This window comes from Oncorhynchus mykiss, chromosome 12 (assembly GCF_013265735.2).
Source record: "Oncorhynchus mykiss isolate Arlee chromosome 12, USDA_OmykA_1.1, whole genome shotgun sequence".
NCBI lineage: Eukaryota > Metazoa > Chordata > Actinopteri > Salmoniformes > Salmonidae > Oncorhynchus > Oncorhynchus mykiss.
In genome coordinates, this window is record NC_048576.1 from 13624090 (window position 1) to 13768268 (window position 144179).

The 144179-nt window shown below is 43.3% G+C and overlaps 7 protein-coding genes across 8 annotated transcripts in view; 4 read left to right on the top strand and 3 right to left on the bottom strand.

Annotated features, from left to right (window-relative positions):
- Positions 1-7337: 7337 nt before the first annotated feature.
- Positions 7338-13615, top strand: LOC118937681 (chondroitin sulfate proteoglycan 4-like). Its single transcript, XM_036937772.1, has 4 exons — positions 7338-7774; positions 9418-9581; positions 12812-13061; positions 13152-13615. Exons 1-4 carry the CDS (start codon positions 7690-7692, stop codon positions 13613-13615), a joined length of 963 nt encoding a protein of 320 aa, XP_036793667.1. The 5' UTR covers positions 7338-7689.
- Positions 13616-13861: 246 nt separating this feature from the next.
- Positions 13862-31729, top strand: LOC110536790 (chondroitin sulfate proteoglycan 4). The gene is made up of 13 exons (XM_021622473.2): positions 13862-15154; positions 15289-16384; positions 16502-16759; positions 16927-17166; positions 17450-17703; positions 17936-18158; positions 18313-18489; positions 23041-23239; positions 23486-23617; positions 27076-27251; positions 27414-27597; positions 27844-28337; positions 28512-31729. The coding sequence occupies exons 1-13, from the start codon at positions 13914-13916 to the stop codon at positions 30159-30161; spliced, it is 6324 nt and encodes a 2107-aa protein (XP_021478148.2). The 5' UTR covers positions 13862-13913; the 3' UTR covers positions 30162-31729.
- Positions 31730-37378: 5649 nt separating this feature from the next.
- On the bottom strand, positions 37379-42666 carry LOC110537001 (sorting nexin-18). The gene is made up of 2 exons (XM_021622696.2): positions 40510-42666; positions 37379-37731 (listed from the first exon to the last, which is right to left on the bottom strand). Exons 1-2 carry the CDS (start codon positions 41984-41986, stop codon positions 37493-37495), a joined length of 1716 nt encoding a protein of 571 aa, XP_021478371.2. The 5' UTR covers positions 41987-42666; the 3' UTR covers positions 37379-37492.
- Positions 42667-43184: 518 nt separating this feature from the next.
- LOC110537002 (ADP-ribosylation factor-like protein 15) lies at positions 43185-108955 on the top strand. 2 transcript variants are annotated; one of them, XM_036936979.1, is made up of 5 exons: positions 43185-43642; positions 66321-66465; positions 66753-66812; positions 80109-80317; positions 93280-94023. In XM_036936979.1, exons 1-5 carry the CDS (start codon positions 43631-43633, stop codon positions 93322-93324), a joined length of 471 nt encoding a protein of 156 aa, XP_036792874.1. In that variant the 5' UTR covers positions 43185-43630; the 3' UTR covers positions 93325-94023. The 2 variants fall into 2 exon arrangements, with proteins under 2 accessions (XP_036792874.1, XP_021478372.1); XM_021622697.2 differs by lacking the exon at positions 93280-94023 and adding an exon at positions 107652-108955 and having other exon boundaries at positions 43187-43642.
- Positions 108956-121791: 12836 nt separating this feature from the next.
- Positions 121792-132601, bottom strand: LOC110537003 (follistatin-A). The gene is made up of 6 exons (XM_021622699.2): positions 132397-132601; positions 131495-131686; positions 130964-131182; positions 126797-127021; positions 126260-126490; positions 121792-124015 (listed from the first exon to the last, which is right to left on the bottom strand). The coding sequence occupies exons 1-6, from the start codon at positions 132488-132490 to the stop codon at positions 123999-124001; spliced, it is 978 nt and encodes a 325-aa protein (XP_021478374.1). The 5' UTR covers positions 132491-132601; the 3' UTR covers positions 121792-123998.
- A 2269-nt stretch (positions 132602-134870) lies between these two features.
- On the top strand, positions 134871-142068 carry LOC110536792 (molybdopterin synthase catalytic subunit-like). The gene is made up of 4 exons (XM_036936980.1): positions 134871-134991; positions 138244-138395; positions 138631-138751; positions 141280-142068. The coding sequence occupies exons 1-4, from the start codon at positions 134871-134873 to the stop codon at positions 141348-141350; spliced, it is 465 nt and encodes a 154-aa protein (XP_036792875.1). The 3' UTR covers positions 141351-142068.
- Positions 142069-142291: 223 nt separating this feature from the next.
- Positions 142292-144179, bottom strand: part of LOC110537004 (integrin alpha-2) — a 40524-nt gene continuing 38636 nt past the window's right edge. Inside the window, exons 26-29 of the mRNA XM_021622700.2 lie at positions 144065-144178; positions 143857-143946; positions 143535-143651; positions 142292-143005 (exon numbers count right to left, since the gene is read on the bottom strand). Of these exons, the coding sequence (XP_021478375.2) occupies positions 142910-143005; positions 143535-143651; positions 143857-143946; positions 144065-144178 (417 nt within the window). The 3' untranslated portion in view covers positions 142292-142909. The remainder of the gene's footprint in view (positions 143006-143534; positions 143652-143856; positions 143947-144064; position 144179) is intronic.

The window sequence follows — 144179 nt, forward strand, 5'->3', positions numbered from 1 at the left end:
ATGAGGAGAGAGAAGTGATAAGAGAGGAAAGAGGAGAGAAGAGGAGATGAGGAGATGAGGAGAGAGGAGAAGTGAGAAGAGACGAAAGAGGAGAGAAGAGGAGATGAGGAGAGAAGAGGAGATGAGGAGAGAGTTTAAGTGAGAAGAGAGGAAAGAGGAGAGAAGAGGAGATGAGGAGAGAGGAGAAGTGAGAAGAGAGGAAAGAGGAGAGAAGAAGAGATGAGGAGAGAGGAGAAGTGAGAAGAGAGGAAAGAGGAGAGAAAAAGAGAAGTCAGAAGAAGAGAAGTGGGAGAGGAGAAAAGAAGAGAGGAGAGGAGAAAAGAAGAGAAGAGAGGAGAGGAGAAGAGAGGAGAAGAGAGGAGAAGAGAAGAGCGTCATGCACTCTTGCATAATACCTTCTGTTCATACTGTTTAACCGTCTGCCCAAAGGGAATATGAAATCCAGATTTTACTGGACTGGATGGACACTCATCATTACCTCAGCCCCTGAGTCACCAGGAGTGTGAAGTGTCTAGGCCACAATAAGCCCCAGTGCTGACTAGCTGAGGTATACTGAGAGCCACAAGAAAATAAGTAAATAAGTAACCTGTTGCACTTTACACTACAGGGGCGGCAAGGTAGCCTAGTGGTTAGAGCGTTAAACTAGTAACCGAAAGGTTGCAAGTTCAAATCCCCGAGCTGACAAGGTACAACTCTGAACAGGCAGTTAAACCCAATATTCCTAGGCCGTCATTGAAAATAAGAATTTGTTCTTAACTGACTTGCCTAGTTAAATAAAGGTTAAAAAAATATATTTAAAAAACAGCTCAGAATAATTGGGTTATATATAACATGGCACTTACAAGTACTTTTCTACTAAAATATCTAATGATGGATAATCAAATGCGATTCCACAGTTTTAAAGAATCTTTGTAACGAGTTCTAAAAACTTTAAATAGTGAATTGAGCTGTTGATGACAGTGCATCTGTTTTCACAATGTAGCCAACCTAAGAAAGTGGAAGTGGGGCCATTAGCAGTGGCGATTTTAGCATGTAAATCTTGTTGGGGCAAAAGAAAAAAGTGGGATGCATGCCAGCAAAGCCACTACACAACACAACACTAAACAATACATTAATTGCACTATAGCGGTGACACACGGTGCCTACAAATGGTTAGGGTCTACATAAAGCTGTCCCTACCGCAGTCCCAACATCTTACCACTATTACACCTGGCAATCAGTGGAGCCTTGTCTGGCAGTGAAACAGTTCATTTGGCGTAATTTAATTCCTTTAAAAAAAACAAGGCTGATATGGCTGACTTGCTTAAACAAATGTGGTTTCTAATGACAATTGAAATGTACAAACTATGGCATAAGGGGACGACAAGCGGATAAGAGGCATTCGTAATTTCGATTAAGACATTAATGAGTGAGCTAGGACGGACGTAGTAAATTTAACTATATGTATAGCACTTTGAAATTTACAGCGACAGAATTCAGAACATGGGCCGTTCTTACAGTGTTCTCCCTGTACACCAAGTCAGAACCATAGGATAAATAAATGGGGCATATAAGCAGACAATGAAAGCACTTACAATATTCGATGATAACATTTCTCTAAAACAGGTTATAGGCCACATGTGCACCACCAAGTCAGAACAGTAGGCGAAATTAGAAGGGTAAATAGACCAAATTATTAGGGTGAGGCACATGGGCTACTAACATCTTACTACACAACAATCACATAGTATTACTTTCTTAGCTACAGTACACATATCTGGCATATTACCTAATTTATGCAGTAGCATACAATACATTTTTGGACTATGCTGTGCTATGCTCACTTGAACAGGAAGGTGGCGCAACGGTCCTTTGTGGGAAAATTTGGTCATCAAAGTCTGGCATTCTCTGGATTTATGGTGTTTTCAAAACAACTGCAAATATTTTTTTAAATTTAACCTAGGCAAGTCAGTTAAGAACAAATTCTTATTTACAATGACGGCCTACACTGGCCAAACCCGGATGACGCTCGGCCAATTGTGCGCCGCTCTATGGGACTACCAATCACGGCCGGTTGTGATATTGCCTGGATTCAAACCAGGGTGTCTGTAATGACGCCTCTGTTAACTAAGATTTTGAAAGTATGATGTTGGCATCAGTGCAATCAAAGAAGCTTTATATATAACGTGATTTGAGGTCATTTTGTCTGAGGCCAATGACCTTGAGCCATATTGGATGGGCAATTCTAGTATAACTCTATGGCAGCACCCATGGGGCTAGACTTTTGTAGCTATACCCTTAGAATTGGGGGTGACTTAGTGTCCCCATGAATTACAGAACACTGAGCCAATCACAGTGCAACGCTCCATATTTTGGCCCCACCACCACAGAAAGTACTGAGCTAGGCTGAAACACCTGCATTTCGGGAGCTGCCTTAATCAAGAAAACACAAAAGAGACCATGTTTGTATGCATCTTTATTAATTCAATGATATATATATATATATATTGTACATAGTTTGCTAACTGATATATGATGTATTAATGCCAAAATAATATGCAAAACAGGGAAGCCCCCATCCAAAAAACCAACGTGAGGCTCAAAACAGGTGGGGGAGATTGACGGGTCGCCACTGGCCATTACTAACCACACCTGCTGTTGTCAACCATTGTGTTAGTGGCCTCAGAGATGCATCAAAGTGACACTTGAAAATGTGAGTAAAACAATCTTCAAGTGAAGTGACTACATAAACAGACCACTTCAGCATCAGTTCAATTTGAAAACAGAGTGGAATTCTCTCTTCCACATTGCTCAACTTTTTAGCCTGGGTTTCACTTTTGAGTTGTGGGTGTTTGTTTTCCGTGTGTGTGTTTGTTGCCACACGGTAATGTTTCGGTTTAGTTTGTTTCACGGTTATTGTTTTGTAGCGTTCAGTTTATGTCTTTAAATAAACGTTATGGACACTTACCACACTGCACATTGGTCCTCCAATCCTTCTCGCTTCTCCTCCTCAGAAGAGGAGGAGGAATGCCGTTACAATCCATCTCCAATCCAAAATTAAATCTAGAATCGGCTTCCTATTTCGCAACAAAGCCTCCTTCACTCATGCTGCCAAACATACCCTCATAAAACTGACTGTCCTACCGATCCTTGACTTCGGCGATGTAATTAAAAAAATAGCCTCCAACACTCTACTCAGCAAACTGGATGTAGTCTATCACAGTGCCATCCGTTTTGTCACCAAAGCCCCATATACTACCCACCACTACGACCTGTATGCTCTCGTTGGCTGGCCCTCGTTACATATTCGTCGCCAAACTCACTGGCTCCAGGTCATCTATAAGTCTTTGCTAGGTAAAGCCCCGCCTTATCTCAGCTCACTGCTCACCATAGCAACACCCACCCATAGCACACGCTCCAGCAGGTATATTTAACTGGTCATCCCCAAAGCCAACACTTCCTTTGGCTGCCTTTCCTTCCAGTTCTCTGCTGCCAATGACTGGAACGAACTGCAAAATTCACTGAAGCTGGAGACTTATCTCCCTCTCTAACTTTAAGCATCAGCTGTTAGAGCAGCTTACTAATCACTGTACCTGTACACAGCCCATCTGTAAATAGCAGAGCAATACCTCATCCCCTTATTGTTATTTATCTTCTTGCTATTTTGCACCCCAGTATCTCTACTTGCACATCATCATCTGCACATCTATCACTCCAGTGTTAATGCTTAATTGTAAATATTTTTCCTCTATGGCCTATTTATTTCCTTACCTCCCCAATCTTCTACATTTTCACACACTGTGCATAGATCTTTCTATTTTTCTTTTATTTTGTGTTGACTGTACGTTTGTTTATGTGTAACTCTGTGTTGTTGTTTTTGTCACACTGCTATGCTTTATCTTGGCCAGGTCGCAGTTGTAAATTAGAACTTGTTCTCAACTGGCCTACCTGGTTAAATAAAGGTGATATTTTTTACAAAATAAAATAGGCTGTATTATATAGGGAATAGGGTGCACTATATAGGGTATAGGGTGCACTATGTAGGGAATAGGTTGTATGGAATAGGCTGTACTATATAGGGAATAGGGTGCACTATATAGGGAATAGAGTGCACTATATAGGGAATATGGTGCCATTTAGGACACAAATAGTTTGGGACACATTTTTTTTCTCAATAAACCACAAAGGGCTGGCCCTCCCTCCCTCTCTGTCTGCATCACATAAGGTCCACACTATGGACACCACTGGGATTAGACTAATCTGCCACAGACTGTCCCATCTAAGGGGGTTGAGAAGCACCTCTCTGCCAGAGACATGCAGGGAAAGAGACAGAAATGGGCCTTGGGGGCTTTGATTACTAATCCCTACTGATCAGAGGTCCACACTAACTCAACACACTAACTCAACCTGCTCCAGAGATGCAGTCAGGAATGCAGAGCAGTCAGAGCAGGTAGACAGAAAGGCAGACAGGCAGCCAGGCAGTAAAACAGACAGGAAGTCAAACAGGCAGCCAGGCAGTAAAACAGACAAGCAGGCAGGGCAAAGTAGTCAGGCAGACATGCAGTGCTTTAAACAGTGCCAATAATTGGAATGATCTGGACTATAGATGGACAGCACACAACCAGGAGAGAATTGCTTGGCTCATCCATTCACAGTAGCACCCCCCTCTCCACCCCCTTCCACCTCCAACTCTTCATTCTAGTGTGCTCAAGACAAAGTGGTTGTGACTCAGACCCATAACAAACACAGTTTAAGTTAGTTAGACTAGAGAGAGCTAACCACTCACTAGAGACCTCTAGTCACCCTCTATAAAAAGTGTCAGCTGGTCTCACACAGCATGCAGGGAGGAGGGGATCTGAGAGAGGGGGAGATCAAATGTCAAAAGAATTCCACTGAGCACCCGGAATCTGGAATCTTCAAGTGGGGCTTCTCGGCTCTCTGTTACCATTGAGAGTTTCCAAATCTCCACGGGAAGCTCTTACAGGATAAGAACTCAAGCATTCCATAAAGTATAGACAAATAGATTGGTCATCCTAAACAATTTAAACAGAAGACCTCAAGCATTACAAAAACTCAAACATTGCATTGCAACAAAGTACAGTCCCGACGGTCTATAGAGACAGAAAGATGTGCAATCTTAAACAACTTGGATCTGTTTTCAATAACTTTGTTTTCCCTTGCTCCTCCAGAGTTGTGTAATCCTACATGTTTAAAGGCCTCTCATGCCATCACACATTATTTGCGGTATCTCTAGAATGCAGCCTGTCTGTATGTGGAAAAACCCCAGACTGATTGATTCTGTGGTACAGTAGGTATTATTTCTGGCCTTAGCTCAGCTGAGCAGCCAGGGCTGTTTTATGCAACAATCCGCTAGCCTACGCGATCAGCCACAAATAGTCTCTGCTAGGCCCTTATACTGTACACAACCCATATTTACATGGACATTTGTATTGCATCGATCTGGAGAGGCTTTAGTCCAGGTTGTTAGATTATTAACGATCATTCATCCCTTCACACACCCACGAATAGAGCTATTGCAGTGTATCAGAGTTTTAGTTCAGGTCGTTGTGTAGGTTAACTTTCCCTTTTCATAGAGCCACTTGACTACATCCCTCTCAATACAGTATATCTTTATCTATTTCAATGGAAATCCTTTCATTCTTGCTGTCACATTACAGCTCTCAACCAGCCAAATTACATAACTGCATAAATCTCCATGTTTATTTTCAACTTCACCAACGGTTCCCCCTCTCGTGACACAGAAAAATAACTAGCCGTGTAATGGCCACATGGTCTGTAACTGTCAGACACTGGGCTCTCTCTCTATCAAAGGATACAGCTAAGGCCAGTGTTGCTGTGCTCAGTTTGAACAATCACAGACATTCATGTTAACTGAATCAGTCAACGGTGGCGTTGGTCTAAACTCCTGTGCAGTGACCTGTTTTTGCTGTTCTCTCTCTCTCTCTCTCTCTGCTGCTTGTTTTGGATGTTTTATTTTTATTTGGGTCACTGTTTCATAAGCATATTATGATATAAACATGTGTATCTAAATCTCTATAAGAGATCATATGGGATTAATTGATTATTTATATTTTCTTCAAAGATCTATTGTTGCTTCGCAGATCTCAAAAAGTTATTATGTAATCATTACTAATAGTGAACATCTAAATATAATGTCCGTATTTCTCTGAACGATTTTCTAAATATAAAATACTTGCCTTCATTTTTAAATCCAAAAGTGTTCCTCACTGCTGAAGAGGACTAGATATTGGATATTACAGAACCAACTTCCTATCCAAAACTTTGCATGACTGAATTAGGGTGTACAGAACGTCTCCCTTAAGACCATGCACGGCCATGGAGTTAGGGATTGAATAGCACTCTCTCATGGCCATGAGTGGAAATGTCAGAGTTTTGAGAATGTTCCTTGAACTACATGGAGTGTACAAAATATTAAGAACACCTTCTCAGTTGGTCAGGGCATGGATTACAAGGTGTCGAAAGTGTTCCACAGGGATGCTGGCCCATGTTGACTCCAATGCTTCCCACAATTGTGTTGGCTGGATGTCCTTTGAGTGGTGGACCATTATTGATACACATTGGAAACTGTTGAGTGTGAAAAACCCATCACCGTTGCAGTTCTTGACACACTCAAACCGGTGCGCCTGGCACCTACAATACCCCATTTCAAAGGCACTTAAATCTTTCGTCTTTCCCCATTCACTCTCTGAATGGCACACATACACAATCCGCCTCAATTGTCTCAAGGCTTCACAATCCTTCTTTAACATGTCTCCTCCCCTTCATCTACACTGGTTGAAGTGGATTTAACAGGTGACAACAATAATGGATGATAGCTTTCACCTGGATTCACCTGGTCAGTCTGTCATGGAAAGAGGACTGAATGTTTTGTACATTCAGTATAGAGTACATTACTGCTTTTTGCTATAATAATACTCATGTTGAAGAGAGGCCAAAGAAACTTAATGTACAATATACAGTATATGATATACTATTAACAAACTATTTTATTTATTTCATCTTTAGTAGGGGAGAGTCCCGTTGAGACCAAGTCTCTTTTTACAAGGGAGCCTTTCATTACAAAGCATAAATGAATAAGTCAACACATGTAACATGTAGGTAAACGCACAATGTGTTTGAAGTTTCAAATTCGTTTTCTAAGAAAAATTGTATTTGGAGAAAAGGTTAGGTTTATAGGTTTATTTGGTAAAAATATGTCGATGTATCATAGCTGCAGGCCTACATTTGCCATTAGGCGAACTGACAGGGCGGGGCTATAGTTCACGTCCCTCCTCTGACGTTATTTTGCGTGATATCGTGATGGATGCACAGGTACACTGGAAACTGGTTTTCACTCGTTACCACAGCCACAAAGTCAAAACTGTCTTTATCGTAAAGATTAATGATTTTTCTGTTGCTTTTTTCTAGTTTTAGTTTTAGGTTAGGGTTAGGCATAAGGTTAGCAGTGTGGTAAAGGTTAGGTATAACATTTTATTTTAAAACCATACATTGAAGAAATAGGCGGTGTTTGTGACTTTGTGACTGTGGTAATTAAGGACGACCCTGCACACTGGACTTTACACTCAGTTGGGAATGAGGGGGGTGAATGGCGGTACCGCCAGTAAAAACAATGGCATTTAAAAAGGTCCCAGATTTCTCTCTAAACGGAAAGTAATGAAAGAGTAAACTATGGAGACCTTCCTAATGTTATTAAACGAGTTGTTTCTCATCAAGCTTCTTCTTATGTTTCTCTCCAGCGGACAAGTGTTGGGAGGTAAAGTACAGAAAACCTGTGTAATTCTTTGTCCATATGAAAACTTCCTCTTGAATTTTTCATGAGAATGATACATTATGGTATGATAATATAATTAGCATCTATCTATTTAACTGTTGACTCATTTGTATTGTGCAATCTAGGCCAACTAGTCTACTGTATATGGGATCTTCTTTTATTGGCAGATTGACTTGCATTCAGGGATTTTGACGTTTAGATAAAATCACATTTATTTGTTCGATTATAATAATACATTGCATGAAGCATTATTGTTTTGTTGTCGTTATAAGAACAGAAGAAGGTGACAGATTTATAATTCAAAGTGATGCAGTGTTATAGCAGGCAGATTAATATTAATCCAATTAGTTAAGGATCTATAAACGCGATAAGACCTCGTAGGAGGACACTGCCAGTGACACGATAACATAGGCTGCTACTATGTATTTGGAGCAGAAGTCTCCTGACAGTATGTCTTTTTCTATAGCTATTTGCGAATATATATATAAACTAGCATTACAGTTTTATTACATTGTTATAACCACATAATTAAATATAATATTACATTGTATCGCCATGGTTCTACCATCTGATGCTTTTTCCATGGCTGACCAGAATTAGGTTTATAGTGTAAGTGAGTTGGAACTATCCAATATAGTGTTTCCCCAAATAGGCCTAGTCTATTCAATGATAATGGGTTGCTTTGTGAGATGTCAACTGTGATTCTGCCAATGATGCAACTAACTACTGAAGGAACAGCAGTCCTGATGTAGTAGACGACATGTTTTAGGTCAGCATTTGGAAAGTTGCACTGCCTGACCTCATGCACTACTATTATGGCACCTTGCCACTTGTGTTTTTCTCCTCACACTATTCAGTCTGGAATAATCAGATAAATACTAACTGACACCATTAGTTTGGCCTCACCTGACCCTTTTACTCTGGGAATCATAGGTCATTCACAAATATTCTCTACACACTAATTTTCCTTCCATGGGTATTTTGGTTCTGGGCCACTGCTCCAGATATTCTGAATCTGAATGATGTCCCGCCAGCAGCACAATCTGCCTAATTTTCCAGTTAGAACAATGCTCAGGGCATGAGAGTTTACATGAATTGAATTCAGATACAGCCAGTAAAGGTCACAAACACTTTGCAATAATAGCGAGCACTTAGTCCCTGTAGCAGGGAAATCAATAAGTTAAATGGGATGCTGCCAAAGGGAAGACCTAATTTTGCTGCCTCAATAGGCTAAATGATTGTTGTTAGCATTCCCATGTGCTTTAAGAAAGGGAAAAACCAACAGGAACAAAGTTACTATAGTGTTTTATGCAAGTTAACAAATGCTGAATATCTACATTATTCGTTGTTGGGTTCTCTAAAAAGAAAATGAGCGAGGAAGATTAGGCCTAATGCGTTGTTTTGCAGCATGAAAAATAGGCTGCCCTTTGGCACCACTGGAATAGAATGGAACTGCTCATACAGTTCCATTCTTATACAGAATTTATCTTCAGTGTATGGAAGTAACCCTGCAGAATACAGCAACAGGCTGTGACATGATTAGCACCTAGCTGAACCAAATCTTATTATTCCTAAATCTGATGACATCATATAGAATGATTTTTCAATCTGCTGTTTGTACACAGCCTCATTCTACGGGGATGGATATGTCCAGCTGAGGACTGTGGAGTTGTCCAGCCGAACGTCGCTCCATGTGCGCTTCCGCACCTCAAGTCACAGTGGACTACTTTTCATGGCTGCCGGGGAGACAGACTTCCTCCTGCTAGAGCTGCACTCTGGTCGCCTGCAGGTGAGAACACACCTTACAGATAAACCAACATGCTGTAGCTCAGAGATTGCAGGTGAGAACACGCCTTACAGACACAGATATGCCGTAGCTTAGATTTGCATATTACTTCATAGGCTCAAAGCAATGCTCCCGGGTGGCGCAGCGGTCTAAGGCACAGCATCTCAGTGCTAAAGGCATCACTGCAAACACCCTGGTTTGAATCCAGGCTGTATCACAACCGGCTGTGATTGGGAATCCCATAGAGCGGCGCACAATTGGCCCAACGTTGTCCTGGTTTGGCCGGTGTCGGCCGTCATTGTAAATAATAATTTGTTCTTAATTTACAGACTTGCCTAGTTAAATGAAAGTTAAATAAAAACATGCTCACCTTACACACTACACTCTTAGGAAAAAAGTGCTATCTAGAACCTGAAACGTTCCTGGTAGAACCCTTTTGGGTTCTGTGTAGAACCCTTTCCATAGAGGGCTCTACAGGTGGCCTAGCAGGAACGTCTGCCGTTCTGCCCTTGAGCAAGGCAGTTAACCCCCAGCAACAACTGCTCCCCATGCGCCGATGACTTCGATTAAGGCAACACCCGTACATCTCTGATTCAGAGGGGTTGGGTTAAACGTGGAAGACACATTTCGGTTGAATGCATTCAGTTGTGCAAATGACTAGGTATCCCTTTCCCCAAAAGGGTTTTATCTGGAATCTAAAAGGGGACAGCTGAAGAACCCTTTTGTGGAACTCTACTTTCTAAGAGTGTATCTACTGTCCAGACTACATTCTAAAGAGATCAGAAAATACTGTCACACCTCCCGAGTGGTGAAGTGGTCTAAGGCACTGCAACGATACTACAGACCAAGGTTTATTTCCCGGGCTGTGCCACAACCGACCCAGCGTCGTCCGGGTTAGGGGAAGGTTTGGCTGGTGGGATTTTACTTGGCTCATCGTGCTCTAGTGACACCTTGTGGCGGGCCGGGTGCCTGCGGGGTGACCCCAATTGCCAGTTGAACAGAGTTTCCTCCGACACATTGGTGTGGTTGGCTTCCGGGTTAAGCTGGCAAGTGTTAAGGAGTGCGGTTAGGCAGGTCGTGTTTCTGAGGACGCATGACTTCACCTCCGCCTCTCCTGAGCCCGTTGGGGTAAAATACCCCCCCAAAATATTTTTCAAATACTGTCACTGTAGAGATGACTACAACAACATCTTAGCACTTCTACTTTGGAGCACAGACAGGCCACAACAATCATTTTCTCTAGATTACAGATTGTGGACACCTCTTCAAATGACTATTTCAGCCACACCCGTTGTTGACAGGTGTATAAAACCGAGCACCAAGCCATGCAATCTTCATAGACAAACAATGGGAATAGAATTGCCTTACTGAAGTGGCACCGTCATAGCATTTCTGCCCTGCTAGAGCTGCCCCAGTCAACTGGAAGTGCTGTTATTGTGAAGTGAAAGCGTCTAGGAGCAACAACGGCTCAGCCGCGAAGTGGTAGGCCACACAAGCTCACAGCACAGGACCACCGAGTGCTGAAGAGCACCACGCTTAAAATCGTCTGTCCTCGGATGCAACACTCACTACCGAGTTCCAAACTACCTCTGGAAGCAACGTCAGCATAAGAACTGTTCGTTGGGAGCTTCATGAAATAGGTTTCCATAGCCAAACAGCTTCTAAAATCTCCCCTTAGTTCCAGTGAAGGGATCAGTGTGGAATAACTTGACTGGCCTGCACAGAGCCCTGACCTCAACCCCATCGGAGACCTTTGGGATGAATTGGAGTGCCGACTACAAGCCAGGCCCAACATCAGTGCCTGATCTCACTAATGCTCTTGTGGCTGAATGGAAGCAAGTCCCCGCAGCAATGTTCCAACATCTAGTGGAAAGTCTTCCCAGAAGAGTGGAAGTTTTTATAGCAGCAAAGGGGGGACCAACTCCATATTAATGCCCATGATTTTGGAATTAAATGTTTGACCAGCAGGTGTCCACATACTTCTGGCCATGTAGTGTATATAGGCAGTTATTATCCTCAGAATGGCCAAAGGTTAAACCCAGAGGAAGGCTATGTTCCTATTGCTTTCATAGAAAAAAAGACCCTGTGAATTGAAGGATTTACCACAGTCCCTGACAAGTTCATTCATGAATCTTTCTGGAAGAGACCACAGTCGGTTAAATGTTAGTATTTGCTGCAGCATGTAAGGTTATAGTTGATGTGTGGCTGTAAATGTGGTGGAATGGATTCAACCTGGCATCCTGCTTGTGAATGACCTCTACTTATGCTATGTCAGACAGAAATATGGGGAGGAGAACAACTACTTTTGTGCTACTTTCCTGAACCCTTCTGTTGTTTGATGATTTTTGTAACAAATCTGTAATGTTATCTTACAAAATAACCACCAATTAGTCTTTTGTTAATTTAAAAAAACATTTCTTGATACCTTCGTCTCTCATTTACCCCTCCTTCATCTCTCCTTTATCTTTCCTTCATCTCTCTTTCATCTCTCCTTTATCACACCTTCATCTCTCCTTTATCACACCTTCATCTCTCCTTTATCACACCTTCATCTCTCCTTTATCACACCTTCATCTCTCCTTTATCCCTCCATCTCTCCTTGATCCCTCCTTCAACTCTTCTTTATCACACCTTCATCTCTCCTTTATCCCTCCATCTCTCCTTGATCCCTCCTTCAACTCTCCTTCATCCCTCCTTCATCTCTACTTCATCTCTCCTTTATCACACCTTCATCTCTCCTTTATCCCTCCATCTCTCCTTGATCCCTCCTTCAACTCTCCTTCATCCCTCCTTCATCTCTACTTCATCTCTCCTTTATCACACCTTCATCTCTCCTTGATCCCTCCTTCATCTCTCCTTTATCCCTCCTCCATCTCTCCTTGATCCCTCCTTCAACTCTCCTTCATCCCTCCTTCATCTCTACTTCATCTCTCCTTTATCACACCTTCATCTCTCCTTGATCCCTCCTTCATCTCTCCTTTATCCCTCCTTCATCTCTCCTTTATCCCTCCTTCATCTCTCCTTCATCCCTCCTTCATCTCTACTTCATCTCTCCTTTATCACACCTTCATCTCTCCTTGATCCCTCCTTCATCTCTCCTTTATCCCTCCTTCATCTCTCCTTTATCCCTCCTTCATCTCTCCTTGATCCCTCCTTCATCTCTCCTTGATCCCTCCTTCATCTCTCCTTTATCCCTCCTTCATCTCTCCTTTATCATTCTTTCTTTCTCTCAGGTTCAGTTGGATTTGGGATCAGGTGAGCGTACCCTCCGCTCTGAGAAGGGGGTTCATCTGAACGACTTGGCCTGGCACTCTGTGGAGCTCCAACACGACCAGCACAACGTCACTCTGTCGGTGGACCGCCACTCTCACACCAGCGTCAGGATCCCCGGGCCAGACCTGGACCTCAGTGTCCATGATGGGTTGTTCGTTGGTGGGACGGTTGGCCTGGACAAACCCTATCTCCATAGTGACGATGCCACAGGTTGGGTTAGAAGAAAAATATTAGATTTAAGTTATAATCAATGACTATAAAGTATTCTTCTTCTCCTCCTCTTCCTCCTCCTCCTCCTAGGCTTCCGCGGCTGTGTTGACGAGGTGCTCTTCAACCAGCACAACTTGCTGTCCAGCCTGAGGCCCTACTCAGGATATAAGAGTGTCCATGAGGTGTCTCTGGGCTGCAGTTCTCAGTTTTCTGCAGGCGAAGACGACCCCATCAGCTTCTTCAGTTCCAGGGCGTACATATCCCTGCCCCCGTGGGACGTCCCTCAGGAGGGGGTGTTGGAGTGTGAGGTACATACCTCCTCCGAAGAGGGGATTGTCCTGTACAGCTCTGCCCACCAGAGTGACTTTATTGCCATGGAGATCCAAGCGGGGACTTTGGTGGTTGTCGTTGGTAACGGCGGGACTAGGACGGAGCTGCACTCCCTCACGTACGTCAACAACCAGAAATGGCACCGGGTGAAACTACACTTGCTTCCCCACAGCCTGCAGCTGACTGTAGGTAAGGACAACCTGTACGGACCACGATGGAAATAAGTAGTAAACCTTTATTTTGTGTTGTCATTGTTGATTTTAAATTCAGTGTATCCACTTGTGTGACTGGAATTGTATTTTTTGAGTTGTCAAATTAGGGCTAGGGTTAGGGTTACAGAATAGTTACAGTACTGTAGTTGGAATGTTTTTGACAGTTTGTTGAACATCTACTGAACATCTAAAAAGCATCTATTTGAGACTATTCAAATAAAGTGATCCCAATGAATTGTATCTTTCTAGGTGAGGAGATCACAGCCTAGGGGCTCATTCCAAGTCCTTGCAGCTCCGAGGCCCTCTCTACATGGGTGGTGTGGATGACAGATCACGTTTAGAAGCCAGGAAGGCCGGCCTACTGTCTTTCAATGGGAAGCGGCTGGCCGGTGGAGGATCCTTCAAAGGCTGTCTGAGAGACATCCGTGTCAATGCGCAGAGGATGGGGCTTCCCCACGCTGTAGTCACCAAAGACATATCTGTCGGCTGTGAATTAGAGAAGCTTCCAGAAGCAATCACCACCGTGAGTCCCACGGCTGTCCTCTCTGTCACCTTGCCACTCGTCCACCATAATGGATCAGACAGGGACAGGAAGAGGCCGGGTCAGAACTTTCTGGTTCTGAAAGACTTAGTGGTTCCAGAAGGTGGGAGGGCTCTGTTAGAATCTAAGCACATCAAGGTGAACCTAGAGTTCCGGAAGCTTGGAATCCGTCAGTCTCAGATTATGTTCCGTATTGAAGAGCAGCCTGTGCATGGCCAGCTGAGGCTTGATGTGGATCATTCAGACCAAAACGAGGATTGGACCTTCAGCATGCTGGACCTGTGGCACGGTAGAGTGATCTACGTCCATGGAGGCTCAGAAGACCCTCAGGACTTCTTCATGTTCTCTGTCTTTACCAACAGCAAGAAGGAGATCCCTTTTTACCTCAAGGGAAACAAACTACACCGCTTCAACATCAGCGTCACTCCCGTCAATGATGCTCCCGAGCTCAGCCTCCCTGAGGGAAGTCTCTTCATCCTCCTGGAGAACTCCAAACGCCACCTTAACATGGATGTTCTCAGAGCCACCGACCTGGACAGCAACTCCACAGACCTAGTGTTCACCGTACTGGGGAACCATAATGCTGAAGCAGGCTTATTGGAGAAGCAGGACCACCCAGGGACGGCCATCACCACCTTCTCCCAACCCGACCTGGAGGAGGGGAAGGTCAGCTATGTGCACACGGGAGGGCTGGTGAGGAACTCCCGGATGGCTGTGAGGGTCAGTGATGGGGACAAGGTGAGCAACACAGTAGTACTAAGGATCATGGCTGTCCAGCTTGAGCACAAGGTGGCCAACAACACAGGGGTGGAGGTGGACCAGGGTGGGGCTGCTGTCATCAGCAGCCAACACCTGGCTATGCAGGTAAACGTTGTGAAGCAGGGCTTTGACATTCGCTATGACGTGGTGGAGGCACCTCGATATGGCGAGCTGCAGCGTCTGCACTCCAGCGGAGAGTGGAAGCCTACCTTTGTCTTCTCACAGAAGCTTCTGGAGAAAGAGCGCATCAGGTACCTAGCTGTGTTGTTTGATCTGTGTTTGTGTGCAATTGTCCATTGTTTTAACACCACGAGTTGAAGGAAATATTTACATTTTATTACATCATTTAATGGACAATAAATATTTTATTTTCAATTCTATTCAGGTATCTCAACACCTTCCAGGAGATCAGGACAAGCAATGTCACAGATCAGTTCAAATGCAGGGTCAGTGTGGGCTCAGCAGTGACTGATGAGCTGGTTTTCCACATCACGGTGCGGTGGATCCACTTCAAGGTTACCAGGAGTAAGATGGAGGTCAGCGGTGTGAGGAAAGTCCTTAGCAACGAGGAGCTCTGTGTTGTCTCCAAGGGCATGAAGCTCCATGACAGTGAACTTCACTTCAGAATGCTATCCCTGCCAAAGAAAGGACAGCTCGTGTTCAAAGACGAAGTCTTAATGAAAAACTCAACATTTAGCCAGAAGAATATATCTGACCACATGGTGAAATATGAGGTTACAGGTAGGCCTCATGAGGACACAAGGGACTCGTTTCGTTTCCAGGTGGTCTCCAAACACGCACATTCAGGGGGTTACGACTTCAGAATCAACATCAAGGCAGATGTTCATAGCCTGATCCTAACAAACAAAGGACTGTCCATCCTGGAAGGAGAAAGCAAGGTAATCACCAAGGATTTGCTGTTTGCTGAAACAGTCGGGGTCAAAGAAGCACTTTATACACTCACCAGCAGTCCTAAACATGGCAAGTTAAAGAGGATTAATCTCTCTAATTCTACGTCTATTAACGATAACATCACGGCTTTCACCAATCAGGACATCGTAGAGGACCGCATCATGTATGTGCACGATGGCAGTGAAACCATGGAAGACGCGTTCACTTTCCACACCACCGTCGCCAAACACACCAAAGCACACAATCACAAACGCACACACTCCAAAAAAGAAAACTCTCACACCATTGATGACATCTTCAACATCTCGATTGCCCTTGTCAATGACGAGAAACCGGTCCGCGTTGTCGACAAAGTTTTCCACGTGGCCAGGGGCAGGCAGAGGCTGCTGACGTTAGACGACCTGCGCTACCACGACGCTGACTCAGACTTTGATGACAGTCAGCTGGTCTACACTAGACGGGGAATCCCCATGGGCGACCTGGTCCTAGTAAACGACACAGGCCACAAGTTGTACCAGTTCAGCCAGGAGGACCTGCAGCAGAGGAGGGTGCTGTTCATCCACAGGGGGGTCAGTATGGAGAGAAATCAGTAACTTGTATTACACACAAAATACACACACATACACACACACAGTTTTAAATATTGCTTTGTTACAGTTACGAATATTAAAGATTTCACTCCATAGGTCAGCTTTGGACGCTTCGTCCTATTCGTGTCAGATGGGAAACACTACACATCCACACTGTTGGAGGTCATTGCCCAGGACCCCTACATCCAGGTGGAGAACAACACAGGCCTGCTGGTCCAGAAAGGCCATGTGGCCATCTTGGGTTCGGCCAACTTCAGTGTGTTTACAAACCTGGATGTCCGAGACGATGAGGAGGTGGTCTGCCAGGTCTTCCTCCCGCCAAGACACGGGCATCTGTTCCTTAACAACGTTAAGGTAAAATCATTGAAATAGCACCAGCATTGTATTGTTTGTAATGTGCATGTTGTGTGTTGTGATGTTGTTCATTTAATTTGACCTAGGGCATCAATAAAAGTTCAATTCAATTCAAAGGCAGACCGGTTTAGTATTATTCAATTCAATTGATTCAATTCAATTTGAAGGTGGATCGTTTCACTCAGCATGATCTGAAGGTGGGCAGCGTTCAGTATCGCCATGATGACAGCATGAACCTGGCTGACTCCTTCAACTTCACGGTGAGCGTTAAAGAGGTGCGTCTGGACGCCAGCGTTGGGGTGAGAGTGTACCTGGAGAGCCACCAGCAGCCCCCCACTGTACTCTACAACCACATTGTAGTGGTGGAGGAGGGCAAGTCTGTCAAGATAAACAGAGGAGACCTGGAGGTGAGATACTACATTGAAGTTCCTTATTACAGGGCAGTTTTTCTGTTAAGAAGTTAAGAACCATGGGCTATCGTCACAAGTTTTAGTTATAAGGGACACAAGAACAGATCCCATTAACTTAACTGGGGTGTTTTATGCTTAGGAATAATACTATAATGAATTTACAAACATAGACACATTTACACATGACTTTTTTGTCTTGTAAAACACCACACTTCTCAAATACCACCAAATAGTCTAATCTCATGTCATGTCACATCTTTCATCTCACCTCTGTTTTCAGGTGATCCATAAGGACAGCCTCCCCTCTGAGATAGTGTACAAGGTGAAGACGGCTCCATCCCACGGGTTCCTCCGTAGGTCAACCCAGGGAGAGGACAATCCCTACCAGGGTACCAGAGAGGAGACCATCCACTCCTTCTCCCAGGAGGATGTCAACATGGGACACATCCAGTACCTCCAGGTGGATTCAGACCAGACCCACGACTCCTTCCTTCTGGACGCCTCTAACGGCATCACAGTGGTCCATGACATCAGGTAAGATGATGACAGGCTGACCAGAGGTTCATGACATCAGGTAGGTAGATGTCAGGCAGAACAGAAGCGGGGAGGTTGCCTGTTCAAACCAAAAATGTGAATTACTCTCCATCCAGGCACCATGCACCGCGGCTGACACTGTGCCTCGATGTGTGTGTGTTGGGGTAAAAGGCAGAAGATTAGTTTCCATTCTAACCAAATGGACAATAAGCATCTCATTCTATTCTGTCAGGGTCTCCGTGGACATCATCCCAATCCACATCCCTCTCAATGTCTTCAACGTGACCTTAGAAGAAGGGTCATCCACGGCCCTGACCAAGGAGGTCCTACAGGTCACCAACAGACACTTCTCTCAGGTTGACTTCTTCTATCATGTATCTGAGCCGCCAAGCCATGGTCATATTGAACACGCACGCATTCCTGGACTCTCTATTCCCTTCTTCACACGCAAACAGGTTAGTAAAAGGTCCAAGGTCATCTATGTTTTTATCTTCTTTAGGTGGAACATCTTCTACCAGTAGGGTTTTAAAAAGAGTGTCTATACTGTGCAGATGGAATTATACTGGACAGATAGAGTTCCTAACCTCCGGGTAATTTCTGTGATTTCAGGTGGATTCAGGGCACATTTATTATGTCCACGATGGAAGTGATACACTGTCAGATAACTTCACCATTATCGCCAACGACACAGACACCAGAAAGCACAGCCAGCCCTGCATGGTGTTCGTCCATGTGACGCCTGTCAACGATGAGGCCCCAGTCATCACAGCCAACAGGATTCTAAGGGTGAGTTGTTATGTGTATATAACACAATAATACTATAGTAACAGATATGTGTAATAACAGAGATGGTAGGAACTTGAGAAACTGGCAAAAAAAGTCATGTCAGTGTGTTTTAGCCTCATGATTTTGAGGAACAGGGTTTATAAGAAAATGATGTAATTGGCTCTATTTTGGGAGTGGTTAGGAAACTGTGTCACTGGTTGTTTGGGAACATCCGATACATTTGAACCTGTGTCACTGGTTGTTTGGCAACATCCGGTACATTTGAACCTGTGTCATGAAAAATAATTTAGCAAAGGCTTAGAGTTGAGAGTTTGCCACAACTTTGATCAAATAGTTGGAATTCCTGAGCTGTCCCTCTTGACCTTGACCTCTTGACCTCTTGAACTGTTGTTGCTGGATTTGAGTCCAATTGAGTTATTTTGCTGTTCAAATGTATGAGCCACAATGTAACATTTACATCCTTGTGACTTCAAATATAAGAGTGTAGCATTGTTCCAAGACAATCAATTTTTTCGGTTACAAGTTAAGAATCTGGTATTTTGAACATTCAGTCAAGAGTTCACGGGTTTCCTCTTCTGGTATTTTTGAAGTACCTTAATCTGTCCACCAGGACATCACTCTCAGTGGTGGGATCAGACACCAACCAACCGTCATGACATACTGTAGGTCAGTGGTTCCCAATTAGGGGTACTTGGCCTATCCACAGGGGGTACTTGAGAAGACTCATGAGACCATAGGCCTACTGTTATAATGCACATGAGGGGGTACTTAAAACCCTTAAGGTCGATGTGCCATGGAAATCTAAATAGCGTAATATAAAAATCCCCATAAAAATCTGTCAATTTACACTAGAGATGTATGTTTTTTTTGCATTAGATCCACTTCCGCATCTGCAGTGAAAGGTGAGAGAGCTAGAGCGGTGTTTATCAGACCATGACACATCCAGAAAATCGGTCTTCTCACAAAATCGTCTGTAGCGTCCGAATGGTTTGGCCTAGAAACTATCATGTTTTGCTCTACGACCCACACAAGCGTCTTGGGACTCGTCTGAAGTCGGTACAGCCGATCTGCCAACTTCTGTCGGTAGTTTCCGAACAGTTGGGGCTACACACAAATATGACCCGTCTGTGGAAAGGTGAGACTCTCTGAACACGTACATGTTTTGCTCTATTATGTCCACAGGCCTCACAAGACTTGTCTGAAGGTCCCCCGGTACCAGTTGAAAAGATTTATGGAAGTACAGTACCAGTCAAAAGTTTGGACACACCTACTCATTCAAGGGTTTTTCTTTATGTTTACTATTTTCTACATTGTAGAATAATTAATCATTAACACATATGGAATAATGTAGTAACCAAAAAGGTGTTAAACAAATCAAAATACATTTTATATTTGAGGTTCTTCAAAGTTGCCACCCTTTGCCTTGACAGCTTTGCACACTCTTGGCATTCGCTCAACCAGCTTCATGAGGAATGCTTTTCCAACAATCTTGAAAGGAGTTCCGACATATGCTGAGCACTTGTTGGCTGCTTTTCCTTTACTCTGCAGTCCAACTCATCCCAAACCATTTCCATTGGGTTGAGGTCGGGTGATTGTGGAGGCCAGGTTATCTGATGCAGCTCTCCATCACTCTCCTTCTTGGTCAAATAGCCCTTACACAGCCTGGAGGTGTGTTGGGTCATTGTCCTGTTGAAAAACAAATGATAGCACAAACCAGATGGGATGGCGTATCACTGCAGAATGCAGTGGAAACCATGCTGGTTAAGTGTGCCTTGAATTCTAAATAAATCACAGACAGTGTCACCAGCAAAGCACCCCCACACCATCACACCTCCTCCTCCATGCTTCACGGTGGGAACCACACATACGGAGATCATCCGTTCACCTACTCTGCATCTCACAAAGACACAGCAGTTGGAACCAAAAATATTACATTTGGACTCATCAGACCAAAGGACAGATTTCCACCGGTCAAATGTCCATTGCTAGTGTTTCTTGGCCCATGCACGGCTCTTCTTATTATTGGTGTCCTTTAGTAGTGGTTTCTTTGCAGCAATTCGACCATGAAGGCCTGATTCACGTAGTCTCCTCTGAACAGTTGATGTTGAGATGTGTCCGTTACTTAAACTCTGTGAAGCATTTATTTGGGCTGCAATTTCTGAGGCTGGTAACTAATAAACGTATCCTTTGCAGCAGAGGTAACTCTGGGTCTTCCTTTCTTGATGGTTTTTGTGACTGCACTTGAAGAAACTTTACATTTTTTTGAAATATTCCATATTGACTGACCTTCATGTCTTAAAGTAATGATGGACTTTCATTTCTCTTTGCTTATTTGAGCTGTTCTTGTCAGAATATGGACTTGGTCTTTTACCAAATAGGGCTATATTCTGCATACCACCCCTACTGATTGGCTCAAACGCATTAACCTCTCTTGGGTAGGGGGCAGTATTTTCACCTCTGGATGAAAAGTGTGCCCAGAGTAAACTGCCTGTTACTCAGGCAGAAGCTAGGATATGAATATAGTTGGTAGTTTTGCATAGAAAACACTCTGAAGTTTCTAAAACTGTTAAAATTAGTCTGTGAGTATAACAGACCTCATATGGCAAGGCAAAAACCTGAGAAAAATCCAACCAGGAAGTGGGAAATATTTTTGTAGTTTTTCAAGTGATTGCCTATCCAATATCCAGTGTAAATGGGGTCAGATTGCACTTCCTAAGGCTTCCACTGGATGTCAACAGTCTTTAGAAAGTTGTTTCAGGCTTCTATTGTGAAAGGGGAGAGAATAAGACCACTCGCAGTAAGTGGCTCAGCTGAAAGCCATGAGTTGTTTATCGCGCGCGGCCATGAGCGCAAGCTCAGTTCCCTTTCCTTTCTAATGACAACGGAATTGTCCGGTTGGAATATCATTGAAGATTTACTATAAAAAAATCCTAAAGATAGATTATATACATCGTTTGACATGTTTCCACAAACTTTAATGGAACTTTTTTGACTTTTCATCTGGACTTAGTGCTCGCGCTTTGTGCATTTGGATTACGCGAACAAAAAGTAGGTATTTGGACATAAATATGGACTTCGAACAAAACAAAACAAACATTTATTGTGGAACTGGGATTCCTGGAACTGCATTCCGATGAAGATCATCAAAGGCAAGTGAATATTTCTAACGTTATTTCTGACTTTTGTTGACTCCACAACATGGCGGGTGGTATGGCTTGTTTTGGTGGCTGTACTCAGATTATCGCATGATATGCTTTCGCTGTAAAGCTTTTTTGAAATCTGACACAGCGGTCACATTAAGGAGAAGTTTATCTTTAATCCTATGTATAACACTTGTATCTTTCATCAACCTTTATGATGAGTATTTCTGTAAATTGATGTGGCTCTCTGCAAAATCACCGGATGTTTTACTGAACATAACCCGCCAATGTAAACTAAGATTTTTGGATAAATATGAACTTTATCGAACAAAACATACATGTATTGTGTAACATGAAGTCCTATGAGTGACATCTGATGAAGATCATCAAAGGTTAGTGATTCATTTTATCTTTATTTCGGCTTTTTGTGACGCCTCTCTTTGGCTGGAAAATGGCTGTATGTATTTTTGTGACTAGGCGCTGACCTGACATAATCGCATGGTAAGCTTTCGCCGTAAAGCCTTTTTGAAATCGGACACTGTATAATAGTTGTATGTTTGAGGAATTTTAATTATGAGATTTCTGTTGTTTGAATTTGGCGCCCTGCAATTTCACTGGATGTTGGTCAGGTGGGACGCTACCATCCCACGTAGCCTAGAGAGTTAAGAAGGAAAGAAATTCCACAAATGAACTTTTAACCAGGCACACCTGTTAATATAAATGCATTCCAGGTGACTACCTCATGAAGCTGGTTGAGAGTGTTCAAAGCTGTCATCAAGGCAAAGGGTGGCCACTTTGAAGAATCTCAAATCTAAAATATATTTTGATTTGTTTAACACTTTTTTGGTTACTACATGATTCCATATGTGTTATTTCATAGTTTTGATGTCTTCACTATTATTCTACAATGTAGAAAATAGTTAAAAAAAAGAAAAACCCTTGAATGAGTACGTAGGTGTGTCCAAACTTTTAACTGGTACTGTATATATGGAGACAGTTTAGCGCCAAAAATAAGGGGTTAAATACATGTAAAAAAATAAATATATACAAATGTTTCCTGATCTTTCTTATATCTCTCAGATATAAGAAAGACATTTCAGAACAAACATCCTTTAGATTTTTTGGGTACAAATTTTTCATCAAATTATTATTATTATTTTTATTCTTCAAGGGGTCTTACAATTCAAAATCAAATAGCAAAAATATCCTTGGTATGACCTTGGTGGTATAGTAACCAATAAAGGTTGGGAACCACTGCTGTAGGTTGCGGTACAATACGATGGTAGAATATTCATAGAATTTCCATGTTTGACAGAAATCTTTTCAATTCTCAATCGGTTTCTTTCTGCTTGTTTTGCTTGTCCTCTTCTCTACCTGTAACTGTCCTCTTCTCTACATGTCCCCTTTACAGGTATGGGTGAACTCAGTCACAGAGATCAGTGTAGATGACCTGAGTGCTGAGGACAGTGACTCTCCACCGGAGGACCTAGAGTTCATCGTGACCCCGCCTAGTAACGGTCACCTGGCCCTGAAGAGCGCCCCCTCCAGACACATCCTCAACTTCACCCAGACACACACCCTCCACGGACAGCTGGTGTTTGTCCACAGTGGTGAGACTATGAATACTGGATAGTAGATATCAATAGGAGGTAGCCGTTCTTACAGAATAGAAGGTTAGTAGCACTGAAGGGTGCCATCAAAATGCTGGAGAGGCAAGTGGACAATATACGGCATGCAAGTTAGACATACAAGTCATATCCCTGTTCTGGTGCTTTATAAGGGTTATAACCACAGACATATGTACAGTAGTATATCTAACGACCAGAAGCATTAAGACAGACTTTTGTTCCTTGCAGGTGCCTCGTCGGGAGGTTTCCACTTCCAGGTCAATGATGGGGTGAACTTTGCCCCCCGACAGATCTTCAGCACCACGGCACGCTCCCTGGTCCTCAGCCTGGAGCGGAACCACGCCCTCACAGTGTTCCCAGGTAACAGTAACTAGATACACTGAGTATAAGAACACCGGTCCAAATCTGCAACATTGCTGGGTTTTTCACACTTAAAAGTTTCCTACAGTGCCTTGCGAAAGTATTCGGCCCCCTTGAACTTTGCGACCTTTTGCCACATTTCAGGCTTCAAACATAAAGATATAAAACTGTATTTTTTTGTTAAGAATCAACAACAAGTGGGACACAATCATGAAGTGGAATGACATTTATTGGATATTTCAAACTTTTTTAACAAATCAAAAACTGAAAAATTGGGCGTGCAAAATTATTCAGCCCCCTTAAGTTAATACTTTGTAGCGCCACCTTTTGCTGCGATTACAGCTGTAAGTCGCTTGGGGTATGTCTCTATCAGTTTTGCACATCGAGAGACTGAATTTTTTTCCCATTCCTCCTTGCAAAACAGCTCGAGCTCAGTGAGGTTGGATGGAGAGCATTTGTGAACAGCAGTTTTCAGTTCTTTCCACAGATTCTCGATTGGATTCAGGTCTGGACTTGGCCATTCTAACACCTGGATATGTTTATTTTTGAACCATTCCATTGTAGATTTTGCTTTATGTTTTGGATCATTGTCTTGTTGGAAGACAAATCTCCGTCCCAGTCTCAGGTCTTTTGCAGACTCCATCAGGTTTTCTTCCAGAATGGTCCTGTATTTGGCTCCATCCATCTTCCCATCAATTTTAACCATCTTCCCTGTCCCTGCTGAAGAAAAGCAGGCCCAAACCATGATGCTGCCACCACCATGTTTGACAGTGGGGATGGTGTGTTCAGCTGTGTTGCTTTTACGCCAAACATAACGTTTTGCATTGTTGCCAAAAATTTCAATTTTGGTTTCATCTGACCAGAGCACCTTCTTCCACATGTTTGGTGTGTCTCCCAGGTGGCTTGTGGCAAACTTTAAACAACACTTTTTATGGATATCTTTAAGAAATGGCTTTCTTCTTGCCACTCTTCCATAAAGGCCAGATTTGTGCAATATACGACTGATTGTTGTCCTATGGACAGAGTCTCCCACCTCAGCTGTAGATCTCTGCAGTTCATCCAGAGTGATCATGGGCCTCTTGGCTGCATCTCTGATCAGTCTTCTCCTTGTATGAGCTGAAAGTTTAGAGGGACGGCCAGGTCTTGGTAGATTTGCAGTGGTCTGATACTCCTTCCATTTCAATATCATCGCTTGCACAGTGCTCCTTGGGATGTTTAAAGCTTGGGAAATATTTTTGTATCCAAATCCGGCTTTAAACTTCTTCACAACAGTATCTCGGACCTGCCTGGTGTGTTCCTTGTTCTTCATGATGCTCTCTGCGCTTTTAACGGACCTCTGAGACTATCACAGTGCAGGTGCATTTATACGGAGACTTGATTACACACAGGTGGATTGTATTTATTATCATTAGTCATTTAGGTCAACATTGGATCATTCAGAGATCCTCACTGAACTTCTGGAGAGAGTTTGCTGCACTGAAAGTAAAGGGGCTGAATCATTTTGCACGCCCAATTTTTCAGTTTTTGATTTGTTAAAAAAGTTTTAAATATCCAATAAATGTCGTTCCACTTCATGATTGTGTCCCACTTGTTGTTGATTCTTCACAAAAAAATACAGTTTTATATATTTATGTTTGAAGCCTGAAATGTGGCAAAAGGTCGCAAAGTTCAAGGGGGCCGAATACTTTCGCAAGGCACTGTATGTGCATAAAAAATGGTCCACCATCCAAAGGACATCCAGCTAACTTGACACAACTGTGGGAAGCAATAGAGTCAACATGGGCCAGAATTCCTGTGCAACGCTTTCGAACACCTTGTAGAGTCTACGCCCTGACAAATTGAGGCTGAGGGCAAAAAGGGGGAGGGAGGGGGAGGGGGAGGGGGGGGGGGGGGGGGGGGGATGCAACTCAATATTAGGAAGGTGTTCCTAATGTTTGGTATACTCAGTGTATATAGACTTTCAACTAAGCCCTCACAGTGTTCCCAGGTAACAGTAACTAGATATATGGAACATGAACCAGTTATGCTGTTCCCAGGTAACGTAACAGGAAATATAACTATAGCCACCCCCTACACCATAATCAGAATAAAGGTTATTGTCCTAAATAGGAAAATCTTGGTACAGTTCACAAAGTGAATATATAAAACATATAGAACACCCCCCTCCCCCACCGCCGCCGCCACCTGCATTAGCCTCATTGTCTAGCCTGGTCCCAGATCCGTCTGTGCTGTCTTGCCAACCCTTTTGGTGTTTCGCATGACAATGACCATAGGAGTTGTCAAGGCAGCACAAACAGATCTGGAACCAGGCTAGTAAACCCCTAGTCTTTCTGCTGCAGTATAAAGTCATTCTCAGCCTGTACTGAATCAGATGATCATGGTGCCAGCTGCCAGCCTGTACTGAATCAGATGATCATGGTGCCAGCTGCCAGCCTGTACTGAATCAGATGATCATGGTGCCAGCTGCCAGTCTGTACTGAATCAGATGATCATGGTGCCAGCTGCCAGCCTGTACTGAATCAGATGATCATGGTGCCAGCTGCCAGCCTGTACTGAATCAGATGATCATGGTGCCAGCTGCCAGCCTGTACTGAATCAGATGATCATGGTGACAGCTGCCAGTCTGTATTGAATCAGATGATCATGGTGCCAGCTGCCAGTCTGTACTGAATCAGATGATCATGGTGCCAGCTGCCAGTCTCTACTGAATCAGATGATCATGGTGCCAGCTGCCAGCCTGTACTGAATCAGATGATCATGGTGCCAGCTGCCAGCCTGTACTGAATCAGATGATCATGGTGCTAGCTGCCAGCCTGTACTGAATCAGATGATCATGGTGCCAGCTGCCAGTCTCTACTGAATCAGATGATCATGGTGCCAGCTGCCAGCCTGTACTGAATCAGATGATCATGGTGCCAGCTGCCAGCCTGTACTGACTCAGATGATCATGGTGCCAGCTTGTACTGAATCAGATGATCATGGTGCCAGCTGCCAGCCTGTACTGACTCAGATGATCATGGTGACAGCTGCCAGCCTGTACTGAATCAGATGATCATGGTGCCAGCTGCCAGCCTGTACTGAATCAGATGATCATGGTGCCAGCTGCTAGCTTTTAACAGCTGGTTATGTGGTAGGTTGCTAAGTAACTTAATCATACTTCTTGTAGTTACAACAGAAGTTTGTAGTCTACAACATGTCAATCTTTTATTTATAACAGACAACAGACAAGACGTTTGTACAACCTGCCGATCATGTCGTTTATAGTTACAGCAGAAGTTTGTACAACATGTCTTTCCCCAGACAAAGACGTCCGATCATCGGTGTACAATTTTTTGGTGTAAAGTAGTGCAGAAGGTACATTTGTTTAGCTGTCGGAAAGAGGTGTCCAGAGAATCTGGTCACGCAGCTACTCTGCAGGTTTTATCCCTACTAAACACGGTCCTGTTTTTTCTCTGCAGGCTCTGTGAATACCATCTCTCAGAATAACCTTCTGGTGGTAACCAACGACAACGGTGACATGGGAGGGAACCACTCCATCCTTTACAATGTTACCAGTCCTCCAAAGCTGGGGAGACTGGTCAGAAAACAGACAGACAACTCTACTGCAGAGATTTCCTCCTTCACACAAGACATGGTAATGCAATATCAATTCTTAGAGACACAGTTTTATTTATGTTTGGCACAGTTATGTTTACTTTAGAAGACACATTTTAAGAGTGTCTTTGCAACAATAACTTGGATTTTGAAGTTAAAATATCCCTATCTTTCTTGTTTCTCTGTTGTCCTGTTATTTTAGGTGAATGAGGGTTTGATTAGTTATGACCAAACCCATCCTGAATCGTTGGGATGGATGACTACAGACTCCTTCACTTTCACAGTGTCTTCGTCCCCTGTCTCTCTGCAACCTCAAGTCTTCAGCATCCATATCTCCTATGAGCATGCTCCTGCAGAGCGCAACACCATCCTCACTGCTAACACTGGTGGGTCAGTTAGTCTGTGTTGCTGTTAGACAGACAGACAGACAGACAGACAGACAGACGAAGGCTCTACTGGACTCTTGACAGTAGTATTCCCAGCTAACCTACCCTGCAGAATACAATCACTGGTCCAAAACCTCAAGTTAAACTTTTGAATTTATTCTTATTTGCAATGACAATCCTGATATTTATGAATGTTCAATAAAAGCGGTTTGTTTATGTGTGTATGTTGTTCTTCTCTGTTACCAGGTGCTGTTGTGACTGAAGGTGGCAGAGTGGTGATTGACAAGATGCAGCTGGATTCCTCTAACCTGCTGGGCAAGCTGTTGGAACCCCAGCGACGCTCCTACGAGGTCTGGTACCACGTCACCTCTCTACCCCAGCACGGCATAATCACAGTGGGAGAACGCAACCTGACCAGCGCCAAACCCAACTTCTCCCAGTTCATCCTGGATAAGCTTGGGATCACATACCAGCACGACGACTCCGAGACGACCCAGGACTTCTTCACCTTTGAGGTTTGGCTGAACCGTAAGGGCCAGCCTCCCCAGAGACCCTCAGAGCCCAGCCTGATAGTGACAGAGTCGTTTGACCTCACAGTGACCCCTGTCAATGACCAGCCGCCCCTGCTCCGGACCAAGGCCCCCAGTCTGAGGCTGGTGCAGGGGGACACTGTGGTCATCAGCCATGAGAACCTCCTGGTGGAAGACCTGGACACCCCTCCAGAAGAGATCCATTACAAGGTCTTCTTCATGTCATCTTATACCGTCCTTTACAGGGCTCACAACCCCTTATCATTTACACCTTATTTGTTGTTGTCATTTTTACAGTAATTCTGTTTTCCCTCCTTACTTTTTTCTGTGAGTTGTTGAGACACGTCTGTGAAATACATTGACGTTTTATTTAATTTGATTTAGGTGATCAGCAAACCCAACAATGGCTTCCTGTCTCTAGGAGAACAGCTGAATGAGACAGTGTCTGCCTTCTCCCAGGCGGACATCAACCATGGTAGAGTCCACTTCGTCCAGGACGGAGAACCCTCTTCAGGGGTGTTCTACTTCAGTGTGACTGATGGGTTCCACCGGCCGCTATACAAGCTCTTCAACCTGGAGGTCACTGCAGCAACCGTCTCCATGGTGAACAACACAGGATTGAGGCTGGTGCAGGGTCAGACAACTGCTACATTGACAACAGAACACCTGGCTGCAGAGACCAATGGGAGACACAGTGTGACGATTCACTATAGAGTGACCACACCACCACACCACGGCAGTCTCCTCATGTCCGACCTGCCAGTCAGTGAGTTTAACCAAGAGGACCTTCACTCATGCAGACTGTCCTATCACATGACGGACCTCACCTCCTCCTCAGACAGCTTTGAGTTCACAGTCTCGACACCGGAGAGCAACATGACCGCTCAGATGTTCAATGTCACTGTCCGACCGCTCATCCATTTCAGCGAGCGTGTCCTGATCCCAAGTGGCATCGCTGTGAAACTGAGGAAGGTCTATCTGGACGCCACAGACCTCGCCACACTCAGCGGCAGTGACCCTGTCTTCCACATCCTGTCCCCGCCCAAACACGGCAAGCTGGTCAAGGTGACCTTTGACCTATCGGACGGCGCCAATCACTCGGTGGAGTCGTTTACCTTCCGGGACGTGGTGCAGGGCAGGGTGGCCTTACAGGAGACCCTGGTACAACAAAGACACAGCAACAACATTGCCGATCAATCAACATCTTTACTGTCCCAACTAGGGACTGCTGACAACAACACAACAGAGATCCATGTGTCCATGCTCAATGACTCCTTTTCATTCCTTCTGAGGGCGGATAATGTTCAGCCGGCTGTAGGAGAGTTTTTATTCACCATCGTGCCATACGAAGAGAGTTTGAACCACACGACCAGGTCACCTGGGCGCAATCAAACCACAGGCGGCAGAGGGACTACAATCCACTCTGCAACCCACCCTCACACCACAAACCACAAGACCCACAACAAGACCCTACAGAAGCAGTTCAAAGCCCGTCACCACTGGGGGAACCAGACCCACGGAGGTCACCCCATGATCCCCACCGTCCCTGGAAACACCCATGGGAAACACAACATCCACGGTCCCCACAGAATCACCCCAGTTCGGGGAGAGTCCCTGCCCCGGCCGGCCTCCGACCCCCTGCTGCTCATCCTGCCCTTCCTGGCCTGCCTGCTGCTCATCGTCATCCTGGTGGTCCTGATCCTGGTGCTGCGCCACCGCAGGGAGAAGAGGGCCTTATCCAGAGGGCTCATCCAGGAGCTGGCGGCTGCAGCCGGGGATGGAGGCCCAGAGGGGAGCCCCTACCTGGGCAGACCGGAGAGGAGCATTGCGGTCCCCTCAGTGGTGGTGACGCCGCTGCTGGGCCCTAATAGTTGCCCCGGTACTCCGGTCCTCAATGTGCTGCGTAGGGGAACGCTGGCTCCACGTGACCCTTGTCTGCTGCTCTGGGCGGTAGACGCTGTTCCTGATATGGTACAGGCCCAGCAATGTCAACACCCCGAGCCCACTCTGAGAGACAACCAGTACTGGGTGTAATTGATCCACAGCTCATACCCCTACATTGAAACAGAGATACTAACTAAACTGTATACTATTGAGTAACTATTGAGTACCCCCACACCTACTCTGAGAGACAACCAGTACTACGTCTGATTGAACCCATACATACCCTGAAGCACAGAGACTTGGTTTAACCTTGCACCCAATATACTGTAACTATTGACTACTGATGTTTGCAATGTTGGTGCTGTTTGCTGGTTTCATTGTGAACTTGATTTTGGGTCCTTATATAGAAAGTTCTTAATTGGTTCTACAATTCACCCTGTTACAATGTTTTATTTGTGGCAGCTTACTATTTTACTTTTATTGGGTTTTATTGGGATTTTATATTTTATACATTATTTGACCAATTAGTTTTGCGAAAAGATGTTTCATTATAACTTTTCACAATGGCTTCAAAAACATGTCCGTTTTTTTTCAGACCAGTAAACTGTTTATTTTTTTTAGTGTAGTTGGATAATTCTATTACAGTATTTATGCTTCCTGTTTTATAAAAGATGTATGTTTCAGTTTGCGGTTACACTATGTAGTTTACATTAATCTGACTACTGTAGCAATGTACTGTACATCTGCTTGTAGCTTGAAACAGGAACTGAGACTACATTAGATCTGTTTTCAAGAAGGTGCCTTTAGTTTGAATGCAGTCAGTCAGCCATGATGTTGTAATGGTCACAATGTCTTCTAGTCTGGTTAGGAAAAATAGACCAAATACTTGACTAACACACTTTTTTTGTTGTAAATAATTATACTGAAATGCATGTCTTCACTCATTATCCAGTATTTTATAACCATATGATAACTTGAACACACACCTGTTCATCACACATGTCATGCCTGATTCAGTGTTTCCATTGGCTAGTAAATATGCAGCCCACTATTTCTAAAAAAAGACTTGACACACTCTTTGTTTATTAATAATGCATGTCTTCATCCAGTCTTTTTGTAACCAAATGATAACTTTATCATGCCTGTGCTTCAGTGTTTTAAATATCTGAATACAAAGTACTATACTGTACATGTAAATAAATACAGTATGCAGTCAAATATTTCTATGGTAATAAAGATGAGCTATAATGAGAACACATACTACACCAGTCGATGTGTGCTCATCTTTGCTGCAGCCTGCAGTAAACACGTCTGTATTTTTCAAATAAAATATTTGTGTTATATATAGGTTGTGTACAGGGCTGTGAAAACGTATTTGCTCCCTTTCTGATTGTCTCTACTTTTGCATATTTGTTGATACGGATTGTTCTTCAACCAAAACCTAATATTAGATAAAGGGAACCTGAGTGAACAAATAACACAACAGTGACATACTTATTTAATTGATTTCATAAACAAAGTTATGCAACACCCAGTGCCCCTGTTTGAAAAAGTAATTGCCCCCTTATACTCAATAACTGATTGTGCCACTTTTAGCTGCAGTGGCTCCAACCAAACACTTCCTGTAGTTGTTGATCAGTCTCTCACAATGTTGGCCCACTCTTCCATGCAGAACTGATTTAACTCAGTGACATCTGTGGGTTTTCAAGCATGAACTGCTTTTTTCAAGTCCTGCCACAACATCTCAATTGGGATTAGGTCTGAACTTTGACTAGGCCCTTCCAAAACTTCAAATTTGTTGCTTTTTAAGCAATTTTCATGTATACTTGATTGTGTGTTTTGGGTCATTGTCTTTCTGCATGATCCAGATGCACTTCAGCTTCAGCTCACAGACGGATGGCCTGACATTCTCCTGTAGAATTCTCTGATACAGATCAGAATTTATGGTTCCTTCTATTAAGGCAAGTCGTCCAGGTCCCGAGGCAGCAAAACATCCCCAAACCATCACACTACCACCACCATGCTTGACCGTTGGTATGAGGTTCTTACTGTGGAATGCAGCTTTTGGTTTTCGACAGGCATAATGGGACCCATGTTGTCCAAAAGCTATACTTTTGACTCATCTGTCTATAGAACATTCTTCCAAGAGTCTTCCAAGAGTCATCCTGGTGCTCCCAGGTTCTTTTTGGCAAATGTTAGTCAACGTTTTGGACGAGATGGGTTGCATTATGTCTGGTGAAAACCAAACACTGCATTCCACAGTAAGAACCTCATAGGAATAGTCAAGCATGGTGGTGGTAGTGTCTAATATTCTGTTTTGGTTGAAGATCTGACCAAATTCAGTATAAAAAATATGCAAAAATAGAGAAAATCAGAAAAGGGGCAAATACTTTTTCCCGGCACTGTAGATGTTTTATCATGTGTTGGCTGGCTATGTTTTTTTTTGAAGAACTCTGAGTTTATAGCTAATGCACTGTAGGCCTACACGGGAAAGTGACTTGTGCCAGCTCAGTATTACAGACTGTAAATTGTCTTAAATGAGTAGCCTATGTTGGTCTGGACTGACCCTTTCAGTTGCCATAAAGACTAGAGTACAGCTTCTGTTTCTTTATATCCTTCCATTCAACTCTCCACTTTTCCACCAGACTTCAGAGGCCCATGTGGGCTGGACTGGGGCAGAGTGAGGTACACACAAGGGGGAGGGTAAGATTTCACTTAAAGTGAACGCAACTGAACAAGACATCTTCAGATTCATCACTAACATTCCACAAACATTGCAATATGCTTCCGATTACATAAAGAAAAGATATCAGTCACCATTATTGACAGTTAGGAATATAAGTAAAATCAAGTTCCAACAAGTGGACTGTTTCCACAGAGAGAGACTGCACCAGAGCCCCAGCCAGTGGAAATAAAATGGCCTCCTTTGTTCTAGAGATGAATGGACTTGTGGTTCTTTGTGAACAGGAACAGTAACTTAAAAAAGGTGTCACTGCAAAACGGTCTAGATTTAGGGGTCTGTGGACATCACATAAACACTAATTTCAGCCCTCATTAATAATTAGACAGGGGTGAGATGGTAGCAGAAATCCCTCCTCATGTATGTTGAGAGACAGTGTCTTTGACCCTCCTTTGCAGTTTGGCTGCGTAGTTCAGAAGACTGCTATGGTATTCTGAAATACACATTCAGAAACACCCTTCCAGGAGTTGTGAAGTTCTGGTGCATTGCACAGCCCACTGCTATGTAGTCGATCTCAAACATGCACAGTCCTTCTGAGAGAGAGGAGTAGCCAGTCTGTGTAGAAATGAGTAATAGAGATCATATTAAATTACTAGAGGGGATATGTCATAAACCCTAACAGTTCCATAATGGGGGGGAAATGGCAGCCATCTTGGTCAGGGAGAAATCCAAAACCAGTCGAATTAGAATGAATGGCAGTAGAGGCATAGGTGAAGCATTTCCTGCTTTTACTTATGCAGGAAAATAGAAGTTAGGCATGTAATGCACAGTATCAGAAATTCTATAATGGAATTATAGTCAACCTAAAATAATGTCAAATAATTATAAATACAGTTTATTTGGGTTTTATACAAATTTTCATGATAAATAGCCGTATGTATGTAAACAGGCCATAAATGTCTCAGATGTTGTTTTCCAGGAAAGCTGTGAGTGTTATTATATGATACAATATCAGTACTTGTTGCATTTACAACTTGTTTAAGTCCTATCATCTACTGATATCAGCCAGTATCTGGTTGTGGATTGACTGCATTATTTGAATGGAATGTTGGCATATTGGCAGTTAATTAAAGCTGCAATATCTAACTATTTGGGTGATCCGACCAAATTCACATAGAAATTGTAGTTATAGTTTAGTCATTCTCATTGAAAGTAAGTCTAAGTAGATATGTGCTATGTGTGCTATTTCTATGCTTCCCGTTCTTAAATGTACATTTGTGTCCAACATGGCTGACCTTTGGACCATCATAAAAGGTTAATTTCCATTCTAGTATTCTAATTCCTAATTCTATGGAATAAGTAATTAAGGAGTCAACTAAGTTGTTCTGTGCTTTGAACTTTGCTCTGGCTAAGAGTGTCTGACTAAAGGCTGTTTGGCTGCTGCTTATCCTCACTAACTTAACCAAGATAATGTTTGTGAATGTGAACTTCCGTGTGGACAAACTTCAATAGGCTTTGGATCACTGTTATCCTTTAACTTCTGTGATTATTAAGACATAGGTGAGCCAACTCAATATTAGGAAGGTATGCCTAACCTTTGGTATACTCAGTGTATATAGGACTATACACTGTTCCTTGTGTCATGTGATGAATAAAAGTCCCTTCTACATATATTAGTCTGTTCAGGGTGATGCGTGCTAAGTCATCTAGCAGTACCCCAGTCAACCTGGTCAAATAACTTACATAACTTAATTACAACTGCGTTTTGGGAGGACACCAACAACGGTCCTTCAATTATCATATAACACCAACAACGGTCCTTCAATCCTATTATAACACCAACAATAGTCCTTCAATTCTCATATAACACCAACAACAGTCCTTCAATTCTCATATAACACCAACAACAGTCCTTCAATTCTCATATAACACCAACAATGATCCTTCAATTATCATATAACACCAACAACGGTCCTTCAATTCTCATATAACACCAACAACAGTCCTTCTATCCTATTATAACACCAACAACGGTCCTTCAATCCTATTATAACACCAACAATGGTCCTTCAATTCTCATATAACACCAACAATAGTCCTTCAATTCTCATATAACACCAACAACAGTCCTTCAATTCTCATATAACACCAACAACAGTCCTTCAATTCTCATATAACACCAACAACGGTCCTTCAATCCTATTATAACACCAACAATGGTCCTTCAATTCTCATATAACACCAACAATAGTCCTTCAATTCTCATATAACACCAACAACAGTCCTTCAATTCTCATATAACACCAACAACAGTCCTTCAATTCTCATATAACACCAACAACGGTCCTTCAATCCTATTATAACACCAACAACGGTCCTTCAATCCTATTATAACACCAACAATGGTCCTTCAATTCTCATATAACACCAACAACGGTCCTTCAATCCTATTATAACACCAACAACAGTCCTTCAATCCTATTATAACACCAACAACAGTCCTTCAATCCTATTATAACACCAACAACGGTCCTTCAATCCTATTATAACACCAACAATGGTCCTTCAATTCTCATATAACACCAACAACGGTCCTTCAATCCTATTATAACACCAACAATGATCCTTCAATTCTCATATAATACCAACAACGGTCCTTCAATCCTATTATAACACCAACAACGGTCCTTCAATTCTCATATAACACCAACAATGGTCCTTCAATCCTATTATAACACCAACAACAGTCCTTCAATTCTCATATAACACCAACAACAGTCCTTCAATTCTCATATAACACCAACAACAGTCCTTCTATCCTATTATAACACCAACAACGGTCCTTCAATCCTATTATAACACCAACAACGGTCCTTCAATTCTCATATAACACCAACAACGGTCCTTCAATCCTATTATAACACCAACAACGGTCCTTCAATTCTCATATAACACCAACAACGGTCCTTCAATTCTCATATAACACCAACAACGGTCCTTCTATCCTATTATAACACCAACAACGGTCCTTCTATCCTATTATAACACCAACAACGGTCCTTCAATCCTATTATAACACCAACAACGGTCCTTCAATCCTATTATAACACCAACAACGGTCCTTCAATTCTCATATAACATCAACAACGGTCCTTCTATCCTATTATAACACCAACAATGGTCCTTGAATCATGATATTACACATACAGTACAACTGATTTATTTTCAACAATGTCCTTCGACAGTAGGGATTCCCACAGAGACATAATTTTCAGTATTATTTTGGCCGATCTCCCTGTGCCCCTTCCCCCTATTGAGAACAATAAGAAGGAATGGAAAATCATGTGTTCTGTTCTCCCCCAGGGTTCTAGAATCTTAAAGCTTGTTCCTGGCACAGATCTCTCCAGGAGGTTTCACATAACGAGGTCCAGAAACTACAACAGGTTGCCCTCTCTATGATAACACACACGTAGACATTGATACACATGCACACACACACACAAAGGGACATGTCATTCATATTTGCCATGATACTGAAATCACGTTATATTTGTTCAGAGGAAAAGGCAAATGAGGGGGATTCAATGCAACAGGTTAAACATGTTTTCACAGATATAATTGTGATTCTAAACAGTTTCCTTACTGAAATCATTCTACATATTCTTGAAGTGACACTAATTGTATAAGTGATGATTTAACATATCCTGTCACGCTAGACTACATTATCAAGTTTTGCAGACAACAACCCTCTCTGTCAATGAAGGAATAATTCTCACTCCTATTTCATATCCGTCAGTGCAGTACCTGCATAGATCTGCTCACTTCCAACTGTAGAATGGATGAATAATCTTGTCAAGGAAAAACAACACATAACCAATTACATTGTCATTACGGACTAGTTACTTTAGTTCGCACCATAAAACATATTCCGTTTAAATGGGGAATACTTCTCTGAGATGGGGAGGTCAAAATGTGTCCCTTGATCTTTTTGCCAAACTAGTGCTCCAGTCTTGATCAGATTCTGAAATAGGGAACACTGCAGAACTGCACAGTGCCAAGACCAGCAAGTCCCTATGTTCCTACCCCATGTTCTCATTATCTCTCTCTCCCTCAACTCCTCCTCTCTTCATCCCTCTGTATCCACCCTCCTCTCTCTCCCTTAGTCCCCCCTCCTCCTCTCTTCATCCCTCTGTATCCACCCTCCTCTCTCTCCCTTAGTCCCCCTCCTCCTCTCCTCATCCCTCTGTATCCACCCTCCTCTCTCTCTTAGCCCCCCTCCTCTCTTTATCCCTCTGTATCCACCCTCCTCTCTCCCTTAGTCCCCCCTCCTCCTCTCTTCATTCCTCTGTATCCACCCTCCTCTCTCTCCCTTAGTCCCCCCTCCTCCTCTCTTTATCCCTCTGTATCCACCCTCCTCTATCTCCCTTAGTCTCCCCTCCTCCTCTCTTTATCCCTCTGTATCCACCCTCCTCTCTCCCTTAGTCCCCCTCCTCCTCTCTTCATCCCTCTGTATCCACCCTCCTCTCTCTCCCTTAGTCCCCCCTCCTCCTCTCTTTATACCTCTGTATCCACCCTCCTCTCTCTCCCTTAGTCTCCCCTCCTCCTCTCTTCATCCCTCTGTATCCACCCTCCTCTCCCTTAGTCCCCCCTCCTCCTCTCGTTATCCCTCTGTATCCACCCTCCTCTCTCCCTTAGTCCCCCCTCATCTCTTTATTCCTCTGTATCCACCCTCCTCTCTCTCCCTTAGTCCCCCCTCCTCCTCTCTTTATCCCTCTGTATCCATGCTCCTCTCTCCAGGGCCTTATATGATATCCTCGTCGTACTTCTGCAGTGCCTCTTCTAGCTTCCCAGTGATCTTCTGGAAGAAGATGATTTGCTGCTGGAGGTGGTGTTGCATCTGGCTCTTGAAGTCACGCACGCGTGTACGGTGAAAGTGCTGGATCTCAGCCAGTGTGGCGCAGGAAATGATGTTACAACGCTCGTTGATGGTTGATCCCTCCCCTTCTTGTTTCTGGCACTCCTTCACTTTGGTAAGGGCACCTGGGGAGATAGGTGGAGGAGAGAAAGAAGGAGATGGAACGGGAGAAATATGAGTGGGGAAAGGGTTCGAGAGAAGGGTATCAAAGGTATTCCTATTAATGGTGAAAAGGAAAAGGCCATATTTAGTCAAGCAAACTCTGGTTGAATCATGAATCTGTACCTTTAAAAGTTTTAACATGACTCAGAAAGAAGAGTTGGTTTCATTCCCTCTGCTCTCTGTCCATATAGTAGTAGACTAAAGCCAATGCTCCGTGGTGGCACTCACACATAGTTATAATCGTCTAATTCAAAGCAGTCTGTTTGGTTTACAGCTGATTACACTGTGGAGTACTGTGGCTAAATGTTATCAACGGCCACAAACACTGAACAACCTATTTATAAGTGAATAGCTAAGAACAGCAATTGTTGTAATGAGATATGAACAATTAAATTATTGCCGTGAAGGACACATACACTACATGACCAAAAGTATATGGACACCAGCTCGTCGAACATCTAATTTCAAAATCATGGGCATTAATATGCCTCCACTCTTCTGGGAAGACTTTCCACTAGACTTTTGAACATTGTTGCGGGGATTTGCTTCCATTCAGCCACAAGAGCATTAGTAAGTTCGGGCACTGATTTTGGGCAATTACGCCTGGCTCGCAGTCCCTGTTCCAATTCATCCCAAAGGTTTTTGATGGGGTTGAGGTCAGGGCTCTGTGCAGGCCAGTCAAGTTCTTCCACACCAATCTCGACAAACCATTTCTGTTCTGGACCTTGATTTGTGCACAGGGCATTTTCATGCTGAAACAGCAAAGGGCCTTCCCCAAATTTTTACCATTAAGGTGGAAGCACAGAATCGTCTAGAATGTCATTGTATGCTGTAGCGTTAAGATTTCCCTTCACTGGAACTAAGGTGCCTAACCCGAACCGTGAAAAACAGCCCCAGACGATTATTCCTTCTCCACCAAACTTTACAGTTGGCACTATGCTTTGGGGCAGGTAGCATTCTCCTGGCATCCACCAAACCCAGATTCGTCTGTCGGACTGGACTGCCAGATAGTGAAGCGTGATTCATCACTCCAGAGAATACGTTTCCACTGCTCCAGAGTTCAATGGCGGTGAGGTTTACACCATTCCACCCAACGCTTGGCATTGCGCATGGTGATCTTAGGCTTGTGTGTGGCTGCTCGGCCATGGAAACCCATTTCCGATGAACAGCTATTGTGCTGACGTTGCTTCCAGAGGCAGTTTGGAACTCAGTAGTGAGTTTTGCAACCGAGGACAGACAATTTTTACACACTTCAGCACTCTGCGGTCCCGTTCTGTGAGCTTGTGTGGCCTACCACCTTACGGCTAAGCCGTTATTGCTCCTAGATGTTGCCACTTCACAATAACAGCACTTACAGTTGACCGGGGCAGATATAGCAGGGCAGAAATTTAATGAACTGACTTGTTGGAAAGTAACCTTTATTTAACTAGGCAAGTCAGTTAAGAACAAAATTCTTACTTACAATGACAAACTACCCCGGCCATTCTACTGCCAATGTTTGTCTCTGGAGATTGCATGGCCGTGTGCTCGATTTTATACACCTGTCAGCAATGGATGTGGCTGAAATAGCTGAATCCACTCATTTGAAGGGGTGTTCACATACTTTGTATATATAGTGTACTTGAGCTCTGAATGTGCAAGTGGAAGATTTACCTAAAGACTTTTCGGCTGCTTTAGTGAATACCCTTATCTACAGCCATTAGACTCCAGGCCTTATCTGGGGAATATAAATCAACACGCGCGCACACACACACACGCACACACGCACACACACACACACACACACACACACACACACACACACACACACACACACGCAGACACACACTTGGGATGAATAAATATACTAATGATATTAACTTGGACTTTGTTATTTTCGGCACTTGCATGCAATCACAGAGCCAGAGCACCAATAAGCTGAACTTCTGCACCGGTGCTAGTGGGAAGAAATGTGTCCAGGCAATATTGTGCAGCAGCTCCCCAGATCCCCACCCTTGGAGAGGAAAATCACTTAATCCTAAGGCTATTCCGCATTCCAATATTCCCAGGGAAACGCCGGACAAGAGGCCCCGGAATCTCCTCCTTCTAATTCTATGCCAATGTAGGCTAACATAACCTTCAATGTCACAACTGAACTTGGACGACATAGCATGTCACAAAACGGCACCCCATATTTATGTGCCTACTATTCAACAAATCTATTACAAAGTGACAAATAAGAGAACGTTGCATCCATTTGTAAAATGAGAACTAAAGAGTTCTGTTGGTAACCACGTTTCCTTCAAGACTATGCCTAGCTTTAAGAGCCCTGAGCTGTGATTATAGTCCAAAACTCTGATCTCACTCTCTTCATTGGGTGTGAGACAAAACTCTCAAATCTCTCTTTCAGGACAGAGAATGAAATGTCATGCCTCAAGGCCATATTCTTCAGCATTACTCAACAGAGAACACTGTGAAAGCAAACTTTTGCCAGGGTGCACAAAAGTTGTACATAATACAAAACATGTGTGTGTCATGTTACATGATCTGAAGTAATGTTCAAAACACAGAACATTTTGCTGCAAGGGATATCCAGGAAAGCCAAGGCAAAATGTGTTTTTTGTTCATCATCAACATAACATGACCCCTGGAAATAGAATGCCTATGAGAGTGCAGCTAAATTGCAACGTTTAGAGGGTCTTTGACCATTCTATGGACTCTATTTCTAGAGCAGAGACAGCTGTGACATAATCATACGGTACCTTTCTGAACATGGATGATATCAGGGTAGTTGGCCAGGTGTCCCTTGTACAGGTCCAGTAGATCCGATATGGGGTCCAAATCCTGTCTGGGCTGCTCAGCAAAGTAGTCTCCTATAGCCTCGTAGGCCTCTCCTGTGAATGCTATGGCACGGTTCAGTCCTACAGAATAGGACTGCTGGTCCATCTCAAAGGCTTGGCCCAACAGTTTGAAAGACTGACCCACTTTCTGATACTCTTTCTTAAATCCGGTGATCTGCTTCCGGGCGAACTCGTTGATGGTGGCATTCACCACTAGGCAGTTGTCATCCATCTTCTTGGTGAAGGCTTTAAAGCCATCGACCTTGTTCTCTACCTCCTGTAGGTCCAGTGGAACAGCCGGGGTGGAGATGGTTAGGAAGAAGTTAGCGCCAGTCAACTCATCCTTCTCCGCCTTTCTCTTGCCCATCTTCCACGTCTTCTCGTCTGTGCTGGGGCAGGTGAGGAAGTGCTGGAAGACGTCACATCTAGCCAGGACAGGGTGGCTCGTCATGTGGTTCATCCACCATATCAAACCTTTTCTGCGTTTGGAGACAAAGTCCTGTTCAAAGCGCCCAGTGGCCTGTTTCTCAGGCAGATGGGGGACTGAGATGACAGGGAAGCGTTCCACAAGTCGAGCGTAGAGCCAGTCAAAGTGCTTGTATCTTCTATTCACCTGGCTCTGGGTGTGGGATGGAGTCAGTCTGTATGACATGTAACTCTTCATGCCTTTGAATTTTGTCTGTTTGGTGGGGTCATCGATGGAGCAGGCAAACGGGTATGGGTCTTCCTGCCACTCTGGTCCATACTGCCCCATGACAACACAGATCTTGTCCCCATCTTTGACAAAGGCAGCCGCCTCGCCCAATACAAAAGCCTCTCCGCCAGATTTCACAAAGGTTGAGAACCTGTTGAGGTTTTTACCTATTGTTGCTGAACTTTTGGCTTGGGCACTGTCACGTCTCCCATGCAACGAAGTAGTCACTGTGTATGCTGTGGAACTAGTTCCATCATTGTCATGTTTAGTTCCGGGCTCAGCCGCCACAGTAGAGCTGTCATCCCAGTCATCATCCCAGTCATCATCACTACCTTGACTGGTCTGGTAACCATGGCGCTGGGGAATTTGCACAGGATAAGCAGAGTGGGTCGGATCTTTAATGTTCTCAGCACGAGAGTGGGACTGGGAATAGTATGATGAATCATATCCACTTGATGGGGAGTCGGGTTGACCTTGATCCGCCGACATGCCATTATTGTTGGACGAGATGTCAGATGATTCATTTCTGAGAATCTCCACGTATGAGGCTGGAAAAAGACCAGTATCCCCTCTGCTGTTTGTTCCCTCTAGCCATCCCTCTATGTCTTGTTCGCTGTATAAAGTAACAACTTCGTTCTCAGTAATCGATATCTCTCCTAGATTTTCCGAACTAAAGTCGTACAAGGCTTTTGCCCTAAACGCCATAGTTTATAACACAAACAACTGAGCAGCGCGCGACCGAGTCCTGATAGACTATTAATTAGTCATGCGAGCGAGCCATCGGACCACCGTATCACTTTGTATTCAGCACCAAACTCTTTTTTTAGTTTTAGTTCTTTGCAATTGGGCTGTAGAATATCGTCCGAAAATAAATGTCAAGTTGTAAAACATGCGCTTGTATTCTCTGTAGTCTAATCGCATGCGTGAAAGTCAAATAACAATGTCTTCTTTTTCTTCATGAAAAGGTACAACGGAGAAAGTCCTATTCCAGATGCTAAAGGCTCGTAACAGGACTAGTCCGCAGACGAAAGAACCCTGAATAATTGAGGGTGGAGCTAGTTCTTGGCTACATATAACCACTGAGATATGCATTCAGCAGGCAACACAGCAGCGAGCAATACGTTTGGTCAAGTTTCCATATTGTTACAATGATGTCATTTTTTTACGAAGAGCATATCGTTATAACGATGCTATAATACAATTTTGTTTCATGCTGCATTCAGAGCTTCAAGCCACTGGGGTCTGTCTGTTTCACAATTTTCAAATGATTAAAGCATTTACAACATCTGGTGGAGCCTCTATAGCCAGGATTTATTTTTGTTTTGTTTAAATAATCAATGTCCCCATATTTGTTATATCATTCAAGTAGACCAAGAATATTTAAAACCTCAAATTATACCATGACTGTGATCATGCAACATATAAAATCTGTGAAGTTTAACATAGTTTTTTAAAATCTGCTATCTGTGCTGCTAGCCCATATTTGATGTTTGAAAAATGTATTTACTTTGTGCCATGTCGGCCCATATTTGATGTTTGAAAAAGGTCATCCTCGTATTCATTGTTAAATTGTATTTAAAAAAAAATTAGGCTTCATGTATCCCTAATCATAAAATAGTTTGTTTGCTCACAGTGCTCTGGTGTATCGTCGCGTATTAACCACTAGAGGTCCCTACACGCACACTATTAGAGAAGGAATTACATTTTCTCACTTCGAGGCTAAGTTTAATTGTCATCTTTTTGTAAAAATAACCTTGCTAGATTTAAATAGTGTAGCGGATGGGACAGCCCTGCAGAAAGGTAACATCAGTAAAGTAAACGAAGCGTCTACTGTACAAAGTCACGTGACGTCCAGTGACAAGCGGGGGGATGTCATAAAATCCAAGACAACTAACTTGTGTACGCTTCCGGGATATTACCAAGTTTCGACACGGTGGTTGAGGTTTTGATTTGAATCACTCAGAAGTTACTCTATAGTATAGCATCAAATCATTGTTACTTTGATGTATGGAATTTTAAACGTTTGTAATATAATCATATAGGAATCCTATGACCGGATCTAACCAAATTAAGACTAGCCGATTATCGCAGTTTCGCTCGAATATCTTTCATTACGCTTCGCATGAAAACGCTTTCCATATTTCCTGCAACATTGTGTGTATCCTACAGTCCAAACTCGGATTCTTGCTAGGGACCAAAACAAAACCATTTGAAAAGAAGGCCGTGCATAGAATTCCGAGTGTACATTTAGCCTAGCTAGTTTAGGAGAAAATAGTGGTTTACCTGGAATACGCCAACCACCAACCAATTTCTGTTTTGGGAGAGCACGTCAAGCTACTAAAGTATTTCATGGATTTTCTGGTATGGTATTTTTCTTTGATTGTCATGCTGTCATATGCGGCTCTGTCTGTGGTTTTATTTTCGATTTGGCATAGGCTAATTCCCCCTCCCCCTTCAAAAAACAAACAACAAATAAATAAATAATTGAGCACTGAGGGATTTGGAGGCTCAGTCTAGTTTTGGAGAACCCAGTACAAGGGTCAATCTGTCTGGTCTGCTTGGTAGAACACTCGTTCCTTGGCCATTAGGATAACCAACAAAATTGCAACCATTGCAGCTGGGCCAAACAATATTGGACCTCCCTTCTATTTGGTTTTGTGATTCAGTTTTGAGCCACAGTAGTGTAGTCATACTGTCGGGTAATGCTGTCAGACTGAGATTATTATCTGGGGAGGAGTCACCAGTAGGCCAGCTGTTTAAAGCGTGACTTTCCTCATTCTTATATTTTGATACATTTTGGGGGCTAAATCATATCTCTTTCTGCGTGTATGTGTGTGTGCACGCTGTTGTGTTTATCTCATGGGTTTGTGTTTACATGTCAACATCTGCCTTCCAAATCTATCACATCTGTAGGAGATACCCTAAAAAAAATAGCAAACGATTGCGTCACACATGGGGTGTGGTAATGTCATTTGATGACATTTCAGGGGTCAGCGTGGGGTATGTTGGACATGACAAGATAGTGGCTATCTGTAACAGGGTGGGGGGTGTACTCTATAACAGACTTGTTTTGCTGTGTTTGGGGGCTAGCCAATATCCCATCTATACACGTTGGGCTTTTGACCTGTCGTTGTGACTTTTTGTCCCTTGAACTGTAAAGTGTTCTCTCCAATGGGAAGAACTGATAAGAGGTTTTCGTAGGATGGAGCATTTCCTCAAGAAAGGAAGGAAGGCTGCTTAAAATAGCTCAACATGTAGGCTGCAAACCAAGGGAGGAAGGACAAAGATGATGAACCTGCAGTATTGTACAGGCCCACATTTACACTTGACATTTTAGTCATTTAGCAGACGCTCTTATCCAGAGCGAGTTAAAGAAGCATGGAGCCAGTAACCAAAAGGTCGCTGGTTCAAATACCCTAGCAGATAAGGTGAAACAAGTGTTGATGTGCCCTTAAGCAAGGCACTTAACCCTAATTTGCTCCAGGAGCACTGTACTACTATGGCTGACCCTGTAAAACAACACATTTCACTGCACCTATCTGGTGTATGTGACAAAACATAAATATATATATATATTTTCTCACCTAGTCGGTTCGAAGATTCAAACCAAAAATAATCAACCTTTTGGTTACTGGCCCAATGCTCTTAACCAGTGGTGTAAAGTGCTACTTAACTAGTTTTTTGGGGTATCTGTACTTTACATTTCTATTTTTGCCAACTTTCACTTTTACTTCACTACATTCCTAAAGAAAATAATGTACTTTTACTCCATACATGTTCCCTGACACCCAAAAGTACTCGTTACATTTTGGCCGGCGGGTAGCCTAGTGGTTAGAGTGTTGGACTAGTAACTGAAAGGTTGCTAGATCGAATCGCTGAGCTGACAAGGTAAACATTTGTTGTTCTGCCCCTGAACAAGGCAGTTAACCCACTGTTCCTGGGCCGTCATTGTAAATAAGAATTTGTTCTTAACCGACTTGCCTAGTTATATAAAAAGTACTTGTTACATTTTGACTGGAAAATAGTCCAATTCACACACTTGTCAAGAGAACATCCCTATTGCCTCTGATCTGGTGGACACACATAACACAAATTCTTTGTTTGTAAATTATGTCTGAGTGTTGGAGTGTGCCCCTGGCTATCTGTCCAAAAAGTTTGAAATGGTTTGTACATTTTAGAAATTCCATTTACTTAAAAAAAAAAAAAAAAGTTTTAAAAAATCTTCACAATTTCAACATATCCAGATGTTAGTTACAGTATTGTCCCATCGCTGCAACCTCCGTACGGAATCGGGAGAGGCGAAGGTCGAGAGCCGTGCGTCCTCCGACTCACAACCCCGCCAAGCTGCATGGCTTCTTGACACAATGCACTCTTAACCCAGACGCCAGCACCAATGTGTCGTAAGAAACCCCGTACACCTGGCGACTGTGTCAGCGCACATGCACCCGCCCCACCACAGGAGTCGCTAGAGCACAATGGAACATGGACATCCCGGCTGGCCTAACCCTCCCTATCCCGGACGACGCTGGGCCATTTGTCGCCTCATGGGTCTCACAGTCATGGCTGGTTGCGACACAGTTCGGTATCGAACCAGGATCTGTAGTAACGTAGTTAGTAGTGTGATGCAGTACCTTAGACCACTGCACCATTCAGGAGGCCCCATTCCATTTACTTTTGATACTTAAGTATATTTAAAACCAAATATTTGTAAACTTTTACTCAATAAGTATTTTACTTAGTGACTTTCACTTCTACTTAAGTAATGTTCTATTAAGTTACCTTTACTTTTACTCAAGTATGACAAAGTACTTTTCCCACTAGACTACATTGCACCACTAGACCTAGACTTGCATGTCTCTGCAAATCCCACCACTAGCTCTCTTGGAAAAAGGAAAGGAAAAAGTCAGAGAGCCCCCTTCTCTTAGACTATTTGTGATGAAGTCTTCTCCTTGTAACCAGACCCTCTCCAGGCATACGTGGACTGTTGTAAACAAGCCTGTGTTTTGACTTAAAAAAGGAAATGTTTAGGTAACAACTCCAAAAATCTTGGGTGTTCTCCTTTGTCATTTGATTCAGGGCAATTCCACGGTAACAGAGACTCACAATACATGCCAAGCCATTGCAAAGTTTAACAAACCATACACCTATATGCGGAAGTCTAATTTTAACAATTGCCACCGAATATTTTTACTAAAGCACATTTACTTGAGGAGCAGTGCAGATGCAAAGTTTTGTAACAGAACATTTATTGGGGTTGACATCCATACAAAGATCATACTCTGATTTTTATCTCAACAGTGTAAAATACTCATATAAACAATAACCTAGGCACATTTTGATGGGGGCAATGAGGAGACTTGGTATCATCCCCACGGCCCTTTTCCCCCCACGCGTTTCCATGGAAATTCTGTCGTTTTTTCCCGAGTTGGATTGACCTCTACCACCTCTATACAGAAATGCATCATTATGAGTGTATTCTCTCAATGGGGATGTATTTTCAATAGGTACAAAAAGGTAGAAATATGTAATATCCTTCTTTTGAATGTTTAGGTATAATTCTACACACTGGCTATTATTCGAATTATCTCCGCCCCCAAACAAGACCAAATATGGTTGGTCCAGACATGACAAAATCTTTACCAATCATAGACGTCTATGTTTCACAGTACAGCCCAGTAAAACACAGTAAAGTACAGTAGAGTTCAGTACAGGTCAGTAGAGCAAAGTACAGTAAAGTATGAGTTCAGCACAATGGAGTATATTTCAGCACAGTAGAGTACAGTAGATACAAGTAGAGTGTAGTTCAGTAGAATATAGGCCATTATATCATACTGTACTCTAGTCGTGTGCTCCACTGTACTTTACTGAACTATACTCCATTGTACTCTGTACTGTACTGAACTATCCTCCATTGTACTCTGTACTGTACTGAACTATCCTCCATTGCACTGAACTCTACTTTACTGTGTTCTACTGCTCCATGCACCCAGGAGAAGGCTCGGCACAATGGGGGATGACCGTGCCTCTTCCTCCTACCATTGTAACTCCCTTCCAGATCATCTCAGGGCTGTTCAGACGGTTGGAGATTTTTAAAGAAGGCCTTAAGACCCATCTCTCTCGGCTGGCCTACCTTTCCCACTAGACTTTGATTGTTGCTTTCATTACATGGTTAGATATATGTTTTGTTTTTTAAAACTATTTTTCTATATTTTATACACTTTGAGATTATTGTAAAATAAAAATCACCTTTAAATGTTTTTTTATTTTATGATTATTATTGATATTATAATTTATCATTGTGGCCAATTCAATTGCAGTCATTGTGTTACAGATTTTTTATAACGGCACATATTAATCACTTAATAAGTCCTAAATTGTTATCAGTAAAAACACTAACTTATTGGACGGTCTTTCTTTCCTTCTACTTCTGTGATCTTTCATAATCCTGATGGAGCGAAATGAGAAAATATCTTAGATATGTGGGTTTTTGGATACAGAATGACAAGACACTAATACAGAATATTTCGTAAAAACTTACCAAAGGCTAATAATTTCTGCAAAACAAAATCTAAATGTTGATATTAGTTGGCAGGGGCCTTTACTACATTATTGTTTGGATGTATTTCTAATACCTTTTAAATATGTTTTTTAAGACCCCTTTTCCATCTGTGACACCAGAAATCAAACCCTTTGCTTATTCCATGTTTTTTTTAATGGAAAATGGTTCCCTAAAATATATAGACTCTGAGCTTTCATTTGATACCACATGTGATATGCTCCTATGAACTTCACATGTTGGTGCTCATGTGTCCTTTTACATGGAAATGACCTTCCGTAACTTGCAGGGCCATTGGAACTTATTACTGTAACAGACAATGCGGTGATGTGGTATTAGGCCTACCCATGGCTGTTCCCAGATCTGTTTGTGTCACGCTAAACAATGACCACAGGAAACAGATCTGGGATCAGGCTAGTGATATTACTCTGAGACTTCATGGAGAGGAACTGAACCCCACTAGACTACTTGACCAGAAGCAGTAAATACGGTAGTTAAATGAAAGATTGGCCACTCACACTCTAGTCAATTTTCCATAGACTGTGTAGAGGAAACACTATTGGAGCACTGCAGTGCATCACAGCTGTTTTAATGGGGTAAAAACGGATCCACAGAAGATTTTTAGCTTGGATGGAATCGGTGGACCCGCTGCCCCTAACAGTTGGCACGGAGACTAGACCAATGTTTTGTTTAACTGGCAGTTGTGCTTTTTCAGAGAGCGGGGCTTCCTCCGCTATCAGAGGTGGATGACACGGCTGCTTTTGGGTTTATTTTATTCACATTTTACAACTTCTTTCTTTGCACATCCTCACTCCACTCCTTTCAATTGTTGCATTAGGGACACGGATTCAGTTCTGGGTTTGGCCTGTCACAGTGTGTGCTATTCAAAAAAAAAAAGGCCTTTAAGAATGTTCTGCATTGTTATAATCTGACCTCACCTCGCAGAAGGAACAGGTCACCTCCATGAAAGAGGCTGTTGATTTCAGCTGTGCTCTTAAAACACAGTGTGCTTTTTGTTTTCCGGTGGAAGAAATCATCATGATATTATCGATCCCCTTCATTTTTCTCATTACGTGACAAACCGGTAGTATCGTTCAGTAGATGGGAGATTTTGTCCTGGCAAGGATAGACAACTAACTCTGCCCTTGATTGGGTCCCAAATAACACCCTATTCCCAATATAGTGCACTACTTTGGGTCCTGGTCAAAAGTAGTGCACTAAATAGGGAATAGTGTGCCATTTAGGTTGCAGCCCATCTGTTTAATGCTGCTGGTCAGATGGTGACGTTTGACTCCTGAACAGATTCTAGTGTCCACAGTGACCTGAATGACGGAGCAGGGCAATAGGACAAAATATCCACACACAGTTGACGTCATGGCCTCAATTCATGCAGGCCTAGTTTTGTAACACAGATCTTGAAAATGATCAGAGATAGGCAAACGCATAGAGATCACAGCCATATAGCCTGCATAAATGTAATCTAAATAAGCTATCTAAATATGGGTCTGGTATCATGTGGGGAATCAGTCGCACCTTATCATTTCAATGGCAGTGTTTTCATTTGTTGCCAAAGGCTCTTGGGAAGACATATGTGTATAGTAGGCTACATTGTCTGTTTACGAAAATGGCCTACTCTTGGATATACTACATCCTGTTTGAGAAGTGAGGTCATTTTGGATCTAGTCTTAATTTAATCTCTTTCTATGGATGGAATTAAGAACCACAGGTGTAAACAGTTCTGTTTTAAAGTCTCAAAGATTCCACTATTTTCCTCTCTCTCATTAAGAAAATATGTAACTTCCTTGACTAGTGCATCTGTAGTCTCCTGGGACTGTCCTCTCTTGCCACTGGGCACAAATTGGTTGAATCGATAACGTCTCAATATAATCGTTCAACATATTGTGATGTGGGATCTATGTGGAAAATACAATGGATTTGAAAAAATTAACTGTTTTGAGGGTAACATTTTACTACAGGATTATGTCATCATGGTAACCAAATTTCAACAGATTTTATACAAGAATTGTCTATGTTGAATTTGTACCTTTAAAACAATGTCAGATCTTCAACGTTATATCCACTATTTAAAAAAAAAAAAGAAGCTGGGCAATACCTACTGGAGATGTATCTATATACAGCTACCCTTAGGTCCCTCATCCAGGGTTTAACCAAGCCCATTTTAGCTATCATATTGTCACTTTCAAATGTGCTATCGTGAGAATGATTGTTGCGAGATCTCCACTTTAAAAACAAAATAGATTCACTGTTGCTCTCGAAGTTACTCTAAAGAGTAGGTTTAGAAGTGCAAATGAAATGTGACCATACTTTATCACTCATATCATCACATTGCCCAAGGTCTCAACAAATATTATCCGCATTGAAATGGTGTGGTGTACCCTCTTTTTCATAAGTCAGTCTGAGTTAGATATCCTTATTAAACTAATTAAGCTTGGACTCATCATTTTTAAAATTCACTCAAAGCATAATGGAAAATAGTCTGCCTATGCCTCCCTTTTGTTGTTAGACTTTACCAGCTTTCTGCAGCTCAATGGAATCAGGGTCTGGAAGGACGTTTGACGTTTTCACATGTTGACTGTGTTATGAGGACCTTTCTGATCTTCAAACTAGACATAGATGTCTGACAGGGAAATGGAGCAATTGTCTGTGATCCGGTAGTCCAACCCTTTATAGATCAGACAGCCTAGCAGCCATACTGGCCCTTGCCTACACTGCTGCACCACCAGTGTCGTAACTGTCGTTTGATCTAAATCAGTGTGAACAGATGTCCTGTCTCTCCTATACTCTCTCTCTAGCCTCTATTTCCCAGATGAAGTTTCTGAGAGCTGCTGATTGGCTTCGTTGGATCATAACTTTGACTTGAGTCCTCTCCTTTTCCTCCTGCTGCTCTGTCGGTCTCTGTTTGGTCTTTCTCTCTGACTGTCCCCTGTCTGTTGCTGTCAGTGACTCGTTGGTTGTTGAGGAAAGCGCGTCTTTATCCGTGGACAATGTCTGAGTGCATGCATCTCACCCTATGCATTTGCAGGATTGCCGCCTATACTGTAAGTACAATAACATGCGTCTTCAACATAATAGCATTGAACATATCTTCCTCTCTTTCTCCTGTCCTGTCTGTTGGTACGTTGATGATACGTCTCTCTTTCTCCTGTCCTGTCTGTTGGTACGTTGATGATAAGTCTCTCTTTCTCCTGTCCTGTCTGTTGGTACGTTGACGATAAGTCTCATGTCAGTTTATAAGTTAGTGTGATTGGCTTCGTTGGCTCATACAGTATATGGCCTCTTTCCTTCTGCCCCACTCTTGACATGTGTGTTGATTGTATAGGTCTGGGGTACTCAACTCTGACCCCACGAAGGCCGGAGCCTACTCGTTTTCTGTTCTACCTGATCATTAATTGCACACACCTGGTGTCCCAGGTCTAAATCAGTCCCTGATTAGAGGGGAACAATGGAAAAAAAATGCAATGGAACTGGCTTTGAGGTCCAGAGTTGAGTTTGAGGGGTATAGGTGATTATACTTGCCTTATACTGTAACTAGAGAGAGCAGTTTGGGCTGAGGCAGAGATTCACCTCTGCTCCATGGCATCTCACCCTCTGCCTCCAGGCAGGTAGGCAGGATTCCAAAAGGCAACTCGAAACAGGTGTGCCCAGGCATGTTTACCTTCAGGATGACAGGAATGGCAGGAGTTTGGAATGTTCTGCTCAAGGACATGGGATGCGGAAGCTACCTGAGCCCTGACATTCCAGCTGTGCTAGGGAAGAATGTTTTGATCTTAGGAGTCAGGAGACAATGTTTCATTCTACTGCTGGTGATTTGATCTTAGGAATGAAATCAAATTGTATTAGTTACATGCGCCGAATACAACACAGTGTGTGTTACAGGAGCCATGAGTAAATAACAGTCATCTGCAATGTGTTAACTAACAGATGCAGTGAACCCCAGCATTTACCTCCTGTGTGTATGAAACATCTAGAAATAAGAATTGAAAAATAGGGGTAGGGTTGTAGAGAATCGAAGGACCATAAACGTAATAAGAAATCTTAGGTGCTGGCTTAAGGCAGGTGGCAACCACCACAGAACGTCCTGTCAGAACAAGGACGAGGCGGATGTCCAGGTTAGGAGGAGTTTAATGGAAGATGATGTTCACATTCACACACACATCAAATTGTATTTGTCACATGCGCCCAACCTTACAGTGAAATGCTTACTTACGAGTCCCTAACCAACAATGCAGTTAAAAAAAAATACAGATAAGAATAAGAAATTAAAGTAACAAGTAATTAAAGAGCAGCAGTAAAATAACAATAGCGAGACTATATACAGGGGGGTACCGGTACAGAGTCAATGAGCGGGGGGGCATCGGTTAGTTGAGGTAATATGTACACTACCGTTCAAAAGTTTGGGGTCCCTTAGAAATGTCCTTGTTTTGGAAAGAAAAGCACATTTGTTGTCCTTTAAAATAACATCAAATTGATCAGGAATACAGTGTTAATGTTGTAAATGATTTGTTGCTGGAAATGGCAGATTTCTAATCCTAGTTTTATTATTTTAAAAGGCTAATTGATCCTTAGAAAACCATTTTTCAATTATGTTAGATCAGCTGAAAACTTGTGCTGATTAAAGAAGCAATAAAACTGAGTACCTTTAGACTAGTTGAGTATCTGGAGAATCAGCATTTGTGGATTTGATTACAGGCTCAAAATGGCCAGAAACAAAGAACTTTCTTCTGAAACTCATCAGTCTATTCTTGTTCTGAGTAATGAAGGCTATTCCATATGAGAAATTGCCAAGAAACTGAAGATCTCGTACAACGCTGTGTACTATTCCTTTCACAGAACAACGCAAACTAGCTCAACCAGACACCTCACACACACGTCCTCAACTGGCAGCTTCATTAATAGTACCCGCAAAACACCAGTCTCAACGTCAACAGTGAAGAGGTGACTCCGTGATGCTGGCCTTCTAGGCAGAGTTCCTCTGTCCAGTCTCAACGTCAACAGTGAAGAGGCGACTCCGTGATGCTGGCCTTCTAGGCAGAGTTCCTCTGTCCAGTGTCTGTGTTCTTTTGCCCAACTTAATCTTTTATTTTTATTGGCCAGTCTGAGATGTGGCTTTTTCTTTGCAACTCTGCCTAGGCGGCCAGCATCCCGGAGTCGCCTCTTCACTGTTGACGTTAAGACTGGTGTTTTGCGGGTACTATTCAATGAAGCTGTCAGTTGAGGACCTGTGAGGCATCTGTTTCTCAAACTAGACACTCTAATGTACTTGTCCTCTTGCTCAGTTGTGCACCAGTCAGTTTGCTCTGTTCTGTGAACGGAGTAGTACAGAGCGTTGTACGAGCTCTTCAATTTCTTGGCAATGTCTCGAATGGAATAGCCTTCATTCCCCCCTCCCTTTTGTACACTACTGCTACTCGCTGTTTGTTTGTTACCTATGCATAGTCACTTTGCCCCCACCTACATGTACAGATGACCTCAACTAGCCTGTACCCCCCGCACACTGACTCAGTACCGGTGCCCCCTGTATATAGCTGAGTTATTGTTATTCTATTGTTACTTTTTATTATTACTTTTTATTTGTGTCTACTTGGTAAATATTTTCTTCTTGAACTGCACTGTTGTTTAAGGGCTTGTAAGTAAGCATTTCACGGTAAACTATACACTAGTTGTATTCGGCGCATGTGACAAATACAATTTCATTTGATTTGACTGACGAGTTTCAGAAGAAAGTTCTTTGTTTCCGGACATTTTGAGCCTGTAATCGAACCCACAAATGCTCATTCTCCAGATACTCAACAAGACTAAAGAAAGCCAGTTCTATTGCTTCTTTAATTAGCACAACAGTTTTTAGCTGTGTTAACGTAATTGCAAAAGGGTTTTCTAATGATCAATTAGCCTTTTTAAAATAATAAACTTGGATTAGCTAACACAACGTGCCATTGGAGCACAGGAGTGATGGTTGCTGATAATGGGCCTCTGTACGCCTATGTAGATATTCCATAAAAACATCTGCCGTTTCCATCTACAATAGTCATTTACAACATTAACAATGCCTACACTGTATTTCTGATCAATTTCATGTTATTTTATTGGACCAAAAATGTGCTTTTCTGTCAAAAAACAAGGACATTTCTAAGGGACCCCAAACTTTTGAACGGTAGTGTACATGTACATAGAGTTATTAAAGTTACTATGCATAGATGATAACAACAGAGAGTAGCAGCGGTGTAAAAGAGGAGGGAGGGTTAAGGCAAATAGTCCGAGTAGCCATTAGATGGTCAGGAGTCTTATGGCTTGAGGGTAGAAGCTGTTTAGAAGACTCTTGGACCAAGACTTGGCACTCCGGTACCGCTTGTCGTGCAGTAGCAGAGAAAACAGTCTATGACTAGGGTGGCTGGAGTCTTTGACACTTTTTAGGGCCTTCCTCTGACACCGCCTGGTATAGAGGTCCTGGATGGCAGGAAGCTTGGCCCCAGTGATGTACTGGGCCGTATGCACTACCCTCTGTAGTGCCTTGTAGTGGGAGGCCGAGCAGTTGCCATATCAGGTAATGATGCAACCAGTCAGGATGCTCTCAATGGTGCAGCTGTAGAACCTTTTGAGGATCTGAAGACCCATGCCAAATCTTTTCAGCCTCCGGAGGGGGAATAGGTTTTGTCGTGCCCTCTTCACGACTGTCTTGGTGTGCTTGGACTATGTTAGTTTGTTGGTGATGTGGACACCAAGGAACTTGAAGCTCTCAACCTGCTCCACTGCAGCCACGTCACTGAGAATGGGGGCGTGCTTGGTCCTCTTTTTCCTTCCTGTAGTCCATAATTATCTCCTTTGTCTTGCTCACGTTGAGGGAGAGGTTGTTGTCCTGGCACCACACGGCCAGGTCTATGACCTCCTCCCTATAGGCTGTCTCATCGTTGTCGGTGATCAGGCCTACCAGTGTTGTCATCGGCAAACTTAATGATGGTGTTGGAGTCATGACTGGCCGTGCAGTCATGAGTTAACAGGGAGTACAAGTGGGTACTGAGCACGCACCCCTGAGGGGCCCCTGTGTTGAGGATCATCGTGGCGGATGTGTTGTTACCTACCCTTACCACCTGGGGGCAGCCCATCACAAAGTGCAGGATCCAGGAGATGATGGTTCATTCTACTGCTAGTGATTTAATCTTAGATTTGTGTTGGAGGCGCTAGAGCAATATGAGTGTGGTAGTTTGCAGGGCTGGTCTGTTTATGTTTATGAGGTTGCATTGTGACATGAAATCCAACCAACGTCATAGTGTGGAAATATCTTCGATGTTGTGCTTAGACTGGACTCAGTAGTTATCAGATGTTCCTTGGCCAGTTGACCTATGAGAGATGTTGACCTATCAGCAAGCCATCAGATGGAAATATATCTGTTATTATACTGTTATTACAGTACACTGGCTGCTTAGTTTAGGCTACACTTTTCAACAGATATGTTTGATTGGTTTTGAATGTGGCTCTGGTTAGCTAGGCTAGGCTTTGATAAATAGGGCCCAGATTTGGTTGAGTCGCCAGGGCTCGTGGCTGTGTGTGTTAATGTCTGTCATTAGAGCTCTTTGGTCTTTAGTTGGCGTACTAATGGTGTTTTAAAATAGAGTTGTTCTACCTGTTCTCCTCCTGAGGGGAAATGGGATCACCAGCACTTTGCTATAGAGGTCAGACATTATCTTAATTCAGCAGCCTCAGAGATCTATGCTCAATGAACTGGAACAAACAGAGATGGTTGGCTACTCAGAGACCGGACACATAGGCTACAGTAGGCCACTAGGTCTACGATGTAACAACAACATCGCGATACAGCAGGGAATTCAGCAGGGAAAGGCTTAAAACTGTCAGTTGGAGCTTGAAATGGTGGGAAATATTTAAGCCTGTGGTCTCAAATCCCAACCCCTGTTAGGGCCTAGGCTCAGTGGTATGGTCCATCTAGCAACCTACAGTTGGTGTTTCAGTAGAGTGGTGATGTTTGGACTGGGGGAGAATTTTGAATATAGGCTATTGGGCTCCACCCGGCTCAATGCACTTCCTCACTTTGATAAAGCAGGATATGGCAGCCCTGCCAGTCGGTCATTTCACCTCGCCTAGGGGAATAACCCACAGTTCAGTTGTTCAGCTGAGAATGACCGTGCCTTTATACCGCCATGGCAACCACCCCTAAGGCCTTCTGGGAAACAATTTTTTTTACATGAACATTTTAGCCATTTAGCAGATACTCTTATCCAGAGCCACTTACAGGAGCGATTAGGGTTAAGTGCCTTTCTCGAGGGCACAAAGGCAGATTTTTCCCCAAGTTGGCTCTGGGTTCAAACCAATGACCATTCGATTACTGGTCCAACGCCCTTAACCACTAGGCGACGAACCGCCCAAACAGGAGGCAATTGGAGAAAAAAATGTGGGAATGGGTTGGAATGAGCCAATCTGAATGGTCCGTTTTGAGTTAGGGGAAGCAAAGATTGATTGATGTCCGCTTTGTGTTTCTCAGTGATCTGTGCCACTAACCAGGGTGGAGGTAGCCATGTTTACCGGACTTGTGTGGCTGTGGGAGAGACTTGGGTGGAGGAGGTAGCCTGAATCCCATACTGACTGGTCATTACATTCATAAGGATATTTGAGACTTAATCGAAGGTTAATCCAACCCATGTCGTGAACAGCTTCTGATTTACTCATCTGATGAGCTTCAGATTTAGCTCAAGATGTACCCTCTCATGAACAGTATTCTGTGTGTTTTGGTTGGAATTTGTATTACGATCATAGATTAGCAGGCACTGAGCCTTCAGCCTTAGCTTAGACAGTCTGAATGCAGGGCCAGGGAGAAAAAGGGACTGTAGGGTTGCATCCCAAATGGCACCCTATTCCCTATATATAGTGCACTATTTTTGACCCGGGCCACCTAGAGTTCCATTTGGGTCGCACACTAGCTTTCTCTGCCAAACCAAACAGTCTGCCTCTGAGCTGTGGACAGCAGGGGACCACCTCACAGCTTAGCTCTTAGCAGAGTCTGACACTTGTCATAACCTCCTGAAATATGAAACAAATCCCTCCTGCTCTCTGTTGCATTAGCACTCTACTTTACCACTGTGTAGAGAGCGAGAGAGAGATGACTGAGAGGAGTAATGTGGGCCATAGTCCTCATGTACACTTCTCCATGTCTCTTGGGTAAGATGGCATAGTAATGTACAGACTTCCTGATTGTCTTGGGGTAGGGTATCGCTTAGATATCATCTCTTTCAGGCAGGTGAGAAAGAAATGCTTTTTTCTCGTAAAGATTCTAAAGGCTATAGATCAATATTGATGATGTGTCCATTGACAGAAGACCAGAGGGATCTAGACCCAGTATAGGTTGAAGTGCTTTATCCATCTCTGGTATGGTTTTCCATGTGTGGTGGATTTGTGTAGTCTTTTTATTGTTTTCAAGCCCAATTGTGCACTTCCTCAGTTTAGTTGTTTGTCCCACTCTTTCTTTTCAACTTCCAATTCACGGTCCCGTGCCTGTTTCCTGTTGTTCCCCCTGTCCTGTCCAGCAGGCCGGGTTCTTTGGCCTTGGCTTGGCACTGCCCACCATGGTGACCAGAATAGGGGGGTACCTCGGTCACAGTGGGCAACTTCCTGTTGTGATTCTACACCTTTAGCTTTGCATTAGTGGTCCAGTCTGTTTCTGCTTCAGTATCTAGCCAACACCTCTCTTTGTTCACTCATTGCGGTCTATGGTGCATCGACAAACCAAACAACAAACTCCATGCTGTATAATGAATAGTTGTCTGCTACAGCACAGACAGTATGGCGCCAGACTAGTTCTGATTCAGTGATGCTCTTCCCCCACCTGCAATGTGTGGTGTTTGTTCAGTGGTAAAAATGTACTGCGTTATTAATGAGGCAAACTGAAACCTTCTTCACCTGCTATCTTTTCTATCAACACAAAGCGAACACATCTTTACATGATAAGGAAGTTCATTGGGTAATATATCGGACAAAGGTACAGTATCTTCCACATTCAGAGGGTGTGTGGGAGGGTGTAGAAAATGACCCACAGCCACTACAAGAGTGAGCCTAAGTCTGGATTTGCTATTTGCTAATGTTATTTGTCACATGCTCCGAATACAACAGGTGGACCTTACTGTGAAATGCTGAATACAACAGGTGTGGCCCTTACCGTGAAATGCTTACGAGCCCGTAACCAACAATGCAGTTCAATAAATAGAGTTAAGAAAATATTTATTAAATATAAAAGAAAAAGTAACACAATAAAATAAAAATAACAAGGCTATACAGGGGATACCGGTACCGAGTCAATGTGCAGGGGTACAGATTAGTTGAGGTAATTTATACATGTAGGTAGGCGTAAAGTGACTATGCATAGATGATTTGATTAATTGTAATTTGATTAATTGTTCAGTATCAACCTAACCAGCAAGGTGTCAGTATTTAATAACTAAAGAACAGTCCACTAGCTGCAAATGGGGACATGGGATGGGTAGCATTTCACTTTAGAACTGCAATGTCATTGTTTTTATGAACTAAGTTTAAGAGAAACTTGATTGCATAGGACAAAAAAAACTAACTTTAAAACCCAATGTTAGGCCTAAACAGATTTTATGAGCTAGGTCTGTTTTGATGTTTATTATGAAGTTTCGGAGAGCTCAGTCCCTACCTGCAGAATGGTCGCTGTCTGTCCTCAAGGCAGCGGTTTTCTGTCAGCGAGGAGGTAAATTCTTCCATAACATAGCCTGGTGTCATCCGCTCCGATGACATGGAAGTAATCTCACACTCCTCCATTTCCTTCTTTCTGGGGGATTTTCAGAGCCAGCTAAGAATAGGCTAGATATGGCTCTCTCATGTCACAGCAAGCAGCCAGCTAAGAATAGGACAGAGACATAGCCGTGGGAGGTAGGGTTGTTGAAGGTGCTGCATCCCCCCCTGACAAATTTAAATGTTTCCAAAATTATATATTTACGCCAGTCTAAACACTGACTGAATTTGGGCAGCACATGCACCAAATATCGAAGAGCTTGTTGTGACCTCACATAGATATATAATCCATAGAACCCAGCTAACACACAACGTTCTGAGAACCATATGTTTTCTTCGAGTTTGGTGAGATCATTGTTGTCCTATTGTTATATAGCATACAACCTTCCCATAAAGTTTCCTCATGGTTCTATTTAAAGTAATGTTTTTTAAATTGTTCCCAGAACATTAAGAAACAACGTTCTTCTGTTGGAATTTTTGTACTTCAGCATAACGCTTTCTACAGGTTTCTTCATGGTTCAATTTAAAGTCCTGTTCTCAGAACATTAAAACTTTCCACAAAAACCACAAAACATTGGTAACATTCAATGAACTTTCTAAGAATGTTATTTTAAAACGTATACATTTCATTCTCAGCATCAACAAAACTCTATCGTATATCTTGTTAACTGATCTTAATGAGTGCTTGATTCCTTTGAAATGGGGTCTGTTTGAATAGACTAAAATGAACAGCTTTGTATGTGTTAAAAAAACATGGCATGCTAGCTTCCTGGTGGCACAGTGGACTAATTACATTGAAGAGCAGAAGATTATAGGTTTGAATCTCACTGATGCCATGCTACAATAAAAAATAAAAAATGTTTGCATGATTAATGCCTAAGCAAATTAATTTCCATGTGTCCTATCTGTGCTTGGAGTTCAAAACAGTTAACCCAAACTAAGTTAGCAGTGTTTATTAAGTCTTATTGAAATGTTCTCAGAACGTTATTTAATTACTCTCAAGTAACCTATAATTTCTGTTGTCAGAACTTTTAATAAAACCTTCCAGGAAAACTATCAGAGAACCATAGAAAAAAAAGTACATTCCCAAAACAGGTTACATAAAAAACACGTTTTAACTGTAAGGAAACTCATGGCTTCGTTCTCAGAACCAAAAACATACATTCCCACAACTTCCAACGAACCAAATGTGCTAGCTGTGAAGGGTTTCTGAACCTCGCCCTGGTAATTTGACTGGTAAACTCATTGGTATGCTCAAAATGTCTCTCAGCCCTGACTTGAATAGACTACCACAGAATGAGTCATATTACCCATAAAACCTAGCTATCAAACAGGACATTTTTATTTTTTCCCATAGGGGATTTTAGAAACACTTACAATAAGGGCTGTGTTTTGTGTAGGCTTTTGATAATCGTGTAAATCTCTAGGACAGGGGGACTTTTATCAATATATTTACCCCCCCAAAATGAAATGCTAATTAACTGTTATTGTGGCTAAAGAACTACAAATGCCTTGATGGTCTGGACCAGACTGCCAAATCGAGGCAAAAGTTAATCCAGAGATTCTTACCATCTGTTAGTTAAATGTATACTGAACAAAAATATAAACGCAATAAGCAACAATTTTAATTTTACTGAGTTACAGTTCATATGAGGAAATCAGGCAATTGAAATAAATTCATTAGGCCCTAATCTATGGATTTCACATGACTGGGAATACAGATATGCATTTGTTGGTCACAGATACCTTAAAAAAATGGGGCTCACAATGGGCCTCGGGATATCTTCATGGTATTATTTTCTATTCAAATTGTCATTGATAAAATGCAATTGTGTTCATTGCCTGTTAATACTATAACCCCACCGCCACCATGGGGCTCTCTGTTCACACTGTTGACATCAGCAAACCGCTCGCCCAGGCAACACCATACACGTGGTCTGCGGTTGTGAGGCTGGTTGGACATACTGCCAAGTTCTCTAAAATTACGTTGGCTTATGGTAGAGAAATGAACATTCCTGCAGTCAGCATGCCAATTGCACACTTGCATTGTGTTGTGACAAAACTGCACATTTTAGAGGGGCCTTTTATTGTCCCCAGCACAAGGTGCACCTTTGTAATGATCATGCTGTTTAACTTCTTATGGCTGAAATCCTGTTAACGGGATCGATTTGACAACAGCCAGTGAAAGTGCAGGGCGCCAAATTCAAACAACAGAAATCTCATAATTAAAATTCCTCAAACATACAAGTATTATACACCATTTTAAAGAAACTTGTTGTTAATCCCACCACAGTGTCTGATTTCAAAAAGGCTTTACGACGAAAGCATACCATGCGATTATGTTTGGTCAGCGCCTAGTCACAAAAAAACAGCCATTTTCTAGCCAAAGAGAGGAGTCACAAAAAGCAGAAATAGAGAGAAAATGAATCACTAACCTTTGATCTTCATCAGATGGCACTCATAGGACTTCATGTTACACAATACATGTATGTTTTGTTCGATAAAGTTCATATTTACATCCAAAAATCTCAGTTTACATTGGCGCGTTATGTTCAGTAATGTTTTGCCTTTGCAGAGAGCCACATCAATTTACAGGAATACTCATCATAAAGGTTGATGAAAGATACAAGTGTTATGCATAGAATTAAAGATATACTTCTCCTTAATGCAACCGCTGTGTCAGAGATCAAAAAGCTTTACGGCAAAAGCACACCATGGAATAATCTGAGTACAGCGCTCAGCCACAAAACAGATACCTGCCATGTTGTTGAGTCAACAAAAGTCAGACATAGCATAATAAATATTAATTTACCTTTGGTCTTCATCGGAATGCACTCCCAGGAATCCCAGTTCCACAATACATTTTAATTTTGTTTGATAAAGTCATCATTTATGTCCAAATACCTCCTTTTTGTTCACGCATTTAGTCCAGTAATCCAAATGCACAATGCGCGAGAACTAAGTCCAGATGAAAAGTCAAAAAAGTTATATTACAGTTCGTAGAAACATGTCAAACCATGTATAGAATCAATCTTTAGGATGTTTTTATCATAAATCTTCAATAATGTTTCAACCGAACAATTCCTTTGTCTTTAGAAATGAAAAGGAACAGAGCTCGTGCTCACGCCCATGCTCGTGACTAAAGTAATGGCTTTCAGCCAGACCCCTGATGCAAACCGCTCTTATTCGCTCCCCCTTCACAGTAGAAGCCTGAAACAACGTTCTAAAGACTGTTGACATCTTGTGGAAGCCTTAGGAAGTGCAATCGGACCAAATTTGACACTGTATATTGGATAGGCAATGACTTGAAAAACTACAAACCTCAGATTTCCCACTTCCGGGGTGGATTTTTCTCAGGTTTTCATCTGCCATATGAGTTCTGTTATACTCACAGACATCATTTAAACAGTTTTGCAAACTTCAGAGTGTTTTCTATCCAAATCTACTAATACTATGCATATCATAACTTGTGGGCCAATGCTACCGAATAATGCTACCTAATATAATGTTTACATACCCTACATTATTCATCTCATATGTATACGTATACACTGTAATCTATATCATCTACTGCATCTTTATGTAATACATGTATCACTAGCCACTTTAACTATGCCACTTTGTTTACATACTCATCTCATATGTATATACTGCACTCAATACCATCTACTATATCTTGCCTATGCCGTTCTGTACCATCACTCATTCATATATCTTTATGTACATATTCTTTATCCCTTTACACTTGTGTCTATAAGGTAGTAGTTTTGGAATTGTTAGCTAGATTACTTGTTGGTTATTACTGCATTGTCGGAACTAGAAGCACAAGCATTTCGCTACACTCGCATTAACATCTGCTAACCATGTGTATGTGACAAATAAAATTTGATTTGATTTGAGTAGCAGGCAGTTTACTCAGGGCACGCTTTTCATCCGAACGTGAAAATAGCGGCCCCAGCCATAAGAAGTTAATCAGCTTCTTGATTTGCCACACCTGTCAGGTGGATAGATTATCTTGGCAAAGGATGTGTAACTCTGTTGTTGTATGTGTCGAACTGCTTTTTAATTTTTTTTTTTATCTTGGCCAGGTCGCAGTTGTAAATGAGAACTTGTTCTCAACTACCTACCTGGTTAAATAAAGGTGAAATAAAAATGAGAAATGCTCACTAACAGGGATGTAAACAAATACAGTACCAGTCAAAAGTTTGGACACACCTACGTACTCATTCCAGGGTTTTTCTTTATTTTTACTATGTTCTACATGGTCAAATAATAGTGAAGACATCAAAACTATGAAGTAACACATGGAATCATGTAGTAACCAGAAAAGTGTTAAACAAATCAAAATATTTTTTAGATTTTAGATTCTTCAAAGTAGCCACCCCTTGCCTTAATGACAGCTTTGCACACTTTTGGCATTATCTCAACCAGCTTCCAGAGTTAGTCACCTGGAATGCAATTCAATTAACAGGTGTGTCTTGTTCAACATTAATTTGTGGAATTTCTTTCCTTAATGGGTTTGAGCCAATCAATTGTGTTGTGACAAGGTAGGGGTGGTATACAGAAGATGGCCCTATTTATTAAAAGACCAAGTCCATATTATGGCAAGAACAGCTCAAATAACCAAAGATAAATGACAGTCCATTACTTTAAGACATGAAGGTCAATCTGGAACATTTTAAGAACTTTGAACATTTCTTCAAGTGCAGTCGCAAAAACCATCAAGCGCAATGATGAAACTGGCTCTCATGAGGACCACCACAGGAATGGAAGACCCAGAGTTACCTCTACTGCAGAAGATAAGTTCATTAGTTGGCAGCCTCAGAAATTGCAGCCCAAATAAATGCTTCAGAGTTCAAGCAACAGACACATCTCAACATCAACTGTTCAGAGGAGACTGCATGAATCAGGCCTTCATGGTCAAATTGCTTCAAAGAAAACACTACTAAAGGACACCAATAATAAGAAGAGACTTGCTTGGGACAGGAAACACAAGCGATGGACATTAGACCGGTGGAAATATGTCCTTAGGTCTGAGTCCAAATTTGAAATTTTTGGTTCCGACCGCTGTGGCTTTTTGAGACGCAGAGTAGGGGAACGGATAATCTCTGCATGTGTGGTTCCCACCGTGAAGCATGGAGGAGGAGGTGTGATGGTGTGGGGGTGCTTTGCTGGTGACACTGTGATTTATTTAGAATTCTGCAGCAATACGCCATCCCATCTGGCTTGACAATGACCCATCACACCTCCAGGCTGTGTAAGGGCTATTTGGCCAAGAAGGAGAGTGATGGAGTGCTGCATCAGATGACCTGGCCTCCACAATCGCCCGACCTCAACCCTATATAGATGGCTTGGGATGAATTGGACCTCAGAGTGAATGAAAAGCAGCCAACAAGTCCTCAGCATATGTGGGAACTCCTTCAAGACTGTTGGAAAATCATTCCCCATGAAGCTGTTTGAGAGAATGCCAAGAGTGTGCAAAGCTGTCATCAAGGCAAAGGGTAGCTACTTTGAGGAGTCTAAAATATATTTTGATTGAATTCTTATTTGGTTACTACATGATTTCATATGTGTTATTTCATGGTTTTAATGTCTTCACTATTCTACATTGTAGAAAATTGTAAAAATAAAGAAAAACCTTTGAATGAGTAGGTGTGTCAACTTTTGACTGGTCCTGTATGTGCACAACATTTGAGAGAAATAAGCTTTTTGTGCATATATACATTTCTGGGATCTTGTATTTCAGCTCCTGAAACATGGGACCAACATTTTACATGTGCTTGTGTCTTGTTGCTTCTAACCATCTCTTATAGCAAGGCTGCAGTAGGAGTCTGCAAGGACTCACTCAGATAGTAGTCATGGCTGTTGATCGACTGATTCAAGCTGTTGGTCATGATCCTTACCCCCGACTCTCACTCTCTCCATGAGTTCCTAAATACAAACATCGTCAAGTTGTATATTTGTTTGGAAACTTGCCAGTCTGGTATAGGGCTAGTGGAGCTTGGTCATCTAATCTTGTCGGCTATTGAAATTTTCAATCAGGGAAAGGGAAAAATTGACGTGAGCTGTAGTGAAGGAACTTGCTGGCACATGCCACCTGGTGGTGAAGTTGAAATAATGAACAAATTCACAAGATGGAAATTTGAACTAATTCCGTGTAGTTGACGATCAGAATTTGTCTAGTTTTGAATTTTTAGTTTTATTTGTTCTGAAAACGGTAGTATTGTCAACCATCTTGTGTCTGCTTTGTAACAACGTGATTTAGTCCTACGTCATGAGAGCTGAGCAGCCTGCCTTCTTATTTAGAACTACTTTATAAACATGTAATATTTAGGAGATTATGTGCCAGACTGGTCCTGCCATCACCCATCTCGTAACAGTGATGTGAGAAAAAGCACTATACACTGAGTATACTAAATATTAGGAACAGCTTCCTAATATTAAGTATTCTAAATAATTAAAATCACCACCAGAGGGCAGTCTCTTCCCATGTAATAGTCAATGGGTGGAGTACACTGTCCCCGAGTCTGTGCTGTTATCACTCATAGTCTGAGAATGGTATACCGATGTCGACTTTCTAAACCTCAATATGACCTACCTTTTTTGTCTGTTCCTGTGTTTGTAATGTTAAGATCTATTTGTTTAAGCTGCTATTTCAGACTCTGCTAGGCTACACACACAGGTCTGTAATTGGTACCAATGAGGAACATGTTTATCCGGTGCAACACCTGTGCAACATGAAAGGCTTGTCTTGTCTTATCTCCTTCCGCAAGGGGAGATCAGTGGGCTATTGTCTATATAGAGCAGCGCATGCTACTGGTTCGAGCTAAGCTTATAGTTTTACATGTGATGTTTCTTCTATGAGCAGGAGACTGCTTAGCTGACCAGACCCATGTCATTTCCTTTGTCAGCACCCAGATAAAGGTGAGGAACCTGGGATCTGTTTCTACTAAAAGGACCAGATACCTGGTGCACATTGCTTGTTGTGTAGAAACATGACATAACCACCATGGGGCCCTTACTGTGTGTGAGACCATGTGTATGAGACCGGGTGTGAGACCATGGCCAGCTTCCCTGGTTTCTATTTCAATAGGAGGCCCCTATTGAGGTTTCTTTGATCTTCCATGTTGACGGAGCAACAGTCCCTCAATGACTTGGACCATGTTGCATAACACATCTGGAGGTTCACGTTCACTCACAACATCCTGTACTAATACTATGGTACCTCAATGCATCCTCTCTTAGCACACTGGCTATATAAGTTCAAAGACGTATGGTGTGTCACAGGATTGTGTGTGTCACAGGATTGTGTGTGTCACAGGATTGAAATGAAAGCGAAGAGGAGAGAGGACTTTTTTTCTCTCCCCCCCTCTCCTCTCCAGATCTTACATGATCTTTGGCTGGAAACAGATGGCGTTAACAGATGTGACCCTGCCCGACGTCTCCAGAGTGGCGAGTGGCGTACTCAGTGGCAGAACAGACGTCAGTAGTGTCACAGAGTAGATCAGTGGGTGTAGAATCCAAACACGAAAACACAGATTCCACAGATACTCTAGCTCTGGCCATCAGACCTGTTATTACTCTAACTCTGCAGCCCTTCTCTCCACCCCTCCACCCCATCTTCCCTATCCTTTTATCACTCTTTCCCACTCTCTCTTTCACTCTGTGTCCCTCTTCTCTTCATCCGTCTCTCCCTTCTACCTCCAGTGTTTCAGGACACTGTGCTGTAAAGGACCACCGTCTCCCAGACCAGAGTATGACCTGGTGTGTATTGGACTCACAGGCTCGGGGAAGACCAGTCTACTCTCCAGACTCTGCAGTGAAGCCACAGACAACATCGGGCCAACTACGGGTGAGACTCGCTTCACCAGAAGAAATCACTTTTCAAGTCCAAATGCTCTTTACACAGTTAGGCCTATATCACTTTTATATCACATTTAAGCTTCAGTAGTTATGTGGTGAGCATTCAGACATCTTCCCTACCTGCTGAAAGAACAGAATTATAAGCCTTTCACAACACATACATGTGCTTCAGGCCTACATGTGTTGAAGACGTGCTGAATACCTTTCTCTTGCCTCTTATTAAGCAAGGTCTGCCATATCTCTGTGTGAAGCTTTACATGTCATTCTGTTTTCTAGGTTTTAGCATCAAAGCTGTTCCATTCCAGAATGCCATTCTAAATGTGAAGGAACTCGGAGGTAATTCCTTCACCTATTTTCGTTCATGATGGAAACACATTGTTGAAGTTGTTGGGGTACTCAAGTTTTCTAGTTCAGTGGGCAAAACGATTTTAAAAAGCAATGGGTCGTATTGTTGGACAAGTATAGATGGGACTTCCTCCGTTTCAAAAAGTTTTCTCCCATTCCGTGGTAACTGAACATAACCCTGGCTATACACACTCCAGCAATGTCAGAATATCCCCATATACAGTTGAAGTCGAAAGTTTACGTGCACCTTAGCCAAATACATTTAAACTCAGTTTTTCACAATTCCTGACATTTAATCTGAGTAAAAATGTCCTGTCTTAGGTCAGTAAGGACCTAAAACAGGAGTTAGGATTTATTTTAAGAATGTGAAATGTCAGAATAATAGTACAGTGATTTATTTCCGCTTCTATTTCTTTCATCACATTCCCAGTGGGTCAGAAGTTTACATACATACACTCAATTAGTATTTGGTAGAATTACCTATAAATTGTTTAACTTGGGTCAAACGTTTCAGGTAGCCTTCCACAAGCTTTCCCCATTAATTTGGGTGAATTTTGGCCCATTCCTCCTGACAGAGCTGGTGTAACGGAGTCAGGTTTGTAAGGCCTCCTTGCTTACATCCGCTTTTTCAGTTCTGCTCACAAATATTCTATAGGCTTGAGGTCAGGGCTTTGTGATGGCCACTCCAATATCTTGACTTTGTTGTCCTTAAGCCATTTTGCCACAACTTTGGAAGTATGCTTGGGGTCATTGTCCATTTGGAAGACCCATTTGCGACCAAGCTTTAACTTTCTGACTGATGTCTTGAGATGTTGCTTCAATATATCCACATAATTTTCCTTCCTCATGAAGCCATCTATGTTATGAAGTGCACCAGTCCCTCCTGCAGCAAAGCACCCCCACAACATGATGCTGCCATCACCGTGCTTCACGGTTGGGATGGTGTTCTTCGGCTTGCAAGCCTCCCCCTTTTTCCTCCAAGCATAATGATGGTCATTATGGCCAAACACTTCTATTTTTCTTTCATCAGACCAGAGGACATATTTCCAAAAAGTACAATCTTTGTCCCCACGTGCAGTTGCAAACCGTAGTCTTGCTTATTTTATGGCAGTTTTGGAGCAGTGGCTTCTTCCTTGCTGAGTGGCCTTTCAGGTTATGTCGATATAGGACTCGTTTTACTGTGGATATAGATACTTTTGTACCTGTTTCCTCCAGCATCTTCACAAGGTTCTTTACTGTTGTTCTGGGGATTTGCACTTTTTGCACCAAAGTACGTTCATCTCTAGGAGACAGAATGCATCTCCTTCCTGAGTGGTATGACAGCTGCGTGGTCCCATGGTGTTTATACTTGCGTACTATTGTTTGTACAGTTAAATGTGGTACCCTAGGATGAAGCAGACTTGTGGAGGTTTACAATTGTTTTTCTGAGGTCTTCGCTGATTTCTTTTAATTTTCCCATGATGTCAAGCAAAGAGGCACTGAGTTTGAAGGTAGGCCTTGAAATACATCCACAGGTACACCTCCAATTGACTCAAATTATGTCAATTAGCCTAACAGAAGCTTGTAAAGCCATGACATAATTTTCTGGAATTTTCCAAGCTGTTTAAAGGCACAGTCAACTTAGTGTATGTTAACTTCTGACCCACTGGAATTGTGATACAGTGAAATAATCTGTCTGTAAACAAAGTAGATGTCCTAACCGACTTGCCAAAACTTTAGTTCGTTAACAAGAAATTTGTGGATTGGTTGAAAAATTTATTTTAATGACTCCAACCTAAGTGTATGTAAACTTCAGACTTCAACTGTATACAAACCTCCAAGGCATCTAAAACAATGTTAATACATTTTTCCTTGGTTAGCTGAATGTTGTTTTTTATAAATGTATTTATTACCTTTATTTAACTAGGCAGGTCAGTTAATAACACATTCTTATTTTCAATGACGGCCTAGGAACAGTGGGTTAACTGCCTTGTTCAGGGGCAGAATGACAGATTTTCACCTTGTCAGCTCGGGGGATATAATCTTGCAACATTACAGTTAACTAGTCCAACGCTATAACCACCTGCCTCTCGTTGCACTCCACGAGGAGACTGCCTGTTACGCAAATGCAATAAGCCAAGGTAAGTTGCTAGCTAGCATTAAACTTATCTTAGAAAAAACAATCAATCAATCATTCATAATCACTAGTTAACTACACATGGTTGATGATATTGCTAGTTTATCTAGCGTGTCCTGCGTTGCATATAATCTGACTGAGCATACAAGTATCTGACTGAGCTGTGGTAGGCAGCAGCAGGCTCGTAAGCATTCATTCAAACAGCACTTTCGTGCGTTTTGCCAGCAGCTCTTCATTGTGCATCCAGCATTGCTCTGTTCATGACTTCAAGCCTATCAACTCCCGAGATTAGGCTGGTGTAACCGAAGTGAAATGACTAGCTAGTTAGCGGGGTGCGCGCTAATAGCGTTTCAAACGTCACTCGCTCTGAGACCATGCTCTGCATGGGTAACGCTGCTTCGAGGGTGGCTGTTGTCGTTGTGTTCCTGGTTCGAGCCCAGATAGGAGCGAGGAGAGAGACGGAAGCTATACTGTTACACTGGCAATACTAAAGTGCCTATAAGAACATCCAATAGTCAAAGGTATATGAAATACAAATGGTATAGAGAGAAATAGTCCTATAATTCCTATAATAACTACAACCTAAAACTTCTTACCTGGGAATATTGAAGACTCATGTTAAAAGGAACCACCAGCTTTCATATGTTCTCATGTTCTGAGCAAGGAACATAAACGTTAGCTTTCTTACATGGCACATATTGCACTTTTACTTTCTTCTCCAACACTTTGTTTTTGCATTATTTAAACCAAATTGAACATGTTTCATTATTTATTTGAGGCTAAATTGATTTTATTGATGTATTATATTAAGTTAAAATAAGTGTTCATTCAGTATTGTTGTAATTGTCATTATTACAAATAAAATACAAAAAATAGGCCGATTAATCGGCATCGGCTTTTTTGGTCCTCCAATAATCGGCATCGGCATTGAAAAATCATAATCGGTCGACCTCTAGAGATGAGTCATCGACATCTCTCCACTTTGATGCAGAAAGCAATGTGTAGGATAGACACTACACGCAAATGAAGTAGCTAACACTTTCACTCAAATGTCACTCGCCCACTGGGTGTGCAACTGTCTGGGTCAGAGAGGCAGTAATGTGTAAGTGCTTTCTGTGTTTGTTTGTATATGTGTGTGGGGAGTGGGCCACATGACATCATTGGTGTGGACAGAGACTCTCCCTTCGTTCCAGACATGGTTCCCCTAGCTGCTGTTCTGAATCCACGTCCCAAATACCTCCCTATTCTCTATTTAGAGCCGTACTTTTGACCAGGTAGTAAGTTTTGTATTTTATTTAACCTTCGTATAACTAGGTAATTCAGTTAAGAACAAATTCTTATTTACAATGATGGCCTACCCCGGCCAAACTCTGACGACGCAGGGCCAATTGTGCGCCGCCCTACGGCCGGATGTGATTCAGCCTAAATTGGGAATAGGGTGCCAATTTGGAAGCTACCTGAGGCTGGGAACATTCAGTCTCTCGTCCGGCAGTTAAGAGCTGGAGACCGACAGCCCAAAAAGGACCGTTACCTACATGGTGCAGGTAGTAACAGTCCATCAAGGTAATAGTCCATCAAAGTAACAGTCCATACATTTGGAAAAAACTATCAAAGTAGCACACTTTGTAATGAGTGTATTTGGCCTACTCCAAATAATTTTTTCTGTAGGGACCAAACCGATGTTTCGAAGAAGGCATGTGCTGAAATGTTAAGGAAAAGACCCACCGTAATCCATGTCTGTTTTGTCTTTTTAGTTCCATATATCGGAGGGGGGGGGGGGTCTGTTTTGTCTTTTTAGTTCCATATATCGGGGGGGGGGGGGCTGTTCTGTCTTTTTAGTTCCATATATCGGGGGGGGGGGGGGGGGGGGCTGTTCTATCTTTTTAGTTCCATATATCGGGGGGGGGGGTTGTCTTTTTAGTTCCATATATCGGGGGGGCTGTAATGTCTTTTTAGTTCCATATATCGGGGGGGCTGTAATGTCTTTTTAGTTCCATATATCGGGGGGGGGGGGGGGGGGGCTGTAATGTCTTTTTAGTTCCATATATCGCGGGGGGGGGGGTCTGTTTTGTCTTTTTAGTTCCATATATCGGGGGGGGGGGGGCTGTTCTGTCTTTTTAGTTCCATATATCGGGGGGGGGGTTGTCTTTTTAGTTCCATATATCGGGGGGGGGGGGGGGGGGGGGCTGTAATGTCTTTTTAGTTCCATATATCGGGGGGTGGCTGTAATGTCTTTTTAGTTCCATATATCGGGGGGGGCTGTTCTGTCTTTTTAGTTCCATATATCGGGGGGGGGGGGGGGGGTTGTCTTTTTAGTTCCATATATCGGGGGGGGTTGTCTTTTTAGTTCCATATATTGGGGGGGGGGGCTGTTTTGTCCTTTTAGTTCCATATATCGGAGGGGGGGGGGGTCTGTTTTGTCTTTTTAGTTCCATATATCGGGGGGGGGTTGTCTTTTTAGTTCCATATATCGGGTAGGGGGTTGTCTTTTTAGTTCCATATATCGGGGGGGGGGGGTTGTCTTTTTAGTTCCACATATCGGGGGGGGGGGGGCTGTTCTGTCTTTTTAGTTCCATATATCGGGTAGGGGGTTGTCTTTTTAGTTCCATATATCGGGTAGGGGGTTGTCTTTTTAGTTCCATATATCGGGGGGGGGGGGGGGGCTGTTCTGTCTTTTTAGTTCCATATATCGGGGGGGGGGGGTTGTCTTTTTAGTTCCATATATCGGGGGGGGTTGTCTTTTTAGTTCCATATATTGGGGGGGGGGGCTGTTTTGTCCTTTTAGTTCCATATATCGGAGGGGGGGGGGGTCTGTTTTGTCTTTTTAGTTCCATATATCGGGGGGGGGGTTGTCTTTTTAGTTCCATATATCGGGTAGGGGGTTGTCTTTTTAGTTCCATATATCGGGGGGGGGGTTGTCTTTTTAGTTCCACATATCGAGGGGGGGGGGTTGTCTTTTTAGTTCCACATATCGGGGGGGGGGGGGGGGGCTGTTCTGTCTTTTTAGTTCCATATATCGGGTAGGGGGTTGTCTTTTTAGTTCCATATATCGGGTAGGGGGTTGTCTTTTTAGTTCCATATATCGGGGGGGGGGTTGTCTTTTTAGTTCCATATATCGGGTAGGGGGTTGTCTTTTTAGTTCCATATATCGGGTAGGGGGGGGGGGGTTGTCTTTTTAGTTCCACATATCGGGGGGGGGGGGGGGGGGGCTGTTCTGTCTTTTTAGTTCCATATATCGGGGGGGGGGGGGGGTGTTCTGTCTTTTTAGTTCCATATATCGGGTAGGGGGTTGTCTTTTTAGTTCCATATATCAGGTAGGGGGTTGTCTTTTTAGTTCCGTCACTAAATAATGAATAATTTGGTGTCTCTGGGAGTTAGGGAGACAGGACTGTGTTGTTTGAATCTGAAATGGGAGATGTTTGCAGGTCACCAGGTCATGCAGCACTGGTAATGTTTCTGTTTGGCTCTCTGTCTTTATCTCCCTGACAGTAGTCGTGTCTGTCTGCTAGGGATTGTATTGTTTTTGGTTCGTCTGGCTGAGATGTTTTTGGTTGGTCTCTGAGATGTTTTCGGTCTGTTCGTGGCTTTAGGAGAGATGATATGGGAGTTCAAAGCAGAGGGATTCCTCACAGCCTGTTTCCCGTCAGTGGGATGATGACATCATGCTGTGTGTGATCTGTCAGTCTGTGGCTGTTTCTCTATTTAATATTTGCTAAATTCCTCACATCATCTCTCCACGCACACCTCTTTCCCCAAAAGAAGGTCCGAGGGGGGGACCTTCTCCAATACAGTTGACAAGGAGTTGAGTAAACAGGATGTGAGGAATTGTGTAAAGATAAATTGTGATAGACAATACCTGAAAGACCCTATCTACCAGGTCGGTGGATCGCACCAGGGAAGGAGTTCTCAGCTCTGATGATCTAGTGTAGAACTGCCTGATGATCTGGCATGACCTGATGCTCTACTGTAGACCTGATGCTCTACTGTAGACCTGATGCTCTAGTGCAGACCATACCAGTGTTTGTGTCCCACATGGTACCCTATTCCCATCAGGCTCTGGTAAAAAAAGAAGTAGTGCACTATGTACTGAATAGGGTACCATTTGGGACACTGCCAGCCAGCCGGTCGGCGTGTAGCAGCTAGCCAGCCGGTCGGCGTGTAGCAGCCAGCCAGCCGGTCGGCGTGTAGCAGCCAGCCAGCCGGTCGGCGTGTAGCAGCCAGCCAGCCAGCCAGTCGGCGTGTAGCAGCCAGCCAGTCGGCGTGTAGCAGCCAGCCAGCCAGTCGGCGTGTAGCAGCCAGCCAGCCAGTCGGCGTGTAGCAGCCAGCCAGCCAGCCAGTCGGCGTGTAGCAGCCAGCCAGCCAGCCAGTCGGCGTGTAGCAGCCAGCCAGCCAGTCAGTCGGCGTGTAGCAGCCAGCCAGCCAGTCAGTCGGCGTGTAGCAGCCAGCCAGCCAGTCAGTCGGCGTGTAGCAGCCAGCCAGCCAGCCAGTCAGTCGGCGTGTAGCAGCCAGCCAGCCAGTCAGTCGGCGTGTAGCAGCCAGCCAGCCAGTCAGTCGGCGTGTAGCAGCCAGCCAGCCAGTCAGTCGGCGTGTAGCAGCCAGCCAGCCAGTCAGTCGGCGTGTAGCAGCCAGCCAGCCAGCCAGTCAGTTGGCGTGTAGCAGCCAGCCAGCCAGTCGGCGTGTAGCAGCCAGCCAGCCAGCCAGGCAGTCAGTCGGCGTGTAGCAGCCAGCCAGGCAGTCAGTCGGCGTGTAGCAGCCAGCCAGCCAGCCAGTCGGCGTGTAGCAGCCAGCCAGCCAGTCAGTCGGCGTGTAGCAGCCAGCCAGCCAGTCAGTCGGCGGGTAGCAGCCAGCCATCCAGTCGGTGGGTATTAGCCATCCAGTCAGTGGGTATTAGCCAGCAATCCAGTCAGTGGGTAGCAGCCAGCCAGTGGGTAGCAGCCAGCCAGCCAGCCAGTGGGTAGCAGCCAGCCAGCCAGCCAGCCGGTGGGTAGCAGCCAGCCAGCCAGCCAGCCGGTGGGTAGCAGCCAGCCAGCCAGCCAGCCAGTGGGTAGCGGCCAGCCAGCCAGCCAGTGGGTAGCGGCCAGCCAGCGAGTGGGTAGCGGCCAGTCAGTCAGCCAGCCAGCCAGTGGGTAGCAGTCAGTGGGTAGCAGCCAGCCAGTCAGTGGGTAGCAGCCAGCCAGCTAGTCAGAGGGTAGCAGCCAGTAGGTAGCAGCCAGCCAGCCAGCCAGTGGGTAGCAGCCAGCCAGCCAGTCAGTGGGTTGCAGCCAGCCAGCCAGCCAGCCAGTGGGTACCAGCCAGTCAGTCAGCGGGTAGCAGCCAGCTAGTCAGTGGGTAGCAGCCAGCCAGTCAGTCTGCGTGTAGCGGGTAGCAGCCAGCCAGTCAGTCTGCGTGTAGCAGCCAGCCAGCCAGCCAGCCAGACGGCATGTAGCGGGTAGCAGCCAGCCAGCCAGTCAGAGGGTAGCAGCCAGCCAGCCAGCCAGTGGGTAGCAGTCAGCGGGTAGCAGCCAGCCAGTCAGTGGGTAGCAGCCAGCCAGACAGCCAGTCAGTCAGTGGGTAGCAGCCAGTCAGTCAGTGGGTAGCGGCCAGCCAGTCAGTCAGTGGGTAGCGGCCAGTCAGTCAGTGGGTAGCAGCCAGCCAGCCAGTCAGAGGGTAGCAGCCAGCCAGCCAGCCAGTGGGTAGCAGTCAGCGGGTAGCAGCCAGCCAGTCAGTGGGTAGCAGCCAGCCAGCCAGCCAGTCAGTGGGTAGCAGCCAGCCAGCTAGTCAGAGGGTAGCAGCCAGTAGGTAGCAGCCAGCCAGCCAGTCAGTGGGTAGCAGCCAGCCAGTCAGTGGGTAGCAGCCAGTCAGTCAGTCATTCAATGGGTAGCAGCCAGCCAGTCGGCGTGTAGTGGGTAGCAGCCAGCCAGCCGGCGTGTAGTGGGTAGCAGCCAGCCAGCCAGCCAGTCAGTCAGTCAGTCGGTTGGTAGCAGTCAGTCAGTCGGTTGGTAGCAGCCAGTCAGTCAGTCGGTTGGTAGCAGCCAGTCAGTCAGTCGGTTGGTAGCAGCCAGTCAGTCAGTCGGTTGTTAGCAGCCAGCCAGTCAGTTGGTGGGTAGGAGACAGCCAGTCAGTCAGTGGGTACCAGTCAGCGGGTAGCAGCCAGCCAGTCAGTGGGTGGCTCAGGCATCTGAAAATACTAATCTCACACCATGCATGATGTCATACCATTTGTGGAAAATGTGGTTTCTGTTATCGTCACACGTGATTGTAATGCAATATGTTTTCTGGTAAACTGGCTTGTAGTCATGTTTTCTGTTCGTCTAAAGTTACATATATACACTGAGTGGACAAAACACCTGATCTGTCCTTGACATACAGTTGAAGTCAGAAGATTACATACACCTTATCCAAATACATTTAAACTCTGTTTTTCACCATTCATGACATTTAATCCTAGTAAAACGTCCCTGTCTTAGGTCAGTCAGGATCACTACTTTATTTTAATAATGTGAAATGTCAGAATAATAGTAGACAATAGTAGACATCACATTCCCAGTGGGTCAGAAGTTTACATACACTCAATTAGTATTTGGTAGCATTGCGTTTAAATTGTTTAACTTGGGTCAAACGTTTCAGGTAGCCTTCCACAAGCCTCCCACAATAAGTTGGTTGAATTTTGGCCCATTCCTCCTGACAGAGCTGGTGTAACGGAGTCAGGTTTGTAGGCCTCCTTGCTCGCACACGCTTTTTCAGTTCTGCCCACAAATTGTCTATAGGATTGAGGTCAGGGCTTTGTGATGGCCACTCCAATACTTTGACTTTGTTGTCCTTAAGCCATTTTGCCACAACTTTGGAAGTTTGCTTGGGGTCATTGTCCATTTGGAAGATCCATTTGCGACCAAACTTTAACTTCCTGACTGATGTCTTGAGATGTTGCTTCAATATATCCACCTAATTTTCCTACCTCATGATGCCATCTATTTTGTGAAGTGCACCAGTCCCTCCTGCTGCAAAGCACCCCCACAACATGATGCTGCCACCCCCGTGCTTCATGGTTGGGATGGTTTCTGCTGCTTCTTCGGGGGGGGGGGGGGGGGGTTCTTAATCTGCTGTACATGACCAAAAGTATATGTACACCTGCTTGTTGAACATCTCATTCCAAAATCATGGGCCTTAATATGGAGTTAATATGGAGTTAGTCCCCCCTCCTTTGCTGCTATAACAGCCTCCACTCTTCTGGGAAGGCTTTCGACTAGATGTTGGAACATTGCTGCAGGGACTTGCTTCCATTCAGCCAGAAGAGCATTAGGGAGGTCGGGAACTGATGTTGGACGATTAGGCCTGGCTCGCAGTCGGCATTCCAATTTATTCCAAAGGTGATCGATGGAGTTGAGGTTAGGGCTCTTTGCAGGCCAGTCAAGTTCTTCCACACCGATATCGACAAACCATTTCTGTCTGGACCTCGCTTTGTGCAAGGGGGCATTGTCATGATGAAACTGCAAAGGGCCTTCCCCAAACTGTTGCCACAAAGTTGGAAGCACAGTATCATCTAGAATTTCATTGTATCCTGTAATATTAAAATGTCCCTTAACTAGGACTAAGGGGCCTAGCCCGGTGTTTCCACTTCACAATAACAGCACTTACAGTTGACCGGGGCAGTTCAAGCAGGGAAAATATTTGACGAACTGACTATGACAGTGCCACGTTGAAAGTCACTCTCTTCAGTAAGGCCATTCTCCTGTCAATGTTCTATGGGGATTGCATGGCTGTGTGCTCGATTTTATACATGTCAGCAACGGGTGTGACTGAAATAGCCAAATCCACTAATTTGAAGTGGTGTCCACATAGTTTTGTACATACGAACAGTACCAGTCAAAAGTTTAGACACACCTACTCATTCAAAGGTTTTTCTGTACTTTTACTGTTTTCTACATTGTAGAATAATAGTGAAGACATCAACACTATGAAATAACATATGGAATCATGTAATAACCAAAAAAGTGTTAAACAAATCAAAATATATTTTAGATTCTTCAATGTAGCCACCTTTTGCCATGATGACAGTTTTGCACACTCTTGGCATTCTCTCAACTAGCTTCACCTGGAATGTTTTTCCAAAAGTTTTGAAGGAGTTCCCACATATGCTGAGCACTTGTTAACAGCTTTTCCTTCACTCTGCAGTCCAACTCAACCATTGGGTTGAGGTCGGGTGATTGTGGAGTCCAGGTCATCTGATGCAGCACTCCATCACTCTCCTTCTTGGTCAAATAGCCCTTACACAGCCTGGAGGTGTTGGGTCATTGTCTTTTTGAAAATTATAGTCCCACTAAGCACAAACCAGATGGGATGGAGTCTAACTACAGAATGCTGTGGTAGCCATGCTGTTTAAGTGTGCCTTGAATTCTAAATAAATCACAGACAGTGTCAAAAGCAAAGCAACCCCACACCGTGTGACGGTGTGGGGTTGCTTATCCTTTTGACACTCCTTGCTTCACGGTGGGAACCACACATGCAGAGATCATCTGTTCACTTACTCTGCATCTCACAAAGACATGCCGGTTGGAACCAAAAATTTGGGCTAATAAGACCTAAGGACATATTTCCACATAATATTCCACCTAATATTCATTGCTCGTCTCTTCTTCTTATTCGTGTCCTTTTAGTAGTGGTTTCTTTGCAGCAATTCGACCGTGAAGGCTTGCTTCACGCAGTCTCCTCTGTACAGTTAATGTTGAGATGTGTCTGTTACTTTAAGCATTTATTTGGGCTTCAATTTCGGAGACTGGTAACTCCAATTAACTTTTCCTGTGGTGGTCCTCATGAGTGCCAGTTTCATCATAGCGCTTGATGGTTTTTGCAGCTCACTTGAAGAAACTTTAAAAGTTTTTGAAATATTCCATATTGACTGACCTTCATGTCTTAAAGTAATGATGGACTGTCATTTCTCTTTGCTTATTTCAGCTGTTCTTGCCATAATATGGACTTGGTCTTTTACCAAATAGTGCTATGTTCTGTATACCACCCCTACCTTGTTACAATACAACTGATTGGATCAAATGCATTAAAAAGGAAAGAAATTCCACAAATCAACTTTTTAGAAGGCACACCTGTTAATTGAAATGTATTCCAGGTGACTACCTCATGCAGCTAGTTGAGAGAATGCCAAGAGTGTGCAAAGCTGTCAAGGCAACGGGTGGCTACTTTTTGAAAAATAAAATATATATTTGGTTTGTTTAACTTTCTTTTGGTTACTCCTTGATTCCATATGTATTATTTCATAGTTTTGATGTCTTCACTATTATTCTACAATGTAAAAAAGAAAGAAAAACCCTGGAATGAGTAGGTGTGTCCAAACTGGAACTGTATGTACATACCTCTGTGTATATATATAGAGAGAGGGAGATGAACACACACAATAGCCAGTGGTCTTATGAGTGTAGGGGAGCCTTTCTGATGTCCTAATAGCCTGTAAAAGACCCCTCAGCAAGATTATGTTTGAACATTGGTTTCAACATTGTTTCTCAGGCCACGGTAGTGATGGATAGCCAAGCTCTTATGCTTGGCAGATTTTTCAGCATCTGTTCTTGAGCAATAGATTCATCTTGATAATATGGTCTAGTTAAGACTTAACTTCCTACCCCTCCTCTAACCCCGATTCCCCCCACACAATTATTTGAGGTGTTTTGATACGTAATAGTTCATCTGTAAGCTGTTTCAGCTCATACTCCCACGCAATATTACTCAATTTCTTGAGCAGGCATAATGGTCAAGTTGGGGGATGGAGTTTTTAATGGATTCTCAGAGTAGTAGGCTAATCGTCTGTAAACACTTGTAATGAGGGGCGGAATCAGCCATAAACATGCCTGGATCGTATTCCTTAGGGCAAAATGTTTTAAAGTGCTTTGCAATGGAACATTAAAACAAGTGTTTCTTGTTGGACAAGTCCAGGTAGCCCCTCCCTGTTTGTCTGTTTTCCTCCGTTTGATTCCCTAATGAATAACACCCTAATGAGAGATGACGGTGGGCGTGGTTAAATTACAGTCCGGTCCACTTTTCCTATAGCCCCAGAGATGGAAGAGTTAAACCATGGCCTCTTTCTCTTTTAGATTTCAGAAAAATAAGTGGTTGTTTTTCCAGCCACACTCAGTGAGAGTAATTTAACAATGCGAGTCCTGATAATGGACCTTATTCCTACGACGTTGTGGTTCTATTCCCCCTCTCTGTCACTCACTCTAACCAAAGCCATGCCCTGCCTGGTGAGTCTTTTGTACCCCCAAATTGTTGTGCAGAAAAGGAACCATATGTTCATTGTAAAAGAAAGTTCATTTGAACTGTGCTGTAGAGTGGCTCTCATAGGGAACTGCTTTAATGTGCTCTGAGTTGTTTCTCCTTTAAAGATAATCTTTGTGTGCGTCTCAAATTGCACCCTATTCCCCTTTTTATAGTGCACTACTTTTGACCCAGGATGCGATAGGGGTCTGGCCAAAAGTAGTGCACTATACAGGGTATAGTGTTCCATTTGGGATGCAGACTTCTTTTTTGTGTTGAACACACTTCATTTAGACAGACATGTAATTTCCCCACCGGCCCCCAGCGCAACAGAGCAGGAGGCTAAAAGTTGGCAGTCCCGAGGTCTTAAAAACACAATGCGCTATCCACAAAGATCTTATGAAAGGAGGGTAGAAACATTTGGAAAATGTTCTCCAGACGTATTCCAATTGAAACGATGTTGAAATTCATAGCATTTTTCCCCTTTTCTTGCTGGAGGTCCCTGTCGCTCATAGGTATCCATTTTATTTGCTGGATTATCAACCTACAATTGAATTATGTAGAACGAGCCTCTTGAAGCTAACAGTTAAAAACCAGTTTGGTTGTGACTGGCACTAAGAGTATTCTAATAGCTTGTGACAGTGTGTTATAATTTGAAATCATACTGGAGCCAGTGCCAAGAGAGCATGTGTGTGTTTTCATATTATGTGTGTGCTTGTCTGTGGATAGCATGTGTGGGGGCCTGTCTATCAATTGAAGGAGCTGATTTAATTGAGGTATTTGAACTGGTGGTACTACTAATTGTGTGGGGTGTCAGTGTGCATGTGTGTGTGTGTGTGTGTGTGTGTGTGTGCGTGCGTGCGTACGTTTGTGTGTGTGTGTGAGCATCCATCCCTGTGCTCATGCATACAGCCGTCTGTCTTTTTCTCCAGGAGCAGACTCGATAAAGAAGTACTGGTCGCGGTACTACCAGGGTTCCCAGGGAGTGGTGTTCATCCTGGACAGCGCCTCCACAGACGAGGACCTGGAGTTGGCCCGCACTGAGCTCCACTCTGCACTGCAGCACCCCCAGCTCTGCACCCTGCCCTTCCTCATACTGGCCAACCACCAGGACAAACCTGCCGCTCGCACTACACAGGAGGTAGGCCAACCGCACACACACACATACTAGTGATGCGTGGGTAGACTCACATTTTTTATCCACTAGGCTACCTGCCGCCCCTGGCACTAATGTGCGGTTATATCCGCTGTGCGGATGAAGGGCGGGCAGGTTGAATAAAGACAACCAATGCATAACAAATCCATGTGCAATTCATATCGATAGGCTACATTGAGGTTTTTCTTTCATTAATTTTTTTCTGGCATTGGTGTGTTAGCCTAAACTTTAGGTCTTATCTGTACAAGTGCCAAATGTTTTGGGAACAGGGAGGGCCAAAACAGAACAGCCTGATGTTTGGGAAAGATGTTATGTGTGATGATTGAGGCGCTATACAAATTCAACAGTCACAAGACTGTAACTTCAAATATGACAGGTCAAGGAACTGTACTGTTCAGATAGGTTAAATGGAAACTGACATCTGGACTCTGACTGTAGGTCTATAGCCTCTCACATTGCCTTAACATTAACTCCTGCAAAATTAAGCATTTCTTGCAGCAAGATGATACACCAAATGTACATTTGGACTCAAACAGGAGTGGAGAAATATTATTTCTTTCTTTCAGCATGTTGAGAGAAGGAATGCATGGTTAGGGAAGGTAAAATCTTTATCAGCATCATAAATGCTGATTTATATTTCAACCACATAAAATATGCATCCAAGTCGAACTGAAATGTTGTCAAAAACATGTTGGGTTGTTTCACAGATTTTAATTCCCTTAGAACTGGTCAAAATTATTTCATTTGTTGCATGGAGTTATTTCATTTTCTACCCGGTCCCTAAATGCTGTGCCAGAGAAGCAGAGATGAAAGAGAACTTTACCGAAGTTAAATAGATTTTCACTTTCACACATACAGTGGGGCAAAAAAGTATTTAGTCAGCCACCAATTGTGCAAGTTCTCCCACTTAAAAAGATGAGAGAGGCCTGTAATTTTCATCATAGGTACACGTCAACTATGACAGACAAAATGAGAAAAAAATATCCAGAAAATCACATTGTAGGATTTTTAATGAATTTATTTGAAAATTATGGTGGAAAATAAGTATTTGGTCAATAACAAAAGTTTATCTCAATACTTTGTTATATGCCCTTTGTTGGCAATGACAGAGGCCAAATGTTTTCTGTCTTCACAAGGTTTTCACACACTGTTGCTGGTATTTTGGCCCATTCCTCCATGCAGATCTCCTCTAGAGCAGTGATGTTTTGGGGCTGTTGCTGGGCAACACGGACTTTCAACTCCCTCCAAAGATTTTCTATGGGGTTGAGATCTGGAGACTGGCTGGGCCACTCCAGGACCTTGAAATGCTTCTTACGAAGCCACTCCTTTGTTGCCCGGGCGGTGTGTTTGGGATCATTGTCATGCTGAAAGACCCAGCCACGTTTCATCTTCAATGCCCTTGCTGATGGAAGGAGGTTTTCACTCAAAATCTCACGATACATGGCCCCATTCATTCTTTCCTTTACACGGATCAGTCGTCCTGGTCCCTTTGCAGAAAAACAGCCCCAAAGCATGATGTCTCCACCCCCATGCTTCACAGTATGTATGGTGTTCTTTGGATGCAACTCAGCATTCTTTGTCCTCCAAACACGACGAGTTGAGTTTTTACCAAAAAGTTATATTTTGGGAGAATGTCATACGGTCAGATGAAACCAATCTTCTTCTGGATAATCCAAATGCTCTCTAGCAAACTTCAGACGGGCCTGGACATGTACTGGCTTAAGCAGGGGGGCACGTCTGGCACTGCAGGATTTGAGTCCCTGTCGGCGTAGTGTGTTTTTGATGGTAGACTTTGTTACTTTGGTCCCAGCTCTCTGCAGGTTATTCACTAGGTCCCCCCGTGTGGTTCTGGCATTTTTGCTCACCGTTCTTGTGATCATTTTGATCCCACGGGGTGAGATCTTGCGTGGAGCCCAGGATCGAGGGAGATTATCAGTGGTCTTGTATGTCTTCCATTTTCTAATAATTGCTCCCACAGTTGATTTCGTCAAACCAAGCTGCTTACCTATTGCAGATTCAGTCTTCCCAGCCTGGTGCAGGTCTACAATTTTGTTTCTGGTGTCCTTTGACAGTTCTTTGGTCTTAGCCATAGTGGAGTTTGGAGTGTGACTGTTTGAGGTTGTGGACAGGTGTCTTTTATACTGATAACAAGTTCAAACAGGTGCCATTAATATAGGTAACAAGTGGAGGACAGAGGAGCCTCTTAAAAAAGAAGTTACAGGTCTGTGATAGCCAGAAATCTTGCTTGTTTGTAGGTGACCAAAATACTTATTTTCCACCATAATTTGCAAATAAATTCATAAAAAATCCTACAATGTGATTTTCTGGAATTTTTTTTCTCATTTTGTCTGTCATAGTTGAAGTGTACCTATGATGAAAATTACAGGCCTCTCTCATCTTTTTAAGTGGGGGAACATGCACAATTTGTGGCTGACTAAATACTTTTTTGCCCCACTGTATATAGCGGGGCGGTTGCGGATGGGTTGTTGACAATTGCCGGCGGGTGAACAGTTGACCCGTGCAACACACACACACCTGCTGCACACTCCGTACGGGAGATAATAAACAATGATGGCTATAAATGCTATAGATTATGGCATAATACTTGTAATAGAATGTATATCTATGGCAAACGATAGACTAGTGTCCTGTCCAGGGAGTGTACTTGTACATCAAGCTACCTCATGCTACAGAAACAGGAGATAGGCTTCTGCCCTATGGGCTGTTCTGTCTCAGACAAGGCAATTTATGGTAACAACACAACACTGACATTCAAACTAACACCAACCCTGGGCCTGGGGATGTAGCTTCACACCCAAGTAGACCAATTATGGTAACATAACACTCAGACACTGGCCTCTTTACGCACATCCTTTCCCACCTTTTGAGTCCAAATCGACAAGGAATGCTGAACACCATGTCCAGCAGGCTAAATTATACACATGAAGTCTCAATTATGTTTTTTTTGGTTTAGTCACGTAACCAGATTGCAATCAGGTAAAGACGTCTTCCCCATACAACCAGTACACAACCTGCCTATGGGGTGATGAAAGACACAATAATGACAACGTCACTCCAACCAGTTCTGCCTGCTGGGTAAAGGCCAATAGACAGACACCATTTAGAGCACTAACATACCCGACCTGCACTCTGTTTGAGAAGAACTTCTATAACCAAATTGCAATCAGATAAAGACAATCTAATCATACAATCGGTATAGGTCACCCTGACCATGAGGTCACCTTGACCATGAGGTCACCCTGACCATGAAGCCATCCCTATCGCAGCGGATCAGACTCGTCATGGATACCACACCAGATTTATTTTAAGGTTAGCCGTGCTCATGCAAACTAAACCTATTGAAGCAGCTGTCTGTTAACCTGCCTATTTTAAACAGCCGATAAATTCTAATTGCATTAGAACCTCGGCTGCGGCCAGGACCTGGCTTTGTGGGCTTGTAGCTACGTGTTTGTTTGCAAACACTCCTGTATGTGAAACCTGTGTAGTCCATTTATAACAAGAGTCGTAATGGATTTGCATCAAACCACTTCCTTTCTGACTCACACTCTCTCCTACCTTTGCTGTCTCCTCTTCACCATCCTTTCCCAATACCCCTCCCCCCCCTCATATTGACCTGAGCTAAAAACTAATCTAAACAAACCAACAAAAGTTCTGGCCTAAGTTGTAAACAGGATGTACATTCCTTGTTTATATGTCTAGCAGTCATTTCCTGTCTCTCACATGACACCCTATTCCCTATATAGCCCAGTGGGCTCTGGTCTAAAGTAGTGCACTATATAGGGAATAGGGCTCTGGTCTAAAGTAGTGCACTATATAGGGAATCAGATGCCGTTAAGGACATATCTCCTGTCTGTCTCAATCACTCATCTCTCATCTCATTTTGTTTTAATGGATTCACTTTAGCAGCTTTCACTCAAAGGACTGTATTAGACTGGGATGGGAGCATTGTATTCCTGACCTGCAGCCTGTCTCAAACCACTAACCAGACCTGCAGCCTGCCTCAAACCACTAACCTGACCTGCAGCCTGCCTCAAACCCCTAACCTGACCTGCAGCCTGCCTCAAACCACTAACCAGACCTGCAGCCTGCCTCAAACCCCTAACCTGACCTGCAGCCTGCCTCAAACCCCTAACCTGACCTGCAGCCTGTCTGTCTCAAACCCCTAACCTGACCTGCAGCCTGTCTGTCTCAAACCCCTAACCTGACCTGCATCCTGTCTGTCTCAAACCCCTAACCTGACCTGCAGCCTGTCTGTCTCAAACCCCTAACCTGACCTGCAGCCTGTCTGTCTCAAACCCCTAACCTGACCTGCAGCCTGTCTGTCTCAAACCCCTAACCTGACCTGCAGCCTGCCTCAAACCCCTAACCAGACCTGCAGCCTGTCTCAAACCCCTAACCTGACCTGCAGCCTGTCTCAAACCCCTAACCAGACCTGCAGCCTGTCTCAAAGCACTTACCAGACCTGCAGCCTGCCTCAAACCACTAACCAGACCTGCAGCCTGCCTCAAAGCACTAACCAGACCTGCAGCCTGCCTCAAAGCACTAACCAGACCTGCAGCCTGCCTCAAACCACTAACCAGACCTGCAGCCTGCCTCAAAGCACTAACCAGACCTGCAGCCTGCCTCAAACCACTAACCAGACCTGCAGCCTGCCTCAAAGCACTAACCAGAACTGCAGCCTGCCTCAAAGCACTAACCAGAACTGCAGCCTGCCTCAAAGCACTAACCAGACCTGCAGCCTGCCTCAAAGCACTAACCAGACCTGCAGCCTGCCTCAAACCACTAACCAGACCTGCAGCCTGCCTCAAAGCACTAACCAGACCTGCAGCCTGCCTCAAACCACTAACCAGACCTGCAGCCTGCCTCAAAGCACTAACCAGACCTGCAGCCTGACTGTCTCAAACCCCTAACCAGACCTGCAGCCTGACTGTCTCAAACCCCTAACCAGACCTGCAGCCTGTCTGTTTCAAACCCCTAACCAGACCTGCAGCCTGACTGTCTCAAACCCCTAACCAGAGGGGCAGCCTGACTGTCTCAAACCCCTAACCAGAGGGGTAGCCTGACTGTCTCAAACCCCTAACCAGACCTGCAGCCTGACTGTCTCAAACCCCTAACCAGACCTGCAGCCTGACTGTCTCAAACCCCTAACCAGACCTGCAGCCGAACTGTCTCAAACCCCTAACCAGACCTGCAGCCTGACTGTCTCAAACCCCTAACCAGACCTGCAGCCTGACTGTCTCAAACCCCTAACCAGACCTGCAGCCTAACTGTCTCAAACCCCTAACCAGAGGTGCAGATGTTTTCTGTCATCTTTAGCACCAGGCTATCTTTAACATGTTCTTTGTCATAATGTACTTTTTCTGAGGTTTGGGTAGAAGTAGATCAAGTTTGAATGAAATGTAGTCTTGTAGTATAGTGTGAGGAGTGTTGAAATTCCTAATGTGTGTGCTTGTGGCACATGTGGACGTGTGTGGTTAAGTGAATGTGTGCACTGCAGTCCACGGTGAAATGGGTCTGTATCAAGCTGGGGCTGTAGAAGGGTCCAGAGTGGAAGAGAAAGCCCAGTGCTCTAATTGACCTGGAGAGTTTCACACTACCTCCCAATACAGTGTGTGTGTGTGTGTGTGTGTGTGTGTGTGTAGTATGGGAAAGGGGGATACCTAGTCAGTTGTCCAACTGAATGTATTCAACTGAAATGTGTCTTCCACATTTAACTCAACCCCTCTGAATCAGAGAGGTACGGGGGGCTGCCTTAATCGACATCCACATCTTCGGCACCCGGGGAACAGTGGGTTAACTGCCTTTCTCAGGGGCAGAACGACAGATTTTTTACCTTGTCTGCTCGGGGATTTGACCTAGCAACCTTCCGGTTACTGGCCCAACGCTCTAACCACTAGGCTACTGTGTGTGTGTCTACACTGTGTGTGTGTGTGTGTGTACACTGTGTGTGTGTGTGTGTACACTGTGTGTGTGTGTGTGTACACTGTGTGTGTGTGTACACTGTGTGTGTGTGTGTATACTCTCTGTGTGTGTATACACTGTGTGCGTCTGTATACACGGTGTATACCCTGTGTGTGTGTGTGTGTGTGTGTGTACGTACACTGTTGTGTGTGTGTGTGTGTGTAGACTGTTTATGTATACTGTGTGTGTGTTTACAGTACCAGTCAAGTTTGGACACCTACTCATTCAAGGGGTTTTCTTTATTTTTACTATTTTCTACATTATAGAATAATAGTGAAGACATCAAACTATGAAATAACACATAAGGAATAATATAGTAACCAAAATGGTGTTAAACAAATGAAAATATATTTTATATTTGAGATTCTTCAATGTAGCCACCCTTTGCCTTGATGACAGCCTTGCACACTCTTGGAATTATCTCTTGGAATTCTCAACATCAGCAAGACAAAGGAGCTGATCCACAACGACAGGGCTGTAGTGGAGCAGGTCGAGAGCTTCAAGTTCCTCGGTGTCGACATCACTAAGGAATTATCATGGTCCATACACACCAACACAATCGTGAAGAGGGCATGACAACGCCTCTTCCCCCTGGCAACTTTTTGGCATTCAACTGCAAGGCGCTACAGAGTGCGTACAGCCTAGTACATCACTGGGGCCGAGCTCCGTGCCACTTTGGACCTCAATACCAGGTAATGTCAGAGGAAGGCCCTAAATATTGTCAGACTCCAGCCACCCAAGTCATAGACTGTTCTCTCTGCTACCACACGACAAGCAGTACCGATGCACCAAGTCTGGAACCAACAGGACCCTGAACAGCTTCTACCCCCAAGCAATTTGGCTGCTAAAGAGGTAGTCCGGGAAGCTATTGGTTAGCCTGGCGGTTAAGAGCCTTAGGCCAGTAACTGAAAGGTCGCTGGTTCGAATCCCATACCGACTAGGTGAAAAATCTGTTGATGTGCCCTTGAGCAAGGCACTAAACCCTAATTGCTCCTGTAAGTCACCCTGGATAAGTACATCTGCTAAATAACTCAATTGTAACTAATCTGCACTAACTATTTTGACTCATCACATACACTGCTGTTAATGTTTATTATCTGTCCTGTTGCCTAGTCACTTTATCCCAACCTATATGTACCTATCTACCTCAATTACCTTGTACCTCTGCACAGTGAGACTGGTACCTATATAGCCAAGTTATCCTTACTCATTGTGCATTTATTCCTCGGGTTATTATTTTTTTATATTATTTGACTTTTTTCCTCTCTCTGCATTGTTGGGAAGGGCCCGTAAGTAAGTTGTTTACAAAGCATGTGACAAATTAGATTTGATTTGATAATCAAAGGAAATTGGATGCACCGGAGCTAAATTTGGAGTGTCATAGCATGGGGGTGTGAACACTTATGTGAATTATATTTCAGTTTTTCATTTTCAATACATTTTCAACAATGTCTAAACATGTTTCGACTTCATCATTATGGGGTATTGTGTGTTAATGGTTAAGAAAAAAAATATTTCATCCATTTTTAATTCAGGCTTGTAACACAACAAAATGTGGAATAAGTCAAGGAGTTAGAGGTCGACCGATTATGATTTTTCAACGCCGATACCGATTATTGGATGACCAAAAATTAGCCGATACCGATTTAATAATGACAATTACAACAATACTGAATGAACACTTATTTTAACTTAATATAATACATCAATAAAATCAATTTAGCCTCAAATAAATATTGAAACATGTTCAATTTGGTTTAAATAATGCAAAAACAAAGTGTTGGAGAAGAAAGTAAAAGTACAATATGTGCTATGTAAGAAAGCTAATGTTTAAGTTCCTTGCTCAGAACATGAGAACATATGAAAGCTGGTGGTCCCTTTTAACATGAGTCTTCAATATTCCCAGGTAAGAAGTTTTAGGTTGTAGTTATTATAGGAATTATAGGACTATTTCTCTCTATACCATTTGTATTTCATATACCTTTGACTATTGGATGTTCTTATAGGCACTTCAGTATTGCCAGTGTAACAGTATAGCTTCCGTCCCTCTCCTCGCTCCTACCTGGGCTCGAACCAGGAACACAACGACAACAGCCATCCTCGAAGCAGCGTTACCCATCGCTCCACAAAAGCCGCGGCCCTTGCAGAGCAAGGGGAACAACCACTCCAAGTCTCAGAGCGCGTGACGTTTGAAACGCTATTAGCACGCACCCCGCTAACTAGCTAGCCATTTCACATCTGTTACACGAGCCTAATCTCGGGAGTTGATAGGCTCGAAGTCATAAACAGCGCAATGCTTGACGCACAACGAAGAGCTGCTGACAAAATGCACGAAGGTGCTGTTTGAATGAATGCTTACGAGCCAGCTGCAGACTGCTCTATCAAATCATAGACTTCGTTATAACATAGTAACACACAGAAATACGAGCCTTAGGTCATTTAATATGGTCGAATCCGGAAACTATCATCTCGAAAACAAGACGTTTATTCTTTCAGTGAAATACGGAACCATTAGTCTAAATATTCCTGTTACATTGCACAACCGTCAATGTTATATCATAATTAAGTAAAATTCTGGCAAATTAGGCGGCCCAAACTGTTGCATATACCCTGACTCTACGTGCAATGAACGCAAGAGAAGTGACACAATTTCACCTGGTTAATATTGCCTGCTAACCTGGATTTCTTTTAGCTAAATATGCAGGTTTAAAAATATATACTTCTGTGTATTGATTTTAAGAAAGACATTGATGTTCATGGTTAGGTACACATTGGAGCAACGATATGCACCGCATCGATTATATACAACGCAGGACACGCTAGATAAACTAGTAATATCACCAACCATGTGTAGTTAACTAGTGATTATGATTGATTTATTTTTTTATAAGATAAGTTTAGTGCTAGCTTACCTTGGCTTACTGCATTCGCGTAACAGGCAGTCTCCTTGTGGAGTGCAATGAGAGGCAGGTGGTTAGAGCGTTGTACTAGTTAACTGTAAGGTTGCAAGATTGAATCCCCTGAGCTGACAAGGTGAAAATCTGTCGTTCTGCCCCTGAACAAGGCAGTTAACCCACTGTTCCTAGGCAGTCATTGAAAATAAGAATGTGTTCTTAACTGACTTGCCTAGTTAAATAAAGGTTAAATAAAGGTGTAAAAACTAAAAATCTGCCAAATCGGTGTCCAAAAATACAGATTTCCGATTGTTATGAAAACTTGAAATCGGCCCTAATTAATCGGCCATTCCGATTAATCGGTCGACCTTTAGTATGAATTCTTTCTGAAGGCACTGTAATTCTCTGAGACATGATGACGAGACAAATGCATGAATGGATATTGTACCGTTTAGTATACGTAAGTCTGTAAATGTATACGCCACACACGCAGCAGTCTAGACAGTACTGGGTGCTACAATGGCAAGGTAGACGTGACACAGGTGGTGGTGGAGACCGTGACAAAAGGAGGCCAGTTCCACCAGACACAGCCCCTTTGTTTGACCTTTCCTGGCGCAGCGTTGTGACCTTTCTCGCAGAATGCTCTCTGCCAGCCTGTTGGGACGGGAGCGCCACACAATGGTGTCTGGATTCCTCTCCCCTCTTTCTCTTACCCTCTCTCTTTCTCTCTTTCATTCTCCCCTCTCTCTTCTCGTTCTCCCTCTTTCCCCCTCTCCCTCTTTCACTCTCGTTCTCCACCCACCCTTGTCCCCCCCTCTCTCATTCTCCCCCCTCTCTCTCGTTCTCTCTCTCGTTCTCCCCCCGTCTCTTGTTCTCCCCTCACTTTTCCCCCCCTCTCTTTCTTTCCTTGTTTGTCTGTGAGACACACATGGCTTTTGCCACCTCTCAAACACATCTTTCAATAAGAGGAGAGAAAATCTACGGCCCACAAAACATCATATAATATGTCTAATTGATCAAGGCCGATGAAGAGCTCTCGTTTCTTTTTAACGATGGATGCTATTCACTTTGAGCACTGTCTTTACACCAATGTTCATCAGATAATGCTGTAGAAGTAACAAATCATTACTCTTAATAATACATGGGATTTAAAGCGCCTTTTCAGGAAACCTAAGACACTGTACAGCAATGGGGGCCAAAGCATTTCCTCTTAGACATACATCTGCAACAGTTTAAGGTTCAAAGGAAATGCTAGTATCTCTGATATTTTGCCACACGTCCAGGTACGAGGGACTAGGTAGAGGGCAGACGATGGCTAGATGGATTGTTATCTGGACGATGTCTTCCTCTGCTAGCAGCTCAATGTGTTGTGGGTTTCCTAGGCGTCTGTCCCTATCAGTCAGTCATAACTCCATTCGGTACAGATGCTGGGGAGGGATGCTCTGTCTAGTGTCTACAGTGCCGTGTTGCAGCCAAGGTCATTTTATTATTACTCAAATCGGGGGAAAGGAGGAGGGGTGAGACCCCAGTGGATTATTTTTAAAGGAAAGGCATTGACTCCCATTACCACACAGAGGGGAAGGCAGTCTCCCCAGACCGGTGGACATGGGAAGTAAATAACCCCAGAGAGTCAAGCCTGGGCTGGGTAGAGTTTCATCTGCCACTGGGGTTAGTTATTGAGAGAGTGGAGGCTTAACCTGTCTAGGACTGGGGTTCCGCTAGCGCCAACAGCCAATGAAATTGCAGGGCGCCAAATACAAATCAACAGAAATCTCATAAATCAAATTTCTCAAACATACAAGTATTAGGCACCATTTTAAAGATTAAAATTCTCGTTAATCCAGCCACTGTGTCTGATTTCAAAAATGCTTTACAGCGAAAGCTCCACAAACGATTATGTTAGGTCACCACCAACTCACAGAAAAACTCAGCCATTTTTCCAGCCAAAGAGAGGAGTTACAAAAAGCACAAATAGAGATAAAATGAATCACTAACCTTTGATGATCTTCATCAGATGACACTCATAGGACTTCATGTCACACAATACATGTATGTTTTGTTCGGTAAAGTTCATATTTATATCCCAAAATCTTATTTTACATTGGCGTGTTATGTTCAGTAGTTCCAAAACATGCAGTGACATTGCAGAGAGCCACATGAATTCACAGAAATACTCATAAATGTTGATGAAAATTCAAGTGCTATGCATGGAACTTTAGATACACTTCTCCTTAATGCAACCGCTGTATCAGATTTTTAAAAAACATAATCTGAGAACGGCGCTCAGAGCCCAAACCAGCCAAAATAAATATCCGCCATGTTGCGCAGTCAACATTAGTCATAAATAGCATTATAAATATTCACTTACCTTTGATGATCTTCATCAGAATGCACTCCCAGGAATCGCAGTTCCACAATGTTTGTTTTGTTTGATAATGTCCATCATTTATGTCCATTTATGTCCAAATAGCTTCTTTTGTTAGGGCGTATGGTAAACAAATCCAAAAGCGCGTTCAGCTCCAGTCGGACAAAAAGTTCAAAAAGTTATATTACAGGTCGAACAAACTTGTCAAACTAAGTATAGAATCAATCTTTATGATGTTTTTATCATAAATGTTCAATAATGTTCCAACCGGAGATTTCCATTGTCTATAGAAAAGCAATGGAACAAGAGATACCTCTCGTGAAATGCGCGTGACTGAGAACGAGGCTGCTGGCAGACCCCTTAGTCAAACAGCTCCCATCCGACCCCCCTTCACAGGAGCAGCCTGAAACAACATTCTAAAGACGGTTGACATCTAGTGGAAGCCTTAGGAAGTGCAAATTAACACCTATCCCACTGTGAATTCGATAGGGGCTGAGTTCAAAAACTACAAACCTCAGACTTCCCACTTCCTGTTTGGATTTTTCCTCAGGTTTTTGCCTGCCATATGAGTTCTGTTCTACTCACAGACATCATTCAAACAGTTTTAGAAACTTCATAGTGTTTTCTATCCAATACTAATAATAATATGCATATATTAGCATCTGGGACTGAGTAGGAGGCAGTTCACTCTGGGCACGCTTTTCATCCAAAAGTGAAAATGCTGCCCCCTATCCCAAAAGTTTTAAGGGAACGGCATCAACGAGCAAAAGCCTTTGTTTAAAATGAGGATAACAGCAGAGCCTGTTTTATAATGAGGATGGGAGCAGAGCCTGTTTTATAATGAGGATGAGAGCAGAGCCTGTTTTATAATGAGGATGAGAGTAGAGTGACTTACTCACTGACTGTGCATGTGTGCTCATGATCTGCATGGAGGGAATACACACACACACACGCACACGCACACACGCACACACGCACACACAATGCGTTGGGAGGGAGGTGATAGTCTTTCTTGCGTATTACCTAAAGCCATGAGTGAAAGTGTTATTTCTAAGGGACTGCCAAGACATGTTGCCTTGCCTTATTGTCTTGGGCTTCAGACGGAGAAAGTGATGTCACTGTGATTCCTGCAGTTTTACCAGGCATGGTGGTTCTTCCAGACAGTAGGATGTATCATATGGGAAAGATGGGGGGGGATTGTCACGGTAGTTTTGTGCGTGCGTGCGTCTGGATGGTGTGTGTGTATGTGTGTGTGTGTGTGTGTGTGTGGTTTGGTGTTGCTCCTGCTGTTCAGACACTGGCCTTGGCATCCGTGGTGTACAGCGATGCCAACGTCGCCTGAGTGAATTCCCATCCCTCGGCAGAAAACAGAGTCCCGTTGTTCTGGTCGGAGCGGAGAGAGGAGGGCGTGCGGTCTGTCTGAGTCTCTGAGCACAGGGACGAACAAGGACACAAACACAGATTCCAACAGACTCCACAGGCTATCGTTGAGTTTTCCCTCCTAACCTGGGTTTAAATAGTATTCAAAATGATTTTGAAATGGTTTTGCTGTGCTTGGTTGAGCTTGCCTGTTGCATTGGAACCAATAGAAAAGTCCCAAAAGTGCCCAGCCCACCTACCAGTCACTCCAGGCAGGCTAAAGCAAGCACTCAAAAGTATTTGAAAGATTTCAGAGTAAGTGAACCCAGGTCTACCTCCCTCCACAGTGTCATTGGTCCACTGGAGCCAAGAACCCAGAACATTCCACTTGAGTTTATGGAGGAAATAAGAGCAGGTTGAGCAATACCTACCACCTGTGGTGCAGACTGGCACACATTTTGAAGAAAAGTGGCATATCGTATTTGTTTCTTATCAACTGTTATATCGAATGAAAATTCCACCAAAGAATGAGAGCAAGCTGTAATATTTATCATTAAAAACAAGCTTTTCAACTCTTGGATGGATTTCACTCAGTTCCTTAATGTATGCCATTCCCTTTGAGCCTTTTCATGTGAATTTACTTGTTTTCAAAGTCCTCTATATTAGTCGACTGTGAATCCAGCTGCCACTTAGTCACCAACACTCTTAAACACACTCAATCAAACACAACTTTTCCATATTAAAAACATTATAGATTTCTTTGTTGATCATGATAAAAACACTGCTTTTGTTTGTACCCTTTCACACAACCGTTCACGAGGAAGTGGTTCTCCAAGTGGCACTGTTTACTTTGTTTTAGTCTTTTGTGGTGCTACTTTTATCTGTTCAGTTCAGCTGTGGCCACTGAACAAATCTATCTGCAATACTCATTTAATATACCATAGTTCATTATTTAAATTAACTTCTCATTTATGTGTCATCCCTTCCCTACACATGTTCATGGTATTGCACGTTGTAAACAGCACAGATTTGCTGTGTTCAATGGGCTGTATGGTATTGAATTACAGCTGTATCATCATCTAAAGCGCACGTGTCTGACTGTTTGTAGAGGCTGTACAGTATACAGGCATTCCAACCAACAACAGCGTTTTGCAGAACTATCCTATCCATTAGGTTAAATGCACACCTACATATTGCAAACAGCCACTGGCACCGGCGGTTGGAACCGGTTCAGGGAACAGAACCGGTAACTGGGAAATAAATACATTTTTTCCAGGAACAGAATCAGAACTGGGAATGAAAGTATTCTATACTGTTCCTGAACAGAACCGTTATTTTTAAAGCGTGGGATCCGGTTAATAACGTTCTTTTACATTCCAGGCATTTTTTTCCAGTCCCACATAAAATGCAGCAATGCACCCATGGTCTAATGTTAAGGTATGATTCTGTGGCCTAATTCAGATAATGCATGTGATGATAGGCCCTTCAAGCAAAGCCTCCTCCTCCAACCTCTATCGTTTTCTCCCTACACGCAAAGTTTCTGACACATCTCACCCTACACGTCTGTCCACTGCATGTAAACAGCTGGATCTTGCCCTCTGCATAGCAAGCTGCTCTGTCTGCACTGATAGGTGAAGTAATTTCATGTCAAGCTAAATGTAAAAAATGTATTTCAACAGAAAGGAACGATATAAACCGTTACTTTTTGGGAGGTTCAAACCGGTTCAGAACTTTATTTTCACCAATAGGTATTTTTCACCAATTAGATTTCCAGGTCTGTATGTCTGATTGAGAAGTCTGGTTCTGTGTGTGTGTGTAATGCACCTTGACATAGATTCTATAAATGTCTGAAACTCTATTGTAGGGATGCGACACCATTCTTCCACAAGAAATTCCATCATTTGGTGTTTTGTTGATTTGGTTGTGGAAAATGCTGTCTCGGGTGCTGCTCCAGAATCTCCCATAAGCATGTTATTGTACAGCCACTGCGTTCCAATTTAGGCACTTATCAGTTAAGCAATTAACATCCCATTAGGGTCATGTATGAAAATGCTGGGCAGGCCATTGTTTTGGCTACCATGGCTATGCCCCCATAGGATGACAATGCCCCCATCCGCGGGACATGAATGGTCACTGAATGGCTTGATGAGCATGAAAACAATGTAAATAATATGCCATGACAAGCCAAACATCTGTTTGTTCAAATGTACAATTCACATTTCCATATCATAAAACATGGCATCATACCTTGGGTTGTTCTGAATACATTTGTCTATTGTGAAGAAAATTCACTGCAGAACATGCACCTGAATGCACTCATGATTCCATTCTATGCACATCACAATGACCATCTGTTTCTCTGAATTGGCTTGTGAAAGCCTAACACTGTAATATCATATATATTTGAATTTTAGCTAGTCATGTTGGTAATAGAACAAGCTTTCTAATTATGCCCACCTGACCTAGATTGCAATTTATAGTGGGCCGTTTTTTGGATTGCGTAAACAGCAGTGGTTGTGTGATGGCGGGGATGCAGGGTTGTGTTCAAACGTCTACAAGTGTGCTTGCTCTAGTTGCTTGTAGTTGAAGACTGTCCTTTGAGTCATAAATGTGCATTTACATTTCTTCAGAACTGTGAACACTTTGGAGAGGTGTGTGACCACTTGGAGACACCAGTTAGTCCTCTCACTCAAACTCTTGCACTTAATTTTATGTTGCACCTACACCATATTTTCCAGGAATATTCTTATCATGTTACTGAATGTATCCAGAGTATTTTCAGATTTCGTTGTCAACAAATGCAGAGGAAAGTACAGTAAATGTAAAATGCACATAAAATCAACAGTGTGATGTTTTGGATTCATTCTTGTGCCCGGTGAACTCTTCAACTTTGGTCTAATAATTTTCCCATAATCTCCTAAATGTTCCTTTTCAATTGCTACCATGCTTATGCATATGCTTTCTTATTTCTTCTGTAAGAAACGTTTCAATGTAGCTCTATCCGTATAGGCCAATTCCCATGAGTGTAAATGGTTAATTAAATCAGGAACCACACCTGTGTAGAAGCACCTGCTTTCAATATATTTACTGTCCCTCATTTACTCAAGTGTTTCCATGTATATCGATTGAGGTCGGCAATATCTACTGTGTTCCATGAGACCTCTCTGTGTGATGGCCAGCCCTTGAGGGAGTGTGTTACTCTGGCTCTGACGTGTTCGAGTGGAGCCTCAACCTCCTCTGCTCCAACATGTGTCTCTGAAAATACTTTGACCAGGGCCCATATGGCTCTGGTCAAAAGTAGTACACTATATAGGGATTAGGGTGCCGTTTGGGACAAATCTCTAGACTGTGGCCCCCGACCGATGGAGCCTCCTGCCTCACCCCAATGTGTTTCCAATGTTCTGGCTCTGAAGACACTGAGGGGATAGCCAGCCAGACCCAGTCCGCTATGCAGTGTGTGAATAATGGACTACCTAACTCCGCTTCAGACTCAGCCATCCACTTCACTCCAGCAGTCATAACAACTCGCACACCAAGCTATACATACTGGAAGTGGCATCAGTCGTCATGGCGTGAGGAGAGATTCATAACACAGATGAATGATGGCACCAGATGGTTCCTTTTCATGTATAAGGGCAGCGTTATATCAAGGCGGCAGTACATAATACATAGGATCTGTACTCAGCACTCCTCCGTGAAAGCTGTTGTGCAAACTGTTGATGTATATCATTAGATGTATTATGGTGTATAAGTACGCCAATGGACGAGTTGGACATACAGGACAAGTTCGCGCAATGTACAAAAGCCTTGTATTAGTGTTCTTAGCGTCTCTGCTGTTTTGAAATGTGAATCAGGTCTTGGCTCAGCGTTGGTTACTGAACTACCTCATGAAGAATGCTTTACCACAGAGGAATCCCCACCGCTAGGCCCTCGACTACTCCAAAGTGAAATATTATTCCCTCCACTGCAGTGGGGAAATAGCAGGGATGATCCCAAGGATGTTAAAGGTCTTACAGGAGGTTTGCTTTGGAACAGTCCCGATATTCACATTTAAAATAATAAAAACTAGAGCTATTACCAAAAATCCGACTTCAGTCTGAAATATGAGCTGTACATCACACCTACGGGATGGAATCTCATTTTTCAGGTGAATTGGTACATTTCAGAGTATCTTGGTGTTATTATTTTGGGTCACCTGTCAGTCAGAGAATGTTTTACCACAGAGGAATCCCCACCGCTAGGCCCTTGTCTACTCCAAAATGAAATATTATTCCCTCCACTGCAGTTGTTTTATTTGTCTTTTGTGGATTTATCAAATTGCTGTCTGGGCAGCATTTCAGGCTACCCTGGGGCGGCAGGGTAGCCTAGTGTTTAGAGCATTTGACTAGTAATCGAAAGGTTGCAAGTTCGAATCCCCGAGCTGACAAGGTACAAATCTGTTGTTCTACCCCTGAACAAGGCAGTTAACCCACTGTTTCTAGGCCGTCATTGAAAACTGACCTGCCTAGTTAAATTAAGGTAAAATAAAAACAATAAAAAGGTTGATACTGATACTGCAGAAGACATATGGCATGTCCCCAGCCCAGCTCCCCAGTCCATGTCCCCAGCCCAGCTCCCCAGTCCATGACCCCAGCCCAGCTCCCCAGTCCATGTCCCCAGCCCAGCTCCCCAGTCCAGTCCATCTCCCCAGCCCAGCTCCCCAGTCCAGTCCATCTCCCCAGCCCAGCTCCCCAGTCCAGTCCATCTCCCCAGCCCAGCTCCCCAGTCCAGTCCATGTCCCCAGCCCAGCTCCCCAGTCCAGTCCCTGTCCCCAGCCCAGCTCCCCAGTCCAGTCCATGTCCCCAGCCCAGCTCCCCAGTCCAGTCCATGTCCCCAGCCCAGCTCCCCAGTCCAGTCCATGTCCCCAGCCCAGCTCCCCAGTCCCTGTCCCCAGCCCAGCTCCCCAGTCCATGTCCCCAGCCCAGCTCCCCAGTCCATGTCCCCAGCCCAGCTCCCCAGTCCAGTCCATCTCCCCAGCCCAGCTCCCCAGTCCAGTCCATCTCCCCAGCCCAGCTCCCCAGTCCAGTCCATCTCCCCAGCCCAGCTCCCCAGTCCAGTCCCTGTCCCCAGCCCAGCTCCCCAGTCCAGTCCATGTCCCCAGCCCAGCTCCCCAGTCCAGTCCATGTCCCCAGCCCAGCTCCCCAGTCCAGTCCATGTCCCCAGCCCAGCTCCCCAGTCCACGTCCCCAGCCCAGCTCCCCAGTCCAGTCCATCTCCCCAGCCCAGCTCCCCAGTCCAGTCCATCTCCCCAGCCCAGCTCCCCAGTCCAGTCCATCTCCCCAGTCCATCTCCCCAGCCCATCTCCCCAGCCCATCTCCCCAGCCCAGCTCCCCAGCCCATCTCCCCAGTCCAGTCCATCTCCCCAGTCCATCTCCCCAGCCCAGCTCCCCAGTCCAGTCCATGTCCCCAGCCCAGCTCCCCAGTCCAGTCCATCTCCCCAGCCCAGCTCCCCAGTCCAGTCCATGTCCCCAGCCCAGCTCCCCAGTCCAATCCATGTCCCCAGCCCAGCTCGCCAGTCCAGCCCAGCGCAACTCCCCAGTCCAGCTCCACAGTCTAGTCCAGCGTCCCAGTCCTGTCCAGCTTCCCAGTCTAGTCCAGCCCAGTTGGCCAGCCCAGCGCCCCAGTCCAGTCCAGCTCCCAAGCCCAGCTCGCCAGTCCAGCCTAGTTAGCCAGTCCAGCTCCCCAGCCCAGCTTCACAATCTAGTCCAGCGTCCCAGTCTTGTCCAGCTTCCCAGTCTAGTCCAGCCCCGTTGGCCAGCCCAGCTCGCCAGTCCAGCCTAGTTTGCCAGTCCAGCTCCCCAGTCTAGTCCAGCTCCCCAGCCCAGCTCGCCAGTCCAGCTCACCAGTCTAATCCAGCTAACCAGCCCAGTCCAGCTCCTCAGTCCAGTCTAGCTCCTCAGCCCAGCGCCCAATCCAGCACCGGGCTCCTCAGTCCAGCCCAGCTCCTCAGTCCAGCCCAGCTCCTCAGTCCAGCCCAGCTCTCCAGTCCAGCCCAGCTCTCCAGTCCAGCCCAGCTCTCCAGTCCAGCCCAGCTCTCCAGTCCAGCCCAGCTCCCCAGTCTAGTCCAGCTCCCCAGCCCAGCTCGCCAGTCCAGCTCACCAGTCTAATCCAGCTAACCAGCCCAGTCCAGCTCCTCAGTCCAGTCTAGCTCCTCAGCCCAGCGCCCAATCCAGCACCGGGCTCCTCAGTCCAGCCCAGCTGCTCAGTCCAGCCCAGCTGCTCAGTCCAGCCCAGCTGCTCAGTCCAGCCCAGCTGCTCAGTCCAGCCCAGCTCTCCAGTCCAGCCCAGCTCTCCAGTCCAGCCCAGCTCCCAAGTCCAGCCCAGCTCCCAAGTCCAGCCCAACTCGCCAGCCCAGCTCCTCAGTCCAGTCTAGCTCTCCCGTCCAGCCTAGCTCCCCAGCCCAGGTCCCAAGCCAGCCCAGCTCCGCAGTCCAACTCCCCAACCCAGCACCCCAGTCCAGCTCCCCAACCCAGCACCCCAGTCCAGTTCAGCTCCCCAGCCCAGCGTCCAATCCATTCCCCCAGTCCAGCTCCTCAGCCCAGTCAATTTCCTCAGCTCCTCAGCCCAGCCCATTTCCCCAGCTCCACAGTCCAGTCCATTTCCCCAGCTCCACAGTCCAGCTCCTCAGCCCAGTCCATTTCCACAGTCCAGTCCATTTCCCCAGCTCCCCAGCCCAGTCCATTTCCCCAGCTCCACAGTCCAGCTCCTCAGCCCAGTCCATTCCCCAGCTCCACAGTCCAGCTCCCCAGCCCAGCTCGCTAGTCCAGCCCAGCTCGCTAGTCCAGCCCAGCTCGCTAGTCCAGCCCAGCCCAGCACCCCAGTCCAGCTCCAGCCTCCGAGCAGGCCAGATGTTTGGTGTCAGCCCGTTCAGGTGGCTCGTAGTCGTAGCCCCCTGTAAAATGTAGTTACTGTAAACCTACAGTGAGGGAGGCTCACAGGTGTTTTGCTGCCGCCTCGACATCCCCCCCAAGGTGTGTTGGGAAACAGGTCTCCTGTGTGGAGGGAAGGAGGCCCATGTGGCTACGCAGCGCAGGGGGTAATACAGGAGTCACTCAGCACCCTATGGTACCAACACATGGGCTCTATACCAACACATGGGCTCTGTACCAACACATGGGCTCTGTACCAACACATGGGCTCTGTACCAACACATGGGCTCTGTACCAACATATGGGCTCTGTACCAACACATACAGTAGGCTCTGTACCAACACATGGGCTCTCTACCAACATATGGGCTCTGTACCAACACATACAGTAGGCTCTGTACCAACATATGGGCTCTGTACCAACACATACAGTAGGCTCTGTACCAACACACACAGTAGGCTCTGTAGCAACACATGGGCTCTGTACCAACACATACAGTAGGCTCTGTACCAACACATACAGTAGGCTCTGTGCCAACACACACAGTAGGCTCTGTACCAACACATACAGTAGGCTCTGTACCAACCCATACAGTAGGCTCTGTACCAACACATACAGTAGGCTCTGTACCAACACATACAGTAGACTCTGTACCAACACATGCAGTAGGCTCTGTACCAACACATACAGTAGGCTCTGTACCAACACACACAGTAGGCTCTGTACCAACACACACAGTAGGCTCTGTACCAACCCATACAGTAGGCACTGTACCAACACATACAGTAGGCTCTGTACCAACACATACAGTAGGCTCTGTACCAACACATACAGTAGGCTCTGTACCAACACATGGGCTCTGTACCAACACACACAGTAGGCTCTGTACCAACACATACAGTAGGCTCTGTACCAACACATACAGTAGGCTCTGTACCAACACACACAGTAGGCTCTGTACCAACACATACAGTAGGCTCTGTACCAACACATACAGTAGGCTCTGTACCAACACACACAGTAGGCTCTGTACCAACACATACAGTAGGCTCTGTACCAACACATACAGTAGGCTCTGTACCAACACATACAGTAGGCTCTGTACCAACACACACAGTAGGCTCTGTACCAACACATACAGTAGGTTCTGTGCCAACACACACACAATACAGTAGGTTCTGTGCCAACACACACAGTAGGCTCTGTACCAACACATACAGTAGGCTCTGTACCAACACACACAGTAGGCTCTGTACCAACACATACAGTAGGCTCTGTACCAACACATACAGTAGGCTCTATACCAACACACACAGTAGGCTCTGTACCAACACATACAGTAGGTTCTGTGCCAACACACACACAATACAGTAGGTTCTGTGCCAACACACACAGTAGGCTCTGTACCAACACATACAGTAGGCTCTGTACCAACACACACAGTAGGCTCTGTACCAACACATACAGTAGGCTCTGTACCAACACATACAGTAGGCTCTATACCAACACACACAGTAGGCTCTGTACCAACACACACAGTAGGTAATGTACCAACACACACAGTAGGCTCTGTACCAACACACACAGTAGGCACTGTACCAACACACACAGTAGGCTCTGTACCAACACACACAGTAGGCTCTGTACCAACACACACAGTAGGCTCTGTACCAACCCATACAGTAGGCTCTGTACCAACACATACAGTAGGCTCTGTACCAACACATACAGTAGGCTCTGTACCAACACATACAGTAGGCTCTGTACCAACACATGGGCTCTGTACCAACACACACAGTAGGCTCTGTACCAACACATACAGTAGGCTCTGTACCAACACATACAGTAGGCTCTGTACCAACACACACAGTAGGCTCTGTACCAACACATACAGTAGGCTCTGTACCAACACACACAGTAGGCTCTGTACCAACACATACAGTAGGCTCTGTACCAACACATACAGTAGGCTCTGTACCAACACATACAGTAGGCTCTGTACCAACACACACAGTAGGCTCTGTACCAACACATACAGTAGGTTCTGTGCCAACACACACAATACAGTAGGTTCTGTGCCAACACACACAGTAGGCTCTGTACCAACACATACAGTAGGCTCTGTACCAACACACACAGTAGGCTCTGTACCAACACATACAGTAGGCTCTGTACCAACACATACAGTAGGCTCTATACCAACACACACAGTAGGCTCTGTACCAACACACACAGTAGGTACTGTACCAACACACACAGTAGGCTCTGTACCAACACACACAGTAGGCACTGTACCAACACACACAGTAGGCTCTGTACCAACACACACAGTAGGCTCTGTACCAACACATACAGTAGACTCTGTACCAACACACACAGTAGGCACTGTACCAACACACACAGTAGGCTCTGTACCAACACACACAGTAGGCTCTGTACCAACACACACAGTAGGCTCTGTACCAACACATACAGTAGGCTCTGTACCAACACATACAGTAGGCTCTGTACCAACACACACAGTAGGCTCTGTACCAACACATACAGTAGGCTCTGTACCAACACATACAGTAGGCTCTGTACCAACACATACAGTAGGCTCTGTACCAACGCATACAGTAGGCTCTGTACCAACACATACAGTAGGCTCTGTACCAACACATACAGTAGGCTCTGTACCAACACATGGGCTCTGTCTGAAAGTGTAAAAGCTGTCCAATCCTTGAGTCCTCCTGTCCTTGATACCTTCTGTCCTTGATCCCTCATTTCCTCACCTCCCTCCCAATGATGCATTAGAGGAGAGCTCAGCTTGAATTTCTTATGGAACTGGCTCAGGTGATAACTTCCTGTTTCAAAACGTTTTCTCTACTGGACATGACCCGGGTGTCTTCCAGATGCCGGTTTGGATTGGAGAAGTTGTGATCGTTCATCATCATGGGAGGACCAGTCGTGTTTCGGGCGAGTTGAGTTTCTCTTTCCTCAAGTGACCCCTTTCATCATTATGTTTAAAGTGGTGAGTCGGGCAGATGAGCACCCTGCAACGGCCTTTGGCGCACATGGCCCTGCCTCAGGTTAACACCGTCTTACTGTAGGTTTCCTCTCCCGGCCTCCCGGCGTTTTTAATCAGCCTTTAAAGGTCAGGAGAGATCCCCTCAATCAGACTTGATCTCTTCAGCCTTGAAACTCATCCTATTGATCCCAGCTTTGAGCAGATTGATCTTGTGCTGTACAACATAAAGGTCCCACCACCACAGTCTATAGAGCCAGAGCTTCAACCCTTTATCTGCTGCACACACTGAATGACCCTCGCACATCTTTAGCGTGTTGGCCTCGTGACCCAGAACTGTCTTGTGTTAGCTAGCTCAGCCTGCATGTTAGTCGGGCTAAACGAGGGTACCAGCAACTTGCCCCTCCTGACCCCATTGAGACGTCCAGCAGAGATGAACTGCTGTGTCAGTCTGTTTCACCAGACAATGGATTGTTGTAGTGTATTAGCCAGGCTAGACACCGTTTTCTGAGCAAAAGGTGGACATAAAAGACTGTAAAACACCAGCAAATCAGCTGCAAGTGATTTTAATTTTGGAAATCTGTTCCAAAGTATTACCACGCATAATAGAGAGATACACTGGGTCACAAGGCTAACAAGATAAAGATATAGGGAGGCAGGTAGCCTAGCGGTTAAGAGCATTGGGCCAGTAACTGATAAGGTCGCTGGTTCGAATCCCCATACCGACTAGGTGGAAAATCGGTCGATGTGCCCTTGAGCAAGGCACTTAACCCTAATTGCTCCTGTAAGTCATGTCTGCTAAATCATTTTTTATTTAGATTTTTTTTAAATAAGAGATTGACTGACCAGGTGAAATCTATGATCCCTTATTGAGATCACTTGTTAAATCCACTTCAATCAGTGTAGATGAAGGGGAGGACACTGGTTAAATAAGTATTTTTTTTAGCCTTGAGGTAATTGAGACATGGATTGTGTGTGTGTGTGTGTGTGCGCGCCATTGAGGGTGAATGGTCAAGACAATATAATTAAGGGGGGTAGTAAAAACAGTTCCAACCAATGTAGGTGTTCCTGTATGTTTGGTATTTGTGTAAAATGTAATCAAGGTTTGAAATGTTTGTTTTAGTGAAATATTATATCTGTTTAGGCATCTTGCGGTCAATTTGTAGTTTACAAATTGTTTGTAATTATGTTCCGGACCCCTGACCATCCAAAATGTTTTGCCAACGGCTAAATCTAGTTGATGATCCCTGATCTAACCTCTCCTTCTAAATCTAGTTGATGATCCCTGATCTAACCTCTCCTTCTAAATCTAGTTGATGATCCCTGATCTAACCTCTCCTTCTAAATCTAGTTGATGATCCCTGATCTAACCTCTCCTTCTAAATCTAGTTGATGGTCCCTGATCTAACCTCTCCTTCTAAATCTAGTTGATGATCCCTGATCTAACCTCTCCTTCTAAATCTAGTTGATGATCCCTGATCTAACCTCTCCTTCTAAATCTAGTTGATGATCCCTGATCTAACCTCTCCTTCTAAATCTAGTTGATGGTCCCTGATCTAACCTCTCCTTCTAAATCTAGTTGATGATCCCTGATCTAACCTCTCCTTCTAAATCTAGTTGATGATCCCTGATCTAACCTCTCCTTCTAAATCTAGTTGATGATCCCTGATCTAACCTCTCCTTCTAAATCTAGTTGATGATCCCTGATCTAACCTCTCCTTCTAAATCTAGTTGATGATCCCTGATCTAACCTCTCCTTCTAAATCTAGTTGATGATCCCTGATCTAACCTCTCCTTCTAAATCTAGTTGATGATCCCTGATCTAACCTCTCCTTCTAAATCTAGTTGATGGTCCCTGATCTAACATCTCCTTCTAAATCTAGTTGATGGTCCCTGATCTAACCTCTCCTTCTAAATCTAGTTGATGATCCCTGATCTAACCTCTCCTTCTAAATCTAGTTGATGATCCCTGATCTAACCTCTCCTTCTAAATCTAGTTGATGATCCCTGATCTAACCTCTCCTTCTAAATCTAGTTGATGATCCCTGATCTAACCTCTCCTTCTAAATCTAGTTGATGGTCCCTGATCTAACCTCTCCTTCTAAATCTAGTTGATGGTCCCTGATCTAACCTCTCCTTCTAAATCTAGTTGATGGTCCCTGATCTAACCTCTCCTTCTAAATCTAGTTGATGGTCCCTGATCTAACCTCTCCTTCTAAATCTAGTTGATGATCCCTGATCTAACCTCTCCTTCTAAATCTAGTTGATGATCCCTGATCTAACCTCTCCTTCTAAATCTAGTTGATGATCCCTGATCTAACCTCTCTCAATCTCTCCTACTTCATAGACTTGGTGCTTTCTCTTTATGTTGAATTAATCATCATTCTTCCCCGTTACACACACACACACACACACACACACACACACACACACACACACACAAATAATAACAATAGACAAACGCTGCAGCACCTTCCAAGCCTGTTCCTGCTCTCTTTCTCTCTCTCTCTCTTCTTTCCTTCTTTCTTTCTCTTTCTCTCTCTCCCTCTCTTTTGGAGGAGGGAGGATTGTGTAAGCGAGCGATGAAGTCCCAGACAGGGAAATCTTAATCAGCATTCTTGGCATGCTATGGGAGCTTTGGCTCAAAGGATGTTTTGTTTCATTATTTATTTATTCTCCTTTCTGCTCTGAAACAAAAGGACAAGAGCAGCAGAGGTTTTTGCAGCCTGTTAGTGCAGTTTCTAATCTCTCCTGTTCCTGTTGGTTTGGCCATCAGTACGGTATGGTGTCCTATGGTATCTTCTGTATTCTCTGAATGGGTTTGAACATGATCTCTCCCCCTTCCTCAGTTGTCCCCACTTACTGACACTGACAGATACACACAGCCAAACTTTAAACACAGATGGACAGAATCTGTTGGAAAAGTTCACTTTTAAGTCTCTGTTTACTCAAATTGTTTAGTTTTGATTTATTTGACCTCTTTTCCTATTCTTCAAGTGATGGGTCATGTTCATTATGGCACACCATAGCAAAAGATTTAGCAATGGAAAATGACAACTAGCATTTCATAACTCTTTTGACTCAGTCTGAGCATTTTCTTCCGTTTCATGCCTACTTAACCCTGCTATAGTATCCATAATCCCAACCAGTAGTATTCTGAATGTGAAAAATGACTCCTCTGTGTACTGACCTGACTCTTGGGGGCTTTGCCAGGTATTTATTCTCTGTGTACTGACCTGACTCTCGGGGGCTTTGCCAGGTATTTATTCTCTGTGTACTGACCTGACTCTCGGGGGCTTTGCCAGGTATTTATTCTCTGTGTACTGACCTGACTCTTGGGGGCTTTGCCAGGTATTTATTCTCTGTGTACTGACCTGACTCTTGGGGGCTTTGCCAGGTATTTATTCTCTGTGTACTGACCTGACTCTCGGGGGCTTTGCCAGGTATTTATTCTCTGTGTACTGACCTGACTCTCAGGGGCTTTGCCAGGTATTTATTCTTGGCCTCTGTGGTGTCAAATGCTAAGGCTCTCCGGACACCGCTCTGCTCTCTCAGATCATTATGACCGAGAGAGGGCAACAATATTCTGTCACCACGCTGTCTGATGGCCAGGAGACCGGCATGGCCTTACATCACCCTGGAGGTAAACCTTCAATGAGACTGTCTGATGGTCTATAGACCAGCATGGCCTTACATCACCCTGGAGGTAAACCTTCAATGAGACTGTCTGATGGTCTATAGATCAGCATGGCCTTACATCACCCTGGAGGTAAACCTTCAATGAGACTGTCTGATGTCTTACAGACCCCTTATGGCCATAGAAATATAATCACTAGAACAGAAAAGCACAGAAAATAACCTATTTCCATGGTTATGGCCTGGCTGGCCATGCCTCATCCCCCCCAGTAGTAAACCACCCCAAAGACGGACCGTTATGGCTTTAGGTCTACCAGCCCATATATGAGTGGTCCTATGTGGCTCCCATATATCACTGGACTGGTTTCAGGCATCCCCCTACGAAGTAGTAAAACGTGACCATCACCTATCAATCCGTGTCAGTATTGGCAGAACTGAGAGATTCTGGCAGTGTTTTTGTCTTTTTCAGATTTTTGACATAGCTGGACACTGTGCTTGTTTTCAGAAGTGTGTACTGTGTGCTTAAGCTCAACTGGGAGTTGAAATCACGAGGGTAATCTTTCTCCCATTTGATTCAGAATTGATTGCAATATTTTGGACTTGTTATTGTTTTGTTTTCCTGCAGACTTCCAACATGGGACCTGCATAGTTCTTAAGACAATCTTTGTACTGTGGTCTAGTTTGTGGTCTCCACTTGGCTCTTGGTATATGTAATGCAAGCATTGGCAGATATTGGTGTAATTACAGAGGAATGAACAGTATTTAGACAAAAACAGTTACGGTATACTATGCTGTACACCCAAACATCAAGAACAAAATCACAAATGAGTTAACATTACACTTATTTACTCACTGTGACATAATGGCACCGAAGGAGATGGCTGCCGTTGTACGATCCGGTAACCAATTGTGCTATTGTGTATGTTTTTTTGCGCACACACACTTACCCACACAATGCATGAGAAAAATTGTCCACTGCTCTCTACCTTTGCAACACTGAGTCTGACAGCTTAGCATGTGGTCCTTCTTGTAAGTAAGCATTTCCCTGTAAGGTCTACCTACACCTGTTGTATTCGGTGCATATGACAAATAAAATTAGATTTGATTTATGTTTTCAATAAGTGTCCAATCCTCTGAGCTCTCTCTGTTTCTCTCTCTTTCTCTGTTAGATAAAGAAGTATTTTGAGCTGGAGCCTCTAGCCCGAGGGAAGAGCTGGATTCTAGAAGGCAGCTCAGTGGACAACATGGATGCCGTGAAACAGAGCTTCACTCAGCTCATTGAGCTGCTGGAGGACAAGGACCAAGACACAGGCAGGATATGAGCTGGGACCTAAACTATTGGGAACTACAAATCCCACAGGACCTGCTGAGCCACAAGAACTACAAACCACACAGGTCCCACAGGACCTGCTGAGCCACAGGGAACTACAAATCCCACTTGGGTCGACAGTTAGACCCCACAGGAGCCACATCCGAGCTACAAAGCCCATGGGAGGGCATACCACACAGGCAGTCCATACCACACAGGCAGTCCATACCACACAGGCAGTCCATACCACGCAGGCAGTCCATACCACACAGGCAGTCCATACCACACAGGCAGGCCATACCACACAGGCAGGCCATACCACACAGGAAGGCCATACCACACAGGCAGGCCATACCACACAGGCAGGCCATACCACACAGGCAGGCCATACCACACAGGCAGGCCATACCACACAGGCAGGCCATACCACACAGGCAGTCCATACCACACAGGCAGTCCATACCACACAGGCAGGCCATACCACACAGGCAGGCCATACCACACAGGCAGGCCATACCACACAGGCAGTCCATACCACACAGGCAGTCCATACCACACAGGCAGGCCATACCACACAGGCAGGCCATACCACAATGGAGCAACCTGATCACAGAGGAACCATTCCCCTCCGCAGAGAATCTATGGGCCACCAGGGTTGTAATGGTTAGAGGAGTAAAACACTACCAGCTCTCAAACTGTAGAGACCTGGTGGACTGACTCCCTGAAAAGTAGTGCTGAGTGATTAACTGAAATGTCGGTTTATTTTTGTTTTTTTAAATAACGAATCGGTCAACGTCAGTTCAATTATTTGAATACCTTTTACTTCGTTTTTTTTTCTGTGCGCTCAACGTGCCATTTCTCTAGAGAGATTTCTCTCTGGGGTAGGTTGTTCAACTCATCATACAGTAGTTACGTACAGAAAACGTGTTAATTAATACAATGACCAGAATCCATTGTGCTGCCTGTTCTCATTGGTTCTTGCTGGACAAGCCTGTGGGCGGAGATGAGATGATGACTTGGTATAAAATAATAAGTCACCAAATATATATTGTTTTATACAAATACATTTAAACTCAGTTTTTCACAATTCCTGACATTTAATCCTAGTAAAAATTCCCTGTCTTAGGTCAGTTAGGATCACCACTTTATTTTAAGAAGGTGAAATGTCAGAATAATAGGAGAGAATGATTTATTTCAGCTTTTATTTCGTTCATCACATTGGGTCAGAAGTTTACATACATACACTCAATTAGTATTTGGTACCATTGCCTATAGATTGTTTAACTTGGGTCAAATGTTTCAGGTAGCCTTCCACAAGCTTCCCACAATAAGTTGGGTGAATTTTGGCCCATTCCTCCTGACAGAGCTGGTTTGTAGGCCTCCTTGCTCGCACACGCTTTTTCAGTTCTGCCCACAAATTTTCTATAGGATTGAGGTCAGGGCTTTGTGATGGCCACTCCAATACCTTGACTTTGTTGTCCTTAAGCCATTTTGCCACACATTTGGAAGTATGCTTGGGGTCATTGTCCATTTGGAAGACCCATTTGCGACCAAGCTTTAACTTCCTGACTGATGTCTTGAGATGTTGCTTCAATATATCCACATAATTTTCCCTCCTTCATGATGCTATCTATTTTGTGAAGTGCACCAGACCCTCCTGCAGCAAAGCACCCCCACAACATGATGCTTCCACCCCCGTGCTTCACAGTTGGGATGGTGTTCTTCGGCTTGCAAGACTCCCCCTTTTTTCTCCAAAAATAACGATGGTCATTATGGCCAAACAGTTCTATTTTTGTTTCATCAGACCAGAGGACATTTCTCCAAAAAGCACGATCTTTGTCCTCATGTGCAGTTGCAAACTGTAATCTGGCTTTTTTTATGGCTGTTTTGGAGCAGTGGCTTCTTCCTTGCTGAGCGGCCTTTCAGGTTATGTCAATATAGGACTCGTTTTACTGTGGATATAGATACTTTGTACCCGTTTCCTCCAGCATCTTCACAAGGTCCTTTGCTGTTGTTCTGGGATTGATTTGCACTTTTTGCACCAAAGTACGTTAATCTCTAGGAGACAGAACGCGTCTCCTTCCTGAGTGGTATGACGGCTGCGTGGTCCCATGGAGTTTATACTTGCGTACTATTATTTAAAGAGATTAACTTGGTACCTTCAGGGGTTTGGAAATTGCTCCCAAGGATGAACCAGACTTGTGGAGGTCTACAATTTTCTTTCTGAGGTCTTGAATGATTTCTTTTGATTTTCCCATGATGTCAAGCAAAGGGGCACTGAGTTTGAAAGTAGGCTTTGAAATACATCCACAGGTACACCTCCAATTGACTCAAATGTTGTCAATTAGCCTATCAGAAGCTTCTAAAGCCATGACATCCTTTTCTGGAATTTTCCAAGCTGTTTAATGGCACAGTCAACTCAGTGTATGTAAACTTCTGACCCACTGGAATTGTGATACAGTGAATTATAAGTGAAATAATTTGTCTGTAAACAATTGTTGGAAGAATTACTTGTGTCATGCACAAAGTAGATGTCCTAACCGACTTGCCAAAACTATAGTTTGTTAACAAGACATTTGTGGAGTGGTTGAAAAATGAGTTTTAATGACTCCAACCTCAGTGTATGTAAACTTACAACTTCAACTATATATATATATATATATATATATATATATATATAAGTAATGTGAATGAAGGATGGAGTGTAGAGCATCTACAGATGGACGCCAGGTAGTGTTACATGGTTTATTAATAAGTAATGGGCAGTCACTACCATCATTGGGGTTTTAATAATTACATAATATATATATATACACAACCAAAATATAAAACTAGAACCATAACTGTAATGGCAGTCACTACCATCAATTGATTAATTCTGTGTTGTTACAGCCTTGAACACACAATATTTTTTTATAAATTGTTTTTTTTTTTAAATTAAACTGAAATTGAAGACCGTGATTAGTTTTTTTTTTAAACGAACCGAAACTGAACAGACCTCAAAAGGCACTAATCTCTCAGCACTACTGAAAAGGCACTCATCATGTTGGAAATGTAATGCCTTGCCTTCACTCAAAAGAAATATCTGTATTTAAGACATACAGAACATCAGTTTGCCACTAATGCTTTATTATCAATCTCATGATTCACTTGTGATTGTTCTTGTCCTTTTGATGACTGATAGTTGTACATTGCTACTAGACTGTATGTAGTTTAGAATAACTGGAATATGTATTGCGTCATGCTCAATGGTTTAGTCCTACAACACTTACTTGTCTGTGACAAATGTTTTGACTTCAAGGCCTTGAGATGTGTTTTAAAGCCAAACCTTTAAAAGTGTCTTCACAAACATCTTAAACCAAGTTGCAGTATTTTTTTGAAATATATTTTTTTGCTTAGCTCCACACCATTGATTCACAGGTGGACTCTCTCAATACACAGTAAGAAGAGATAGAGACTAAATGTTAATAGTTGAATTGAAAGCTTTCTCTCACTGTTGATTCACTTAAATGCATATTGTGGAGAATAAACTTTAGATGTTAATTGAGTATTTTAGTAATTTGATAGTATTACCTTTTTACTGGGGCCAAAACTCCTGTCCCTCTGTGTGTAAGAAACAGTATAGTGTGAAATTGAATGCAGTTTGCACGATACTGAAGTCAATGAAGTCTGTCTGGAGGATTTACAAATGATAGTACAAGGCCTTCACAGTGGACTGTGTGTAAAGTATGTGTCTGTTTCATGTACAGTGATGACGTGTTTCTTTTTTAATGTTGTTATTGTCACCTTTGAATGTAAGAACACACACACTCACACAGGTCAAAGGTTACAGGTTGGTTATACAGACTCGCTACTCAGAGAGATGATAGAAACATGTCAAAGCTGTTCATGTACATTTCTTTGCTTCTTACCAATGTAACTTTTATTGGCTGCATCTACTGGTGGGGAATGAGTTCAGTTGTCAGTCAGAACACCTCGTGTTGTCTAGAAGTGCCTCAAAATGCTGTCAATCATTATTATTATTAGCAGTGTTGTCAATCATCTGTGACTGTTGTCCCCTTCTGATGACATTAAGTAATTTCTTACACCCCCTAAGGGTTAAACTTACCCTTTGGGGTGCCCCACCTAGTTGTCGTGGTTACCAGACTGTCCATGTGGCCACAGGTATATCTCAAGAGTTTTCTGAGCTCTAGATCTTTAGGATATCTTGGATACGTTTAGTCTTTTTAGAGAGAAGTATACCAATACCTGAACATATTGTTGTATTTATATTAATGTATCTACCACATTTGTGTGTGTGTGTGTGTATATATATATATATATATATATATATATATATATATATATATATATCTCCTGATAGCCAAACTCTTCAAGCTGCCTTTTTTTTCTAATTCATTTATACCTATCAAGATCAATTTGTACATTTGTTACAGATGGTCTTGTTATAATCTGGAAGGGCAGGAACGTGTCTGTGTTTATACTGGAAGAAGAAATCGACATTTAGCAGTTTGCTTTAGTGGCTTCGAGTCTATTCTGAAGTTCTACTGTGTATCTACATAATTTATGCATAATTCCACTTGGCAACATGGACAATAAAGGCTAAATAAGGACATGGGTGTTCACTCCATCAATTCTTTCATTGTGTCAGGTTGCTAGGATACCTTAAATGACCTCAAGTATCAAGAAACAGAACCATATAAAGAGATATGACCCTGTCAAGAATGATCCAATGCCTTGACAGTATTTCAGACCTTCTTTTGAATTACATACTGGCTACCATTTCCCACATAAAAAAACTAAAGATCTTAAGAAAGATCTTCAAGTTGACTAGTATACTTTTTGTGAATTATACTAAACAGAAATATAAAAGCAACATGCAACAATTTCCACTAGTTTACTGAGTTACACTTCATATAAGGAAATCAGTAAATTAAAATAATTAGGCCCTAATCTATGAATTTGATATGAATGGGTAAGGACACAGCCATGGGTAGCCACCCACTGTGGAACCAGACCCAGCCAATCAGAATGTGTTTTCCCCCACAAAATGGCTTTATTACAGACAGAAATACTCCTCAGTTTCATTAGCTGTCCATGTGGCTGGTCTCAGACGATCTCCCAGGTGAAGAAGCCGGATGTGGAGGTCCTGGGCGTGGATACACATGGTCTGTGGTTGTGAGGCCTGTTTGACGTACTGCCATATTGTCTAAAACAATGTTGGAGGAGGCTTATGGTAGAGAAATTAACATTAAATTATCTGCCAACAGCTCTGGTGGACATTCCTGCAGTCGGCATGCCAATTGCATGCTCCTTCAAAACTTGAGACATCTGTGGCATTGTGTTGTGTGAAAAAACGGCACAGTTTAGAGTGGCCTTTTTAGTGTCCCCAGCACAAGTTGCACCTGTGTAATGATCATGCTATTTATTCAGCTTCTTTATATGCCACACCTGTCAGGTGGATGGATTATCTTGGCAAAGGAGAAATGCTCACTAACAGGGATGTAAACAAATTTGTGTACAACATTTTAGAGAAATAAGCTTTTTGTGCAACTTTAGCGTTAGTCATCTTCAGAATCCTCAGGAGTTATTAATGGGATGTTTTACATATTATTTACTTGATGAGGTTAAGTTTGACATTATAAAAAAAAAATGGTTTCATTATTCTCTTGTTTGTTTCCCTGGACAAGTCAATCCTCTTGTGATTGGGACAGAGGAAACCCTCTCCCTGCAGCCTGCTACTGTGTGTGTGTGTTTCAAGTACAGTGATGAGTCATACAGGGCTTTACCTCAAACAAACATCTCTTAATTGTCTTGGCATTTAGACCAGAGAGCATAGAAACAGAGATTTCAACGACATATTCTAACAGGGGCTTCCTGACTGAAAACAAACCCTTGTGACATCCTGTCTGGCACATACAGAGCCTACTAAATGCAATATTCAATTCTATGGTCTGGCATGTCTAAAAGGTGACACACATGTAGGAGTTCACACCCATTGATTGGCCACCATTAGATGGAGATCTATATGATATGTGCGTCAGACCAAGTACATTGATCATGGTCGAAATGGCACATGGCCTTAATGTTGCATGGATTTAATCAATACTTATATACAATATATATGATATAGTACTGAATAGGATTGAAATGTGCCCAAGATATGCTGTCTGGAGCCACACTGAAGAACATGGAACCTTTCCTGTTTGCACTAAAAGTCTGTCTTTTTGCTTTCGCTTAAGAGGGCTTGAAAACTTTTCTCTCACCGCTGAGAAATGCTAATTAACTTCAAATGAAACAATGGTACTTGTTTAAACATTCTTATAGTTATTGCAGTTGTGTGCGTCTGGGAAGAGAAAAATTATATTTAAAAAGAAGTTAAGTCCATTTCCAATTGCTCTGACTATCTCTGTCCCAGACAAACATTAGTATGCAGACAGACTTGGGATTAATCTGAAAATGTAGACCATGTCTGAACAACTCCACAAAGCCGTCTGCAAGACAGAAACTTTAAATCTGTTCTCGCTTTTATCCAGCGCAGTTCTGGCTAGACAGCATTACGCTAATCTTCTTTAAGAAGTCTCCTCTTGCCATTTCCATTTCACCTGGACATTAGCACACTGTTTCCCGGGAAGTTTCTAGAAAGAAATATGGAATGATGTTACAGTAAGCTGGGAGTCTTGTTCATAACTTCATGACATTTGAGTTCCGTATTCAACATCACTTACTTTTCATATCCTTTCATTCACAAAGTGCCTCAGAGTATAGGATCAGTGCTGATCTCGGATCAGTTTTTATGGCATTTTTTATCATAGTTATATGGACACGGGGGACCTGATTGCCTGATCCTAAATCACCATTCGCACTCTGAGGCGCTTCGTGAATATGGGCCATTGTGTGCATTTTGGCCAGACAGACCGTTTCCCATTAGGCTATTATATCTGACAGGGACTGAGAGAGGAGTCCTCCGGAAATGTGAAAAGGAGATTAAAATGAGCTGAAAATGCATACCCGTCTCTGACTTCCCTATGATTACGTTTCAGACTTCTGCCGAGGACTACCGCTAGTTCGCCGACCGTAGTTTTCTTCCTAATTGATGAATGCTATATTGTAGCATGTCGATATTTGGTTTCAAAGTTCATAGTGGAATGCCTAGTGGAATACTGGAGAATGCTGGAGAATGCCTAGTGGAATGCTGGAGAATGCCTAGTGGAATGCTGGAGAATGCCTAGTGGAATGCCTAGTGGAATGCCTAGTGGAATTCTGGAGAATGCCTAGTGGAATGCTGGAGAATGCCTAGTGGAATGCTGGAGAATGCCTAGTGGAATGCCTAGTGGAATGCCTAGTGGAATTCTGGAGAATGCCTAGTGGAATGCCTAGTGGAATGCTGGAGAATGCCTAGTGGAATGCTGGAGAATGCCTAGTGGAATGCTGGAGAATGCCTAGTGGAATGCCTAGTGGAATGCCTAGTGGAATTCTGGAGAATGCCTAGTGGAATGCTGGAGAATGCCTAGTGGAATGCCTAGTGGAATGCCTAGTGGAATTCTGGAGAATGCCTAGTGGAATGGTGGAATGCTGGAGAATGCCTAGTGGAATGCTGGAGAATGCCTAGTGGAATGCTGGAGAATGCCTAGTGGAATGCTGGAGAATGCCTAGTGGAATGGTGGAATGCTGGAGAATGCCTAGTAGAATGCCTAGTGGAATGCTGGAGAATGCTTAATGGTGGAATGCTGGAGAATGCCTAGTGGAATGCTGGAGAATGCCTAGTGGAATGCTAGAGAATGCCTAGTGGAATGCCTAGTGGAATGCCTAGTGGAATGCCTAGTGGAATGCTGGAGAATGCCTAGTGGAATGCTGGAGAATGCCTAGTGGAATCCCTAGAAGTCTATTGGCATTTCAAATGTTCCGTGCACCCATTATAAGGCACCCATTCAGAAATATTTTATAACCAAATACAAAGACTTGATGTAGAAAGGATGCCTCATACTTACGGTAACAATAATGAACGTTTCATTTCCAGTCTAATACAGTGCCTTCAAAAAGTGTTCACACCCTTCATTTTCCACATTCTGTTGTGTTACAGGCTGAATTTAAAATGGATTACATTTAGATTTTGTGTCACTTATCTACACACAATACCCCATTTGGAATTTTGTTTGTAGAACATTTTAAAAAATTACAAATAAATTAAAAGCTGTCTTGAATCAATAAGTATTCAACGCCTTTGTTATGGCAAGCCTAAAGTTCAAGAGTAAAACAAATGTGCTTAACAAATCATGGATTCTTGCTGTGTTCAATAACAGTGGTTAACACTATATTTGAATGACTACCCCGTCATTGTAACCTATACATACAATTATATGTAAGGTCTGTCAATAGAGAAGTGAATTTCAAGCACAGATTCAACAACAACGACCAGGGAGGTTTTTCAATGGCTCGCAAAGAAGGACCCCAATTGGTAGATGTGTTTAAAAAAAATCCCTTTGAGCATGGTGAAGTTATGAATTAGGCTTTGGAGGGTATGTCAATACACTCAGTCACTACTAAGAGATAGGCGTCCTTCCTAACCCAGTTGCCGGAGAGGAAGGAAACTGCTCAGCGATTTCACCATGAGGCCAATGGTGATTTTAAAACAGAGTTGAATGGTTGTGATATGAGAAAACTGAGGATGGAACAACAACATTTTAGTTACTCCACAATACTAACCTAAATGATAGAGTGAAAAGAAGGAAACCTGCACAGAATAAAACATTTTCCTAAACATGCATCCTGTTTGCAACAAGGCACTTAAGTAATACTGCAGAAAATGAGGCAAAGATATTAACTTTTTTCCTGAATACAAGTGTTATGTTTGGGGCAAATCCAACACAGCCCATCACTGAGTACCACTACATATGTTCAAGCATGGTGGTGGCTGCATCATGTTATGAGTATGCTTGTCAAAGGCAAGGAATGGGCAGTTTTTTAGGATCAAAAGTAACAAAATATGGCTAAGCACAGGCAAAATCTTACACGAAAACCTGGTTCAGTCTTCTTTCCAACAGACACTGGGAGACAAATTCACCTTTCAGCAGGACAATAACCTAAAACACAAGGCCAAATCTACACTGGAGTTACCAAGACAACATTAAATATTCCTGAGTGGCCTAGTTATAGTTTTGACTTAAATTAGTTTGAAAATCTATGGCAAGACATGAAATGGCTTTCTAGCAATGATCATCAACCAACCTAACAGAGCTTGAATAATTTTTCAAAGAATAATGAGCTAAATGTGGGAAAAAGTCAAGGGGTGTGAATACATTCTGAAAGCACTCACACGGGACTATATTCACTCTAGACTTCTACAAGTTCAAGACATAATTTGGTCTCTACACTGAACAAAAATAAAAACAAAGACAATGTGGTACAACACATAGCCTGATCTATGCATCTGGTCAGGGCCAGATAGCTACAGTACTCCATGAACTGTTATGAGATATGAACAGTTATGAGATATAGAATAGAGGACACACTGCGTTCCTCTGTGACTACATCCTAATCTGTAAACAACCCAAATCGATGTCTCGGATCTACTCGTTCAGAGAGGTGGCTGCTTCAATGATCTGATGACAGACTCCTATCTGGATCGGAACAACAAAACATTTCAATAGATCCCCCAACCCGAGTCTGTTCTTTTTTTCAGAGTGAGTGGTACTGTACTGTTTCAATAGATCCCCAATGTTAGTTCATTCTATTTTCAGAGTGAATGAGTGGTACGAACACCCTGTGATGTGCTCCCAGCTACCAGACAGCCCCCTGCCCTGCAGGGAGTGGGGACCTACTGTGACAGACTAGTCCCGTTCCACAGACATCGACTCATTCTCATACGTTTCTATTGAACTCCTAAGAGGAACCCAGCAGGGGTCCATTGCGTGTCCGGTCTGGTCTGTCTGTCAGGGCTCCAGGGGTCAGGCTGTCTGTCTGGGCTACAGGGGTCTGTCTGTCTGTCAGGGCTCCATAGGTCTGTCTGTCAGGGCTCCATAGGTCTGTCTGTCAGGGGTACAGGGGTCTGTCTGTCTGGGCTGCAGGGGTCTGTGCCTATCAGGGCTACAGGGGTCTTTCTGTCTGCCTGTCTGTCTGTCTGTCTGTCTGTCTGTCTGTCTGTCTGTCTGTCTGTCTGTCTGTCTGTCTGTCTGTCTGTCTGTCTGTGCTACAGGGTTTTGAAGGTCTGTCTTCTGTATGTCTGTCTGTCTGTCTGTCTGTCTGTCTGTCTGTCTGTGCTACAGGGTTTTGAAGGTCTGTCTTCTGTATGTCTGTCTGTCTGTCTGTCTGTCTGTCTGTCTGTCTGTCTGTCTGTCTGTCTGTCTGTCTGTCTGTCTGTCAGGGCTACAGGGTTCTGAAGGTCTGTCTGTCTGTCTGTCTGTCTGTCTGTCTGTCTGTCTGTCTGTCAGGGCTACAGGGTTCTGAAGGTCTGTCTTCTGTCTGTCTGTCTGTCTGTCTGTCTGTCTGTCTGTCTGTCTGTCTGTCTGTCTGTGCTACAGGGTTCTGAAGGTCTGTCTTCTGTATGTCTGTCTATGAACAGGAAGAAGGAAAGGGTTCATGTACTGTATGTAACACACTGTGAAGTAACCGTGTCATCCGGTCCATCTAACTAGACTCTAGTCCAAAAAGGACTTCACTTTCTGGGCGATGGTATTGTGTGTTGGCAGAGCTTTGAGCACCCTGTCAAGCACTGTCTAACACCTTTCATATCAAGTTATGTGGTCAGCAACACATAATTTTTGTGAGTAATTGGTTCTCTCCTCTCTCTCTTTCTCTCTCGCAATGTCCCTTTCAATGTCCCATTTTCCTATTGAAAACAGGAATGACATTTAGTCCATTATTCAAGATTAATTGTATATACAATCAAAACAGAAGTTCTTATTTAAAATATGTTTATGATCATTTCTATGACTTCATAATCTATGACCGTAACTTTAGTAATGAGTCACTTGTTCTCAGTGAAACCTTCCAGGTTTTGCCTTTCATGCTATGCCAAGGTCAGGAGAGTAGAGAGAGAGAGAGGGAGAGAGAGAGTATACCCCACGTCTGATGCCACCATGGGAAATTCTCTCACTCAGCTCAGCCTCGGCTCAGACTGTCACATCAGCATTTCTGTAATGTTGTTATATTAGCAGTGTGTACTTCCAGTCCCAGTCAGAATTTTCCAAAACAGACGGACAAGGACCAGTCACGGCACACACAGTACGATTAGGATCTTCTTTACTACTGCTGAAATGTAATTACATGAGATAGTCTCAGGTTCTGATCTGAGGCAGAGAGAGAGACGGAAAGGAGAGAGAGCTGCTGGGCTGGTTCCTGTCTGCTGGACCCTGATGCCACTAGTACCCTCAATCACACACACAGAGCTCAGCAGACAGCCCAAACACAACTAGCACAGAAACTGAGTCAGCTTTTCTCACGTCTGGGGAAACGATGCCAAACAGGCCAAGCTGAGGTTCTGTCGATCAGCCACACGTTTTATCTTCTGTGGCCGAGCTGGGCTCTACCGGTCTAAATGTCTGTGATTGAGTGACACATTTCTGTCCTGCACATAAAGATAAATAAATAAATACACCATATATATGGTCCTGCAGCACAAAGTGAAACAATCACAGCCAGACAGTCAGTCAGTCCGTCAGTCATTTTCTACACTTGGTGGAGGAGGATGGCTGAGGAGCAGTACTGAGAGAAATGGCTGACTGTCTGTCTGTGATTGTATCACTTTAATTGGAGCATATTGTAAATGTGATGATGATGTAAAATACTGGACTGGATTCGGTACACAGGAGAGGGAAAGTAGGCTATGGTATATATAGGTTTATCCAGGACATTTGTTGAGTGTCTCGTGTGTAGAAATGATAGACAGAAGACACACACATTTGAGGAAAAAAAGCATATTTTTATTATTTACTCTCCTGCCCTGTATAAATATCATCATAATATCATAGCTATTATGTACATTTAACATTCACATAAAAAATACAAAACTATATATTTATGACTGAATCTCTATTCAACATAACAAAATAGACCAGATCGAAATGTATCACAGCTGTAAATGCAACAGCTGTTGACTTTTAACACATTTCTGTTTAGGACAAAACAGCAAATATATTCACATCAGCTGTTGACTTCTTTGAATATTCCTCGACAGTGAGGAAAAACAACATGCTTAAGTGTGATATATTGTATGTAATGAACATTATGTGGTACACTGCATTTACATTTACAGAGGGAGTGATATCAATTACGTGATTGACCGCACTGGAATACATTGGCACATAAAAGTCTACAATTGGCACATTATGAAATATGAAAAACAACATTGTCAAGGTAAAACATGAAAAACCTAATTATTCCTACTTAGACATTGTATAAAACGACATACAGTTGAAGTCAGAAGTTTACATACACCTTAGCCAAGTACATTTAATCTCAGTTTTTCACAATTCCTGACATTTAATCCTAGTAAAAATTCCCTGTCTTAAGTCAGTTAGGATCACCACTTTTTTTAAGAATGTGAAATGTCAGAATAACAGTAGAGAGAATGATTTATTTAAGCTTTTATTTCTTTCATCACATTCCCAGTGGGTCAGAAATGTACATACACTCAATTAGTATTTGGTGGTATTGCCTTTAAATTGTTTAACTTGGGTCAAACGTTTCAGGTAGCCTTCCACAAGCCTCCCACAATAAGTTGGGTGAATTTTGGCCCATTCCTCCTGACAGAGCTGGTGTAACTGATTCAGGTTTGTAGGCCTCCTTGCTCGCACACGCTTTTTCAGTTCTGCCCACAAATTTTCTATAGAATTGAGGTCAGGGCTTTGTGAAATCCACTCCAATACCTTGACTTTGTTGTCCTTAAGGCATTTTGCCACAACTTTAGAAGTATGCTTGGGGTCATTGTCCATTTGGAAGACCCAATTGCAACCAAGCATTAACTTCCTGACTGATGTCTTGAGATGTTGCTTCAATATATACACATCATTTTCCCTCCTTCATTAAGCCATCTATTTTGTGAAGTGCACCAGTCCCTCCTGCAGCAAAGCACCCTCACAACATGATGCTCCCACCCCCGTGCTTCACAGTTGGGATGGTGTTCTTCAGGTTGCAAGCATTCCCCTTTTTCCTCCAAACATTACAATGGTCATTATGGCCAAACAGTTCTATTTTTGTTTTATCAGACCAGAGGACATTTCTCCAAAAAGAACGATCTTTGTCCCCATGTGCAGTTGCAAACCGTAGTCTGGCTTTTTTTATGGCTGTTTTGGAGCAGTGGCTTCTTCCTTGCTGAGCAGCCTTTCAGGTTATGTCAATAAAGGACTCGTTTTACTATGGAAATAGATGCTTTTGTACCGGTTTCCTCCAGCATCTTCACAAGGTCTTTTGCTGTTGTTCTGGGATTGATTTGCACTTTTCACACCAAATTACGTTAATCTCTAGGAGACAGAACGCGTCTCCTTCCTGAGTGGTATGACGGCTGCGTGGTCCCATGGTGTTTATACTTGCGTACTATTATTTATAGAGATGAACTTGGTACCTTCAGGGGTTTGGAAATTGCTCCCAAGGATGAACCAGACTTGTGGAGGTCTACAATTTTTCTCCTGAGGTCTTGAACGATTTCTTTTGATTTTCCCATGATGTCAAGCCAAGAGGCACTGAGTGTGAAGGAAGGCCTTGAAATACATCCACAGGTACACCTCCAATTGACTCAAATGGCGTCAATTAGCCTATCAGAAGCTTCTAAAGCCATGACATAATTTTCTGGAATTTTCCAAGCTGTTTAAAGACACAGTAAACTTAGTGTATGTAAACTTCTGACCCATTGGAATTGTGATACAGTGAATTATAAGTGAAATAATCCTTCTGTAAACAATTGTTGGAAAAATGACTTGTGTCATGCACAAAGTAGATGTCCTAACCAACTTGCCAAAACTATAGTTTGTTAACAAGAAATTTGTGGAGAAGGTTGAATAACAAGTTTTAATGACTCCAACCTAAGTGTATGTAAACTTCCGACTTCAACTGTACATTGTTTTAGTGGCATCCATCCTGCTCCCCTTAATAAACAAAGCTAGTCATTTTCTGAAGGGAGAGAGACCATAGTGACTCGTTAAAAGTATCGCTATGTACTGTAGTGGGACTAGGACGGGTAACTTTTGTTCAACAAAAGACTAGACAAAGCCATTTAGGTCAGCTTTGGGTCAACAAAACCTCTCTCTCACTAGGGTATATACATTGGTGAGCAACAAGTTCGTCATAAAATAAACTGGAACACATTAAACACGCTAGCCAACATTTCACAATGTAGGAAGAAGGGGTAAATCCAAATCTTGCCCACAATAAGCAGATGTGTACAGCTCAGATAGAGAATGCATTGCAGGAGTTTACAGAACAAGAACATCAATGTGGGCAGTATTGCACCTCAAATAAATAATACATTTTCTCTTTGGATAAAATGCAAGAGACATTAGGTATACAGTAAGACAGACGGACACTGTTAATGTATAAATAATAAACAACATTTATAAATACATACAAGTAAACAACACCTACAAGATTTCAAATATATGATTGCTTAGTTCAGCCAGGGTTTCTCAAACTCGGTCCTGGGCACCCAAAGGGCTGCATGTTTTGGTTTTTGCCCTAACAATACACAGTCAATTCAAACGACCAAAGCTCGATGATTAGTTGATAATTTGAATCAGCTGTGTAGTACTAGGACAAAAACCAAAACGTGCACCCCTTGGGGTCCTGAGGACCGAGTTCGGGAGACCCTGGCTTATTTCTCTTCCATGGACAATAAATAAGCATACACTTTATATACAATATGAACAGTATTCTGTGGCTGAACTGAAACACTATTCAGCTATTATAAGGTTTATCATCCAGGCTGTATTCCAGGACATATTGATGAAGAAAATCCTAGTATTCCTGCTCTTCTTTCTCCTCTTCTTCCTTCCCCTCTTCCTCAAGCTTCCCTGTCTGATGACGGATATATGGAAGAACAAATTGTCTACTAGCAGTTGCATCATTGACCCTAACAACAGCACAGAATCTCACTGCAACATTAAGCATCATTGACCCTAACAACAGCACAGAATCTCACTGCAACATTAAGCATCATTGACCCCAACAACAGCACAGAATCTCACTGCAACATTAAGCATCATTGACCCTAAGAACAGCACAGAATCTCACTGCAACATTAAGCATCATTGACCCTAACAACAGCACAGAATCTCACTGCAACATTAAGCATCATTGACCCTAACAACAGCACAGAATCTCACTGCAACATTAAGCATCATTGACCCTAACAACAGCACAGAATCTCACTGCAACATTAAGCATCATTGACCCTAACAACAGCACAGAATCTCACTGCAACATAAGCATCATTGACCCTAACAACAGCACAGAATCTCACTGCAACATTAAGCATCATTGACCCTAACAACAGCACAGAATCTCACTGCAACATTAAGCATCATTGACCCTAACAACAGCACAGAATCTCACTGCAACATTAAGCATCATTGACCCTAACAACAGCACAGAATCTCACTGCAACATTAAGCATCATTGACCCTAACAACAGCACAGAATCTCACTGCAACATTAAGCATCATTGACCCTAACAACAGCACAGAATCTCACTGCAACATTAAGCATCATTGACCCTAACAACAGCACAGAATCTCACTGCAACATTTAGCATCATTGACCCTAACAACAGCACAGAATCTCACAGCAAAATTAAGCATAATTGTTTATTTATTTTATTTCATCTTACTAGGAAAGTCAGTTAAGAACAAATTCTTATTTTCAATGACGGCCTAGGAACAGTGGGTTAACTGCCTTGTTCAGGGGCAGATCGACAGATTTTTACCTTGTCAGCTAGGGGATTCGATCTTGCAACCTTTCAGTTACTAGTCCAACGCTCTAACCACTACTAATGCTCTAACTAACTACTAGTCCAATTCTCTAACCACCGCCCCATTGACCCTAACAACAGCACAGAATCCAACTCCAACATTAATCAAATTTTCCTTGACTTGATTCACTGACAGTCTGCTTCTCTTCTTCCATGGACCAGAGTACGGGACATAAAGAAAAGTGATTGTGGTTATGAGAGAGGCTGGAGGCTGAGAGGGGGGGCTGGGCTGGGCAGTGGGGTGATGGTTTAAACCTGGTTTAAACCTGAAAACAGAGAGAACAGAACAGGGCTCATATACGCATCCTTATAACACAATACAACTTCATTTGATGCACAAGACAGGGGACCGGGACCCATTTCTACAAAGGACCACCCTGTTGGAGTGTATTTGCCCTCAGAAAAGATTTATCTCCAAAACAAACAGCCACAGGCAGATGTAGAAAACCCCATCCAAAAAAGTATCCCATCCAAAACCCAGTCCTCATAATCCACATGCTGAAATAATTTAATTACAGCAACATTACTGTTTACAGGAGAAAAACGAGGCATTGTTGTAATTAGAGGGAGGATAAGCTGAGAGACACATGATCTATGTTATGAGTGAACCAAACATCATGGGAACAACAGAATGGCAATAAACTATGAAGTGGTCAGTCATAAGGGTTGCCTCTACATTGAGAAAGAGAGAGAGAGAGAGAGAGAGAGAGAGAGAGAGAGGGGGAGAGAGAGAGGGGGAGAGAGAGAGAGAGAGAGAGAGAGAGAGAGAGAGAGAGAGAGAGAGAGAGAGGGGGAGAGAGAGAGAGAGAGAGAGAGAGAGAGAGAGAGAGAGAGAGAGAGAGAGAGAGAGAGAGAAGAGACAGAGACAGGAGAGAGTGAGAGAGAGAGAGAGAGAGAGAGAGAGAGAGAGAGAGAGAGAGAGAGAGAGAGGGACTTTGCTGGTGGGCAAGACTACCTCATCATACCAGTAAGTTGGTTTTGTGTAAGTGGCTTTGACACAGAGGCCACTAAGTTAGGGATAAAAAGGCGACGTTCTGTACATTACATTGGAAATAATGGAAATGTTTTGTCATCTGTTGATATTTTTATTTTATAAGTGAATTCATACTTTTTCATATTTTCTTTGATTAGTTTGACATATATGGATGCGACCCAGTCCCTTGTTCTTTACGTTCTTATCCCTTGCTTGCTAGCTAGCCAACTAACTATGGCTAACAGTCACAACCTCTGCAGTCAGAATAACAGAAAAGTAGCTGCATTTGCGTTTGTTTTAAGCTGTTTCCAATTGACATTAATTTGGATACATCCAAATGAATGACGGTGCCTGATTTAGCCTGGCATAGCTATAAAAGTTTGCCTTCTCGTCAGAACATTCAACATAGTTCATTACGAGGAGATTGCACTGCATATCAAACACTAGGCTAGAAGCTAGCTAAATAGTTTGTTGCTAGCAAACCTGCCAATATGACGACCTTATTCAAAAATAAAAATTGCTGAAAACAGCTGGTCAAACTAGAAACATGTGGGAGTATTTTTTTATATTTATATTTATAATTTTTATTATTACCTTTTTTTCTCCCCAATTTCGTAATTTCCAATTGGTAGTTACAGTCTTGTCCCACAGCTGCAACTCCTGTATGGATTCGAAAGAGGCGAAGGTAGAGAGCCATGCGTCCTCTGAAACATGACCCCGCCAAGCCGCACTGCTTCTTGACACACTGCTCGCTTAACCCGGAAGACAGCCACACCAATGTGTTGGAGAAAACACAGCACAGCTGGCAACCGAAGCCAGCGTGCGTGCGCCCGGCCGCCACAAGGAGTCGCTATAGCGTAATGGGTAATGACTGTAACAGTAAGGACCTCAGAAATGCATGTTCATCACTCACCACACTAGGTCATTAGATGCTCCCAAAAAATAAGTCTCTGCAAAAACAAATCAAAGCTGGTAGTTTTTCCTGCGTTTACAATGTATCCAATTTCACTTTGTGTGGTTGTTGGTTTACCTTTCTGTAACTTTGTAGCAAATACGGTCTGCTTGTGTAGGTGCTTATTGCATTATGATTGCAAAGTGTCCCGATATCTTTTCCAACTGTCCCATTATCTGGTTTTAATGCCCATTCTAGAATGCCCTTCTAGCCAATCAGAAATTAATATTCAACAATGGTATAAGGGGACTAATATAAGGTGACTTTAATCACATTGGAAAAATTGGGTGAGGGATGTGTTGTAGTTGGACCCACATCATCTTTCCTCCGGAGTTTATCCTAACTTCCACTTAAGTTAAATGTTCACTTAGTCATGCATCGATGTCAATGGGAGACTAAGTGAAAATTCGGCTTAAGTGAAAGTTAGGATTTAGGATTATTATTTATGACTTTGGGTGAAGTGACTGAGGAAAAGCCTGTTTTGAAGTTTAAGACACTTTCTCATAAGTTCTCAGTGGGTGTGCGTCGCTGTGGGGCACAATGTAGGGAATAGGGTGTCATTTCACGCATCAACCGTAGACTTACAGTTGCAGGATCCTGAGTGTTTGACCTCCAGGTGACGCTGCTGAGCGCATGCGGCCTGCCTCATGGAACACTCGCTGGGGTAGGTGTTGTTGTCGCTGGAGCACACACTCTCACCCGGGCGACTCTCCGGACATGGCTCGTCACACACAGAGCAGCGTCCGCGGCCACTCGCTTCATCCCACAGACACCTTTTCGCTCCCCGACACACGATGTCGCCACATGACCGGGCGTCTAGAGAGGAGACACACACAGAAAGCATCAGACAATATTATCACACTCCCACACAGACCCAGGCCAGCACGGATCTATTTCTGATTCACACAGACATCATGACTCTGGTGATGGAGATAGACATAGTGTCCTGTCTGTGTGTATGAGAACAGACAGAACAGACATGTTTTTGATGTTTATTAGGCCTACTACTCTGGTATGTTCTGACAAAGGTCTTGGGGCATCAAAACACTGAACTCTTCATTGATCTAAGTGTGATGTATCAACTTTACAAACGGCACCCCATATTGATGCTCCAATACTTACCAATGCATTTCCCTTCGTACGCCACGCCAATGGACCTTCCCAGGATGCACGTGGCTCTCCTCAGATGACAGGCGCTGGCATAAACAACGCCGTCGTTGCCACACAGGTACTGGTCAGGTGACTTCACCTCTGGACACTGGTGATTACAGGCCACACAGTAGGCATTGTTGGTCTGGTCCACGACACACGACGCAGAGCCAGGGCAGCGAACTCCATGACACGTCTCTGTGAATGGAAAGACACACACACACATGTAGAGGCATGACTCACATGTGACACTATTCATGTCATGTGAAACATTCAAATTACACACAATTTAAACATTTCACTTCACAACTCTCAGGTTACACCAGGTAAATATTCCCCCACCTGTTTATTTTTCCTTGCTGCTAGTCTATCTATACGCTTTCTTACTGCCTAAGTTTGACTTAGCTTATCTGTGATATCAGATGGCAGACTCCACCTCACACTTCTGGTCTTTTTTGGACCTGCAGACAGGGCCGGCTCCAGGCATAAGCGACATAACAGGTCTATTGAGAGTAAAAATAGTGAAATACACCAGGAGCAATTTCAAAATTTGGTTGTGCATCAGTAGTTTTTCTCTTGTTATGTCAGTCACTCAATTAGCTGACAATTAGCCATGTCAATTTTTTGATTGGTAGTTAGTCTAGCATGCTGTCTAAACTTGTAGCAATCTTGGCTGAGTACCGACTGTGCCCAGGGGCCCTGACTTTCAGGGGGCCCCTATTGATTTTTTTTGTCATTCTCACTCAGATATCATATTAACATGGCATAAGTCATGGCAGAATGTGTAAAGTTATAGGAATTTAGCTTTAAAGGCCCCCAATAGAGGGCAATGCTATCACTATTTCGACATAATTTCTGTCCAATAGCAGAAATTCTCGTTTAGGTTCCACCTCCGAAGAATGATAATACATATTCACGAATTGAGGGTGGGAACATGGAGTGGAGAATTGAGGGTTTCAACATGGAGTGTAGAAATAATATCAAGCAGGGCACTGGCATCCATCAGTGTAGCTAGCTAGCATGCTAACCTTATATAGCTAGCTAATGTTACTAATTGCCTCATTCAGCGCGACACATCTCCTTCACATAGAGTTGATCATGCTGTTGATTGTGGCCTGTGGAATGTTGTTCCCCTCCTCTTCAATGGCTGTGCAAAGTTGCTGGATATTGGCGGGAACTGGAGCACGTTGTCGTACACGTCGAGCCAGATTATCCCAAACATGCTCAATGGGTGACATGTCTGGTGGGTATGAAGGCAACAGAAGAAATGGGACATTTTCAGCTTCTAGGAATTGTGTACAGATCCTTGCAACATGGGGCTGTGCATTATCATGCTGAAACATGAGGTCATGGGGGCAGATGAATGGCACGACAACGGGCCTCAGGATAACATACAATTGTGTTCATTGTCCGTAGCTTATGCCTGCCTATACCATAACCCCTGCCACCATGGGGCACTCTGTTCACAATGTTGACATTAGCAAACCGCTCGCCCACACAGTCTGCCATCTGTCCGGTACAATTGAAACTGGGATTCATCCGTGAAGAGCAGACTTCTCCAGCGTGCCAGTGGCCATCGAAGGTGAGCATTTGCCCACTGAAGTCGGTTATGACGCTGAACTGCAGTAAATCCAATACCCTGGTGAAGATGACAAGCAAGCAGATGAGCTTCCCTGATATGGTTTCTGACAGTTTCTTCAGAAATTCTTTGGTTGTGCACACCCACAGTTTCATCAGCTGTCTGGGTGGCTGGTCTCAGACGATCCTGCAGGTGAAGAAGCCAGATGTGGAGGTCCTGGGCTGGCTTGTTTACAAGTGGCCTGCGGTTGTGAGGCGGTTGGATGTACTGCCAAATTCACTAAAACAACGTTGGAGGTGGCTTATGGTAGAGTAATGAACATTAAATTCTCTGGAAACCGCTTTGGTGGACATTCTGCTGTCAGTATGCCAAATGCACGCTCGCTCAAAACTTGAGACATCTATGGCATCTGTGTAATGGTCATGCTGTTTAATCAGCTTCTTGATATGCCACACCTGTCAGGTGGATGGATTATCTTGGCAAAGGAGAAATGCTCACTAACAGGGATGTAAACAAATGTGCGCAATTTCTTTTTGAGAAATAAGCTTTTCATGCATATGGAACATTTTGGGGATCTTTTATTTCAGCTCATGAAACATTGGACCAACACTTTACATGTTGCGTTTATATTTTTGTTCAGTATAGATAAACAAGTTTGTGGAATCTGTACCAATCAAAGCAGTGGAATGTGGTCAAAACCATTCATCTTGGGGGGAGCGGGGTTCCAAAATGCAATCATATCACACGCAATTTTACAATTTATAAAATGGTCATATATTTTTTTTTAATACAGACTAACTCAAAAATAAGTAAAACTTGACAAATTATCCAATGGATTATGATAATTTGCTGGTAAAAAAGTGGAGTTGCAAAAACACAAGTGTGCACACCCTATTTTAATTTGCTCCATGGCTCAGGCAGCCAAATGTAGACTACAGCGAAAAGCTGTTTGGCTCAGCCAAACATGGTCTATTGTATTGCTCAGCTTAATTGCAACTCGTGAAGAGGAATAACTTTGCAGGTGTTTCTGATTAGCCATGCTGGTGGGTGGTAACATTCAAACAAAACCCAGCCCTGAAAAGAAATGTAGACAGGAAAGTATTAGCACGTCCTATCACAGGGGAAACACACAGCATTGGTACTTCAACCAAAAATATATCATACTTTGACTTAATTTATTACTTATTGATTGAAATCATTGTGCAACATCATGGGCATCGTCTTTCAGCTGAAAAAAAGTGCATTTCCGCACTTCTGGGCCTTTAAAACTGCTAAAATGTTCTCTCCACCCCATGGCAAAATGGGTTGAATTGCAGGAAATTAGCTGTAAAACTGCAAATTTATTCTCTCTGCCCCATGGCAAAATGAGTATAGTTGCATACATTTTGTTATAAAATTTTTTTTTTTTAAATCTCTCCGCCCCGAGGCAAAATGTGTAGAATTGCAACTTTAAAACTAAAATGTTTCTCTCCGTCGTACAGAGAGGGGCCAATAAAATCCCGCTTAGGGCCCCCAAGCGGCTAGAGCCGGCCCTGCCTGCAGAACTAGAGCTGCCTAAACCCATCTGCCTCTGTGCCCATGCACCAAAACATGTTATATGAATCAGGTCGATAGGGTAGTCTTCCCTGAGCTGTGTGTACTGTCTTCCAGTGTCTGAGTCTGTTACTGTAATGCCTATTCTACAGCCTCCAGGCCATGGTACTATACTCCTAAAAATAAAGGTGCTATCTATAACCAAAAGGGGTTCTTTGGTTGTCCCATAGCATAACCCTTTGAAGAACCTATTTTGGTTCCAGGTAGAAGCCTCTGTGGAAAGGGTTCTACAAGGAACTTAAAAGAGTTCTACCTAAAACCAAAAATGTAAGTGCTACCTAAAAAGAGTTCTACCTAAAACCTAAATGTAATGTCTAGTCTGCTGTCTCCAGACCATGGTACTGTAATGTCTAGTCTACTGTCTCCAGACCATGGTACTGTAATGTCTAGTCTACTGCCTCCAGACCATGGTACTGTAATGTCTAGTCTACTGCCTCCAGACCATGGTACTGTAATGTCTAGTCTACTGCCTCCAGACCATGGTACTGTAATGTCTAGTCTACTGCCTCCAGACCATGGTACTGTAATGTCTAGTCTACTGCCTCCAGACCACGGTACTGTAATGTCTAGTCTACTGCCTCCAGACCATGGTACTGTAATGTCTAGTCTACTGTCTCCAGACCATATACAGGCAGTACAGTTAGCCCCCTTGTGCCATACATGGGCAAACAATCGCTTAACCCAAGTCTGGAATAGTCTCACAAGTCAGATAATTATTTCAGAAATATCACTTATATGTGATAGACTGGAAATTAAAACCAAGTCTGGCAATGGTACTCACTGACCCTTATACACATACTTTATAAATTAATTGGTCGGGTTGCAAAATTCATGAAACGTTCCCAAAATTCTTAGAATCAGGATGGAATAAACAGGGATGGAATCCTCCAACCGGGATATCTGGAAAACTTGGGAATTTTGGGGAAAGTTTCATGAATTTTGCTACCTTAATCCCGAGGGGGACTTACTGCGGCAGCGTCCGTGGTACTGGACCTCCAGGTCAGGATGGTTCCTGCAGCGGGCCCTGAGCATTGTACACTCATCCTTGTAGGATTTTCCATCCGACCCACAGATGGACCCCCTCCTTGTGACTTTGGAGCAGTCCGGAGCACACACACACCTGGGCTTGTTCCTCTTGTTCATCTTGCATCTCTTCCCAGGACCGCAGTCAACGCTATCGCATGTTTCTGGGATGGATGGATGGATGGATGGATGGATAGATGGGTGGATGTCGGTGGGTGGTTGGGTGGTTGGGTGGATGGATTAATTTAGGAACAAATCAAGTCATCATACATAATGAATATGATATAAGGCCAAATTCCTTTATCAAAACCAATTATAGCAGGATACTATATGGAGAGTAATTATAGGACATTAACATATGACATGCCATACACATGATAACATGTTGGAATGTTTTGTAAGAAGTTCCACCAGAATAAATTTCCATCAGAATAAATGTTGCTCCACTTGAAGTCATGATATTGATCATCACTCACCTTTACAAGGTATGCAATTAGGCGCGCCTCCATTGAAGATCATCCATCGGAACAGCGTGCTGTTGGGCACATCTTCCTCGGTCCATGCGGTGCCCAGACGGCCACTCCGGCAGCAGTCCTCTCGGGTCATCCCGGACATGTAGAGCACCTGGCACCGGCCATTCTTTCCCTGCTGCAACCAGCAGTTACCCGCTGGAGAGAGAGGGTCCGTGTCCAATTAAAGTATCGTATGCGCACGCGTATAACGGTAGAGTATTGCCTTATTTGAGCATGCTAAATCTTTAACAACGCCAACTTTTCCCCATAGCACCCTATATCAATTTCTACTTTTTTGTTTAGAGAAAAGTTTTACAATACAGGTTATGCCAAATGTGTTCTGATTGCGTAAAGACCAATAAATCCCAATGCAGCGTGATTTCACCGGAGGACTCAAGGGAGGAGCAGCGTGTACTCACTCCTCCTTGGGACCCACCAGTCCATCTGTCTCAGGCTATCAGCTCAGCTTGTAGGAGAATGACCCACTTGTAAAGGTATAGGAAGTCACATTGACTAGTCTCCGACCCTATTATGCAATAAAGCTTGTACCTGTCCGTCTACCAATTGGTCATAGATTTTCTTTCAGACTAGGCCTACCCATGCGTAATTTTATGATTGATCGCATGTTTTGATTAACTACGTTAGATCCAACATATTTTGCTTTAGACACAATCCCAATCATTCAAGACAAATCTGAGTACACAACCCACACAATAACCCATATTTTCTTATGAGGTATTTGGAAGATACATGTACTGTTCTCGCTTGGCTCATGCTTCAATGTCGCCTACAATTTGACCATAAAAAGTTATACCATCCTTACTCAACAGTATAACTGGTCACATAATCAATCACAGCATACTCACCCTGGACTTTGTAGTCCTCCATAAAGTGAGTGAACCACATGAAAAGTGCAATCACGCCTTGACGGAGCTGTGGTGTTTGTAGCATCCTAAACATGGGAACGGATGGGAGAGTGGCGCGAACGACTTGCAGTCCTGACGCGCAGCGGATAAGTTGTGTCTGTGCGCACGCGATGCAAAGCTCAGTGAGTGACTGTCAAACTGTCTGACTCCGTCTCTCTTTTAAAATCTTTAAGGGTCTCTAGCTAAATATCTAAAGTGGGCGGTCTTCAAATTGGTGGGGTGGGGGATATTTTTGCTGTTGTATAGTTCTCCCTTCATCAGGTCCTGAACAGTAACTAGACTCTATAGAGTTTCTCAATAGTGAGTGTGCATTAAAGGATTTTAAAGAATGGTTTCGGGGCAGGAGTACTGACGACATTGGTGCGTAAAGAGATGGTCAAGAACACAATGTTGATCAGAGGGCATTAAACACACATATTTAATTCTGATCGACAGTTGTACCTGTGTCATCAATTGTACACCTTCTGAAACGACATTAATTTGCGGCTGTTTGCTCATTTTAGTAGCGTAAAATGTCAGCTGTTTTGAGATGTCATTAAAAGTTCGTATGATGCACTATATTCGTTATCAGAGTTATTCGCAAGAAATACAAATACAATAGGGTTAAATATATGTGAATTTCTTTCGCCAAGTGGGCTAGTACACCCACCGGCCCACGCCGGTTTTGGTTATGCGTTAATCTTTCTAAATTCTCCATTGCTGTGGATAGATAGCCTATAAGAAATGATAATAATAGCCACAGGAATACAACCATTCCAATAATAGATTGGTGAGTAGTTTGGCCCTCGCTCTCTGGGGTCAAACATATAAATATAGGCTGTCCAATCCCGTCTACAAAGAGGCTTTTAAAGATAAACATATACATTAGCCAACGCTTAGCTGTTGAGCTGCCTTAGTGTGAATAGCTTCCCGCATATGTCGCAACGCCTTAACAGGTGGCATCTCACATGTGCCACCTCTGGACAGGTAGACTAGATTTACATCCTCAGCCATAACGGCTCTGCTTTCAAATGGTGATATCGTGCGCCCTCCGTAGGTAGACATCTAGTACTGCACCTCACCTGGTCCAGTTTCTTTGTGCTGGTGCCAATGTGTGCCAAGGGTGTGCCAAGAGAGCAATGATTTTGTGATAGTTGAAATTATCAAATCGAATGACCTAACCTCTAATAATCTGTTAAGTGGTTAAATTTACATTTCTAACGTTTTGCAACCGATACATATTAGTCATAGTTTATATGGGCTAAACCTCAAATAGCAACACAACATAGACAGAATAAGAAGTGAGCATGGCATATCAACTATGTATGATAGAGGGGAAAATGTGGTTTCAAATGTTCTTTATGGCATAATTTTGATTTGTTTGGGTCTAGCCTACATGCGTTAGGGGGACATCTAGTGGTCTGTCCGCAAGAATAATATTGGCGTGAATGTGTACGCCTCCTATTTCCTGCATACCAGTCAGCTGACTGCGAGGATGAGCGACTGAGGAGGTAAATACACATGGTCCAGGGTCTGGCAGTAGTAACATAGCAGCCTACATTCATTTGATCAATGTTGCGGATACAACTTCATTCATGACTACTGAAGTAAGAGCAATAGGCTGTTTAAGAGTGTTGACCTGTCACTGTCATGTTGGAGAGTTCTGCAAATACTGGTTTCAAATAGCCTGGCAAATTAACACTTTTAAACAGCCTATTGAGCTAATTTGAAACCACTATTTGCAGAACTCTCCAACATGACAGTGACAGCTCAAGGTTTATCTGAATTGTTGTTGTTGAATTGTCTCTCTGTCATGAGTGGAACTACAATTGATTAGTGTCTTACTGTCTTTACGTTTATAGTAGATGTCAGTGTTGTATTTCGCCAAAAGTGCTGAGTTGACGGGACACAAATCAGAGACGATCAGGGTCCCTTCAGAACTGATGACCCTTGAGCTGTGGGGGAACCTTGCCAACAGACACCCCAAGTAAATAAGAGACCATACAAGTTGAATTTGAAGAGCTATTTGTCATTTAACTCATGATGTAATGTATCGTCTTTATTCCCCAGACTGTTTGCCGTGCACCATTCATTTGTTTTGGCTGTGCGTCAGGAGTATGTGGCCCTTCGGGACTAGCGCATGAGCCTGAGGGACTGTGGCGAGGTTGCTGTCATTCCACCTCTAAGTGGGGGATAAATAGGTCTCTTAATTCAGGTGAGACATGTTGCTGTCAACAATAGCCTACCAGAACTCAAACACACAATAGTTAATTACACTATCTCAGAATATCGAGGTGAATTGTGATCTCAATTTCATCTAGTGTATAGTTTATTTTTCCAGCAGAAATCTATCTATCTCTACTAATTTCAGTTTTACTTATATGATCCACTGACTGCTTATTTTAGCTTCCTTATCCCTCGTTCCTAACACAGAGATGTCTGAGGAAGGAGGAAGGGGTCCGAGGGACCTGATCAAGGTGACCCATGACAAGCTCTCTGTGGATGCAGTGTCACTCCTCACCAGCCCCTCCTGTGGTGCTATTTCCATCTTCATAGGTGAGTAGGGACTTTACACATATCTCATCTTCATATACAGTATCAGTCAAAAGTTTGGACACACCTACTCATTCAAGGGTTTTTCTCTATTTTTACTATTTTCTACATTGTAGAATAGTAGTGAAGACATCAAAACTATAAAATAACACATATGGAATCATGTAGTAACCAAAGAAAGTGTTCTCACGAGGATCGCTCTCAAGAGGACTGCCACAGGAAAGGAAGACCCAGAGTTACCTCTGCTGCAAAGGATAAGTTCATTAGAGTTACCAGCCTCAGAAATTGCAGCCCAAATAAATGCTTCACAGGGTTCAAGTAACAGACACATCTCAACATCAACTGTTCGGGGGAGACCGTGTGAATCAGGCCTTCATGGTTGAATTGTTGCAAAGAAACCGCTACTAAAGAACACCAAATAGAAGAAGAGACTTGCTTGGGCCAAGAAACACAAGGAATGGATATTAGACTGGTGGAAATATATCCTTTGGTCTGATGAGTCCAAATTTCAGATTTTTGTTTCCAACCGCCATGTCTTTGTGAGACGCAGAGTAGGTGAATGGAGGATCTTCGCATGCTTGGTTCCCACCGTGAAGCATGGAGGAGGAGGTGTGATGGTGTGGGGGTGCTTTGCTCTTGACACTGTCAGTGATTTATTTACAGTTCAAAGCAAGCTTAACCAGCATGGCTACAGTATTCTGCAGCGATAAGCCATCCCTTCTGGTTTGCGCTTAGTGGGGCTGTCATTTGTTTTTCAACAGGACAATGACCCAAAACACACCTCCAGGCAGTGTTCACCAAGAAGGGGAGTGATATAGTGCTGCATCAGATGACCTGACCTCCACAATCACCTGACCTCAACCCAATTGAGATGGTTTGGAATGAGTTGGACCTCAGAGTGAAGGAAAAGCAGCCAAAAAGTGCTCAGCATATGTGGGAACTCCTTAATAAAGACAGTTGGAAAAGCATTCCTCATGAAGCAGTTTGAGATAATGCCAAGAGTGTGCAAAGCTGTCAACAAGACAAAAGGTGAATACTTTGAAGAATCTGAAATATAAAATATATGTTGATTTGTTTAACACGTTTTTGGTTCCTACATGATTACATATGTGTTATTTCATAGTTTTGATGTCTTCACTATTATTCTACAATGTAGAAAAGTATCAAAATTATCAAAAAAAAGAAAAGAAAAGTATCAAAATTACATTTGATTGCTAAAATATGCTTAAGTATCAAAAGTATAAATCATTTCACACTCCTTATATTAAGCAAACCAGACGGCACCATAACTTTGACATTTTTTTATGGATAGCCAGGGGCACACTCTAACACTCAGACATCATTTACAAACAAAGCATTTGTGTTTAGTGAGTCAGATCAGAGGCAGTAGGGATGACCATGGATGTTCTCATGAGAAGTGCCATTTTCCTGTCCTGCTAAGCATTTGTGTTTAGTGAGTCAGATCAGAGGCAGTAGGGATGACCATGGATGTTCTCATGAGAAGTGCCATTTTCCTGTCCTGCTAAGTATTTGTGTTTAGTGAGTCAGATCAGAGGCAGTAGGGATGACCATGGATGTTCTCATGAGAAGTGCCATTTTCCTGTCCTGCTAAGCATTTGTGTTTAGTGAGTCAGATCAGAGGCAGTAGGGATGACCATGGATGTTCTCATGAGAAGTGCCATTTTCCTGTCCTGCTAAGCATTTGTGTTTAGTGAGTCAGATCAGAGGCAGTAGGGATGACCATGGATGTTCTCATGAGAAGTGCCATTTTCCTGTCCTGCTAAGCATTTGTGTTTAGTGAGTCAGATCAGAGGCAGTAGGGATGACCATGGATGTTCTCATGAGAAGTGCCATTTTCCTGTCCTGCTAAGCATTTGTGTTTAGTGAGTCAGATCAGAGGCAGTAGGGATGACCAGGGATGTTCTCATGAGAAGTGCCATTTTCCTGTCCTGCTAAGCATTTGTGTTTAGTGAGTCAGATCAGAGGCAGTAGGGATGACCATGGATGTTCTCATGAGAAGTGCCATTTTCCTGTCCTGCTAAGCATTTGTGTTTAGTGAGTCAGATCAGAGGCAGTAGGGATGACCATGGATGTTCTCATGAGAAGTGCCATTTTCCTGTCCTGCTAAGCATTTGTGTTTAGTGAGTCAGATCAGAGGCAGTAGGGATGACCATGGATGTTCTCATGAGAAGTGCCATTTTCCTGTCCTGCTAAGCATTTGTGTTTAGTGAGTCAGATCAGAGGCAGTAGGGATGACCAGGGATGTTCTCATGAGAAGTGCCATTTTCCTGTCCTGCTAAGCATTTGTGTTTAGTGAGTCAGATCAGAGGCAGTAGGGATGACCATGGATGTTCTCATGAGAAGTGCCATTTTCCTGTCCTGCTAAGCATTTGTGTTTAGTGAGTCAGATCAGAGGCAGTAGGGATGACCATGGATGTTCTCATGAGAAGTGCCATTTTCCTGTCCTGCTAAGCATTTGTGTTTAGTGAGTCAGATCAGAGGCAGTAGGGATGACCATGGATGTTCTCATGAGAAGTGCCATTTTCCTGTCCTGCTAAGCATTTGTGTTTAGTGAGTCAGATCAGAGGCAGTAGGGATGACCATGGATGTTCTCATGAGAAGTGCCATTTTCCTGTCCTGCTAAGCATTTGTGTTTAGTGAGTCAGATCAGAGGCAGTAGGGATGACCATGGATGTTCTCATGAGAAGTGCCATTTTCCTGTCCTGCTAAGCATTTGTGTTTAGTGAGTCAGATCAGAGGCAGTAGGGATGACCATGGATGTTCTCATGAGAAGTGCCATTTTCCTGTCCTGCTAAGCATTTGTGTTTAGTGAGTCAGATCAGAGGCAGTAGGGATGACCATGGATGTTCTCATGAGAAGTGCCATTTTCCTGCTAAGCATTTGAAATATATTGAGTACTTTTGGGTGTCAGGGAAAATGTATGGAGTAAAAAGTACATTATTTTTTTGAGAAATGTAGTGAAGTAAAAGTTGTCAAAAATATAAATAGTAAAGTCCAGATACCCCAAAAAACTACTTCAGTAGTACTTTAAAGTATTTTTACTTAAGGACTTTACACCACTGATCAGAGCGCACCCATTTACACTGAAGGCTTGTGTTAGGCTTTAGCTCAGCAGGCTAATACAGTCAGTCTCGTGGCACACAATAGACCCCGGTTGGAAGTTTGAACACAGTCGCTCACACATGTTCAGTCAAGGCCAGGATGTCCGTGATGGTGATTCATTAATTATTTCAGGGACGACAAGGAACAATTTTGAGGGGAAGAAGGTGGTGCAGTTGGAGTATGAAGCCTATGTCCCTATGGCCCAATCAGAACTCAGGAAGATCTACACAGACATCAGGGCAAGATGGCCCACTGTCAGGCACATGTGTCCATCATCGACTGGAGTGAGCTTCACAAAACTCTCCGTGTCGCATTCCTGGCAAACTAACTAACTAACTAACTAACTAACTAACTAACTAACTAACTAACTAACTAACTAACTAACTAACTAACTAACTAACGACTAACAGTGTTGTAACTCTGAGACAGTAACTCTGTTACTATGTGAGACTATGGGCAGGGAACTGTAACTTTATGAGAGACTGCTTCAAGACTAAGTTCATTCTTCTGTTTTCCAAGCTGGTGCCTGTGAATGAGGCCGGTGTGATCATCGGCATCTCATCTCCTCACAGAGGGAACGCCCTGGAGGCAGTGCAGTTCTGTATAGACACCCTGAAAGCCACCGTGTCCACATGGAAGAAGATAAAAACACCCTGAAAGCCACCGTGTCCATATGGAAGAAGGTAAAAACACCCTGAAAGCCACCGTTTCCATATGGAAGAAGGTAAAAACACCCTGAAAGCCACCGTTTCCACATGGAAGAAGGTAAAAACACCCTGAAAGCCACCGTGTCCATATGGAAGAAGGTAAAAACACCCTGAAAGCCACCGTTTCCACATGGAAGAAGGTAAAAACACCCTGAAAGCCACCGTTTCCATATGGAAGAAGGTAAAAACACCCTGAAAGCCACTGTGTCCATATGGAAGAAGGTAAAAACACCCTGAAAGCCACCGTTTCCACATGGAAGAAGGTAAAAACACCCTGAAAGCCACCGTTTCCACATGGAAGAAGGTAAAAACACCCTGAAAGCCACCGTTTCCATATGGAAGAAGGTAAAAACACCCTGAAAGCCACCGTGTCCATATGGAAGAAGGTAAAAACACCCTGAAAGCCACCGTGTCCATATGGAAGAAGGTAAAAACACCCTGAAAGCCACCGTTTCCACATGGAAGAAGGTAAAAACACCCTGAAAGCCACCGTTTCCACTTGGAAGAAGGTAAAAACACCCTGAAAGCCACCGTTTCCATATGGAAGAAGGTAAAAACACCCTGAAAGCCACCGTGTCCATATGGAAGAAGGTAAAAACAACCTGAAAGCCACCGTGTCCATATGGAAGAAGGTAAAAACACCCTGAAAGCCACCGTTTCCATATGGAAGAAGGTAAAAACACCCTGAAAGCCACCGTTTCCACATGGAAGAAGGTAAAAACACCCTGAAAGCCACCGTTTCCACATGGAAGAAGGTAAAAACACCCTGAAAGCCACCGTGTCCATATGGAAGAAGGTAAAAACACCCTGAAAGCCACCGTTTCCACATGGAAGAAGGTAAAAACACCCTGAAAGCCACCGTGTCCATATGGAAGAAGGTAAAAACACCCTGAAAGCCACCGTTTCCATTTGGAAGAAGATAAAAACACCCTGAAAGCCACCGTTTCCACATGGAAGAAGGTAAAAACACCTGATCATGTAGTTACAGATAGATAAGCAAATAACGTTGTTTATAATCTAATATGTAATAATAATCTAATATAATAATATATGACATTTACCAGATCTTTTATCCAAATGCGACTTAGTCATATGTGCATACATTATGGGTGGTTCTGGCAATCAAAGCCACTTTCCTGGCGTAGCAAGCACCATGTTCTACCAACTGAGTTACAAACACCATGATCTACCAACTGAGTTACAAACACCATGATCTACCAACTGAGTTACAAACACCATGATCTACCAACTGAGTTACAAACATCATGATCTACCAACTGAGTTACAAACACCATGATCTACCAACTGAGTTACAAACACCATGATCTACCAACTGAGTTACAAACACCATGATCTACCAACTGAGTTACAAACACCATGATCTACCAACTGAGTTACAAACACCATGATCTACCAACTGAGTTACAAACACCATGATCTACCAACTGAGTTACAAGCACCATGATCTACCAACTGAGTTACAAACACCATGATCTACCAACTGAGTTACAAACACCATGGTCTATCAACTGAGTTACAAACACCATGATCTACCAACTGAGTTACAAACACCATGATCTACCAACTGAGTTACAAGCACCATGATCTACCAACTGAGTTACAAACACCATGATCTACCAACTGAGTTACAAACACCATGATCTACCAACTGAGTTACAAACACCATTATCTACCAACTGAGTTACAAGCACCATGATCTACCAACTGAGTTACAAGCACCATGATCTACCAACTGAGTTACAAGCACCATGATCTACCAACTGAGTTACAGATTACCAGTTATTGTCATCACGGAAATGCTATATGTGTTAATACAATGTTGTTACAGTACTATAGTAATAATTACATTTTTACTACACAGGTATAAGAGCAACTAAATGTAAAGTGTTTACAAAATGTATGTATGGTGTACTTTGCACAATGCTCTGCATAATGATCACAAGGCATAGGGTACTCATTAAGTAAGAGTTGCGTGAAACTAATCATTGTCAAGTGACAGTCACACGGCTCCAGAGCCTGTCTGAAGCCTGTCTGACACAGTTTGAATTGGTGCATTATGCTGAATTCATATCCAAGTGAGAAGGTGGTATTTACCACATTGGACTTGGAATAATCTAATTGGTAATTACTAGTGGGTAACTTCTATCATCCTGATCACAGACTTCTCCTACATGCTGACCTCTGACAGGACCTACTAAAGAAATTACCTCTATAACAGAAGTTTTGGCAGTTTAATGTAACAACAAAACATTCAGTCATAAAAAACTATCTATTAATATGTTTTTTAAACATTATAATTTGTTTAATATAATGATAGCTGTATTTTAAGGTTGATGCTATTTACAAATTCTCAACTGGTAATTACCACCTTCCACTTGGTTATGACCGCAGCATTAGTTCCACGGGAAGCTAATACTGGAGGATTTTTTCTGTCTTTGGTAGAAGGTGTATGAAGCTGACGAGTCCTGTTGGAAAGAGAACAAGGAGTGCCAGTGGACAGGACAGAGTTGAACTCTGACCTCATCTAGGAGCTTTTCTATGGCAAATATTAGATCACACACAGTACCAGTGAATCTAAAGCTGTCCCCAACAATACAGAAAATAAGTCATTCACACCTTTATGTACGTAAAGTTTTAATGAAATAAAATTCCCCATCAGCATATTTACAACACAAAATCAAAAGTTTCAATGAACACAATAACGTTGTCATAAAAAAAATGAATGCTCGAAAATCGTAATGAAGGAAGTGGTATGTACCCTTTGAAAATACACCTGGAAAAATATCAGTGCAAAAATATATCTCATAAACATTATCTCAGAGAGTTTAGTCTCTGCTACTGTCTGTATCCTACAATTAATTAGTTGCTGTTGTTTCTCTCAGTCATGATACAATGACTGTACAAAATAAACGGATTAACCAGTAAGTGCTTCTAATATTGCATTTTCACCATAGCTATGTAGGGAATAAGTTAAACACTTGTTTAAGTGTTATGTTTTATCTATTGATAATAAAATATTTGAATGATACATATTTAATATAGAAACCACACAATAAATATACTTATTTTCTACACATTCAATAACTCTGCTTTGATTAATGTCACTACATTTTTACAAATGGTACAATGAATCAAATGTTACATTAATCTGATCTGAATACAGTGTATATTGTAAAGACAGCATCTTCACAGTGTCTCCCAAGGCAGTTGTATGGCTGGGGTAATTATACAGCGTTGTCTCTGTAAAACAGTGACTGAGATACTCAAAGCCAGGAAGTACCTTAGTGAAAGTAGAAAAGATGGGTTGTTGATGTTCTGTTATTATTTTGATATTCAAGTAAATTTCTCTTTCACAAATAAGGATGCCTCGGCATCAACATAATGCCAAACCCCTCCCACTGCAATGTAAAGCACCGAGAACGCCATATGCTAGCATATGATAACATGCTATGATATGATAACGTCAATAATCTCTCATGTGTAAACTATTGTCTATATCCATTTGAAAGGCTGTTTACAGTATACTACTGTGCTTTTCAACAATTGATATCAATAATATCAATTGATATGACAAATTACTATACACAAGCTTCTTACTCAACAATAGGCCTCAACAATTCCGTGAACATATATAAAAAGGAATACCAGCACTGAAGTATGAATTCGGCCAGAAAAAAATGCACTGTAGATAAATAACTTCCCTATGGAGGATCCAAGATGGCCGACATAATAACGGGGTCTTTGCTTGGAAGTGTTTGGTGGTGAGAGAATCATGTTACCTCCACTAATAAAATCTGTTGTCTCTATGGTCCCAATCAGAACACACTCTCTAATACGCTCAAACAATGTGTTTCTGTTCACTCCAAGCAATCGTTCACTCCACAACCAAAACCATGTTAAAGCCACCACCCAAACAGCCCCTTCCACTAACAAGCCATTTGCTCAATATGTAAGTACAAATCATGTTTGTTCAGTTTGTGTGTGGTTGTGGTTGTGGTCTTTGGTCATTGTGTTCTCAGTCTGTTGGCACATTGTGGTTTCTAAGATGGGTTCTTTCCTGCGCCTGGTTCTCACGCTGCTGCGTTCTCCTGCAGGCCCTCAGTCTCCGCCTGGTCTTCATCAGTGTTTTTCATCAGCTGCTGGTACTTTCTCCTGAAGAAACCAAACTGGAAGGAGAGACAGAGAGAGACAGAGCGAGAGTGAGACAGAGGGAGAGAAAGACACACAAACAGAAGATGTGAAGGAAGAATAAGAGATGACGTAGGAGTATTTCATATTTCACGTTTTTAATGACACATACACAAGTGCCGTGAAATGCCTTTCTTGCAAGCTCCAAACCCAACAATGCCGTAATCAATATCAATGTAATACTAAAAATAACAAGGTAGAACACAAACACACGCTAAGCGATAAGAACACTATGAAGGGAGAAGCTACAGTGCACTCCATAATAATTGAGACTGTCCCAATAATTACGGAGAGCGTTGTATATACAGAGTCAGTTCTAATACCATATTTACAATGTGGAGGGATACTGGCGTGATGGAGGTAAATGTACAGGGATAAGGTGACTAGACTGGAGTGATAGAGGTAAGGATAGCAGGTCTAGTTAGGATAGCTCAGAGCTTCTGCTATTTTTCAGTAGTTCAGTATCAGAGAGTTTTACATCATAAAGTGCAAAAGACTGGCACATACCTTCCAAAGCAGGCCAATGACGAGAGCCAATAGAAGCAGGCCTCCAATCACACTGCCCACAATAACGCCTACAGGGATCTCCCCTTTCACCCCTGGTTTACTGATGGTGACGCCAACCTGCAGACAGGTCAGGAGACAGATGACAATGTTCAGGAGAAGACGGGATGTTTCACACCAGCAGTCAGGCAATACAACGAGTGTAGCTGTTAATATGCTGGTCATCTAAACACATTGAACTTGTACAAATGAACAAACTCTGCCTGGACATCAGAGATATAACATTAAAGTGTATTGAGAAGTACTTTATGTATTAGTCCTGTACCGTCAGGTGCTTGTGAGAGATGACCAGCAGTTCAGGTTGGGAAGTCTCTATCTCTGTGCTCACAGTCAGCACAGTGGACTGGAATGAGGACTGCTCAAAGACAACACAAGAGGAGGACTAATGAGGTGATGTCTGGACACCATTAAAGAGGAGGAGAAGCAAGCATGTAAACAATGTGGAACAGATGAATTTGTCTGTCTATACTTACAGCAGCAAAGGTACCGTTCCATATCCGTGTGGTCACGTTCACAAAGAAATCACTCATCATCCCCATGTCTTTCAGGACACATTTCATAGGCTGGCACTTGGCTGTCTTACAGTTC

Coding starts and splice junctions, on each gene's coding strand:
- LOC118937681 (XM_036937772.1), top strand. CDS start 7,690: ATGGAGACCTTCCTAATGTTATTAAACGAGTTGTTTCTCATCAAGCTT. Junction 7,775..9,417: donor CAGCGGACAAGTGTTGGGAG/GTAAAGTACAGA, acceptor GTTTGTACACAG/CCTCATTCTACGGGGATGGA. Junction 13,062..13,151: donor CCATAGTGACGATGCCACAG/GTTGGGTTAGAA, acceptor TCCTCCTCCTAG/GCTTCCGCGGCTGTGTTGAC.
- LOC110536790 (XM_021622473.2), top strand. CDS start 13,914: ATGGGTGGTGTGGATGACAGATCACGTTTAGAAGCCAGGAAGGCCGGC. Junction 17,167..17,449: donor TAAACAGAGGAGACCTGGAG/GTGAGATACTAC, acceptor CTCTGTTTTCAG/GTGATCCATAAGGACAGCCT. Junction 27,598..27,843: donor CATCCTCACTGCTAACACTG/GTGGGTCAGTTA, acceptor CTCTGTTACCAG/GTGCTGTTGTGACTGAAGGT.
- LOC110537001 (XM_021622696.2), bottom strand. CDS start 41,986: ATGGCGTTTAGGGCAAAAGCCTTGTACGACTTTAGTTCGGAAAATCTA. Junction 37,732..40,509: donor TATCATCCATGTTCAGAAAG/GTACCGTATGAT, acceptor CTATCTCCCCAG/GTGCCCTTACCAAAGTGAAG.
- LOC110537002 (XM_021622697.2), top strand. Junction 66,813..80,108: donor AAATGTGAAGGAACTCGGAG/GTAATTCCTTCA, acceptor CTTTTTCTCCAG/GAGCAGACTCGATAAAGAAG. Junction 80,318..107,651: donor CCGCTCGCACTACACAGGAG/GTAGGCCAACCG, acceptor TTTCTCTGTTAG/ATAAAGAAGTATTTTGAGCT.
- LOC110537003 (XM_021622699.2), bottom strand. CDS start 132,490: ATGTTTAGGATGCTACAAACACCACAGCTCCGTCAAGGCGTGATTGCA. Junction 131,687..132,396: donor GGAGGACTACAAAGTCCAGG/GTGAGTATGCTG, acceptor CTCTCTCTCCAG/CGGGTAACTGCTGGTTGCAG. Junction 126,491..126,796: donor GTACGAAGGGAAATGCATTG/GTAAGTATTGGA, acceptor TCTCCTCTCTAG/ACGCCCGGTCATGTGGCGAC.
- LOC110536792 (XM_036936980.1), top strand. CDS start 134,871: ATGTCTGAGGAAGGAGGAAGGGGTCCGAGGGACCTGATCAAGGTGACC. Junction 138,396..138,630: donor TGTGTCCATCATCGACTGGA/GTGAGCTTCACA, acceptor CTGTTTTCCAAG/CTGGTGCCTGTGAATGAGGC. Junction 138,752..141,279: donor CACCGTGTCCACATGGAAGA/AGATAAAAACAC, acceptor TCTGTCTTTGGT/AGAAGGTGTATGAAGCTGAC.